The sequence below is a fragment of the Colius striatus genome, chromosome 9 (genome assembly GCF_028858725.1).
Source record: "Colius striatus isolate bColStr4 chromosome 9, bColStr4.1.hap1, whole genome shotgun sequence".
Lineage (NCBI taxonomy): Eukaryota > Metazoa > Chordata > Aves > Coliiformes > Coliidae > Colius > Colius striatus.
This window is the reverse complement of record NC_084767.1, coordinates 18837303-18977472: the sequence shown is the minus strand read 5'-3', so window position 1 is coordinate 18977472 and position 140170 is coordinate 18837303. Positions and strand designations below refer to the sequence as shown.

Here is a 140170-nt window from a genome sequence, read left to right as displayed (position 1 = left end):
GCCCGCGCCGCCGCCTCCCGCGGAGGGAGCGGAGCGTCCCGGGCGCCCTGTCCTCCCGCGGGGCGGCGCTGCGCTGCGGCGGCTGCGAGGGGCCGGGTGGGCGGCGGGCGCGGGCTGGCCCGGGCCCGGAGCTGCGTTCGCGGCGCTTGCGGCGCCGATGGCTCGCTCAGGGAACTGCGGAGTTGCGTGTGGGTAAGGACACGAGTGTAGCGGCTCTTCGGAGGCTCGTCAGGCAGCGGCGAACACTTCATCGATTTACTCCTCCCCCAACTTCCTAAAACGGTTGGGGGTTTCTGTTTCAGTACAAGTGGTGCAGCTTTAGGGAGGAATCACTCTGCGACGTCAGGTCTCCGTGCCCAGCGGAGCCTCTGGTGTTCTGCGGTGCTGGGTTAGAGTCTCGTGCCACAAAATAAGTTAGAGGATGGGTGGATGGGTCAGTCGTCTGAAATACGTCAAGTTTATGTGGTGCTACATGTATTATAATACCTATTATCTGTATGTCTTTTATCTCTATTGCATCTACAGTGTGCATGTGTATCCATGTAAATGATGAAATCTTTACAACATGCCTGCATCTATTCCTCTATACATTAGAGAGGAGAGAGCGTCTCTTTTACAAAGATAGAAGCTGTCTTTGCCACAATATCAATTACTTCTGGTTAAACATTTAATATTCTTATTGTTCTCTACTCCACAGGGAGAAAAACAATCCCAGACACATGCCTTTCCCCAGGTGAAGGAGTAGGACTGAGGACCTCCTGGAGGTATGGCATTCAGCCTGCAAACTTCTTTTTTTCCTCCACTGAGTTGCAAATTGAGATCTGTAAATTGATTCTTGAATGACTGAACAATTTTTCTAGGAAAAGAGCAACAGAGCCAGTGTGCTATGAAGAGATAAAAGTGGCTGTCTGTAGAAGGATGGATAAGAAAGCAGAAAATAGATTTGGGTTGATTTTCACTGTCTTAGAACTTGAATAAAATGGAGTATCAACCTGTGCCAAAGTCTCCATTTTGAAGGCAACTCGAGGTGCATCAATCCCCGTGCAGCTCATCTCTCTCTGCTCTTGTTGATGCTGACCTCCCGTCTGCTTCTTCACACCTTTTACTGGTGGTGTAAGAGCCGCTTCCCACGAGTCTTCCTTCGGCAATCTTTCTCCTTCTCTCTCCATCTTTGTGCAAATCTGAAAAGCTATTTTATCTCTTGCTAACAAGCTGGCGCTGAGCCAGTTCCTCAAAGTCATTTTGCTACTCTAATGTTCTTTCGCATAAGAGCATGTAATCTTCATGCTGTTTGTAGCAATTCAGTATTTCTGCGGGAACCACACACCTCTTATTACTGCCTTTTCACGTGGTATACACAACAGCCTCGTCCTGTGCTGAGGCAGCCACTTGTGTTCTCTTGTATTAGGAATGCTTTTTAGCTTATGGCATCGCCATAGTTCTGCCCAGCCTACTGAAGAGAGCTAATACCAGCTATGCATCTGAACATTACTTGCTATGATGTGCTTTCACTGCTGGTTTCTTTTCCTTACTGGAGTCTATTCCAAGCATAAGAAAACCTCAGTAATCTGTGCTTTTTGCATTGAGAACTTTCAACTGTACCCTGGGATTATAGTTCATATCTGCAAATGAGTGAGAGGAGGAGGGAAAGTAACTGAGAAGAATAAGCTCTTTTAAAAATCAAATGTTAAGGAAGAAGTTGCTTCTATTGCTCGAAATGGTTCCAGTGCTGCTGAGTATGTCCTCAGGCTCAGCACTGCGCGGAGGGTGATTCTGTGGGTGCTGGCAGAGAGGTGCTACGCTCCATCCATGCCTGCTCAGGCATCAACTCCTGCACCCATGTATCCCTGGACACTCGTGAAGGTGCCATCAAATCCCTCTTGTTTTTTGCCCAGCCCCCTGCAGAGGGATCTCCATGCACCGGGCAGGCTCCCAGGAAGCCTCACTGCTCAGCATGCAAGTGGGCAACCCATGGGTCACCAAGGTCACATCACCTCTCAGGGTATTGGGTCAGGGTTGCGAAGGAGGGATGTTACTGAGATTGTTCTTCACTGCAGGTCCTGGCATTCGTGCAGAGCAGCATGGCACATCCTCAGAAGGTCGTGGAAGAGGAGGGAGGACGTCTGCGAGTGCACCTCATGCCATGCCAAGCACGAACTGGTTGCTCTTGTTTAACTGCCCTGACGCAAGGAGCTCTTTCCCCAGGTAATTTTCCAATGATGCATCCAACTGCCTGTCCCTTCATCCTTTGTGGGCAGCCCGTGCCATGTGGGTGTGCTCCTTTCCACAGTCCGTCAGTGGGTGTTAGGGTAGTCCTATACTTTCTGTAATTAGGAAGGAGACACCACTTCTGGATAATCCTCCATAACATTTCCAGACCACAGCATGAGGTACATCCTGTTTGCCAACCTTCCCTTTTTATCTGTTGATGCCCTCTGGTTGACCACCTTTCAGGCTGAACACCAGATTGCAGTGAGCTCCTCTTAGTTTACTGAGTGCAGATTGTATTCTGATCAGACCATGCAGCAGAAATTAAGCTGCCTGAATGAATTGTATTAATATCATAGAATCATAGAATGGTAGGGGTTGGAAGGGACCTTTAAAGATCATCTAGTCCAACCTCCCTGCAGAGCAGGTCCACCTAGATCAGGTCGCCCAGGATCGCATCCAGGCGGGTCTTGAAGACCTCCAAGGAAGGAGACTCCACGACCTCCCTGGGCAGCCTGTGCCAGGGCTCTGTCACCCTCATATAGATAATAAAAGCCTGGAGCATTATAGATGTTATGCTCATCAGTCATCTGAAATTTCCAGCCTTAAAAAGCATGAGAAGTTTTGCCTCTTTGTCACCAAAAACCTACGAAGCAAGTATATTTTTGTGGGGCTATTTAGAGAATACTGTGGGCTGCTTCGTAGGAGATTCCAAACCAACCATCTTGATATTTTTAATTTGCTGTCTGGGACAAGAACAACATACAGAAACCCATGATTAAATTAATTTTCTACTACATTTTTAAACAAAAATATTGCAGTTTGGTAGTTCTGCATCCTAAGCCATAGAGAACTGGCCTCTATTTATAACTGTGTGACGCAGGAGAGTTACCTTTCCCATGAGGAAAAAGACTTTCAAACAGACTTTCAAACTATCAACATCACAGCATAGTAAACTGCAGAGAGAGCCCGGGGACTTTTCCTGCCTCTCAGGAGAGGAAGGTAAAGGTTATATGACTGTCATTAACCACCCTACACAAACCCAGGAAATAAACTGGGAGACCAAGCAAAGCATCTAGTCAGACCAAAGAAGTTTCTCCTGACACTTCAAAAACGGAGATGGTATCCCAAGTCTTGCTCATTCCCACATGATACTCTCGGAGCCACAGGGAAGGTAAGGTGCCAGGCTGGAAGCAACAGAGGAAGAAAGAGGACACGTGAGGGGTTGCCTCAGTTGGACGGGGTGCTGCTACTTTGCAGAAAGGTGAAGCTTCGATGCCATTCACTACAGATGGGATTTGTACCTCAAGAAAACTTATTTTCCTCAGAAATGAAATCAGGGATCACAGAATAAATAGGATGACAAAGCCCATGGTTTTCCAGTTTCCTTGTTGATATTTTCATGTGAAACAAAGAGCATGCATTGTGAAGGAAAAGAGCTCTTCCTTTGTTCCATGGAGAAACACAGTAACCTTCCATAGATAAACAATTGAGCAAAAGTCTGTGAAGGGCTGAGGTGGGGGGGAGGAGGAAGATTATTTGCAGATAAAAGGCATTTTCTCATAAATAAACAAGGTTCAACTATAACTCAAGGACCTCAGTAAATGGGTTGGATGTTGTTTCTCAACAGCAACCATTCAAATGCAGTCTTCCAAGTACCTCAGAGTCTGTGTTGATTTAATATTGCTTGTTCCAGACAAATGATGCAAGGGCTCACTCCAAACATCCTCTGGTTTTCAGATGATGCCTGTGAACTTGTTGGGATTCTAGCAGGATCAGGCAGACTTGGCATGAGGTACAGTGTAGTAAAAATGTCCTTTAATGTGATGAGGAAGGGAAATTTGGAGTCTGTTTCCTGCCATCCCACTTAGTGCACAGAGGGCCTACATCTCCTCCTGACTTTCAGCTTAGAAGCATAGCACTCTTGTAGGAGTGTCTGGAAAGTCCAAGTTTGTCAGTGTGAAAGTTTCATAAGGTGCTCGGTGGTGGTGCTGCAAAAAGAGTACCTGTGAAACCATTTGATTTCTAAGGATCCCCAGGAGGACACGTGAGAAATGGGTAGTTAACAGTACGCTGCTTCTTTTGGCCCCTGTTGAAAAACATGAAAGAATTCTGTTTATCTGCACCATCTGGATTTGAAGATCAAGGATTTTCACTCAGCCCTGAAAGTTGCAGCCATTTTCAGAAGGCCTTGCTGCTGCTTTCCTGTGACAGGTAGGGTGATCACTTGCTCACTGTGGCTGTGGGGGAAGTAAAAGGCCTGTGATTGTATTTACTTCTTTCCACTTTCATTGCTTGTACCTCAGGGTCACAACATGAACAAGTGACTCCTCTCCCAGCCTCAGAACTCTGCTACTGCATTGTCACCTGGATCCATGCAGCCAGGAGCTTTTCCTTCCTCCCTACAGGGCAAAGAGATTCCAGGGACACATTTGTGCCTCTCCAGTCCTTTGAATTCTCTACCCAAGCTCTTCCTCTGTTGAAAATTCAAAGCTCATCCTAAATTCATTATGGATTTAGCAGGTACAAATACTCCACAGAGCTTAAAATCCTTGTAGGAACATCCAGCTCTACCATAATGTATGCTTAATTCCTGAGCCATTAGGAATAATTTGCTTAACATGCCTTAGCAGCTAAAGGAGTCACCAAATCCAATTCTCTACTCTTGAAGCAGTTTTTCTGCATCTGAAGCTTTTGAAATTAGCAGGATTGCCTTTGAACTGGAATTAGAAATAGTGTGCTTTTTGAAATAATGAGGTGTTTAAAAATAACTGAGCTTTTACATGTTCTCTCGTCAGGAGATCTGCCCCAGCAAGGGAGAGGGGACTCCAGCTGCAGCAGGTCTCTAGCACAGCTCAGTCAGGGAGCCAGCCTTGTCCCTTGATCTGTTGCAGTGACTCAGAATTTCTTTTGTGCTGTGATTCTTTGCACCTGAGCTTTATGTTGTTACATTGTGCACTTTATTGGCAGGGAAAAGAGCTCTTACCGAATCTAAGTCAATCACTTATCTCAAAGAACCTGGCAGAATGGCATTTCAGTATGTGTCCAACGAGAGTTTTACATTGCCTTGGATCAGGACTCCTAAGCTTGCCTGTAAAATAAAACAAACTCCCAAACTTTTAAACCTTTTAATCTATTTTTCCTTATTTTTTATATATAAAAGTGGCCTGGAAAGTTAACACTGCTTCTATATAAACTATTCTACTCTCATCTGTACACCAGAAGTACCAGATTTTAGCTTCCCAGATTTGCTGAAGGAGCCAGGGAGAACAGGAGAACCTCTGGGATTCAGCCAAAGAAACAAGATGGCAAAGGGAGTATCTGGTCTGCAGGAACACCTCACATCTCACAGGGGGTAAGTGACTAAAAGGTTCAGCATGCTTACCCCAGGGCTGCAGGAGGAGAGGGATGCTGCTGTAACGCCGCAGAGCAGCCGGCCAGCTCTGCTGCCCCTGCAGCTCTAGCACGAGGCAGCGGTAACAGAGAGCTCTGCCTCTGACAGCAACAAGGCTGGGGTGGGATTTTTTTTTTGTCATTTTTGGTCACCCAAGGAAATAAATTAACAGATGGTGTTCTGCAATGCCTTTTTTTTTTTTTTGAGAAATAGAACATGTTTGCAACATATCTTTAGCCAGAACTACTATGTGGGTTAGCAGAATGAATGTGGTCATAGGCAGCCCACTCAGGAAGGACAGAGAACAGCTCTTCTGACCTGCACTAGGTTTATTATATTTCAAAAAGCAGATCACTTCTGTAAGACCTTCTCAGAAAATGCCTTGAAATTGCTTAAAGGGAGAATACAGCCTTCTTCCTACTCTCCAGTCCCGCTAAGCACTTGTATTTGGTAACCCTTGCTCCCTCCCTTCAATTGTCCATATTCGATTTTCATATCCTGTTTTATTTCTCCAGCCTAAGCCCAGGCCTCTTCTTGGATGGACGGTGCTTTCTAGAGCTCCTGCAGCAGGTGGAGTTTTGGGAAGAATCAAAGACGTGGAGATGTAACACAGGATCTTGCACACCTGCCGTCACACAGCAACTCCTGCCCATCAGCACAGCCTGGTCTCATTTTTCATGTTGCTGCGGGAGCAAGAGACCTTTGTTAAGACCACGAATAACAGGTATGGGAGAAGCTAGAAGTTCCTACTGAATGCAGCTCAGTGTGTATTGTAATGGAACATAGCTCCAGTTTTAATTTGGTTGTCTTTGAATACTTAAGTCCTGCTTTAGAGGTCCCCAGGGACTGTGCTTTTGTGGGCGATGAATGAAAGGAACTGACATATTGGGTATCTTTCCTTTTCCTTATCTTGCCAAAAGGTTTGAATTTGGCAAACCCTTTGAAAAATAACTGGAAATGGGGCCTAAGCAGAGTTGCTCACTGTTTCCTAGTAATTGAGGTGGGGCTTGGAGCTGTAGCATCATTAGGTAAGGACTGTATTTGTGTCTCACTCTTCTCCAGGATGCTGGAGCTGATCTAGGAGCACTTGAGTAGAGAAGGGAGAGTCTCCGGGGCAGAGCCACTCCAGGTAAGCTCTCCCTTGTACCCTGGGAGGTGGTTACATTGTGTGGTGATCTTGGCATCCCACATCTTAGCATCATTTGGGGAAATTCAGGTGCTTGAAAGACAACGCAGCAACAACAGCAAAGGTGGGACAGCAGGTTCTGGCCCTGCCTGGAGAAGGGACCATCAAGACTCAGGCTGTGCTCAGTTACCTTGGATTCTTTACAGTCCCCATAGCTGGTGTGTGCAACCTTGAGGATGGTGTCTGAGGAGCAGCTCAGCTGAGCAGATGTGTATCCAACAACAGAGGGCTGAGTGTGCATGTCCGGAGCTGCTGAGGGGATTTCTGCTGTGCCTTCAGGAGCTGTGTAGGAACCACTGCCCTTTTGCACAGGCAGTAGCTTTTCTCTGGCTCTGATGTGTTGTGAGGTGCAAAAGGGCTTGTCCTTTTGGGAGTTCAAAGTGGTCATCAACAGCCCCTTCCCCACACGGTGTCGTAGGGAGAAGTATTTGATCTCTGCCCAAACTCAGCTCTCCAACGGGAGGTCTGCATTTCTCCAAAGAGAGAGGATGAGGAGAAAAGACAAAGACACAGTGGCTGATAGAAAGACTGGAGAAAGCCTAAGACAGAGCCAGGGCAGCAGGCAGAGGAGAGGCGCAGGTCTGGTGCAGTGACGGAGAATGCACGGCTGTGGAGGGAGAGCTCCTTGCTGGGTGCACTGCGGCAGAGGGCACCAGAAAGCAAGAGAAACTTTGCTCGGTGCTGACAGCTTGTGAAATACTGACGCCTTTGTGGGTTACAGAAACTGGGGGTGCCGGTGATGGGAAGGGTGTTGTGCTTCATGTGGGAAGGAGCGACGAAGAAAGACACGACAGTCTTCTGCTGCCTACTTTAACGTACCAGGAACACAGGCAGTGTCATGGCCACGAGCTTTCTCGGCATCCCGGCTCAGACCCTCGTGTGTGGCAGCGGCACTTCGGTGCAGAGGTGCTGCTGCTGCCCGCTGGTACCTGATGGCCTTCCGGGACGCTGAACACCTGAGAAGCTTCTTGAGCTGGGGCAGCGGGTCTCTCTATAGCTGTGTGCACCCTCCGAATCCCGCAGAGGCTGCTCCTGGCGCTTCCACATCACAAACTGATGTGTGTGATGCCGTGCGCCTGTCTCGGAGCCCTCTTCATCTGCAGAATACCACCAGTGCCATGTCCTCGTCCCTCACACCCCGCCACACCCCCGCCTGCAGCTGGCCCCTGTCAGGGGAGGTGCGGGGACTCCCGGGGTCGCGAGTCCCGCGGCCAGCCCCGACTTCGCGGCGAGGCGGGGGCCGGGCCGGAGGCGGGGGGAGGGGGCCGGGCCGAAGCCAGCCCGCTCCCCGCCCGGCCTCCCGCCTGCCCGGCCGGGGGAGGGGTCGGGCTGCGCGGGGCCGGCCGCGGCCGGTGCCCGTCCCCTGGTCCCCCCCGGTGGGTCGGGCGGGCGGCCGGGCGGTGCCTGTGGCGGGCGGAGGGGAGTTTCCAGGAAGTGGCCATATTGGATCCATTCAGCCGCATCCACCCGCGGCGGGGAGAGCCGCGCTCCCGCCGCCGGCGCCGCGCCAGCCCCGGCCATGGCCGCCACCGACCTGGAGCGCTTCTCGGTGAGCAGCGGGGCGGCCCCGCTCCCCTGCGCGCGGCTCCTCGGGCACGCGGCTCGCGTTTGCTGCCGCGGGAGGCGGGTGGAATGGAAGCGCAGCCGGCGGTGGGGCCGGCGGCGGTGGGGCCGGCGGCGGTGGGGCCGGCGGCGGTGGGGCCGGGCGCCGGCCCCATGCGCACGGCCGCTGCCCGCAGCTCTCGCGTGTCCGCGGCCAGCGGGGAGCCGGGCGCGGCGGAGCCGGCAGGCGGCTGGCGGCGGCGGGGCGGGGGGAGCTCCAGGGAGAGAGAAGGTCGAAGCCGGCGGGCTATGGGGAGAGTCCTTGCGGGCAGGTCCGGCAGCCGTGGGCTGCGGTCACGGCAGACTGGGAGGCTCGGAGGCCTCGGTGCTCGGTCTGCTGCTGAAACCGGCAACGCAAACCTTTCGCGACTCCTCCGTGGGTGTCCGGGATGCTCGCAAAGGTTATCGCATATTCCTGTGTGTGCAGGCATAAAGTACCCCGCAAAGAGGGGCGGGAAGAAATGGGGTCAGACCTTCCTAAATAAGAATTGTTTACATACCACTGGTGTCCAAACACTTTGCAACAGCGAGTAACTTAACGGTGTGTATATAATACTCTGAGACACACAGTGATTCAAACACGGGTAAAGCAAACCCTTGAGGCTAACTGAGCCAATGTATGAAGAATGCTGTACAGCAAATATGGAGCGTGACCTGTGCACCGCCGCCTCGCTGCAGCTCACATGTTGTATAACTGCTATCGGAAGTCAATCTGGCTAAAATCTGTGTCGGCTCAAAACTATTCTTTGTCTAGGGCTCGAATTTTTTGTTGTCGTTGGAAGGCTGTTCTGATCAAATAGCTCAATGACGCGTCTTGTAGCCCTTCAGAGCTAAAAATATGCTTACCACATTAAATAGCGTAGCGTGGCTCTCAAAAGTCAAAAATGTCTGGTGTGATATTGCTAAATAAATGGGAACAGCAGTGGTGGTTGTCTGAATTATAGGCATGCCGTTTGAGCACAAACAAGTCCCTGCTACTGTTTTCTCTGTAAACTACTTTTTGCCAAGAATCTCAAACTCTACTTCATTTCTTTGAATCTTGGCCCAAAAGTTTCCAGCTCAAGAATGAATTTGCAAGGCTGTGACTTACTAAAAACTTTACATAAAGGAAAGTTGATTGTGGGCTCCTATTTAAGAAAGCAAATGCTTGTAGGCTCTGGGGAGAGGGGATCAAATTAAAACCCCAGTGGAAGGGAGTAGGAGTTCTGTAACTGTCTTGCAAGGCTTTCTGCGTTTGTATATATGTAAATATTTTTAATTTGATGTGTCTGCTGGCGTTTCTGAAGGTTTTTGCAGCTGTTACAGGAACCAAAAATATTGCCTGGCCTGGAAGAAAATGAAATTTCAATTGTGTATTCTTTGGTGTGGGGGTACTTGAGTGCTTGGTGCACTGGTTGTCAGTGCTCTGTCACCTTTATTTAAAAAAGGAAGGGGGAAGGGTTACTGAAGGTGCTTAGCTCTCATTTGGGCACCCAGGTGAAGTGACTGGGCTCCAGCACCTAGCTCTGTTAGAAGAAATTCTTCTTACTTTGTGCAGGGAGTTAGGTGAGTTTGTAAGGCTCTGCAGTCTCAGTAGACCTAGTGATCTGTTGAGCTTCACCTTTGGATGAGTTTGCCATTCTCCTGGAACCATGGATCTGGGAGACCAACATCATGCTTTTGCATTTGCTGGAGGGCGGATGACCAGCTGCCAGCACACCATCTCAGCTCTGATGCTGTTCCTGTAGCAGCATCGTGGAAAGGTATTCCGAGTTGTGATTTCTGCTGTGTGTACAGCTTGGTGCTGTTTTGTATCATGGTGCCTCAGTTTTCTGGGCATAAAGTCTGGGTGGGAATAGCTCATTACTATCAAGAAGAGGTGATGGTAAATTCATTTGTTTTTACCAGCTGTTTGTATCTGCAGGGGAAAGTAATGTTGAAAGAGCCTTTGAAGGAGATTTTTGATACACAATAGGTCACACTATTCAGATTGATGAAGCTGTTTATAAGTGTCCAGCTGACACTGACATCCTGGAATGTAGTGACCCTTAGGTTTGGATAATGTTTTTTCAAAACTCCCCGAATGCATGTGTCCCTTGTGCAGTCCTCCAGAATGCCTCTGTCTCCAGAACAGTAAAGTTCCCTTGAAGTGCTGCTATTGGAAATGACCAACAAAAGCAAATGAAAGGAAGCTCACCCGTAGAAAGCTGCCTCTAAGGCAGCAGAATCTCACCAGCAGTGCTCAGGACCAGCTTTGTTTTTGTGAATGTAGTGTTTGTGAGAGAGATTGGCTTCAACCCCTGGAGACTGAAGTTTTCTTCTGATCTGCTGGAAGAATGTGCACCTCGTGTTCAGGGCTTGGTCTGCAGTGTTCAGGGCTTGGTCTGCAGATATTGCTTCTGGATACCTGAGGCCAATTGCCTTCATTGCAGTCACCACCAGGGTGGAAAGCAAGCTGTTAAAGTTTGGTTAATATTGTTAACTACTTTAATGTGTCATCAAAGTTCAGAGCTTCTCCATTGCCTATTCTGACCCACGCTGAGCTAGCACACATGATGATTGTGTGCTGGAGCAGACACTGGCAGCACTGGCGAGAATGTTGGTATGTCGAGTGGGAAACAGCCCAACCACCATGTGCAAGCGGAAGCCAGAAAGTGCATGAAATGCAGCAGTGAAATGGAGAACCTCTGGAGGAAGCTAAGAAAGCTGGAAGGAGAAGAAGTGATGGGGAAGCAACTGAAGATGCGTAGGAGAATAAATGGGATGAGATGTGAGACCGAGACTATACGACTATTTTGCTTTTGAGAAGCTTTTTCAAACCCTGAAATCTGTCGCTTTCTCTCATTTTAAATAAAACCCATCAACCTCTTGTCACTTGATTATCTGCATTAACCTCCAAGTGTCTGACTGGAGGTACAAAAGCAGTTGCGTGGGCTCTAAACGAAGAAGCTGTGTGCTCTCAGACCATGTATGTGAGGAGAAGTTCACAGCCTTCAGGTCGGGCTGAGATAAGAGTTTAACATTATGCCGTAAGGTTTGAAGATGTAGTGACTGGTAGCTTTGTGTGCATCCTGTGACTGTGCACAGACAAGGGCCTTGTGAAGAGAGCACTGTGTGTATGCACATAGCTGTGTGTGAACTGTGGCTGCGGGGTGGCTGTCTACATGCAGACCTGAGAAAACGTCCCTTCATGTTAGTGAGTGTTAGCCAGGCTTTTCCTGGTATCTTTACTATAAATTAATGCCCCTTAGAAACTCTTGCTAGAAAAACCCACCACTTTATACAGAGGAAAGCTGAACAGCATCTTCCTCCCTGGCAATAGGCAATGGAATTTTTTGGTGGCAGTGAGCTGCTAAGCTGGGGGAAGTCTGGCCAGTTTAGCAGCTTTGTGTGAGTGTTACCTGTTTACACACTACTGCTTTCTTGTGACCCACTCCCAACTCTGTGGGAGGAGAGGGACCTTTGAACGGTGCCTGTTCCTGCCATAGCTGCCTGGGTTGTGATAAGCTTCATGCATGTCTGCTACTGCTGTTTCCTGTAAGCTCACATTCTCTCTTGCTGACTGCATGGCCTAAATCCTCTGTGTGAAGGACCAGTGTTATATCTCAGCCTGTGAAGGACAGGCACGAAGAGTGGGCTGAGAACAGCTCTGTGTCCTATGGTTAGGGCAGAGCGTTTGCCACAAGACTTAGCCTATGCTTAGGACCTGCAGTGGTAACATTTTCTTTTAATCAGATTCTCAAGGAAAACATTTCCATGGCTCAATTCCAGTGCAAACTGGGGTTTGTGTGGATTCAGACATTCTCCCTGCCCCCTCCCCCACTTTTTTCACCACCCCCCCCCCCCCAGCCAGCAGCACCATTTGGAAGTTCCAGAGTTGAATTTCCTCATCTGTTTCTGTCGTTCAATTATTTTACCTCTAGCCTGGAAAAACTCAAGTGATTCCCCTGTGCAGTGTGGAACAGAAGGGACAGATTTCTCTCCAAGCTGGTAATGTGCCCCAGGAAGCGAGCCCAGCGGGAGCAGCCCTTTCCCTCCCAGCCCTGGCCAGCTCTTCTGCCTGTAGCATAGGCTTTTTTTTGGAAGGAAGGATGGAGAAGATGGCCTGCCACTGGAGAAGACAAATTGGTGGTTGCCTCTCCGAGCCCCACAATCTCTCCTTGGGAAACTCGCCTGTTCCATACAGGAAGCCAGCTCTGACTGTTTCAACCACAGGACCAATTAGCTCAACCACAGTCCATTGCAGTTAAACACTTATTTTGAATATATGTGCTGGGAACAAATGTTGCCCAGAAAATGATATTTTTGTTCCTTTTTTTAATTTCCCTTCCCCACTGTGGTGCTGTTGCTGTCGGTGAATCCAGAGTGTCTCTTCCTTTTGCAGCAGAGATGCAACATGTTGCTCTGCGTGGGTGCTCCAGAGCTGCTCTTAACCACTTGTAATCGCAGCGAGTGCTGAGGCAGTGGGTGGAAGGACGTGAGCTGGCGAGTGCTGAAGCTGTGTGTGCCCTCTGCATCGGCAAAACAAATGAAAGCCTGAAGAATAACTCTCTTTCAGGAGGCCGGCACGGTGTCAGGGCTCGTTGTCAGTACTGTCGTGGCAGCTGTCAGACAGTCTCCAGCGTTGCTGGAAGGCCAAAAACTCCCTAAATATTATCTTCTGTAGCAGAATCGTGGTGCTGTCACCAGCTGCGGGGAGAGACACAGCCCTGTCTCTGAGTGCCCCCGCTGTCCCCCGTCCTGTCGTCTCGAGGCACCGCTGTGCTCTGGGGACTGGGCTCATGGTCTGTCTGCAGGAGAGATGGCTGTGCTCGCCTCCTTTCCTTCTCCTTTGGCTCTGAGGTTGGGAGGGGAAGAAATGACATGATGCTGAATTGGCTTTTCGTGGGTTGTGCAATTAAGAGGAGGATTTGGGAGGCCACGGGACTGAGGGAGATGTGCAGGGTGTGGGTGCACTGTTTCCACCCCGCCTGGGTAGGGTAGTGGCGTGTTTATGTGATTAACTTTGGTTATTCAGAACACGTCTTGGACACATTTGAGGCTGTGGATGGGAGAAGCTGCCCTGCTTGTTTCAGATTAGCTGCAACTCTTAGAAATAATGTTGTCCTGCCCCATATTTGTGTTTTGGTGAGGTGGGGCCTGTGTTCATACACAGCCTCCTTGTTTCTCCCCTTCCCAACAACTCTATAGCTGCAGTGAGCTCTGGGTTTATACTTGAAGCTTTGCATTTCTGTTCATGTATCATAAGAGTCAGATGAGAGCCCATCTCTGCTCCCGGAGCAGCTCAAGTGAGGGGGAAAAGAAAGGTGTAGCTTCTCCTCAGTCCTAGCCACATGCTTTCCCTTCAGAGCCTCTTCTCCAGCATAAGCAACCATGCTTGCCTTCAACATTTTGATGCAAAAAAGCAGAGCCAGACAGGGAATGAGTACCCTCCAAAATGGGGTGATAGTGGAGATGTCCAGGGGGTTGGGGGAGGTCCAGAGAGTCGGTGAGAATCACAGGCTTCTTGAATATGTCCCTAGTTGCTACTCTTGGCTTGTGGGATGATGAGGGCCCATGGGGTCAGAGTTATGGAGGCACCACTTTGTTTAGATATTCAGAGTCCTTTGTGAAGCCAAAAAGTGTCTGTCTCCCACACACATGGAATTCCAGAGATGTCAGACAGCTAGAGAGAGGTTCCCATGGAGCACCCTGCCTCAGGGCTCTTGCCCTCTCTGGCTCAGCAGCCTCAAAGGCAATTGTGGAGCAAGAGAGCCTGGGCTGGATTTTCATCGAGGGACTCAAGGCTGCTCCTGTCCTCTCCTCACCACTGCACGAGGTGCTGCAATCAGTCTGTGCCACCACTGCATTACGTGCACAGGGAAACATGCGGGGAATGCACCAGAGTCCTCCACAGGCAATGAGCATTTCAGCTGGTTCTCACTCTAACAGGGAGGCAGGACGCATCCCTCAGGTTCTGCTCGACTGAGTTCTTCTCTGGCTGCAGAGGACTGTACAGGCATGCTGTCAGCTGTGGGCTGGTGTCAAGCCTGTTTCCGGAGCTCGTATTTGCACCAGAACACTGCATCCTCCCCACAGTAGCAGCCAGGGTTGCTCAGGTCAGTCTCTGGCAGACGAGACCGACCATGCTGTATTGAAGGGTGTGTGGCTTAGGGCAGCTCGGGTCAGAGCAGCATCACTGAGTCTCTGCTCCAGGTCCTGCTTGCAGTGGGCTGCTATGGGCCTTGGAGTCTAATCCAAGCTGATCCTGGCTTTCAGCTCCGCTGCAGTGAAAGGGTTGCCTGAGGAAGGGCTGCCAGAGCTGGCCTCCCAGCAATGCTCTCCTTCCCCCATCTACTGCAGCAAAGGTGCTTCCAGCTCATATTCACGAATATAGATTTACTCTGTATTTCCATACAGAGCAAACGATCCTTTCAGCTTATCTTTTTGCTATATACATTTTCCAGATAAAGGTTTTATTTTTTTTTCCTTTTCCCTTGAGTCTTCAGATTAAAGGTATTCTATGCTAATGCACTTTGAGGCTTTCTGGAGGCATGTGTTAATAGGATATACAGCAGTCAGCTTGTTAGCGTGATGACTCTGGTTCAGCTCTTGGGGCTGAGTGGCTGTGGTATGTACAACTTCTTTCTGGTGTCTTCCAGGCAGTATCATGAGGAGACTTGTCCAGTGGCTGGAAGAGCTATTAGCAGAGGTGCTAACAGTGAGTTAGGCAAACTGGGGAAAAAGCATACGGTGGTGACCAAAACTCTTGGGTTCCCATTATATCTCTGTTCCCTTGTCTAAAAATATCCTGCATAATAGCGTTTATTGTAATTGGGCAATAAATTCTGGAAACGTATGTGGGAATTAGCAATGTTTATTTCAAGTGGTAACTAAAACAAATATTCTTGGTGGCTGACATCCAGCAGGGCATGTTCAGCGTGGTGGGGATCCAGGTCCTTTTCCCCCTCTTCAGTATTTCTTTGAAGCTGCCCCAAACCTTTTCCATGCCACTCCTTAGGGGTAGCACTCCATTTCTGTCTTTGCTTTGTCCCACAGCTAAGTATTTACCAGGTGTCTCCTCCTCTTTCTCATGGTGAGGAGGGGAAGAGATCCTGCTGGTCAGATCAGTTGAGTGCAAGCTGGGAATGCGTCTGCTGCCTTGGGTGAACTTGGGAAAGTCTCTTACTAGATAAAGTGATAAGATTAGTCTCTTGTCAGGGTTGATTGTGGAGCTCCATTAAACTAAAAGCCTCAGCACTCTCTGAATAAATAGTTTTGAAAAGAAAGGAGCTGGGGTAGTCTGATCTGTCCTTGTTTGTATTTAGGGTTCTTTTTAATCAGACTGAAAAAGTTACGTTTGTGTTTTGGACTTTGCCTGCTTGGTTTTGAATAGCTCATGGGGGATGGAATTCTCAGCTGAACTTTCTCATCCTTTAAGGTCATTTTGGAGGAAATGTCTCTCATTTTTGGTTCCATAGTTTTCTCTGTTTTAACCAACTTATTCTCAAAGGCAACATTCACGTTTGCAAAACATTGTGTGCATAATGCCCAGCAAATCCTGTTTTGCTCCTTTGTCAGCTCTCATCCAGGGCTTGTGATAGGGACAAAATGCACATTTAATCCTTCTTAATTAAGAAAGACCTCGCAATTAATTAATTAGGCTTCATAAATGTTATAGGGAAACTGCTAAATAGCAGCTTAAGAAAAGGGAGCATGTGGACTTTTGGGTTTTAGTGTAAAAAGTCAGAGGAATTTAAGCCAGAAACAGTTTGTTTGCAGAAAATGAAAACTTGGTACATTCACAAGTTGTGAATCTATCTTTTTAGATGTATATTGGATAAGAAAATATGAGAAGCTTTACTTTCCCTTCAAACTTACCAGTTTTTTCTGACATTCAGAGCTGTTTTAAGCCTATATCGGTTCGTTTGATTCCGTGGATGTGTGTGGGATTTTTATTTGATGTTTTGTGTGGTGGTTTTTGTTTGGTTGGGTTTTTCGAAAGGAGGAAAGATTGCTGAAACAGAAGCGAAGCTGAAGGTAGTGCCTCCATTTAGCTGTTTGCCCACAGCCATTGAAGTGAGTGGGCTGGTGCTGGTGTGGAGGGAGTGAGCAGGTCCCTGCTCCTGGCTGGCAGCAGGAGGGCTGATGTTCCTCCGGTGGTTTGCTGGGTGGGGGATGAGGTGTGTGGCTCTGGCACTCCTAGATTGGGCATAGCAAAGCAGTTCAGAGGTTTGCCTAAAGAGTTCCTTCCTTAAATGGAGTTTTGCTTTCTCACTTGAATCCCTTTCCACTTTCTTAAGGGCAGGTGTCTGCAGTGTGTTCAACATGCTGGGTTTTACAGGGGTGCAGCAGAGCATCTTCTTCCCTGAGATGAGCCTGGGGCTTATGGGACACCGTGAAACATTGATACAGGACCAGTGATCTTTTCCTAGTTTTTCTTTTCCCTCTTATTGCTCTTTACAATGCATTTGCTGGTCTCAGGGTTTATGAATAGCTCTTAAAAATTAGTCTAAAAGCCTTCAAGAAAGGCATTACTTCAGGCAACATAAGCTTTCGTTAGCCCTGAAGGAGAGAACCTCAGCTTTTCAGTCTTCTTGCCTCTGTAGTGTAAAGTGGCTTTCATTTTTATTTGGTGGGTCTTGGTGGCAACTTCATATCTGATTTCTTCAGTGATGTTTTTGCCTGCCTGGATTGCATCTGGGAGACGGGAGGCATATGAATAAAGGCTCAAGTGTCTGGGAAAATTCTTGGCATTCTTAGGAGAGAGGTTTAAAGGGGGGCTGTTTGTTGGTTGTTTGTTGGTTGCTTTTCTTTTTCTTTTTTCTTTTTAGCATGAGGTTTTTACTGGGAGAGACTGCAGTGTGAGTTGGGAGCTGCTTGTGAGCATGCAGCAATTGGAGATGATTGACTAAAGTGGTGTCCTGTACCTGGAAGAATGGTTGGGAAGAGAGGGAAGTGAAGGCCACTAGGGTTTTGTCCTGCCATTGCTGAAGGGAAGAGCAGTGTCAGGCATCAAAGTGTTACTGTTTACAGTTTTTTAGGGCTGCTACAGTGGGGAAAACGTTGCTGCCCTTGGCATAGGCCCAGTGAAGACAGAGTTGCTCACGCTGTCTGAGGTATGTCGTGTGTGCCTGGCCATATACCACCACAGGGGAGAGAGAGGTAGCAGAGACCCTGAAGGATGCAGGTTTCATGTGGTCTAAAATTATCTCTGTAGGGTTTTGGATATTTTTTCTTCCTTCAGCCTGTTATTAAGTGCTCTACAACAGGGGCCTGGAATTTTGAGCACATGCTTAAGATTAACTGAAAACCTTCAGAGTTGTATATGTGCTTGCACTTTACAAATCTGCTTGAGATTAGATGGCATTTAGGTGTGACAATCTTAGCCTAAGTGGTGCTGAGATCTCCACGGGCAGTCTCAGCTGAAAGTGTGCTTCCTTTCATCTGCAGTGCCGAGGGCACCCATGAGGTCACACTGTGCTTAAGCCCTCTGTCAAGACTTACTATGCTCAGTGTCTGCTGGCTCTTGTGATATGACCTCAAATCTGGTCTCATTACCTCTCTTGGGCCATCTCTTTCTGCTCAGGAGACTGCAAAGTATAAGCTCGTTCATTAATGCTGTTGTATGTCTAATAGTCCTTAGCCTGGGAGTACAAGAAGGATAATATTTTGGTGTGTGATAGTGTGTGTTTGAATGTTGCTACCACCACAGAGGTGCTTTTCAAATGTTGGTGTTGCTGTTACTACCCCTCAGCTGCTGAGCTTGGCAAAAGAAGTGTTTTCCTCATGGAAATCTGAGTTGGTACTCACTGCTGGTTCTTTGCAAATGTCAAGTGGCATTTGTTGAGCCAGTATTTGGAGATGGGTTAGGATCTTGAGAGAGATGATTTGCCATATTTTTCTACATTGATCCAGAAACTGGGCCAAGCCCAAGGGAGTGCCTACTTGGACAAAGTAGCTGAATCTGGCTCTGACACTGTTTGCCCAAAGGTCTCTGGGCAAGTACCCAACTGCTGTATGACTCAGTTTACTTGTGAAATGACAATAAAACTACCAGTACCTCTGTAAGGAATCTTGCAGGGATAGATGTTTGGGGAAGGTCCCTCAGCACAGTACAGTTGGAGTTGGGGTAGTGGCCCTGTGTGTGCTGGACCCTAAAGCAAACCTCTCTGTTCCATAGTTTGCCCGGTCTGAGGGGCCAGGCAATGCCTGAGGCTGGCAGTCTGTGTGACCTTGTGTGTGGGACCAGCTTGCTCCACTTGCATTTAATAAACAGATAGATCTCATTCCATCCTTTCTCTACTGGGTTGCAAATGAGACTCCCTGCATCAGGACTGAATAACTTCCCGATTCCATGCATTTCCATTCAGGAGACAAGGGAATAGGATCATACATATACCAGTGGGGTTTGTATTAATCTGTGTTGAACGCACTGTTGTGGATTGTGGATGGGGAATGAAGAAGGTGAAGTCATTGCTTTGTGACTAACAGCAGGCCCCAGCTGTGCCGGGTGCGGAGCGCTGCCTGCCCCATCCCACCATGGGAGCTCTGCCAAAGGCACGTGGCCCTGCGGAGCGGGGCCTGCGGGAGCTTTCCCTCATCGTCCTCTTGCTGCTCTGAGTCATGCTGATCAGGGAGCTGCAATCTGTATGCTAGTGCTGTTTTATCTTTCTGTTTTGATGTGATTGTAAATTGGAAGGGAGAAGATCTGTCTGTGCTCTGCACTTTGCAGGGTGCCTGGCACGCTGAGCTGTGGCTCCATGTGCTACTGCGGTGTCCGTGGGGATGTCCAGTGCCTTGGGGACACTGACAGGCATTGGGGTGAAGATGATGGCCATACCCAGGGTGGAAGGAGACCTGTGCTGCAAAGTCCTAGAGGATTTGATATTGTTTAAGGTCAAGATGTCATCCTGGATTGAAGAATTTGTAAACAAAAGTGTACCTGGATAGTGGTAATTGACGCACAATGGAAAAGTACTGTGCACATGTTGTGCTATTGCATTTTGCTATTTTATATGTGTGGAAAACAAACAGAAAAAGAATGGGAAGAGAGAGACCTGAAATACTGCTGTTTGTGAGCTCTTGGAACAGGACAGCTCTCATCAGAAGGGCAGTGCCTCTCCCTGCACGTGGAGTTAAGTGCGGGGTGGGCATCTGGGGAACTGCAGCATGGCCACAGCCCACGGAGAGCCCAGAGCAGCAGCACAAAGCCTACAGAGGTGCCAGAGGGAGTCTTGGGGAGCAACAGGTACCTTTGAGTTTAATGTCACTGGTCAAGTGTAGGCTCTTTTTGTTTAGCAGAAAGAAGAAAGGACTGAGTTTCCCCTCCCTTTTCTCCCCTAGATCTTTGCTGTTTGACTTGGAAAATGTCAGTTCTTCATCTTTCTCGTTCATGTTTTGTTGGGTCATAGAAAAGAGAAAACGCACCTTGGGTACAGCGAAGTGCTGTGCTGTCCCTCGGGGTGTAAACACAGGACTCTTCACTGGAATTGTGGTTTGGCTGAACGATATGATTTTTGTTTTTTGCTCCCGGTCGTACAAGGCATATTCAGAAGTTGTGTGTATGCTGATGAGTCTGCTGTAGCAGGGCCCAAGATTTTTACATTACAACTCCCATCATGCCAAGTTCTTAAAAAAAGTTAAAAATCACCCTTTAAAGAAATAAACATCACCATTTATGATTGTGACATTCAATTTCGCTTTTGTTCATCCATATGTTTTCACCTGCTTTATTCAGGAAAACAAAAACAAGGGTTCTCTCAAGCAGAAAACACAAGCATATGTCACCAAAGAGCATTTCTCGCTGAGATTAATTGGAAGGTGATACTTCTCAATATCTTTTTCCTTTTTTTAACCAACTGATGTCAGAATGGTATTTTCTGTCCAAGTACCAGCCTGTTCATACTACTGCTTCTGGTGTGAAAGCAAGAACAGAGGCAGCACATCTAAAAGCAGAGCAAGCTGCTCTGCTCTGTAGCAGGAGCCCCAGCTAGGAACACTGAGCAGGAGGGGCGGCTGAATGTGGAGCTGATCTTCTCGCTCCTGCCATCTCCCATGGGTTGCACAGCCAGTGAGAAACCACTTTTCTGGCAAGAAGTTGCTGAAAAATGTAATGACATAAAGTGAAACCGATGGTAGTTTGGAGGTGAAGCATGAAGAGGCTGGAAAAAGAGAAAACTGTCATCAGATTATTTTTTTTTTAGATTTTTTTTTTTTAAAGGATGGTAGACACACTGGTTACTGTTTTAGCCTGTGCCACTTCTCTCATGTTTCTGTCTTCCTTGTCTACTAGGAAGAGCCGAATTACACACCATGTTCCACAGCTATGGTTTGTGGCCAACTGCCCCTGCTTCCTCCCCGCCCCATGGTCCCGCTGCACTGCAGGGTTTGGGGGACCCTGCTGTGGATGGGCTTAGGAAGCTGCTATGGGTTTGAAATGCTGGCTTTGGTGCTCTGGACAGCTTTGGGCTGGTGTGGTTGCAGGAATGGGCTCGTGTGCCATAGTGCATCCCCAGCCTCTAGCAGAGCAGGTCTGGGAGCAGGGGTGGCTGGTGCCTTACAGTGGGCATGAAGCACTATCTTTGGAGATTTCTTTGGTTCTTGTGGTGCTCAGCTGAACGTGGCCATCTGTGCTACCAAGGGCACGTCTGTCTTACTGCTGCATGCCAGGGGAAGGGTCCTGTGACGCAGCTGTCAAACCAGAGCCAAAGATCGATTTTCCTCCGGGATAGCTGTTGCTCTCGTGGCTGTGCCCCAAGGTGATGTTTGTGTGCTTGTTGTCTTGACAGACTCTGCATCTCTGCCCGTCTGGAGCATCTGTGAAAAATGTTTAAAAGGCTTGAAGTTTGGAAATTAATAAATTCTACTCTGATGAATCTTTTGTTTCCCTTGAAATTCTAGATTAAAAATATAAATGATCCCCTTGTCTCTCTGCTTCAAGCCCTGAAGATCAGCTCAAAGCACAGGAGACCTTCAAAGAGCGTGTTCAAAGGCCCTAAGTAAAACTCTGGTAGCTGCCCATCGTGGGATGCCATTAGTGACCCAGGAAGTGATGTTCATGGTGGAGGCCATCAACGAACTCTTAATTATCATGTTGCAAAATGACCAAATGGGCTTCCGGAAAGGTTGGCTGCCTGACGGTTGCTGGTAGCCCCAGGTTACCTGGTAGGATGCAGGAGTGTTACCTCTCCAGGCAATGAGATAAGGGACCCAATTCTCACCAGGTGTTGCAGAGAGCGGGAGTGTCGCAGAGACCAGTGCAACTGGAAAGGGCAGGGCTGGATTTCTGCCTGGCTCTTGCCGTGGCTGATCCCATCCAGCTCTGCCTGGCCTGCAGGGCAGCCATGTAACTGGCACCAAATGTGGGAAAAGTGCTACTGAACTCTTAGCTTTTGTTCAAAACAGAAAGAACAACACACATACACATACTCCCAGCTGCATTACTGCTGCCCTCATTCATTGAAGCATTTGTATTCTGGATTGATTATTTATGCTGAGCGTGGCAGGCTGGCTGCTTCTGCTGGAGAGAATTCAATTTTGAGTGTGACCTTGTCTTTACTAGCAGGTGAACTGTGTCAGGCTGTCCTTGAGCTAGCCTGGGAGCTGGCCAAAAGTGTTAAGCACTTGAGGTGAGACTCGCAGATCAGTTGCAGGTAGATGCAGGCAGAAATAAGCCTTAGATGCAGGCTGATGTGGTGGGTAGGTTCCTCTCCAGGGCAGGTCAGCACACTGAACACCACAACTGAACAGAAAAGTTGTGTTCCCAAGGCTCTCAAGTTTGTAAGGTTGATGGATTGGAAGGAAAGAATTAAACAGATAATTGTTTTTCTTTTTTTCTTTCTTCCTTTTCTTAGTTTTACAATTTTCCATCAGTTGTTATGTTACTCATCCTAACACAGCAACCATAGCAAAATCTCTTTGGAGGCTGGATGACAGTGCAACGCACTGCAAGCACAGCAAATGGTTTTGTGCTTTGGTATTGGCAGCATCTTGGACTTGAACCAGATTATTAGTGCTGCTTACAGAAATAAAAGTAAACTGTGCATTTCAAGGTCACTGACAAAAATATTTCACAGCTTTGAGAGATGGTGAGCAGTTTTGAGTGAGTGTATTCTTGTCCCGTAGCTCGCAGTGACCAAACGCCAAAAAAAGAGAAAGAGGAAGCCCTGTGCAGACAGATTCAGGTTTCCTCCGGCCAAACCATGACTGAGTTCTCAATGCAGCCTTGCCTAGCTGGAGCCTATTTTAAAATGCAGCCTTGCTGAGCTGGGGCCTGTGTTAAAATCCCGAGCACTGGTGCTGCCTGTTGCCTGGAAACCTCCTCCCTGTCTCGGGCACTCTCAGCCTAATCATAGCCATCGGCAGCCTTGATTTGTTTGCCTTCCAAAATGTCAGCCCAGGCTTCTGGTTTGTGTTTTTGTTTGCTTGTTTTTGTTGGTTATTTAAAATGAAAAGACACCAAGTGTATCTGTCAGACTGGGTGACTTTCCGTGGGAACGGCTTGCTTGGCTGTCACTGTGCTGTGGCTGTGGGAACCGGTGTTCTACGCTCTGTGAGATGTTCCCTCGGAGGGGCTTGAGGGGAGAGGAGAAGTAGGGACTGAGAGTTCCAGGAAGCCCCATGGGCTCTGCTGATGCACGTAGTGGCTTTCTAGACCTTTTGACAGCCTTCTCCTTAAGAGGAAAAGCAAACCTGAACAGCTCTGAGCCCGTTCCCAACACACATGCCTCCAGCTCCCCTTCCTGGGGACAGGTCCACAGCTCAGTGCTGCTTCTGGAAGGTCAGCACAGACTCACTTTGCTCCCTCAGTGCTGGGGACTTGTCCTTCAGCCCGGATCTGTCCTTGCAGAGGTCTTGGTCTGGACTTTAGCATTTCTGTGTGATGACAGAAGAATGGAACAAAGTATAACTTGGAGGTTTCCCTGTCTTAGGAGGCCTTTTAAATTCACGTAAACTTTTGGCCACCTTAAAACGTTAATTGATGTTCTGTCTCCCATGGGGAAACTTTAAATGATTGCTGTTTCCTCTTGGTTAGTGAGCACGATCGATCCTGATGGGATGGAACAGAATTGATTGCAGGAGCCCATCTACAGTTGGTGTTTCTGTCCAGGGGATCCCTTGGGAGAGTACTGGGCTAAAATCATCTGAAAGGTGACAAAAAATGCTAACCAGGACAGCCAGAAGTTTTATATGTGAGGCACAGAAACGGCTTCAGCTGTTCACAAGTTGTTCTTGTGATTTAAGTGATTTCTTTTACAAAGCTGGGAATATTTATTCTACTAAAGGCAAAACTAAAGGAGGCTTTGACATGAGATGCAGCTGAACAAAGGTTTGTGGTTGGTTTTTCAGATTTATTGCAGGCCTAGAGCAATGCACAAGGCTTATCACGTAATTTCTTTTATTTTCCTCTGGAGTTACTTTGAAGTTTGACTGCCAGCTTAAGCCCTTCTTTGGGTATGCTCTTGTCTCGCAGTCTTGGTGCTGAGACTTCAAGTACTAACTGCTGGACAGACAGAAGAACCACAGCCAGGCAAAGGGCAGGCACTTTCCATCCTTATCTTCTGCTGTGCTAGGCATCAAGAACAGACTCATTTACCAAAGAAGCTGTGAGGGTGAAAGGGTTGTGCTCTGAAATCTTGTATCCTCGTGTCCCTGAGGAGGAGGAGTGCTTGAGAGGCTGTAGGGGCAGTGGTCCGGTCCTGGGGTTCAGGCAGCATTGCTTAGTTCTCTAGAGAGGAGGCAACATCAGTTGAAATATTGGTGTAAATCCAAACTCTCCTCTTCTTAACCACTAGAAACAGAAACGACCCTTCTGCTGAATTCCTCTCTGCTGGAATTGTAGCAGATCTGGGCTGCCTTTCTGTAAAACACAGTGCATAGACCTGTTGTCTGCTCAGATGTTTATTGTCATAGTTTCTGAGCAAAGCTTCCTACAGGTGATCAGCATAGTCTTCCTCTGGGGGAGGGAGGAGACAGAAGGGGAGAACAAGCTGCATATGGGGGAGGCAGGAACAGGAACAGCAGAGAAACGGTAGAAAACTGTGTGATCACAGATGGTGAAGCAAGAGGGTTCCTCGCCCTGCCTGTGCAAGCAGCACCCCTGAATGCCTCAGTGAGCAAAACCATGCTGCTTATGGCAACAGCAGAGGAAAAAAGATCAAGTCCTCGGGGGGAAGGCAGAGTCTGTTGAGCTGAATTTGATGCTGGAGAGTTTAAGGAAATAAAATTAAAAAGGATGAGGAGAAATGAGTGCTAAAACACACAGTGGTGGGTTTTCCTTTGCTAATCTCTCCCAGCTGCTCACTCTATAGTGTTTTCTTTGCTTTGTAGCCTGGTAACTTAGTTCTCCCAGTTCCCCATTAGGATGGGTATTTCTCCCTCTCTTTTCTGTTGTTGTTGGCTGTCAGAGGGTTTGCCCTATGGTGTACCAAAACACCAGGTCTTGCAGGCAGCGTTAGGGTTTGCATTAGTGGCTCTGCTGTGCCTGGGAGGGTGGTCGTTTCTCTGGCTTGCTGGTTCCTCTCCTGTCTCTGACTTGCCTTCTCTGTGCAGTTCTGCTAATCTGTCATCTTCTCCCTACCAGAATGAAGAGAAGAGGAACCTTTCCCTGGGGGGCCATGTTGGCTTCGACAGTCTCCCCGATCAGCTGGTCAGCAAGTCTGTCACACAAGGCTTCAGCTTCAACATCCTCTGTGTGGGTGAGCACAGTCCTCTGCAAACAGACGTGGGCTGAGCTGGCAGTGTGGTGAGGTTGGGACTAGGATTTCTGTGTGTCCTGCTGTGCCACAGGCCTTGGCAGTGGCTTTCAGCAAGTCAGAAATGCCTGGTTTTAAAAAATGCATAGTAATTTTTCATAAACTTGAGCTCTCTAGAGCTTGATGCTTCAAGGCGAAGGGAAGACTTTATGTGGCAAGGTACGTATTTCCATTTGCAAGCTGGGGTTTCTGGCATGAGCAGCTTCTCAGGGAATCCGGCGTCCAAGTAGATGCAGTCAGATGCACCATGTGTGAAGTAAGAGCTGCTGGCGATAACTCTTGTCATTTCTGAGCATAATCCTGCATCCCAAAGCTGGGGATAAGAGGTTTTATCTGAGCTGTACCTGGTTGGTGCTTTGCCAGGTTGAATCGAAGGACTTGAAGCATGACCATCTCCCTGCTAGAAGAGGGAGTATTCCTGGTTTTTATTGATTCTAAAGTCTTTGTCTTGAAGCTTGTAAGCAGGTACAAGAGGCTAGCTTTAAAATAACCTCATATTCTTGTTTTTTAATTCTGATATTGATGTGATCTAGCAGTCAATACTGGCTATAGGGCTAGAATCCAATTCCTTCCAGTGATGAGATGAGCATTATTTTTACTTTGGCTGATTCTTGTGTTGTGTATGAGGTCTGACTGTAACCTGCTGGACCAGCAGAAATACATCCAGAGATGGCAGCTCCCTGCCTGGCCCTCAATCTGCCCAAAGAGAATGCGGTTTTGTATAGACACTGCAGTGAAATCCTGACAACGTTCACAAGGTGCTTGTGCCATACCTAACACACTTTGGCATATCCAAACCACAAGTGAAGCACAGGGCTGAAATCACAGTTGAACTTTATTGGCTTGTTCCTTAGCAGAAGGATAATTGCAGTAGAGGGCAATATGTTTTTAATTAGTGTTGTTATTGGGGACACCAACGTGGATACTCTTGTGTTCTCATCTGGCCATGCATTTGGGAAACACTGGGAAAAATTACCACATTCTTTCTTTTTTTGGGCAAGAGGAAAAAAAATAAAAGAAAGCAAGTACCCGTTGCCAGTTGCTGCTCTCAACTGTGCCCAAAACCAAACAAGAGAATGTGGTTTACATTAGTAGTGAGTTCTCCATATGACTTTCCTTCCATATTAATCTAGAGTACCAGGTTGGTTTTACTTCCTTGCACAACTCTTACCCACAGCTATAGGAAACAGGATGTACTGCTGCCCTATTCTAAGCACCATGTGGTATTCGTGGTTGTGCTTGAAGAAGGAAAAAGCCTAAGCCCCTTGGCAGCAGGCATGGCACCTGCCTTGGACAGAACCTTGCTCACCCTCTTGCTCTCCCATCGGCACATGACTGTGCTCAGCAGGAGCAGTGGCCGTCTCTGCCAAAGGTGCAGCATGAAGGGCTGCCTGGGATAGGAGTAGGGGGCAGAAGGCTGTTTCTTTGGACTGCCTGGCATGGGAGTGGGGAGCAGAAGGCTGTTTCCTTGAGTTTTGCCTCTCCCTGCTCCCTTTGCCAACAGGACTGTGTGTAGTGAATAAGGAGTTTAAACAGAGCCCCTCATAGGCCAGTCTGGAAAAGATCAGGGTCTCATTTAGTTACGAGCAGCAGTTCAAAGCCTTTCCGTCTCACAGACAGCATGTGAAACAAATATTCTGGGATGGAGCTTGGTTTGTGATGCATCCCAGGTGTCCTTCAATAGCTGTTGGAACAGGGGGCTACAGATGGGAAACTTTTACTGATCTTGGCCCTACTGGTTCTCCTTACCAACTTTCTCTGCCATCTCTTCATGACCCCATGTTCTCTCCCTCTGTGTATCTCAGAGGTTCAAGTTGGCAGAATTTTTTTCTACTACTGGGAAATTGAAGCTGCCTCAGAAGTGCCCTGCTTCAGTGCTTCAGCACTCTACTGAGGTCTATAATGAAAATGAATCATGGAACGTGGCCTCTGAAAATATTGTCATGCTTTGCCCTCTGTGTCACAGATGCTATGTGGCATTTTGGTATTGGTTTCGTTTTGTTCTCTCCTGAGCAGCATTGTTGTCTCCTCTTGGCTGATATGGCATGAAGAACCATGGGATAACAGGGCAACCTTGAAGGAAGCAGAAATACTACAGTGAAACTCCAGAGAACAAGAGCAAATATGAGATGAAACTGGCTACATTGCAAACACCATCGTCTGGGCTGGGCTGCAAAATCTTCCTGTGCAGCTAGAACTCCCCAGGGCAGAGCAGCACCTCTTGCTCTCTGTCAGACAGCTGCTCGCTTGCTGAGGTGGTTTGAATGCCTGTGGAAGCTCATGCCTAATGTCACAAAGGAGTTTGTTCCTTATTTCCTCCAGTTTGGCCAATTTTGTTTGCTGCACAGGTGGCCCTATCATCTCAATGCACGGACTTACTGTTTGTGACGTGTTGTGCATATCAGGGCCATCTTGAACAGTTTGCATGTACTAAGCCAGATCTCAGCAGCTCACCGTATACCTTGGGCAGAGCTTGCAGTGTTTTTCAGAAAGGAGAGCAAATGAGCCTGGTACAGCTTTGCTGTGTGAATGTGGGTGGGAAAAGGTTACAGCAGAATGGGCTTTAGTCCTTTTGCAGTTATTAATGGGATGTGTGAGACTACAGAGTTGAGGCAGTGGAATATGGACAAGCTGCTCTAAGACTTCCAGGCAGATCAAAGTTCAGCTGCACAGTGAAATCAGGAAACCCCATCCAACATCTTTTCTGCTGTGAAAAGAGGTTTTCAGTCTGATGGCAAGCTGTCCTAGCAGGTCTGGAGCCATCTGCCTCTTTCTCAGCATTGAAATAGGTCCCCAGATTCCTCCTTCACATGGGTCTCCGCTCTCAAAAAGAGCAGGTTCCTAGAGACTTTAACATTAAGATAAAGCAAAGAGGAAAAGTGATAAAGCAGCCTATTAAAGTCGGGAATCTTACACAAAGATGTGAGGGGAAACCTCATCGTCAGACTTCCCTGTGCCCCACTCCATGGCACACTGAACACCCATCGCTCTGTGCAGAGCTGCCGCATTGCCTGGAGCTATCTCTGTGGTGGGACAGCCAGAAACTGGCCCAGAGAATCCTCATCAGTAGGAGCAGCTGAGTTTTACCCCTCATCTGAAGACTCTAAAGACTGTACTGAAATTGCACTCCTCCCCAGCTTCTCTTATGCAGTATCCCAAGCAAAATCGGGGTACATGGAGGGGAAGATGGCGTGTTTTGCTGTGCTGTATGTTCTTCACTGGGGAGATGAGACCAAAGTGTTGGGTGTTAGCTTTCTATTAAGTATGGGTGGCCTTCAAGAATGCAGTTACCTTTGTGACAATTATATGTCTCTCCACACCCAATTTGTAGTCACTTTTCACAGTATAATTTAGTTCTGCTCTGTAATTACTGTTCTTTGAAGCACCTGTGATGAGTTTGTGCTGCACTGGGCTGATGATTTCTCCTTCCTAGGTGAGACTGGCATTGGGAAATCCACGCTGATGAACACCCTCTTCAATACCACATTTGAGACAGAGGAGGCCAGTCACTACGAGAGCGCCGTCCGCTTGCGGCCGCGGACATATGACCTGCAGGAGAGCAATGTCCACCTCAAGTTAACAATTGTGGATGCGGTTGGATTTGGGGATCAGATAAATAAAGATGAAAGGCAGGTGTCATGCCATCTGCTCGGTGTTTCTGGGCTTGCTCTGATGCTTTAGCCGGGAACTGCCTGCGGGGTTGCAGAGGAGCTGTCCATGTTTCTGTTATCAGAGTAGCTTCTTGCAGTGGCTCTGTTTCTGGGGACTGAGAGTAGAGCAAGTTGGATGAGAAGCCAAAAAGAGAGGTCACAGGAGGTCCTTCCAGTAGAGAATGGTGTCTTCCAGGAGCGTCAGCTGTTAACAAGCTGTCCTCAGTGTAGGGTTGGGAATTATCTGTTCTGGCAGTGACCAGTCTGTCTCATTTAATTACACAGACATCTTGCTCAAGCCCCAGGTAAAGGCTTCCTGGAACTCCAGGGTTTCTCCTTGGTCATGTTGCATTGCTACAGCCAGATGGCTCGGCCCTGAGATCAGGGCTAAGTTTGGTCTGTGGAAGTAGTCATCTTTCTATACTCTGCTGTCCTTAGACTTTGCCGTGCAGCCTCAGGAGACTCTTAAAAACCTTTTAGATTGTAAGGTCTGTGTGTAAATTCCACACTTTTCCTGTCATTTGAGTCGTACAACTACTTTTTGTATGACGCCATGATACGTCTATGAGAACTCCTTAAGCCTGCATACTGTTTAATTTGGAGCTCCAGTATCTGGGTTGCTAATGGTATGGTTTTAGTTACAGGCCGATAGTTGAGTACATTGATACGCAGTTTGAAAACTATTTACAAGAAGAGCTGAAAATCCGCCGTTCTCTCTTCAACTACCACGACACGAGGATTCATGTCTGCCTCTACTTCATCACCCCAACTGGGCACTCCCTCAAGTCCTTGGACCTAGTGACGATGAAGAAGTTGGATAGCAAGGTAAAGAGTTGGAGACTGTGGTCCCTCTTTCTGTAAGTGCTGATGCTTCTGTTAATATTGATTGGCACTTGGAAGGTTTAGTTCCCTCTGCGTAAGAGCTAGGCTCCTTCCTGCTTGTTAGCTGTTTTTAGGACTCTGGTAAAAACTTTGCCTTTCCTGGTAGGCTGTGGAGGTCTTTTTCCTTACTGGCTTTCCTGAAGAATGTCAGGTGAAAAACCTGTTTTCCAGCTAGCTGCGTGAAGTCTAGAGTTACCAGGGACAGAGGGGCTGAGAGGCACCAAAACTGCAGGTGTCCTATGGTGGTGGTCAGTACAGAGGAGAGAAGGGCTGAGGAGAAGAGCTGGCTGTGGATGCTGGCACACAGGGAACATGTGAGCTGTCACTGCTGCTAGTGCCAGATGATCTTCTGAAGATGTGAATGTGGTGAGAAGTTCTCGAAGTCATAGGAATCCTAAAAGTGGGTTGTGAGAGGATGTGTCTGGGGGTTGTTTCTTTGTGTATAATCAATTCTGCCTTAGAGGGCAGTGGGTTACTTAGTAGCACTGGTATTCCTGCAGCTCAGGGTGCCTGACACCTTTGGTGGTTCCAGGTGGCTTCCAGGGAGCTGCAGGAGGCTTCAAAGGTCACTAGTGGCAGCAGCATCTCTTATTTTCACATGACTTTCCTGTCTTTTGGAGCAGTATTTCTGCAGCAAGACGATTCCTTTCAGAGGACAGATGCTGATCCTCCGTACAGAGAGGGCAGCAAGGTGGCTGGGGCCCTGCAGAAGCTGGGGATGCCCTGGATCACACAGAGGGAATGCTCTCTTCCCTGGCTGTTATCCACGTGCAGCTCCATCGAACGTGCCTGGTGGGTAGCGATGCCCCTTGCCGAGTCTCTGCTGTGTGCCCTGGCCGCCCGGGGCTGCTGGCCTGCTTTTCCTTGGCCCCTCTCCAGAGCAGGCGCTGGCTTCCTGTTGCAGTGGGCTGTTTGTAACTGTGGTGGCAGTTACACTGACTTCACCAGGAATCCAAAAACTTTCCCTTAATAAACTCTTGTCTCTTGGCGTGGGGCCAGCATTACATGGTCCCAGAAATATGTTTGGAGGAAAGCTTGTGAACGATTCCCCTTGGTGCTGGTGGTCCCACAAAGCTTTTCTCTTGCTTTCCTTCTGCATTCCCTGCTTTTCACATCTCCCTGTGGCTGCCTTTAATGTGGTCCTTGGGTAGGACCAAAATAAATCCTTTGTACTTGTGCAGAGATGGGAACTTTGTGCACACGCAAGCTTTTTATATTTCTAAACTTCCACTTAAATAATCCTCTCTGAAGACATTTTATCCCTTTGCTCTTGTCTCCTTCCTTACCACTGTGTGAGAACATCTTGGATTTCATGGTGTGGTGGCCTCACACAAGCAGGCACATGGAACTGAATAAGTAATTAGAGAGTGTTGATCTTCTCTGGGTGTCAGGGGTTTATGTTGCGTTTCTGCATCAGTGACATCCCAGGACAGAAAGGTGCTTCCCAGGCACTCCTTAAAGGTTGGTTTGTTACAGTTCTGTGCCCCTTTCCCAGTACATGTGGACTGTTTGTGCCTGGGGGCCAGCAAGTGTGCAGAGTGAAGTGGGATGTCAGCAACCCCAGGCAGCTTTATCTGCTCCAGGCTGGTAACCATGGGTGATTACCATGCCCCAGCAGAGAGGGGACATGCACTGACTCATGTCTGTGGCCATGTGAGCACACCTGGACTTGGCTTTCCTCTTGGGAAGCTTTACGTATCTGATGGCCCTTGTTTTACAGTTGAAGGATGGAGCCCATGGAGATGGAAGCTGTATTGGAGGCAGTGCTCTGCTGCCTGCTCTGCTGGCTCTGGGACTAGTTTAGCAAGGGGTTCATAGGAGCCTGGCCCAGTTACTCCTTTGCTGCAGCACCCCAGTGGCACGGCATCAGGTGTTGGGCAGACTTGAATCTGTGACGATGGCAATAATGGATCTGGCTTCTAGTGTGAAGTTTACAAAATCCCTTCTACATAGAGCTGTTTTGTAAACAATCTTCCACTGTGCTGTAACACAAGACTTGCTTGGCTGAGCTCATGTCTAAGCTATTTGATTACAGCCAGAAGCATCTTCAGAACTATGTCTAGGTAGCTGAAGTGTAGCTGCCTGGCTGGTAGGTGGGAAGCGTGTATGACTTGGCAGGCGTTGGCTGCCCCTTGGGTTTAACCTGGGAAAAAGAGGAGATGAATAAATAACATAAATGAGAGAAATAAAACTGGGTGTGTATTGAATGAGCAGGTGATTTATTGATTTAAGCCACAGCCCTGCCCTGGAAAGTGATGGTCCAGTGATGTGCTGCCATGTGGGTTAGCCTCCAGTAGTTTCCAGCTGGTGTGTGCTGTTCACAAGCTGTGGCTAGCTACATACAAGCCACGGCTAGCTGCTTGCCCTTCATGAGCTGACATATCCCAGGTGCGTCACTGGCCAGTTGGGATGCTCCAGGCTCAGTTTGTGGCTCTGCTGCTTGATTTCTAAGGTAGGATTTACCTGTTGGCTTCACTGGGACTTGCATTTGGGAATTCTTTGGAGATGAAGAAAAGCCCAGCTGTATTTCAGAGGGTGAAAATGCTTGATAGCCTTATTTTATTAGAACAAATATTTTCTACCAGCTGACTTAATTTAGCACATTCTTGTTATATTTTATTTTTGGAGACGAGAAATAACTCTGTGGTCAGAACAACTTGAGGAGATACATGCCTTCACTGTCTTGTCTGAAGCACAGACTTCCTCTGGTCATAATTCTGGTTCCAGCAAAGACTGACAGCCAAGTGGATGCTGCACCCTTGTCACATTCAGTAGTTAACTTTACTGAATCTTTATATAGAGAATGTTGTTCTTCCTCCATTAAACTGAAGAGTATTGCTCTGGGATTTTTTCCTGGAACCTCAGATAGACATTACTGGTGTAAAAGCATGAGTGGAGAAACAGTTCTGGCATTGCTTCCTTCTATGGGTTTTCTTACAACTGTTCAAGAAGGAGAGGAGAGGTGACTTCTCTAGTTGGTTGTATACCAGTTTATTTGACACTAATCTCTGCCACAGACTGTAGCCTTTGCATAGAAATGTATGTGTGGATGGTGCTATAGGAGGGCAGGACATTAACAGTGACTGAAAATGGACTGAAATGGCCTGTTGTGCTCATTGTCAGTGTGCCTGGCTGCTGGAAAGCAAAAGCGCTGCACACAACAGCTCCCTGTAGTGCCTTTCTTCTCACAGGGGATACATGAGTCCTGAGCTGACCCTTTCTCTGTTTCGAGATGGTTGATCCAAACCTCCTCAGCTCTTAGCAGGTCAGGGAGGCACCCAACTGTGGCCATGGCCCTTTTAACCTTTGTAATGAGGATGTTGACATGCTGAGGAGTGGAGTGAGCAGCAGCAGACCTTGTTCTGTGTGAGTTTATAGTCCTTGGCAAAGGAGGCCAGGTCAGTGACTGAGAAAAAGAAGGTATGCATCCTCTCAGATAAATTTTCAATGAGCAAATTAAGACAATTTAATGTTGGAGCAAGTAAATGCTCTTGTATTTAGCAAGTGCTAAACCAGAGCAGGGGCAGAAAAGATGAGAAGTGTGGAAAAAGCACTGAGCTACAAAGAGAACTTGAGTTGGGAAAGCAAGGTCGTTTTTTTTAATGGACACCCGTTGGAGACCAAATGACTGCTATGAATTTCTACTCTGTAGGACAAAAAGCTTTGGCTGCTGGGCAATGTTAGATGGCAAATTGTACTTTCCCTTCCTTTATCTGAATTCTTCTGTTTCACTGCTATGAATTTGGCTACTGTTCAGACAGAGGAGTTTTGTTGTTTGTTTAAGCAGTGGTTTGCAGTATTGCACTTGGCTTTTCTGGGCATAGTAGCTTTATCTAGTAGAGGTTGCTGTGTGAGATCCTGCCTCACTCACTGTAGGTGTCCCAAGCACAAGGCCATAGTGAACCACATCCCTTCTGAAAGATGAGGCCCTCCTTTGCTCTTAATTTTTGTACTTACTGAGTGTGGGAGGACCTCCCTACCCTGCAGCTTGTGGGTGGCTTTGTGAAACCTGGGTTGATGCAGCTGCACAGTGTGATGTGCTCAGTGACTACTGGTGTGAAACCAAAGCTGAGCAACGACAGCACAAAAAGGACTCTCTTGTCTGCTTTGTGGCACCCTGCACTTTCCCCAGGTGGTCTGTGTAATCTGTGCAGCATGCCCAAGTTGCAATCTTCTCCAAGAGGCACAGGGAGTCCACTGGAGGGATCTGCAGCTGCTGTGAAAGCATCTGAAGAATCCCTGTTCTTTCTGCTTCAGCACAGGAAGGTTTCACATCTGCTCACTGCAGCATTTCATCCTTGAGCGTGTCATCCAAAAATGGTTTGTCAGCACAGACAGAAGTGGATAGGTGATAAATCGAGATGTGACAGTTACGCTGCCTCTGCCTTCCTCAAAGTGTGTAACAAAATACATAGCAAGAGCGGAGGCTTTGATCTGCTCGTTGTGTATTTAATGCAGGATGTTTGGTTTATCTGAAAGCCTTGTAGCAAAATTAGTCCTGGAAAACTCTTCCCTCTAGTGTTCAGCTGGGCTTGTGCTGCAGTTCACATGCAAAACCTAACACCTTTGTGGGTTTATGAAATGTAAAGCAATCACTAGGGTAGGACTCAGGTCATTCCCCATGGAGCTGCCTGCCAAAATGCTGCTTACCTGGATGGTTTTCCTTCCTTCCTTCCTTCCTTCCTTCCTTCCTTCCTTCCTTCCTTCCTTCCTTCCTTCCTTCCTTCCTTCCTTCCTTCCTTCCTTCCTTCCTTCCTTCCTTCCTTCCTTCCTTCCTTCCTTCCTTCCTTCCTTCTTTCCTTCCTTCCTTCCTTCCTTCCTTCCTTCCTTCCGCTGTAGGTGAACATCATCCCAATTATTGCCAAAGCAGACACCATCTCCAAGAGCGAGCTGCACAAGTTCAAGATAAAGATAATGAGTGAACTGGTCAGCAATGGTGTGCAGATCTATCAGTTCCCCACAGACGACGAAGCAGTTGCTGAGATCAACTCTGTGATGAACGTGAGTAACGCTGCCAGTGGCATTGCTGCCACGAGTTGTGCTGCACAAAAATGCATTTGAAGGGCAAGTTTCAGTGGGATCGTCCAGATGTGAAGTCTGTTTGAAAGTTGAGCTGTGGATCTGACAGTCTCCTAATGGCTGTTGCATACAGAATTAATTAAAATGTGGCTCTTGTTTAATCTGTGGCCTCTCTGGAAAACTCGTCTCTAAAGTGTATTTTATTGAATTTTTTAAAAATGTTTTTTTTCAAAATTCATTCTGTCTGCTTTTAGGCTGCTTTTCATATGAGGGGGGAGAAACTTTGGATAAGAGTTTTACAGTCAAGATTTGCATTAGCTGTCTGACCTACAGAGGCTAAACAGAGAAAACCCAACCGAAAATAAGGAAGAAAAATAGGTTCTAATTTTTCTTCTTTTTTTGCAAATTCAGACCTGGATGAAGCATGTGCATAACACTTTCAGGTTTCCTGTGCCCTAAATCACAGTGTAGCTATTGCAGCTGAAATATTTCCACGTTGATTTCTTTAACACACAAAGTAGCTTTTCCATCAAAGTGATCTTTTCCCTGCACAGCTGTTTCTGATGAAATGCTTTGTCTCACAACCATTTTTTTTAATTAAAAAACCCCAAACTTAAGAGCCAATCCATTTTTGGGCCACCTTAGATATGTGTTTTCACTATAGCAGTTTGTTTTTTTGCTGAATCTGTGAAAAATTTGGAGGATGCACTCTTTAAAATAATTGCAATCTGTGTGCATTGGAGGGAAAAGTGGCAGTCGTGCTTGCTTGGTTTTTCTTTCCCCACCACCCCCAAAGGAAATGTTCTTGGCTGCTTCTCTTCCTGTTCCCCACTTCTAGATGCATTTCCCCTTGCAGGCGAGGGACTGCCATGAGCCCCGTCCCGCCAAGGCTCTGGCTCTGCAACCACTTTACCGCATGCCACAGGACAGTGCCCCCCTTACCCCCGTGCCGAGTGCTTTGCAGGCTCAGAGAGCCACAGGCACACATTGCATCCTGCACGTGTCCCTTCCTCCCAGTGCCCACGCGTACACGGCTGTGCCAAGGCCTGTTTGTGGATGTCTTTGCTTGTGCTTTCTGCGAGGCAGGGAGTGCCTGCTCTTGGCGTGTGGAAAGGCTGCAAAGAACAGCCTGACACAGGCATAGAGGGAGATCAGTAATGATCGTGATGTTCCCACAATATTTTCCCATCCGGTTCGGTGTAGCCAGTGTTGCTGGTAGGCTGTGCTATGGCCCCACACTGCTCTCTCCTATAATATCCCAGTTCATAGTAGAGACTGTTCTGAGTATTGGAGGCTGATGGCCTCCGAGGAAGGATGTTTTGAAGTAGATCTTGTGCCCGAGTGCAGGAAATCTAGTGGCCAGACTGACCTCTGAGAGGTTCGTCCATGCACTCAGTCCCTGGCCTTGGCTCTTTCAGGCTCATCTGCCCTTTGCTGTGGTCGGCAGCACAGAGGAGGTGAAGGTTGGGAACAAGCTGGTGAGAGCTCGGCAGTACCCGTGGGGAGTGGTGCAAGGTAAGGTGCTGCCGGCTGGGTACCTGCCTCCAACCTCCTGTGTGCACAGACGTATGCATGTGCACACGCTGCCACCCTCCCCGGCTCTGCCCTCCTACCAGTGCATGTATGTTAAGGGGCCTTGTGCTCAACGGTGCAGAAATGCCCCTGCAGCCTTCTGTGGTCTGGCCAGACTTCCCTTTGAATTCCCATTCCTGCTGGCAGACAGGAACTGTCAATGGGAATCCCTGCATCCAAGGGGCTGTGTTGTGCCCTGACAGCAGGTAGAGGCCCTTGGGAGGGGAGTTTCTGGGGTTAATCTGTACCTGCTGTTTGCTGACTTCTCGCTCCGCTTCCATCAGTTGAGAATGAAAGTCACTGTGACTTTGTGAAACTGCGGGAAATGCTGATTCGAGTCAACATGGAGGATCTTCGGGAGCAGACTCACACTCGCCACTATGAGCTGTACAGGCGGTGCAAGCTGGAAGAGATGGGCTTCAAGGACACTGATCCAGATAGCCAGCCCTTCAGGTGAGCAGCCTTCATGTCTAGCATCAATTTGGAGCAATAGTTTGGTCTAACACCTGCAAAAAATGGGAGATTTGTAGGTGATAGCCACAATGCTGGGCTGGAAAATACTAGCACTGGGTCTGAACTTTGCAGCTGACTTCGGTAGCATTCCCTTCCCTGCCTGTTTGTGTTCAAATAAAACAGGCGTGTGTTTCCCCATCCCTAGCTCATTGGTATCCAAAGAGTATGGAATTCGTTTGCTTTCTTTCCCTAGTCTCCAAGAAACATACGAGACCAAAAGGAAAGAGTTCTTGGGTGAGCTCCAGAAGAAAGAGGAAGAAATGAGACAAATGTTTGTTAACAAAGTCAAGGAGACGGAGGCAGAGCTGAAGGAGAAGGAGAGAGAGGTGGGTGTGCCAAAAACCTGAGGGAGCGCCAGCATAGGATCTGGGTCTGGGCAATGTATGAATCCTGGAAAGCAGATGCAGCTCTCGAGCAGACCTCACCAGCCAAAGCACAAACACACACACACACACCTTCCCCCACTCAGAGAAGGGGACGCAGGGTAATGTTTGCAGAACAGCCTCACTGGTTTCAGTGCCTCAGAAACAACAGTTCCTCATCCTGTGCAGTGTGTGGGAGACTCAGTGGCTGCTTGGTGAGTGAAGGGCTGTGCAGGGTGTCTCAGTGAGTGTTTTCAAAGGAGGCAGCCAGGCTGGAGTCGCCCAGCTCGGTGGTGTGAGGCCATGAGCTGCTGCTGTGACTGGGGAGGAAATAAATGGACCGTCTTCAAAAGCCAGGATTGTTCATCCTGGAGAAGAGGAGGCTGAGGGAAGATGTGATTACTCTTGACAGGAGGTTATAGCGAGGTTGGAGGTTGGTCTCTTCTCCCAAGTAACAAGCAATAGAACAAGAAGAAATGGCCTCAAGTTGTGCCGTTGGAGATGAGGAAGAACTTTTTCACTGAGAGTGTTGTTAGACACTGGCACAGGCTGCCCAGGGAGGTGATGGAGTCCCCATCCCTGGAGATACTGAAAAGCTGTGTAGCTGAAGTGCTAAGGGACACGCTTTCTCCTGGTATGATATGTGGTGTCAGGCAGAGCTGAATTTATTCACTGCTTTTGGTGAAGAGGCTGTGATTGCCCAGGCGTCAGGTGTGCTGGGGGGCTTACAGAGTGCAGGGGCCATGTCTGCCAGCTGGCTGCTCTCTGGGAGGTGGCGAGGGTCTGTGTGGGGTGTAACAGCGGCTGTGGGGGGAATGCTGCTGCATGGCCGTGCTGGATGTGATGCTCAGAGGGTTTGTCTCCCATCAGCTGCATGAGAAATTTGAGCACTTAAAAAGGATACACCAGGAAGAGAAACGGAAGGTGGAAGAGAAGAGGAGGGAGCTGGAGGAAGAGATGAATGCCTTCAACAGGCGGAAAGTAGCGGTGGAAACCTTGCAGTCCCAATCCTTGCAGGCTACCTCACAGCAGCCGCTGAAGAAGGACAAAGACAAGAAAAAGTAAGTGACTGGACTTGAGTCTTCCTCCTCTGCCACTGAGGACCTGGGTGTCTGCTTAGATGCTTTAATGTTTGGTAAATTGCTTAGAGAACAAATGGAAAAGGGGATTTTAGAATCCTGATTCCTACTCTTTTGACCCTTTGCTTAAATCAGAGGAGAGACTGGGCTCCTTTTGTGCCTGGGCACTGCCTCAGGGAACCCTTGGTGGCTGCAGGTGGGAGGGATTTGCAATTTGGAGCCATTCTCTAAAGGCTGAGAGGCCTGTGGGGTTTGCTCTTGCCCCTGTGACAGCCAGCGTGAGTGACCCTGCAAGCCCTCTGCTCCTGGAGGCCGACAGGACAGTGACTAGAAACAAGCTGCATCTTCGTCTCAGCAGAGCAGAGTGGGGACAATCCTAACACAGCTGTCATGTCTTACAAATGAAGTCGCCCATCATGCACTATCTCACTGTCAGCTGTAGGCTTGGGGCCTTCTATGCAGAGTGGGCTTACTTTATTTTTAGAAGCAGGGCTGTATAAGAAGGAATCAGCAGCTCAGAGTGAAGATTCATTGGAAATTCATTAGGGCCCTGTGTAAAATAGGGCTCCAAGACACAATTCTGCTGACAAGAAGGTGCTTTTTCCCTGAAGCCAGAATTCTTATCTTAGCTTGCTGCAAGTTAATTGACGTTGCTGAAGCCAGCAAGAGTGTGGAGGGAAGACATGTAAATAATGCTCTTTCAGCTGCTGATTCTGTAATGGTGGAGCAGGAATGGGGCAAACATTTGAAAAGGAAAGGTGATCCTGCTTCTATTCAAGTCAGACTTCAAGGAATGCTGGCTAGAGAGCAAAATGAAAAACACCAACAAGCAAGCTGGTAATTCTGTTATTCTAGCTTTTCTGTTACTACTTCTTGCTTGAAGGAGTTTAAGAGTTTGAACAGCATTCTGGCAATCCCAGAACAGGCTGGTGGCAGTGCTTCCTGAGCCTTTTAATGATGAACTGGAAAAAAAAGACCATCCAGAGTGGCACCGAGTTTGTTCTTGATAACACAACATTTGGTTTCATGTTGCTGATAAGATCTTGTGCCTGTCCTTTCTCTGCTGTGAACCACAGCACTAGAGAAGCTCTTTCTGTGTACTGACATGTGAGTGGCTTGTTCCTTCCTGTGGAATGGTGTGTATTACTTGATGAATTTCCTTGGAATATAAATGTGTTGGTGTTTAAAACCAAAGCCCTCTCTTCTGTAGACCTCTTGGCATGCTCTGGGCATATCCCACCTCACCCACAGAATCCAAAACAGTTGGTAAAATAATCTGCTGAAAAATAGGGCTTAATCCAGCTAAACTCACACTTGAATTAGGGTCTGTATACAGGGGCAGCCTGGAGCCATGGTCTGCTTTTGAAGAAGGTGAGCACGCCAAGCCACAGGCTGAGTTGTGTGAGCGTCACAGGTCACGGGAGGCTCTGATGGGGCCGTCCTGTGCGCGCTGTGGCCACCCTTCCACTCCCTCTGCCTGCCCCACAAATAGGGCTCCTGTGCTTTGCTGGTTGTAGTCCACCTGCAGGTGTGAGTCTGGATGCCCTTCTGCTGCTGAGAGGCGAGGAGGCAGCTCAGGAGGCAGCTCAGCAGCTCCGAGGGGCACCCTCAGCATGTGCTCTGTGCTGTAGGGCCCCGCCTGGCACCGGGGCAGGGGGCTCACTTCAGCTCTGGAGCATGACTGGAGGACGTGTACCATCACCAGGAATTAAATTAATAAATTAGGCAGAGGAAGTGTGGTTTTGATTGGGTTTTGAGGTAGGGTTTTTTCAGATCTGTGAACTGGTTGAAAATGTGGTATTGGGGCTTCTGCTCAAGAAAGACCAGTGACCTCTCTTCCCAGATGCCCTCTTTGTGTGGGAGGCATCAAAAGGAGCTGGGGGGGGTCTTGTGAAACCTGTGTGTTGGAGAGCACTGCCCTAACTCATCCCACAGCTGTATCCTGGGAGGTTGATTTGATGGGGACCCCACAGACCACTTGGGCATTAAGAGAATCTTAGTATTCCCTGGTTGTCTCTGCCAGCTTCCTTACTGAGACCTTCTAATCAAACCAGGCTGGAAGGCAGCTGGCATTTGGGAAGCTGGTGGCAGGCAGGGTCCTCCCCCAGGACCAGCAGTAGGGTTCAGGCTTTGCTCAGCAAGGAACTGGGTCTGCACAGAGCTCAGTGTGAGATTAGCCCGGAGTTGTCAACTCTGCTTGCATGGAGATGGGAGAATTGCAGGTGCCAAGGGGATATAAAACTGTTTGTGCTGAGGTTCTCTTCTGTGCTGGTAGCTGCTGAGCAGGCTGTGCTGGGGGTTTGCTCTTGTCTGTGAGTCCTTCAGATGCCTGAGAAACGTTTGCTCGTCTCTTCCTTTTTGTTTTTGTTTTTAACATATTTCGCTTTTGTTTAATTATCATAACTTTAATTCATGCTCTTTGTTTTGTTTCTTTCAGTTAATCACACACAGACTTTCAGGCCAAGAGGGGACTTGGTGCTTTCATGTGTTAAGTTGCTTGAGTTTCCCACCCCGTGACCCTTCTCATAACATTGTGTGAGTGGACCAAAGTGAAAGAGAAAATGAGCATCTTCGGTGGTTGCAGTGTAACGACTCGCTGTTCTCTGTACAGGACTTGTCGGGAGGTTTTGAGGAAGTCACCTTTCTCTGTACATTTTGTTAAAGTCAACTAATCCCTAAAGTAAGAGGTTTTGTTCTAAACCCAAGTGACTGAGCAGCCATCTGTAAAGCAACCATAACTGTTTGTCTGAACTCATCTTACCCACCAGCTAAATAATTGCTTTCTAGATTTGTTGTTTTTCTTAAATGGCTAAGGTGACTGCTTGAGGCTCGTCTTCCCTCCCCTGTACGTGCACAGATGTGAGGAGTGGGATGAAGAATGCTGAATCATTTATTTTTCTAACAAAATTCTCAAATACATTTGTAGAATGGGTAGAAAACCACAATGCTTAGACTTTCTGCCCTGGGAATCGTAGTCAGAGTATCCCTCATTCCAGTAGTTATGTATTTTAATCCTGAATTACTCTAAACACTTTCTACATCATTTATAATATATATAAATATATATATATAAGAGCGAGAGAGTGGTTAATAATGTTTGTGGGACAATGTTTTGAATTTTCTTTACTGCTAAATAGAACATTTATATAGAAAGATTTTTCATAAGAGCTTGTTGTATAATGTGGAACTACAGGACTTTGTGTAACTTCACAGTTGTCATTCACCAATGTGTTTTACTGTTGTGGAAAAACTATTTAAGGAATCATCTTTATTTTCAGTCTTTAACCTTAAACTTATTATGTGCCTAACAAGGAGAACCCTCTGATCTTGATCTATGCACTGTATTTATGCCTATAGGCTCCGTTCCTCTTAGAAGGTGCTTCCTTTAACACTCCTCAAGCCTAGAAGCCACAGCCTTGTTTTCCTGGGCCACTGAGCTTAGGGGAATAATTCAGATCAATATTATTTTTTTTTCCACTCAAACCATTTTGTGATAAGGCAGGGTGATAATTGAATAGAAGCTTAGTGGCTACGTTGTCATGGAAAAATAGCTGGACCCAATTCCATCCATTGGCTAACAGGCTAAGAGAAGGCAAATATCTCATATTGACCCCCACATGGCATCTTTATAGTTTATAAAAACACTGGCTGGCTAAGTGTTAGTTATGAGTGTGTGCATTTTTATTGAGTTATTAATGTTACAGGATTTTTCTGCTGTGTTTTTGGGTTTTTGTTGGTTTTTTTTCCTGGAAAACTTGTCTCTAAGATGTCAGCAAATCCCTGGTTTGATGTACAGATGGAGGTGCACTGCCTGGTGTCTGAGCGGTACAGGTCTGCCTGAGCGCAGCATTTCACTGGATTGGAAAATGAGGTTCTTTAACTTGCATATCCCATTAAAGCAGCTTTGGGGTTGTTTTTTTCTTTCTAATTACATCCTCAGGTGTTAAACCGTTTTTGTATGGACACTGACCTTTAATATGGATACAATGAAAATGGTGTCAGTGTTTCTTGATGCTTGTAAGGAGGAACCTCATGAAGATGTCACAGGTACTTTTTAGAACAGTTATGCGTGCTTGTTAGGAGTCTGCTGAAAGCTGAACATTTAATTTTTAAGGCTGTGCCTCCAGGTTAGATGTATTTTAAAGAGTAACTGTCAAATGTCAGGAGAGTTCCTGTGTTTTTTTTCCTCAGAGAAAGGTGCAAGGGACCCAGCCTATTGTTACATGCAGGACGAAAATTCCAGCTCACCCCTGACTACATCTCCAACCATGTAGCAAATTAGGGGCAAGATCTTGATTTTTGCTCATGACAGAAACTCTGGTGCACTAACTGCACGAGTAAGCAGCACGGTGTGGTTCTTGGTTTTGCTTCTCAACGGTGCTACGTGGGGTTGGACACAGCAATCACGGGTGACACTGGGTGTGAAAAGAGCCACTCACTGTCACGCTCTCAGTTGATAGTTTTCCCCCTGATCTCATGCTGCAGCCAGTGGGATCTGTGCAAATGATTTCTGTCTGCCCTGGCTCATCAGAGATCCACTCTTTTTTTCCTAGGCTGCCAAGTAGTTAAGAATAAAGATTATAACAGTGAATGAGTACAAACCTTCAAATCCATGGGCATTGTGGAGAAATTTCCAGCTTTTTCTGGTGAAGACATTCAGAATGTATGTAACAACATTTTGATGATGATATTACCTTGACTTGGTGTTGTGACTGACATACCTTTTCCTTGCAGTCACTTGTTCTTTAGAGCGGTCACATCATAATCTCCCCAATGGACGCAGTCTTCTTTTTCTCCTCTAGTACTTGATTTTTCTTTCTGGCTGAGACAAGATTTAAGTAGGTCGTATGTAGGGTAATTCTGGATCTTATTTTTATTTAACAAGTTACAAATACATGGTGATTCTAATCTCCCTCCAGTCTGAAGATTTACATCTCATAGGCTAGAAGGGAAAGAAAAGCCCTTCAGAAATGACTGGAGCTGTTCTGTTATACACCTTTCAGCTGTTTCATATGTTTATCTGTAAAAGGTTGGTATTAACAGGAAAACTGATCCATTTTAAAAATCATTTAACCATTTCCCTTCATGTATGTTGCCTGCTTTCTAATTTAAAATGTGTTTTGTGGGGCTCTAAGCTCTGCAGGTGCCCCGTCTGGCTGTGCTGGGTGCCCTGTGGTGGAGATGGGGCGTATGTCTCGGAGCACCTGGAGGGAGCCCGCTCAGGGGGAGCAGCCTCTCCGGCGGGCTGCATCCCTTCGCTTTGTCATTCCAAATGTGTTGGGGTTTTGGTATTTGATTTGATTTGATTTTTTACTTTCATTCCTTTCTACTCACTTTGTACTTTTTTTTTTCTTTTATTAAATCTCACATGTATTTTGAGTTTTTGTGGTGTTGTTTATTTAGGGGTGGATTTCTTGTGGTGTCTTGTGGATCTCTGTGGAAGTGCTAAGGTGTAAGGATTGGAAGCTTCCTGGTCACAGGATGCCTTATGACTATTCACAATATTCCAAAATAAAATTAGCTCATGTCCACATCATACAGTGTGCAGAAAAGCACCTCGTCTGTGATCTGCGGAGAAATTCTAAGATACTAATCCAAACACCATCCCTATTTGTGCAAAAGTAGCCTTCAAGCTTTTTGACACTTCTCCCTTGAGGGACATGGTGTCTCTGTGGGTAAATTTATGGCAGTTTCACTGGTATAATGGTGCCCAAAGAGGTCAGGATGAAAAGGGAGCAAAGATGGAGGGTGGTATTTCCTAACGATACTTCCAAAGCTGTATGTATGCTTTTTCTGGAGAAGCACATCATACACTTAGTTCAAGGCCAAACAGGGGCACAGCTTTAGTTGGAGGCTCTTTTTTCAGAGCTGCTGCTAAAGCTTTACCCAAAGGCCTGTTCGTGGTGCCGGTCCTGTGAAGCTTTGCTGCATGTGAAGTGCTACTCAGTTAATTTAAGGTCTCTCTGAGCAGACCTTTATTGGATACTGGACCGAGATCAATGCTGCGCTTAAGACAAAAGCAGGAAGTGGAGTTTGGCTGATGCAGAATGTTTGCTGAAGTGATGCTTCTGATGGGAGCTTTTTCTGCAGCTCTTGTTTCAAGAACAAAACCCAGTCAGTGATCCTCGCTGCTTCTGAAATCCTCTTAGAAGTGTGCAGATGGACTGTGCTGGTGCTGCAGGAGCTACCTCACATGCAAGACCTCTGCTTTTTGCATACACACCTTACCTAAAGGGCAGAGGGTGGTTGTGGTCATCTTATATGCTGCCTGTTTGCATCCCACCCCCTTGCAGGGCAGGGCTGTTTGCCCCAGCTGCAGTACTGTCCTGTGTGGATGCTGCCCACCTGCAGGGCACTGGCCAGAAGCACTGGTGGGTGTTGGGGTGATACTGCCTGTAGTGATCACCAACTAAGTGTAGGTGAAAGCCTGAGCCTGGACTGGGTTAGAGGTGTTACTTGAGCCTATTTTATTTTGGAAGGATAAGCATTGAAGGGGGCTTAGCAGTTGATACTGAGTGGTGAGTACGAAATGTTTTACCTTTTCCATCCCGATAGTTCTTAAAGCCAAATATGAGAGACCAGAGAGGGCATTCAAGTATGTGAGAATTAATTGAGAAATTGAGGTGGTAGAGCTGCTGGTCATTTTAAATATGGGCACCTGGTGATTCAAGATGACATTCTTTGGCAAGTATTTTTCCACAGGAACGTTAGGATCACTCATGAGTATTTGTGCAAAGCTCCAAGAGATGCTTGCAAGAGAAGGAGGAACGACAAGTGTTGTAAAAGCAGCTCAGCAGTGAGGGAGAGAGGTCCTGTCCATAGTTTGCAGTTCCAGAGCTGAATGCTGGTGACCAAGGCCCTAGGACACATGGATGCTTTCTGTTCAGAAGACAACCCAAGGCCAACCTCAGTTCCTTGTGTCAGGCTGCTGGACAGGCTAACAACAGCTCCACACCTCTCCCTGTCCTGTGTTTCCATAGCATGTGGCTTCTCAGGTGTCCCCTGTCAGCAGCCTTTCCTTGTTAACATTTTAAATCAATCTTCTGATTACCACTGCTAAAGAAGATCTTGGCAGCTTTGAGAGCTTCTCCAAGTTGTGATGATTTAAACTCGAGAGTCTGTGCCCAGCTCTGCACGGCATCAGGTGACATGTGCAGCATTTGTACTCTGACTTCTCTTGCTGTCTTTACTTCGTGTAAATAACTGAAACTTAAATACTGATTCTCTTTTGTTCTTTCTGTAGCTTCTTTAGTCTTCCCAGTGCGTGCTCCATAACAACAGGAAGATATGTTAATTAGAAGAATTATTAAGTCCAAAACATCGCATGCAGAAGAAATTAATTGGTGCTTTCACCTTTAAGCTTGCGATATATTGCATGGAAGAGATTATATAGCAAGGACTAAGATGCACCGTGTCTTTCGATTGGGAAAAGTTTGCTTGATCGGGTTTCTTGGTAAAGTTGGGATCTAAGATAACTTGCCAAAGCTAAGCTGCTAATTATGGCCACTGCATGGCTTGCACTAATCCCAAAGCTCTGTTCTCTGGGCCGGAGCGCGGGCGGGGCCTTAACACTGAGCAAGCTGCCAGCGGCGGGAGGGACAGAGCCGGGCTGGTGAGGCGAGGGCTCGGCTTGCTGCTAGAGCTGCTGCCCCTGCAGCCTCCCCCCGGGGTGGTGTTGGGCTGGAACTGGAGAATCAACTAACATCCCTAACCTTCCAGCTGGATTCTCACCTTTCCGAGCAATAACTCTTCCTTGTAGCTTTTTTCTTTAGACTGACAGGTTTTATAACCAGAATCCCCCAACTTTCATTTGTTGAGTTTGCCAAGGGCTGCACACGCGTGCCTCACAGCTCCCCTCCTTCCCCAAGCCCCTCCTCGCCACCCAGGCTGGACTCTGGCGCGTCCTACCTGGGGTATGCAGAGGGGGAAGGGAACTGTTTTAAAGAACAACTCAATATTATGTATTCAGGGAGGGGAAATGGTTTAAACCTGGAGACTTGATATTCCTGGTCAAGAGTTGTGTGTTTGTAACAGACTGACTTCCCCACACACAAATACTTGTTAGAAACAAAAGGGAGAAAAAAAGTTGGATGTCTGTGGCCAGTCTGCCTTCACAGAGGGGCAGGGAGAGGCCCCAGTCCATCTTCCTCTTAAAAACGGCCTTGTAAGTGAATCTCAGGAATGACCTGCTTGTACCAAAGTTGGGTTTAATAAAACCAAAACTGACTTGTTTAACAAACATCTGTTAAAAACATGTTTTGTATGCTAGTTATAGTTACTGGAACATTGAAGTGCTGTGTCCACATTCACAGCCCTCACCATTACTTCAGGTTCTCTCTTCTGGCTCCATTGCCCTGCAGATCTGTGTTTAAAGTGGAAGGTCCCCTGAGCACCCCATGCTCCTGAGGCAGCTGCTGCCAGTAGCCTCCTGCTCTTCTCCAAGCTGCTGCTTGCCCTAGTACCCTGGGGCTGGAGGTGTAGGACCAGCAGAAAACCAGTCCTTGGTAGGAGGTTTGAAGAAAAGTTGTGCCATGTACCCCTGGCTTTGTGCTGGGGATGTGACTGGAATGGAGGAAATATGGCTGTGACAGCCTGCAAGGCTCCCACTGAGCAGGCCAAGTCCCCACTACCACCCTGGCGTTTGAGATGAAGAGGACAGTGCCAAGGCGCCGACTGCTGCAGGCACTGAGCTCCTGTTCCCGGGGTGTGTCATATATGACAGTCGCTGAAACCTTTGGATGCCCTTGGCATAAATTAGAAGTTGGAAATAAACTCATCAAGTAACAGGTATGTGTCTTGAAAATACTCAAACTGGGCACAGGAGGAAGGTCTGGAGCCTCCAGCCGCTTGCAGGCAAGAGGGACTAAACTCTGTGACAGGCAGGTTGGTCCCACACTGCTCATCTCCACCTGTCCCTGCAGAGCAGGATGAGGCACCGCATGCTGTGGTACAAGTGGGAGCAGGTGAGTGGCAGGGAGGTCTGGCCAGGCTGTCTCAGAAGGGCTGTGAGCTCAAAGCTGGAGCTGCACTCCAGGTGGCTCTGTCTTGATTCCTGTTGTGCCCTTGCAACAATGAGGCGGAAAGCTGAAGTGGTGAGTGAGCATCAGGCAGAGCCCAGCAATCACCCACCCTTTGCTGCTGCTTCGGTGAGTTTTAAACTTGCCTATGTTCTCACTTAAGGCAAACCAGCCTGTTTCCTTCAGCAAAGCTTTAGTCCCATTTGGAGCTCGTGTCATTAGATTCCCATCTGGGTAGGTGAATTTTTGGTTTTTTCCATTTTACTCAGAAGATTTGGTTAAGTTCTGTTTGCCGTGACCATTTGGTCACCCTTGGGATTCGAGATGAACGCCTGGAGGAGGAAGGAGCAGGAGCCGCCGAGACCTGCTAGGAGGTAATGTGTCACTTGTCTCTATGCACTTATCTGCCTTCTGAAAGAACTGAACTGTAAGTACTGTTCACACTGAATTAAAAACACTAAAGCCAATTTGAAATAAGGGGGGAAAAAAAGCATAGAAGCAACCCTAGAAGTGGGCTCTAGAGGCTTTGTGTGTGTCTGAAGCACTGAAGGGTCTCGCAGTGCCCCACCAGGGCTCTGGGGGAGCTGTCCTGCCACCTCTCCTTTCTGTATCAGCAACTTGTGTCAGAAACCTCTAATACAGTTAAACAGCTATTGTTTTACTCTTCCCACTGCTGTTTTCTTGTATCTTGATCAACTCTCTGACCGCAGAAGTTTCTTTCTTTGTGCAAGGATGTCAATGAACTCTTTTTCTAGGTCACCGCCCGCCCTAAGCGATGCCAAGTCAGTTCGTTATCTGAACATGGTGGTGGCTGTTGGTCTGCAGTGAGGAGGCTTCATCTGCACATATGGTGCTTCCTGGTGGTGGTTCATGGAGAGAGGATGTGGCAGTGGTGGGGAGTGACTTGGAAGTGCTTCACTGTTTCTGTAGGGGATGTAACGCTGGGTTTATGTTTTGGTTCAGGTTCAGAATCTGTGCATCTGTGTGCAGCCGCGGTGTCTGCCAGGAAACTTTTTGAAGGGCAAAACAGTTCTGTGGATAGTTACCGGGGGGGTTTCAGATGTAATGGCATCTTTGTTTACAAGGTGATGTTGGCTTCAGGCATCTGGAAATGTGGCCTGAAGGAAGGCAAGAGCAGAAGGTGCCTGGGATGGAGAGATGTGCCTGGTCTGGGCTGGGGCTCCTGCAGGGGAAAGGATCCAGCTGTGGGTGATGAAGATCCACCCTTGCTTCTCTGCCAATGGTCAGAGCCCAGGACGAGAAGCTGTGCTGTGCTCCTGCCCAAAGAGAGGGGAGACACAGCCTTCCTCACTGGGTCCGGATGAGGCACCTAAGAGTTCTTTGAAAATACTCTGTAAGTGTCCTCTGGGGTTTTACAGGTGCTGAATATTCCTCAGTACAACAATCCTCACAAAACCAGCCTAAACACATCAGATCTGTGCCAGTATTCACTGAGCCATCTGAATCTGGCACGGTCTCATCAAGAACTGGTGTGTAGCAAAATGGCTGCAGAATCCCCTGGGGTGAGTTGAGCTGTGGGAAGAATAACCTTGTGTCTGTAGGATGCATGCTGCACACAACCCAAACGGGCCCAGAAATGAGATGGTCATAGACAATCATCTCTGAATGGGCAGAGTGATGGTGCTCATTGCTACTGCCACCGAGATGCCTCTGGTGTGCTCATCTTCCCCATTCCTTATCCAGGAAGTGAGGGGAAAGAGATGAACAGACTATGTTGTGATGGTAGAGAGGGAATTTGTGCAGTTCTTGCTATCAAAAATGCTCTTTCTGTCACAAGAGTGATCCCGTTGCAACCACAGCTGCTGCTTGTTGTTTGCAGCTTGTTCTTGAGGGCAGGAAGGATGACAGGAAGGTGAATGTAAGCGGTACCTCGAGCCTGCCAAGGCGCACGTGTGTGTTCCTTTCTGGTAATGCCAACCCTGGAATGGGCATGCCGAAGGGACCCGTGCTCTAGGGAGAAGCAGCAGCACTTTGAGGGAGAGCAGGAAGGCTCCACATTTACAGTTCCCATCCCAGTACAGCCTCCTGCACCTGACTGGGACCGCAGGACCCTGATGGGCCTTTCAGCAGCACTGACTTCATCTTTTAGAATTAAGCCTCCATTACTGTATACTTTCGAGCATTGATCATATAGATCTTCAGAGGTTTTGAATCAGGTCTGTTGTCTGGCTCATGTCATCCAGCTGATGAGCAGGAAACACGGCTCAAAGCTGGGGGAAGAACCATGAGGTAGGGCTAATGTGGTGCAGAGTCACAGCATGTTCATTCCTGCCTGTAGAATTTTTCTGCTAGTGTTTCCATGGATTAATGCAGCTGGTGAAGATGATTGAGCCAGGGCAGAGGGATGGGAGGAAAGCAGGACCAGCCCCATGCCCCATCTTCCTGTACAGACCTGCCTGGGCACGGGCTCTTGGCTGGACTCCTTGGGCAGTGTGCCGAGAACGTGAGCGTCATGAGATTGTGTTTAATAAAACTACAGAAATTTCCAACTTGGCTCTTTCAGAAGGCAAGAAAATCACAGTCACCTCACAGCTTGATGGTAGGAAAGGAAGGTGCTGCACAGAGGATTGAAAGAGCCCTACCACAAAATGAAAACCTTCCCCTAGGCAGGGATGCATAAGTACCATCCCCCTAGCCTGCCTCTGCCTGGCCAAGTCCTGCTCCTGCAGCTGCCCTTGGCCGGGACAGAGCCCCCACAGCACCACGGACAGTTTGGGGGAACTCTGACTGCTCCCATGACACTTCCTTCGGTTTTGTTAAGTCTCTGATACTAGATGGCCTTGTGTACAAAGGTTCTGTTCTAGTGCCAGGTCTGGCAACGTGAGTACTTTAGAAAGTGTTACCCCTTAGCAGAGCTGCTAAGGACGTCATTCCAGCACAGCTCAGGACTTCCTCTCCTACAAGGTAAGATGAAGAGCAAGGGGAGGAAGGCCACAGACTTCCTGCACTGCTGAGTGCTGCTGTCAGGCAGCATGAGTAGGTCCTTGCTCCTGGCTCATCTCTGTCCTCTATCATATGTGGCTCCTGTGCAGTGTTTGCCCTGTGCCAGTCCACACGAAACCCTTTCTTGCTCTGTGCACTTGTTGCTGTGCTGGTGGTGCTCATCCGCTCCTGTTGGGATTATGCCTTCACACTAGGACAATGATCACCTGAAAATGCTGTCCCTGGGGTTTAAAGCAACCCCCCAAAAACTAAGAGAACGCTTGTTTTAAAAGAATGTGTAAGGCTGGCTTTTAAAGTGAACTAGAGATTTAAACTGACCTTGATAGTTTGTGAAATTGCTTTGCTGTGGAGATTAGCAGTTGTGTAAAAATTAAGGGAGGGGGAGATTAATTAAAGGCATTTTGTATTATCCAGTCTGATAAGACTGAATAAATCCTTGAAATACATGTGTTGGTTGGTGGGGGTCCAAGACAGGGATGGTTGTGGACAAGAAGTGATGGCTCACAGCTTGTAGGAATGGGGAGTGGGTCTTCAGTGGCTTAGCCACAAAGGAGCAGGGACCTCAGACCCCTGGATTCTAGGGCGAGACCTTAAGAAAACTGAAGATTTGATTCTCACTGCTCAGTCAAAACCTTAATTCAACTCAAGAACTCCTCTTACAGCTGTGGGAGCTCCCCCGTCCTTGAACACAGCTCCTGTTCAGTCTCCTGTGGGACAGTGGGATTAGCTCCAATAGCAGAACAATGACAGGAGCTGCGTGAAAGGCTCAACCTGCCACACTTCATCACAGCTACTGTAAAATAAACTGTGAGAGATTGGTTCTCTCTGGTGGAGTTCGTAGCCTTCTGCGCTGTAGAATTGTGTGAGTGAGAGATGTCTCCCCAGCTTGCTGTGTTTACATGACGTTAAAATCTGAAGAGTTAGCACGTGCTGCTCAGGGAGGGCACAAAAATGGAGAGGTAATGGCAGTTTGTACTTATCCTGTGAAAAACACAGCGGTGCTTGTGCTGTGGTGTGTGTGGCGTTTGGTTCGCTCGCAGCTGCGGGCTCTGCAGTGGCTGCTGCCAAGGCACTGGTTCCCCGCTGGTGTCCTTCTGGGGCTGTGAGGTCGGATGTGGGGAGCTGCCTACCCCAGCCCTCAGCTGAGAGCATGAGCCACCCGCGCTCCCCCAGACTCACTGTATCGGTGTCTGGATCCATCACAGTATCTGCCTGTCTCTGTGGTGTCAGCAGGAGTTTGAGCTGCAGTGGGTGTGAAAGATGCTAAACCCGGCTGCCCTACAGCAGCCCTGGGCCTCGCTGGATGGGAATTCCTCAGCACAGAGGGTCGGGATTGGGCGGCCGTGCCTCAGGGTGGCCCTGGAGGGGTAGCAAATGTGAACAGCATTGTATGGCTGTGAGTGCTTTAGGTCTTGATCCACAAGCTTTTTGCAGTGGATTAATTCAGTCCTGTCAACCTCTAAGTTCATGATCAATTTATCTCTCTTCTGGCCCCTGTTCTTGTAGCTCTGTAACTGGGAGAAGGCAGGGACAGGCTGTATTGGATGACTCCAGAGATGCTTATCAGCAATATGCAGGGTGTCCCCAAAGCCAAATGCTTAACCAGGAGTTCCTGAACCACCCCACAGAGGTGGACGAGTGCTCCCTCTTTTTAGGAGGATGTCAGGAGGACAGCAGGAATTTGTTGCTGCAGGCAAATTCAGGAAAAGGGTCGATAGTAAGCTAACAGGCTGGGTCTTTAGCCTTCTAGGTGTGGTCTCCTAAAAGGCACATGCTGTATGAAGCTGGAGAAAAGCTTTAAAAACAAACCAACCGAGCTTACCTTTAATACGTGCCATTAGAAGCCAAAGTGATTCTATTTTAAAAGCAATGTCACTGCACATGGAAAGTTTTGCAGTGTTCAGTGGGAGGCTGGGGACACAGCAGGTGGGTTTTCAGGTGCTCTCAGACCACTCCCACTGCAGGAGAATCTCCTTGAGCAGGAGGTGGGGGACTATTTGTGGCCAAGCAAGGACTTTAGCATCTGTACTAAGGGAAAGCCGTCTCCCCATGCCCAGCCCTTCCTGCAGTTTTATTCCCTCTGATGGTAGTAGCACTAGCAAAGTCTGCAGCAAAGGCAGAACGTAGACACGTGCTTCTCAGAAAGCTGATGAAGTGCAGTGTTGGTTGTAAATACACGTGTGTCTTATTTATCTATGTCCTGGCCTCCAGATTTGTGGCCAAAAGCCATTTTGATTCCTACCTCTGCTTTTTTTTTTTTTTTAGCAGATCAGTAATAACAGGAAACCAAGCAGGAGTCAGCCTCTCCAGCTCCAAGGTGATGATCACCAAAACCAATGTGGAGCCCTTAAACTGCAATAGCTGGTGGCACGCCATACAGTGCTGCAGCTGTTTGGTCAAGAGTGCAACATGGAGGGAAGGATTCGTCTGAGGCAGCCCATGTAGTAGATGGGGCCAGTTGGACATCACCATGGCAAGGAACTGGAGAGAAGATAAAGTGTGCGTGTGTGTATGTGTGTGTATATATATTAAACAAAAGCAGAGGTCAGTGAACTTCATATGTTTTCAAATGTTATCAACCAGAAGTACAGACTTAATTTCACCTCATACCAGGAAACCTAAAGGGTTCCCTTCTGCCCCCCCCTTTTTTTTTTGTGTGTGTTTTGTGTTTGTACTTGCCAACCATCGAACCGGGCTTTTTTGAGCTTATAATGAATGTACAAGGTCTGTGTTTCCTAACAATTTCTGAAGTTTCTGTGTTATCAGGATTGCTGTCCAGGAGATTCAGTTCAGGCCAGCAGATTTGAGTAGAGTAAAACCAGTCAATAATAATGACTGTACTCTGAATTTACCGAGGAAACAAGCACCTAAGAAAGGCAGTTTTTACAATCAGCAGCCTAAGATGGCTTAATATTTGCACATAATCTTAAAAAAGGGATCCAGGATGTGTTTGTATCACATGATTTTTGCCTTACTAGCACACAATCGTTTCTTGAAGACGAAGTTCAATTGTTTCTATCAAATGTTTAGTAACTGCAATGTGAACTAAGTGCCAGATTGGGGTAGTCTCATTGCCTAGAACAAAGGTGAATACTTAGTGGGATGAAAAGGTTTAAGAAAAAAAACCTGTGTGTGAAATGTAGCAAAACTCTGACAGCTTTCTATGTACAGTATTAATAGAATGGAAATAGTTAGAAATATTTTTGCAGTGTGTATTTAAAAAAGAAAATCAAAAGACATATAGTTGTGCATTATGGGAATCTTTTTAACGTCCATTTCAGTTGTCCTTTAAAGATGGGAGTAATTTTTTTGAGCAAAATGAAAAGTTTTAAATAGTAGAAAATTTTAAAAATAAATTTTAAAAAATATTAAAAAATCACTGTACCATTCTTCAAAAGACTTGCAGAGAGCAAAGAACAGGTAGTTTGCAAAGCACTTTGGGAAGGACGTGTGGGTGTGCGTATGTGTGCACATCTGTGTTTTCTAGTCTTATTTGATAAGGAGCTGTTTCTTTAAAGAAAAAACAAATTGCAAAACTTAGTGCTTACAATGTTTAAGAAAATCCATTGGTGTTGCTGTGTAAAGATCCCAGTGAAGCTTACCTAGTATAATAACTCTCTCCATTCTCATGATCTCAGCCGGAGACACCACCGCTCTGCGCTGTGAGCATCGTCACTGATGGCATTACCTGTAAGATAAAAAACATAGAAGCAAATAAAGCAGCCAACGTCCTACACGGTGCTGTGTGTGTTTCTCTGAATTGTGCAGGGCTCTGATGAGTTTATACAAGGCCCAAAGTGCTAAGCAGGATGCTCCAGGAAACAGCTTTCCCAGCTGTCTGCCATCCTCCATGAGGACTGACCGTTGCACTTCCTCTGGCCCTGTCAGCCTCCTTAGTGCTGCCTCAGTGGGTCCCAGCCTGCAGCTGTGCTCTGCTTCCTGTCAGCCTGTTTTGGTTGCCCTGTGTCCTGCAGCCATCAACTCCGCATCTCCTTTTTAGCTGAAAGAGCAACCACAGCAACCAGAGCTTGACACCTCCCAGAACAGGCTGGTAAGAGCCTTTCACTGCAGCAGAGGGTGCTCAAAGAGACGTGAGTGTCTGACTCCAGCTCCTGGGTTTCCTGATCTTTTCCAAAATAGAAAGAAGGAAAAGGGAGAACTGTCCTCTGAATTGCTTTGGGCTCATGTTTGTAAATGTCAGAATAAGTCTACCAGCATACTTCTGCCATGAGAGATTGTCCCATGTGATCTCTCACTTACAGGGGTAGCTGCTGATTCTATAAGCCCACGCTGAGGTGCAGACCTGAATAATTTCCTCACCAGACTGAGAAACCAGTTTCAATGCCAAGCAAACTCCTCTGTTTTAAGCTTCCTCTGAAGAACCTCTACTCAGTCTCACCTCCCATCGCCACAGAACTGCAGTGCTCTGAGCTGTGTGCACAAAGCTATGCCTGTGTACTTTGAGTGATCCCTGAGACTAAGCTTTGCTGTGAGCTGTGGATTCTGAAGAGAGGAGGGAGCTTTCAGGGCTGGAGGAGGGAGACACATCTGTTATATAAGCAAGCACAAGTCCTTCATCCATAAAGGTCAGAGTTCTACCAAACAATGAAATGGAACAGAAAACGTTACTGTCACCCTTTAAGGACTACCAGTGGTGAACAAGTCAACATTTCTGCATTATGCCCAGGTTGTCGGAAGACCTGGAAACACAAACAACTTGAACACAAGAGATGAGTTTAGTGTATTTGTAATTAAATGTACAGAGCTTATCCTCTTCACGGTTTCTTGCTGCAAATACAAGGCAGGATATTGCTATGCACTGAAGATATTTTAATTAGACCTGAAGGGAGGAGAAGAAAACAGGCTGTGGGAAAAAAATGTCATTCTATGACAGATGCACAAGTCTCAAACTTTCAGTTAAGTTACAGTTGCTTCTGAGTTAGTTTAGCTGCAGGAAGATTCGTTCAACGCTGGAAATACAGCAAGTAAATCCAAAGTGAAAAAAAAAGAAATCCTTCTCTTGGTGCTATTTTTCTCCCCACAATTTTTAGATTATGCAATGCCATGTTATTTACAATACAATGTTATTCGTCTTCTCTGCTGAGGTAGTAACAGGATTTTGCTAAATTCCAGTGTTGATCTAACTAGAATTGAGAGCTTCACCATTCAGTTCAACTCATAACTTTACTGTTGCTTCAGTGGCAGAAAATGTTGCTCTCCCCACCTCCCACCCTGTTTGGTTAAAAATAGTGGTTTCAAAACTAAAATATCAAAAGTAATAATGCAAATGTCTTCTGTTCAGCAGAGACAACCATATGGTAATGAGATCTTTGTACTTATCTCAGCATTTGGACCTTCGTTCACACAAACACTTCTATCAAGGGCTGTTAATCAGTGGACTCTCATAAAACACTGGAGTTCATATATATATATATGTGTATGGGGGTTTTTATATATATACGTGCTTAAAAGCCTTCCCCAGCAAAGACACTGAGTGCTCCCTCAATCTGCTGCCAAACATAGTACCTGCATTCTGTATAACCTGATTACATACTCCCTATATCCCCAGTCAGTAATCGAGCCAGGAAAAACAGATCCCTTACCATCACTGCTGCCAACAACCAGTTAAAAGATGCTGGCAGCTAAGGGCAAAGCTGGAACTAGGAGCTTAGTTCTGCACTATAGAGAACTGCTTTCTAGTAACAGAGAGATATCTGTGCCTTGAGGGGAAGGAAAAAAAGACAAATAGTGCTTTGATGATTTTGTTAACATATCTCCAAAGGAAGACCCAAATCATTCTAAGTGCTCTAATTAACACTTCAGATGTCTGGAGGCTTGAAATGAAGAACAGTTGTTGGCTGTGTCTATAGAGCGAGGGCAAGGGCAAATTTCAGAGGAGTTTAAAGCACTTATTGGTGTCAGGCTGTGCTGTGGTGACACGGGCTATACTGGGTTGTATTGCACAGGGAGGCAAACAGCTCTCCTCTTGCACAGCGCCTGTGAACCACCCAACCCAGCGCTTGCATGGTGCTGAGTCTGCTTGTTATTTCCCCCTCCTGAGAAAAGTAAAGCCTTGATGCAGCACGTGCTTCACTCAGCCTCAGCAGGGAGAGAGAAACTGGAGTCAGGAGCAGGGTTTGGGTTACTCTTCAAGATTTCTTTTTTAACAGCCCTTGAATTTGCATAGCATGGGGACCACAGAATTCAGGTTTATGGCTCTCCCAAGGCACGAGGCAAAAGGTACACAATTTTTTTTCATTTTAATACCTTATTCAAAGGTCCATTGAGGTGAGAGGAAGAACTTACTTTGATTGTTGTTACATGACCCTATCACACATATTTGAGCATTACTGTGGGAGAACTAAAAGGCTGAACAGCTGCACAGAGCAGACAGAATTGACTCCCCAATTAATTGAATATGATTCCTCGTTTTATCTTTTCCACTCTTTTGCTTTATTTGGTAGTAAAAACACTTGGTAAAAAATAGCATTTCTCCACTATTGCAACTGAGCTGTTCCCATTGTGCACGGAGGCCATTGAGTGTTACAGCTTCCTCCAGCCACATCTTGGCTTGCCTTAGCAGCTGAGCTAGTGGGGCTGGGTTTCTGTCAGTGAAATCCTTCTTCTCCTACCTGAATAGATGGGCCTGAAACATGGTATCGAGCACAATTAACTCTACTGTGACATGTTTATGGTTTTACCATCAATTGTCTGCTCTTAACATGCTATGCCATTTATCCCAAAACTACTTGAGCCAAAATGAAAAAACACCTGGTTTACGTGTGGCATTAATAAGATGGGACAAATACAGGCCCTCCTCCTCCTCCCCACAAGCTCAGTCCCTGTGGGATGACTTCTGTGTTCAGATGGATTAGATGGCAGGACCAGCACTGTATCTCTGCAGTCCCTTGGGGACTTCCAAACAGGACAGGGAGAATACTACTAGCGTGAATGTCTGGAAAACCAGCAGTTTCCAAATCCTAGCTGCTCTGGCTAAGGCACTGTAGTGGTTTTGCCTGGGCTAGGTTTTTTGGTAGTGGGGTGAGGTACAAGGGTGGCTTATTTAAACAAAGAGTTCCCAGAAGCTTCCCCTATAGCTGACAGGGCTAAGGCCAGTCAATTCTAAGATGGACCCTGCAGCTGACGAAGGCCTGGCCAATGAGTGATTAAGGTAACACCTCTGTGAATAACGTATTTGAGAAGGGGAAGAAGCTGCTGAGCAGTTGCTAAACTGGAGCAGCAATAGTGAGCGAGAATGTGAAAATATCTCTGCAGACACCAAGGTCAGTGGAGAAGGAGAGGGAGGAGGTGCTTAGACCCTGAAAGAAAGACTCCCCTGTGACCTGTGGTGCAGCCCATGGTGAAGCAGCTGTGCCCCTGCAGTCCATGGAGGCTACTGGGGAGCAGAGACCCACTCACAGCCTGTGAGGACCCCACCAGTGCGGATGGATGCCTGAAGGAGGCTGTGACTCCATGGGAAGCCCGTGTTGGAGCAAGTTTCTGGCAGGATCTGGGAGCCCGTGGGGAGAGAGGAGCCCAGGCCAGAGCAGGTTTGCTGTCAGGACTTGTGATCCTGTGAGGGACTCAGGCTGGAGCAGTCAGTACCTGAAGGACTGTTCTCCTGGTGGATGACCCACGCTGGGGCAGAGTATGAGGAGCTGTGCCTGTGGGTGGCCCCATGCTGGAGCAGTTTGTGAGGAGCTGCAGCTCATGGGAAGGACCCACACTGGAGAAGTTCATGAGGGATTGTCTGCCATGGGAGGGACCCCACACTGTAGCAGTGGGAAGTGTGAGAAGGCCTTCCCCTGAGAAGCAGCAGCGGCAAAGTCCATCTGTAACCATCTGACCGCAACCCCCATCCCCCATCCCCTGTGCTGCTGGGGCGGGAAGGAAGGAGAGTCCTGGGAAGAGGGAGGGGTAGCAGGAGTGTTTTAAGATTCAGTTTCTCATCTCCCTGTTCATATTGTTCCTTTAGTAAATCAAACCTTTTTCTCCCTGAGTCTGTTTTGCCCGTGACGCTAATTGCTGAATGATCTCTCTATCCTTATCTCAACTCAGAAACCGCTCATTATTTTTCTCTCTCTCTGCTGTCCAGTTTAGGAGGGGGAATGATTTTATGACTTGATGGACACCACCACAGTCACTTGCCAGGAAGCAGGCAAATCTTGAGCTCTTTAGAGGGCCAAGGCACCTCATGGCAACTCTAAGCCAGTTTCCCTGATGGGAGCTGCTGGAAAAGAATTACAAAGCAACATTCCAACTCCTTGCAGTAAGCATGATTTCCTCTTGTGATGCATTTCCAATGCTGAGAGCTAAGTCAGGAGAGGCCATATGACTTGTTTGTTTGCAGACAGAGCAATCTTGTCACCCATTTTCTCCTAAGGGAAGCTCATGATGAAAGAAAACATGTCAGATGGCTAAACAACAGTGCAGACAAGCTTTTTCCCTCCCAGGCTCTGGAAAGGCTTGCTTCAGTGACCTTGGGTCAAGCAGTTACTATACTCCATTTTCCTTGTTTCACACATTCAGCTCTCCATTTGCAGAGCTATTACAACCCATTATCACCAGATTTCAAGTTTCTGGGAAATAGAGGTCTATTGCTTCCATACAAAGGCTCAAAGATGGCCCTTCTCAGGAGGTTTATTAATTCCCGGTTAACAGTTTTCCTTAAAGCAGTTTAATCTTTCTCAGTTGAAGCCACTCAACATGGACACTTTGGAAACTCCACTCTCCAGACTAAACATGTCTTATTGAAATACTAAGCAAGTATTTACGTGAAGTAAACATCTCTGAATAATACCATATGGGAACAAAGCAGTGGGAACATCTCAGCCTGAAAGACAGTATTTCTATGCTTACATTTTGGTGTCTCTAATAGCAGAACGAAGATGTTACTGGATATAAAGTTTCTGGTTTTCTTTGTAAAAACTGGTGCATCTGGGCTCTGTCATCAGTATTTTCTGGACACTCACACCATTATCACTACAGCTCCATTAACACCCCCAAATTGATTTGGATCCTCTGGAAACTGTTCTGTGTTTCTAAAACTGCAAGCAGGAACTGCACATGACTTTGGCTTTCACTGCATCCAAACCTGCCTTCCTGGATCATTTCAGCAGAGGGAGAGCTGGAGAAGGTTCACCAGCCCAGTCTGATGAACAGAAAATTTTATCCTCTGTAGCTGGGGTGGGGGGTGTGGGGTGTGTGTGGGGGAGGGTGAAGTTAAAGGAAGGCATAGCCCTGTCCAAAATACCCTTTTGCTGAACCTGCACCATTCCCAGTGCCTGCCAGGAGCTGTTTTCCTTCCAGATGCTGGGAAGGATCCTTGTTTTGTGTGTTTTATGGAGCATATGCACCCTTGTCCCCTCCCTGGGCTTGGCCACTCTGACAGCACCCATGTCTCACTCCGTGTTTGCTTCCTATCAGAATCTCTCTACCTCTTGCAACCACTCTCCTCAGCTTTCACCTTGGCTGCTGCTTCCTTTGTTTTTCTCACACAGCGTTTTTGTGAGTAGATGGTTCCAGTATTTTACATTCAATCTTCTTTTGTTCCTCAGCTTTGTCTGCCCACACACAACTCCCTGTTCTCTCAGCAGCCCTTTGGGTTATACATTTTTAGGTGCTAAATTACTCTATTAGTCTACAAATCTTTGCATAGGAAACACCTCTGAGTAATACTGTGGCAATGCATAATCTGCAAAGCAACTGCGCTTGCTGAGCGTCTTGTCCTCCAGCTCCCTGACTTAGTCGGTGACTCTAAGCTACAGGTAAGGGCACAGCCCCGTCCTGTCGTCACTGGCTTGTGCTGTGCTTGGCTCTGAGACACATTATGGAGTTTGGTGGGTGAGATCAGAAACTCGCCTGGAAGCCCCCTATCAATCCTGTCCACATCCCTGCTCCTGCCTACAGCCCCTTGGCAAAAATATAGTGCCTCACAACCCTCGCTTTCAGTGCATGATGCTTTCTGCTGGTTATCCCCATCCTGGCTCTGGGATGCCAGGCCTCGATGTCTGAGCAAAGGCAGTGCAGAGGGGAGTGGGGCTGGAACAGCTGCTGAAGGCCTGGGCATACAGAAGTACCTGAGGGGCGTGAGGCACAGGTTTTCTGACAGTGTGGAGAACAGGCTGGGGCTGCTGCCTTGTCAGAGCCATGGAGCCCTGTCAGAATGCCCAGCGCCTAGTGAGCCCCGCGGAGGCGTGGCAGTCCCGGCGCCTCGCCAAGCCCAGAACCGGCGCTCTCCTGAGCCGCTCGGAGACTGCCCGAGCGGAGCGTTGCAGCTGATCCCGCCCCCCGCACTCGGCCGCCACCGCACCGCAGTGACCCCGCGCCGCGCCCCGCGCCGTTCCCATGGCGACGCCCCGCCCGCCGCTCCGCTCCGCCATTGGCTGCAGCTGCACCTATGGCGGCGAGCGGCGGCGCGGGCCCCTCCTTTCCTCGCCAGCCATTGGGTGCTTGGCCTCCGCAGCGCGCGGGGATTGGCTGCGGGCCGGGGCGGCGCGGGGCGGGCGCAGGCGCGCTGCTGTTATTGTTCCGTTGTGCCGCCGGGCGGGTGTCTCGCGCTCGGGGCCGTTCCCTGCCTGCCCGCCGCCGCCGCCGCCGCCGCCGCCGCCGCCGCCGCCGCCGCCGCCGCCGCCGCCGCCGCCGCCGCCGCCGCCGCCGCCGCCGCCGCCGCCATGCCGGTGAGCTCCGCCGCGCCGGGGGAAGGGCATGGGGCGGGGGGTGGCAGGGAGAGAGGAAGCGCCGGCGGCCAGGCTTCGCTGTTCTCCGCTTCCTGCATTTCGCGGCGCCTCGCTGACAGGGGCTTCACCCCCCTCCCCCACAGGGCGGGGGGCTCCGAGACCTCGCGGCCGCTGCTCCCGGTCCCGTCGCGGTGTGGGAGCGGCCGGCGCCGCGGGGTGGGAGGTGGCGGGCGGCGCGTGCCGCCCTGTCAGGCTGAGCGGGGCCGGATGTGTGAGGGGCTGCGGGCGGGGCGCGTCCCCTCCCCTCGCCTGGCCTCAGTCCCGCGAGGGTCCCGCCTCCGCGCCCGCCCGCCACACTGCTGCCGGTGCCAGGGCAGGTCCGGCCTCGGGGCCGGCTCGCGGGTTTGCTGCGGGAGGCCACGCGTGACGGTGCGGGGGCGGCGTGCCTCGCGCCTCGCCCTGCCCCGCTCGCTCAGGGCGGCGGGAGAAGCGTTCGGGAGCTCTCACCCCTGCGTCGGCAGGACGGGGCCGTGGGGTGCGTCTCCCACCTTGAGGCCACTCAGCCCTACTTCCCCAGGACAGGAACAGCCGTGTCTGGGCTCTGCCGAGGCCTGAGGAATCCAGGCAGATGGCAGCTGGTGGGAGAAGCGCTTGGAAACGGTTTGTTTCGTTTTGACAGCCAAGGCAGCTGCTTTAGGAGTAGTTAAATGCTCAACTACAGCACTTACCACCAAGAGTAGTGCCTTAGACTTTAGCAGATCAAATGGGATTTAGATTTCTTTAATCTGGAGAAGCGTGTGACATCAAATTAATCGGTGGTGCTTCTAAATTTGTATTTGTAACTACTTTGTGAAAGAAAAGCTTTGTGAGGTTTCATAATAATAGCATTTGAATTTTCCAAATTATTAGACTTCAGTAAGTACACTCAAGCTTGTAACCCCTGGAGTTCCCATCAGCCAGTGATCACAAGGATCTGCTTATGTCATGCGAGAGCCTGAGGCTTGTGTGCTCCAGTGAGAGCATGGCCAGTGCTAATGTGAGAGAGGGGCCTGGCTGCACCTGCTTGCAGCAGATTGCTTGCAGATTGTTTGCAAGTGGGAGATTGTTTCTTGAAGAAATTCTTAGATAACGTGGGATATGAAATTCAGAATCTCATTCTATGATGTGACTCTATGATACTGAACATGAAATTCTCAGGCTCTGCTCAGTCAGCTTCCACATTGGCAAACAGAAGGACACTGCATTGAATCAGTAGATGTCCATTATTCTCTCAGCTTTAATTACAAACCGCTTCTGGTTTTAAGTCCCTGTGTTTGTGACCCTATGGAGATGTATGCATCTACTGGAGCTGATTCAACAGCATCTATGTTTAAACACACAGGTATGTTCACAGTCATGTTACAGCCTGTGTTAAGGATTTTTTTTTTTGCTTTTTAAATAATTATAGATCAACAAGCCTGAGAAGCTGGACAAGCCAGAGAGCTGTGATAATGTCAAGGTTGTTGTTCGTTGCCGGCCTCTTAATGAACGAGAGAAAGCCACGGGCTACAAAATGGCAGTCAATGTGGATGAAATGAGAGGAACTATAACTGTTAATAAAACAGACTCATCCAATGAGCCTCCTAAGACATTTACATTTGACACAGTGTTTGGACCAGAGAGTAAGCAGCTGGATGTTTATAATTTAACTGCAAGACCTATCATTGACTCTGTCCTAGAAGGATACAATGGTAAGTCCCTTGTTTTAAGCCAACGATCCCATCTCCTCTTCTTTGCAGTCCTGCTGATGTTATTTGAGGGAGTTTCACCTTCTGAGGGCGGTAGCCCTGTCTTGTTTCTGTTGCAGCCTCTAACTTAAAATAGCCTGAAGGTACTTGCTGTTCTGAGGGCTCAGTGGTTGTACCTGCTGTGATCATTAACAGTGGGGGACTGATGGTGGACGAGACTCAGCTGAGGTCAGACAGCTGTCTGTTTTTATTCTGTATCTTCTCTTTGCAAAAGATATGCACTTTATCTCATTATCAGAATTCTCGGCGGCTCTTTGACTATACAGTTTCAGTAACCAGGCAGCTGCCATGGCCCTGCAGTACCTAGGTATGCATACCAGCTTCCTGCATAGAACTACTGCGTTTTCTCCTCTGAAACTCGCTCTTTTAAACTAAGATGACTAGTTAAACACATCTGCCTTACCCCAGAGATGCTGTTGCTTCCTACAACTGAGAACACTATGACCATGATTTGTGTGTCTGTTATGCATGTGAATATATTATGTAAAGGAAAGCAGGTGCTAGTAAGGAAGCAAATTACTGCTTTCCATAACAGTATGCTGTATAAACAACAACAGATTGCAAAGTTTTGAAAGACTTGTAAATTGCCTACTAAGCTTTTGTGCTAACACACCTAGGTTTCAGCTGATTAAAATTTCATGGTTCAAAAGTTAATTATGCAAAGCTGCACCAAAGAAGGTTTAGACTGGACTTGAGGAGGCATCTCTTTACCAAGAGGGTGGTCAAAGCCTGGCGATTCTATTCTCCTTTACCAAACTGTAATGTCAGTGGCTTGACAATGAAAACTTGAGCTTTTGCCAGTGCTAGGCTAAGCTTAGTAAGCAGTATATTTCTGGAGTTCTGGAGTCAGGCATCTAAGAAAGGTTTCAGGATGTCTCCTTGAGCAGGTTGATTGTCCATTCTAAGCTGTAGCTGCATCCCCAGCGTCAGAGCTGGGCTTGTGCTGTAGGAGCCTGATGCTGTTCCTGTGGTGGCTTACCGAGCTAGCAGTACTTGGTTTTGCAGTTGGTATATAATGATCTTCCTCTAATTGATCACGTTATTAATTGAACTTGCCTTAATTATTTGTGTATAAGACCTAAATGTACTAGCACTCCATCCTTTAATCACTCTGCACAGTTAAAACAAGATGGCTTTTTCTTGGATACTTTGAAGGGTGGGTAGAACAGTGGCTCAGCCCTGCTTGCTGTGGCTGTCCAGCATTTCCAGTGCTCCCAGCCCTGTGCAGTGTCTACTGGACTGGGTGGCATGCTTCAGCTCTGTAACTGCAGAGGTGTTTGGTGCTATTGGGCTAAGAAGCGATGAAGTAAAACTGAAGTTTACAACTTCTTGAGAGTTTGTTCACATATCTTCTTATCCTTCAGGTACTATTTTTGCATATGGGCAGACTGGAACCGGCAAAACTTTCACCATGGAAGGGGTCCGAGCGGTCCCTGAGCTTAGAGGCATCATTCCCAACTCTTTTGCCCACATATTTGGTCACATTGCCAAGGCAGAGGGGGATACAAGGTAAACAGCTTCTCTTCACTACTTCTGTCTTGTGCATGTGTATCCATCTGTAGCAGGAGCCTGACCTTGACAATGGAAAATGATATGGTACCTCTGGCTCCATCTGGAAGGCTCCTTCCTAGGCAGTTTGTGACAGGGGAGCAGGATTGTGTTGGTGTATCACTGCATTTCCTTTGTGCTCTGTGATTGTGTGTGTTTGGACTTGAGCAAATGTCTGACTAAAAGCTACCCAACTGTTTGTTTTCAGGTTTTTAGTCCGTGTGTCTTATCTGGAGATTTACAACGAAGAGGTGCGGGACCTGCTAGGAAAAGACCAGTCACAGAGGTTAGAGGTGAGCCTGCTGTTCTGAATGTGATGCTGCTTTTGAATCAGTGAATGACATTGTATTTTAAAGATCAGAGAAGCACTTGAAGTAGGAGGTTTCGCTCCTCAGTCCATGTACTATTTCCTTTGCGGTGACATGCAGCTGTGGTACCTTAATCTTCTCAGTTGTTTCCACTTGGTCAGTTGTTTAGTGAGAAACTGTCTGTTCTCCGTCAACTTTTTTTGCCTGTGTTTGTACCTCAAATGCCCCTCAGCAGTCTTTAGGAATGAGATTTCAAGTCAGTATTTGCCACTGGGAGAAATCTGTGAAAGATTGTCCTGCTGTCTATTCCTTACCTGCTTTGGTTCTGAGCATTGGAATGTTTTATGTGCAAACCAGAACGTGAAGGAGCAGATCACTGTACTATGACAGTACCACTGAAAATTGCTGTTGGGACCTCCCAAGGATGTTCCATCTAAACTGTTTCTCTCTTAGGTTAAAGAGAGACCTGATGTGGGAGTTTATATCAAAGACCTTTCTGCTTATGTCGTAAACAATGCAGATGATATGGACAGGATCATGACTGTGGGCCACAAGAACCGTACGTAGCCTTGTTGTGGGCAGGTTTATAGTTCAGAACAAAGGTCTGGTTACGAGATCATAGTCCTAGTGAGAGTCCTAGTAAGAGATCATAGTCCTAGTGCTGGAAGATTGGTTCAGCTGAGCAGAGCAAAAAGGATATGTCCTCACAAACCCCTTTTGTACCAGGAGCAAGTGGAGACAACCATGCCTCCAACATCGACCAGAGGCAGTGGAGGAAACAATGAAAGGGAGGATGCAGTGAGGGCAGTCAGTATTGTCAGAACTACCAATGTGTCTTGGTCCTTCTCCCTCTTCAGTTCTGATCAGGATGAACAGATAGTACTGTGCTGTGAGTGGGAAGTGGTTTATGTTTTCTGGAAGAATTGTTAGTTAAGCTCAGGTACTGTTATGACCTAAAATTTTGGCTGCTGTTGCTCTTGGCATGGATTGCTGTTTTATTATTTCTCAAATACAGCTGTTTTCAGGGTTCAATTGTGAATGCCTTGGGCTACTGTTTCTTATAGCCTTAGACAGAGGAGAGCTACTGCTGCTTTTGGGCTGGGAGTCTGTAGTTGGTTTAACAGTGGGCTGTAGCGTTTCTGCTAGTCCAGATTGGAGGTGTGCTGCAACTTCAGAACCCAATAATGCAGTTTTCCTTTGAGTCTGAGCATTTCTCTTCTGAAAAACAGGGTTGGATAAAGAAATGGGCATAAGTCTCCTTTGAGAGCAGAGAGAGTGTGAGTGGAGCATGTGGTGAATTCTGAAGACCTCATTGTTTTTTCTCCCTGTTAAAAGGTTCTGTTGGTGCCACAAATATGAACGAGCACAGCTCTCGTTCGCACGCCATCTTCACCATCACCATTGAGTGCAGCGAGAAGGGGGTGGATGGCAACATGCACGTGCGCGTGGGCAAACTGCACCTGGTGGATCTTGCTGTGAGTAGGACCTGGCACGGCTCCTGAGGGCTGCACTGCCAAAAGCACAGGAGAAGGCATCTCCTGTGCTTCACAGCTAAAGCCCAGGCTTCTGTTTGACAATAATTCTTCTGTGAAGGATTTACTCGGGGCTATAAATCAGAGGTGTATCAGGAAGAATCTTTGGAGCAGCTAGAGCCTGTCCTGGTAAAGGGCTCTCTTCCTCCCATTAATTATTAAATGGATAGACTAAATTGGAAAGAGCTCTCTGATGCAGAACTGTATTTTTACAACAAGTTGGTTTAGGGTTTTTTGAGAGAGTTATGTCCATATAGTTTGTCACCAGCATGTTCCCTGTCTCTGTCGCTCCCTTTCAACTGATGTAATTTTGCTGGTAAAATGTGACTTTGGCCTAAGCTTTACACTGTAGTATCTTTCCTTGGATTTGGAAAAGGGTAGGCTAAAGCTATTCACTGTCTACATACTAGCTGTACATGATGTATGTTTGTTGCTCTGTAAAACTCTTGAAAGTAATTGCAGTGTTCCTTTTCTCCCTTGATCTGCTGATAGGAGAGCCTGGAGGTGGTGCTTAGCAGCTCCAGTCAAGGTGTCTCGGATCTGCTGACTTGCTTCTCATAATGTCTTTGTTCATGGGACAATCTCCATTCTCCTAGCTGCGTTACTTTGAGCAATCCACAGTTTGCTAACACTGAAAGCTTCAGTTAAGACCTGTTTGACTTGTTTATGTAACAAAGTTTAAGGTACTTAAGCCAGTTCTCTAATAACAGATGAGGCAGTTAGTGACGTGACTGTGAGACTTCAGGTGTAGATGATCATATTTGGAGGGAAGTGATGTGTTTGAGGATTTGTTCTAACTCCTGCTTCTGTTTCCTGTTCCTTTTCCAGGGTTCTGAAAGACAGGCAAAAACTGGAGCCACGGGGCAGCGACTGAAGGAAGCTACTAAGATCAACCTCTCTCTTTCCACACTGGGGAATGTTATCTCTGCACTGGTGGATGGCAAGAGCACCCATGTGCCCTACCGAAACTCCAAACTTACACGGCTCCTCCAGGATTCTCTGGGGGGAAACTCAAAAACCATGATGGTAAGCTCAGATGCCCCTCCAATGCCAACTGTCGAGCTGCACGTTCACAGGGATAGTATAGTGACTTCATGAGAGCAGCCTGGCATTTACCTCTGAAATAAAGCTGTTTGCAACTTAGAGACCTGTCAATGTACATCTTTTTCTGTCTTTTCTCTTTGCCTCTGTACAGATGAGGGTCTAAACACAGTGTGAATATAGACATGTGCATAATATCAAAAAAGCTGTGCTTGACTAATAGCACCTTTGGTATAGAAGCAGCAGGAAAACTTGGGAAAGAGTAGCAGTGTGTGACTAGAAGAGAGGGATATGGGTCCCTGTGAAGTTATTACTACTGGGCTGTGAACCCTATCCTTCAGTGAGTTATCCTCCCTGTGTCACAGTGTGCAAACATTGGACCTGCAGACTACAACTATGATGAGACTATCAGCACTCTCAGGTATGCAAACCGAGCCAAGAACATAAAGAACAAGGCCAGGATTAATGAAGATCCCAAGGATGCTTTGCTCCGCCAGTTTCAAAAAGAAATTGAAGAGCTTAAGAAAAAACTGCAAGAAGGTGAGTTTTCCCCCTCCTCCTGTTTCGTGCTACACCACTGGTAATCCTGTTTGAGTGTGAGAGTTCTTCAGTGTTTACTGGTGTCAGCCAGGCTCTGTTTGCCCTGAGGGGATGCAGGAGAGGTGCCTAGGGCAAGGGGGGCTCTGCCAGCATGGTGGCCTGTTGGGGCCCAGGCCTAGCTTGCTAGGTGGCATTTGGCACCAGGGCAAGTGAGGATTGCCGGGCTGGGCTGGTGAGCAAGAAGGCTCTAGGCATGCATAGGGGTGTTGATATGCACTGTAACAAAAGATTGAATGTTTTCCCTGTTTGAGGAGGGATGTGGGGTTTTTTGGGGGGAAAAATGAACCAAGTTTTCAGAACTAGAACCTTGGCTCACTTTCAAACAGTACATAGAGAAACAAGAAGCTTCTCTAAGCTCTGTAACTTCATGTTACTTCTTACTTACTGCTACTGCTGTTCTGTGCTGTGAGTATCTTCTCTCTCTTGAGAGGTGTTGTGCCAAGGTCATCGTTCAGAAAGCATCCCCTGGCAGGGTCCTTTGATGATGGTCAAGGCCATGAAACCCACTCGTGCTTTAATGTATGCACTGACTTCACAACTTTAAATTGCTTATCTTGATTTTCATTAAGGTTACTGACTCATGCTGACCTGACAGTTAATGACTTCTGCAGGTGCTCATAAGCTGATGTCAGACACTGCTGGGTTTGGACAAATGCTGCTGTCACAGTAACAAGCTGATATGAGGTGAAGGAAAGAACATCAAAAAGCCTCCCTTCTCTTCTAGGGGAAGAGATATCTGGTTCTGAGACCAGTGATTCAGAAGAGGAGGATGAAGATGATGATGAGGAGATTGGAGAAGATGGGGAGAAGCGGAAGAAGCGGCGGGGTAAGGCAATAGCCATTCCTGTCAGTGCCACCAGTCTCCTCTTACCTAGGATCTGGTGTCAGAAACTGCAGCCAGAGCCAGGTGGGGGGACTGCCGCTGCAATTATCATGCCTGCCCCAGAAAGTAAACTGTTGATGGACAGCACCGAACCTGTGTAGACTCTGCTTCCACTTGGGTAGCTGTGCTTGTAACCTCCTCTGTTGTGGTGGCTCTGTGGTTGCTGCAAGGTGGCTGTGTGTGGCTTGTGACTGCTGGTGTGGAACTTCCCCCGCTTCCAGAGGTGGGAGGAAGAAGACACCAAAGATCAGTGGTAGGCAGATGTGATTTTTATAACCATGGGAATGATTGGAAGGGAATTTTGGCTGTGGTTTGAGGCAAAGGATTCACCTATCTTATGGATGTTCAGTGACTTGACTCTTCTGGTGCCCTGTTTTATGTTGATAGAAGGAGAACTTGACCTTTGGGTGTCTTTGTGCAAGCTGAAAAGCTGAATGGAAGCTGCCCATCCCTTATTTCGAAGCAGTCTGGAATTCCTTTGGTGAGACTTACTTTGTCTTACACCAGTTAAAGATGTGCAAAACATCTAAGCCCCAAGGGATGTTGCTGAACCTAGAACTACAGGTCCCTCTGTACCTTGGGATTCTGTGGCTTCCAGGAGCTTGCTGTGCCCCTAGAGCCTCTCTGATGTTTCTTCATAGGGAGTAGTCAAGCTCAGTGCTACACCTCAGCTTCCAGCTTATCTAGTAACTAATTTTGACACTCAAACTACTGTCCTGTCATAAAGCACCCACATCTGTTTAAAGAATTCCTGTTTAAGCACTCCTGCTTTAGATGTACTCCAAGTACCTATCCAAGTAGTTGTAAATGACTTTGTTACAACTATCAGAAACACAATAAAAGTCATTTTTCACCTTCTGGTAATTTCTAGAATCAAAAAGATTGACTTACTGTCTGCACCAAGAATCAAGACTTATGCTACTTGAAAGGAGTAGAGGGCAAATAACTGTGACTTACTGAACTTCTAAACAAGCTGTGTTCCCCGAGTAAGGCTGCTGCTCAGCAATAAGTGCAGGAACTCTCCCTGTGTAAGCTGATTCTGCCTTCTAGTGGGAACAGTGTGTATTGCCACTACATAAGACTGGAAAGGACTCCTGGTCGCTGAATCCTCTGCTACTGCAGAAATCACCAGCATTCTCCACTATGATCTGGTTCTCTGCGCTGTCGTTGCTTGAGGTGGAAGCTGCCTTGGCATGTTGTTTTAGGCTGTAGGCTGGTTAAGATGGGTTTTAACTGAAGTGTCTTTCTGAGCATGCTGTTTTGCTGGGAAATGGTGGCTTTGCAAGCTGAGTCTGGGAGGGATCCTAGCAAATGCTTCCTGGTGGGAACTTGTGCCTTTTTGAACTAGGTTGCTAGCTCTTCAGGGTTTCTTTCCTTTGGAACTAACTTCCCATCTGCATGTTTCTTCCTCTCTGGGTTTTTCTGTGGGATGCATTTCTGTTTTCCAGGCAGTAGCAGCAGCAGTAGTTCAGACTCTACATGCTCTGTCATAGAGAAACCTCTGGATAAGTCCTTCACTAGTGAGTGGGAGCTCTTAAGTCACTTAAGCTTTGGCCTTTCCATAATCTGTACACTCCATCTTGCAATGCTGCACTCTTCCCTGCTATGTCCCTTGGAAAGACAAACCTGAAGCCTTAACTCTCCTAAGCATGCCTTGCCGCTGCCGCTTCGTGCCTGAAACAGTTGTTCAATGTGCACATTGTCAGCCAGATGTGTGAGAATAGGAAGCAATTTAGTATGTGCTTGAACAAAGTTTAAAGACAATTGAGAAATAAGATTAAAGACAGATTGCAACTTCTGTGTTTAAACACTTCCTCTAAAATAGCAGTAAAAAGTCTGAGCTGCCTTTGTGGAGAGTTGCTACAATATGAATTGCTACAGGTGAGATGAGTTGTACTATGTTATATTGGACTCTGCCTTCTCAAAATAATGGAGCAGTCAACAATCAAGCAACACAAGGTTTATACTTGCAAGGAAAATGTGATAACACTTGATTGATTTGCTTTATTTTGGCAATTAATGGGGTGGTGGTTGAGGTTTTGCTGTCACATGACATTAAGTTCTTGATCACTGTGGGACTTTATTCAGAGGAACAAGGGTCGAATTTTGGGCTAGCAGTGAGGAGAGTGTGGTTTGCTACTAGTCAAAGAGAGGCTTTGTGCCTTCCAAAATCCTACAGTCACTCAGTCATGACTGAGGAAATAAGTCACATCACAGACTCTTGACCCACTGCTGTGGTTATCCTGTATAGATGCAGCCCTCTCTCCTTGTGTGGAGAGGATCTGAAAAGAATTGCTGTGCAGTTCAGTCACCCTTGTACTAGTTATGTTAGAGGAAAGCATCAGCTTGGAGAAAGTGAGGTAGCAGGTTAAGAGAAGGATCACAATGCAAGGGAGACTTTTGGTGGCTCATATGCTGGTAGGCTTGGAATCTGCTTGCTTCAAACTTGCTCTTTCAAAGCTTGGCTTGAAATGAGTATTTTATTTGGATGAGGACAGTTAATAGCAAACCTCTAATGTGGCAGAGAGCATGGATGAGTCCATCTGCTGTATGTTTGGAGACAGCTCTGCTGTGGAAGTTGTGATTAGGGGTGTTTGAAGTGTGGTTTGAGGTATTAACTGTCCTCAGATGTGGTCCTTTTGCATGTAATGTTGTTCACTGTCCTTTTCCTGCTCTGCCTCTTTTGCTGCACTTGCTTGAATAACCAAAGCTGGCTACATACCTCTATGGAAGCATCAGTTACTGCAAATTAACCTACTAATACCCTGTGTCATTCAATGGAAGAATCTTGTGCTGAGACTCCCTTCCCTGTGTGCAACTGTCACGTATCTTGCAAAGAATTGACTTGGAAACTTGGTTTAAAACTTAGAATGAGTCTTCTGTGTGCTAATATTTTGCAGGTAGATATAACAGAACTGTCTCTTGATCTGGGGGTGGGAGGTTCCAGTCTCTTCCTGAAGAAGTTGTACCTATTTGAAGCATTTCTTAGGGCATGATCTTTGTGGCAGGCTTGTAATGTTACATTTATATTCTGCATTGCATTGAGTGGGCAGAAGAATGCAAGAGGGAGCTGAAGATGATGCTGGATATGCAAAGCCCTTTGAAGTACAGAAACTTGCTCTGCTTTAGCATAAAATCATGATGCATTAATGTTTGCTCTAAAGGAGTGTCTTAGCAGTGATTATACTGTGTGTTCTACTCTAGAAACATGCATTAGTTGTATAACTTATGTCTATTCTGACGCTGCTGATCTTTGTCCAACATGATAAAAGCAATAATATTTTTCTTTCCTCCTCTTTTTATGTGTGCTGCCTCTCTGCGATTTTGCTTTCTACTTCCTCTTAATGCAAGATCAAGCAGGTTAGTGTAACTGATTTCCACTTTCTTAGAATACAATTGCAGAGCTTGTGAAAGGGTCTTACTCTTTGTTTTTAGTTCACCTTTTTTCTCCTGAAGTGAGCATATACGGGGGCTGTGTACTAACAGTAAGAAGACTTTATCTGGCTTATCTCTTTTTTCACATGGCGAGTTCCATGTAGCAATTTAGCAAAGCTTCTTTCTCAGACTCATTGGAGAGGGAGATTTTTTCCACTGCAAATCCGGAAATAAGTGTTCTGTTTCCATCTGCTGAACTTTGGAATCAGATAATAAGACACTTTGTTTGCTGTAGTGCTGAAGTCCTCACATTGCCACAAAACTAATGAATTCTCCTGTGTGTGTGAACAAACATGTATACAGTGCATGTTGTGTCTCTGCTAGAAGTCATACGTGTATATAAAATAAAGCTTAATGCCATGAAGACTGGAGGGAAGGGAAGCCTTTTATTGAAGACTTTCTTGAGCATGCTCTGATCACATGCATTATATCACTGAAGAACAGTCCTGTGACAGTTGAAGGCCTTGGTAGTGTCTAGGTATCTGAATTCTACACTTGGCTATTTAGGTTTTTTTTAGTGTCTGGAGAACAACAAAACAGGAAAATGAAGGATTTGCTTGTAGTGAATAAAGGGAATTGTAGAGCTTGTCAGATACTTGTGGATTTGAGGATATACATGTAGGCTGGGCTTACTCCAGATAACCCCCAGGTTCACCTGCCTTAAGCACTGTTGGAATTACACTGAAAGCTGACTCAAGACTTGTGGAGTGACTTCCAAGAGCAGTAGCTTCACACTTTGGGGGAAAAAAAGTCAGAGGTGTTTGGGACCAACCCTTCAGGTGGATCAGGTAAATGGGTTGCTCTGGCCACTCCTTTGTAACCCTCTAAGATGTACCTGGTTTGCTGCAGTGGTAGTTAATTGTAAAGACACAATTGATAAGTCACACCAAGCTTGTTGCCTGTTTTTCACTGGTCTAGTCTGAATTTCTAGCGTGTTCTTAAAATATCTATGTGCTCACTTTGCAATAGGTGAGCTCTTGAGGACAGTGAATGAGGGTATGTGGTGGGGATGCTAATCTGCAATTTGAATATGTAACTGCTGGTAGCTGTAGATGAAGGCAAGCTTCTGTTTCCCTTCATTTGGCCTATCTGCAGAGTTAGAACATCAGAGTTTCCAGCTCAATCTTCTCTTTAGGCAGTGTGCTTTTCCAAGTGTTCTTTACATGTTTTCTGGTTTGGGGCATTGTGTTACAGTGTTAGCTATATAGTGTTCCTTCTCTGTAGGAACTGGTGACAACTGGACAATGTTAAAATGGGATTTGAAAGAGTGAGTGTGCCCAGCTTGGACCTGACATTGAATTAAATTAGTTTTTCTTAAATGCAGGTATTGAATCTGAACTTGGAAAAGATGCTGTGACACAAGAGTCTGTCTTGTCTTTCTGTGAACTAACTTGTTTCCTTCTCTTCCCAAGGCAAAAAGAAAGTTTCCCCAGATAAGATGGTAGAGATGCAAGCAAAGATTGAAGAGGAGAGAAAGGCGCTTGAAACTAAGCTTGATATGGAAGAAGAAGAAAGAAATAAAGCCAGAGCTGAACTGGAGAAGAGAGAAAAAGACTTGCTTAAAGCTCAGTGAGTACCTTGTTCCAAGCAGTTTGTGTGATTGGGTTTTTCCTTCCTTCATCTGCAACGTGGATATATGGAGAGGCATAGTGAGATGCCCGTCAAACTGTATAAACTGAGCACTGAGTCTTGCTAGTATCAAAGTGAAGGAGGAGCTTTCTAAACTCTGCTTTCAGAATCTAGAATAGATGGAAGAGAAACTCTATTCTTTTGCCACTTCTCTCTTCTCTTAGCTTGATCTAGTTGTGCAAGATAGCCTGGAAATATAAATGGATCCTCCAAACCCTGGAGACCTGTGAAGAGGAGCAGTGCTGCTGTACAACTTGGTCAGTGGGCAATATCTGTGTAGCAAGCCAGGCTTCCTGCAGCCCACTCTCACAGCATGTCAGTTTGGGTGGAGAACTCTCTTCTCCAGAGCTGAAAAGCTGCTGAGGTGGCACTGGCCCATGTAAATAGGACAGGCCTGCGCTTAGAGGCTGCTCCAACAGCAGCCTGCGTTCCTAGTCTGCCTGGCAGCTGCCTTGCCTTGATCTGTTTACTCACTTCTCTTTCTGTATGTGCCTCTGGGCATTGCTGTGTGGACAGGGCTTTCAGAGAAGCTTTGCGCGGCCTGGTAATGCCACTGGTGCCTTCAAGCCCCTCAGAAACTTGCAGCAGGAGACACCTCTCTGCTGACCTGGTTTTGCTCTCTAAAACACAGTGGGAGCTGGAGATTAGGGAACTCCCTGCCTTCACTTGCACTGCCTCACCCCTACTTATACTCTTGGCAGCAAGGCAAGTTTTTCCTGCCCTGTGAGTGCTGTCTGGGCTGTAAAACTGAGCTGGACCTGCTGCCTTCTGAGCAGTGTGGGGTAGAAAGTGTTACACTTGCCTGTCTCTCTAGACAAGAGCACCAGTCCCTGTTGGAGAAACTGTCTGCATTGGAGAAGAAGGTGATTGTGGGAGGAGTGGACTTGCTGGCAAAAGCAGAGGAGCAAGAGAAGCTTTTAGAAGAATCAAATATGGAACTGGAGGAACGAAGGAAGAGAGCAGAGCAGCTTCGCAAGGAGCTTGAGGAGAAGGAGGTGGGATCATGTGCTGTGACTGTCCCAAAACAGCAGTGGGAGGGCAGCCCATGTGGTGTGTGTCTCGGCACTGCTCAGGGGATGACCAGGGCTGAGACACTGCTGTCGCATATGCAGGGCAGTGCTATCAGTGTGGGGCTCAGCCAGGGCTCTGCCCTGGGCAAATGCTTTGTTTTGTTCAAGTAGTTTCTCCTCTTGTTCATACTGTTGCAGATAGTTTCTTTGATTATGTTAATGTGTGGATGTCTGTGCTGAAATGTTGCACACAGCAAGAGCGCTTGGACATCGAGGAGAAGTACACCAGCCTCCAGGAAGAAGCACAGGGGAAAACCAAAAAGCTGAAGAAAGTTTGGACCATGCTTATGGCTGCAAAATCAGAGGTTAGTGTCTGAAGTTCTCAGCCTGTAGTCACAAGAGGGACACAGCTAGGAAGGGTAAGCCATTGACTTTGCAATGCCACAGAAAGCTCCATACATTTAGAAATGTCTCTGCTCTGCTGTCCTTTTTGTCTCATGTGATTCAGTCATGTGATCTGAGTCTGGTGTCAGAGCTGCACAAGGACGTGTCTTAGGGCTTTTCCCCAAGCCAGGCTGAGATGGTAGGGAGTGACATCCTGAGACATTCAGGACTTCAAGGAAAAACACTGGTTATTTCTGAAACAAGTCTGCAGCAGCTGAAATGTTCCTTGGCTCTTAGCTATTTATTCTCTCTGCCCATTGCCCTCTGTCTCTTCCTCAGTCGCTGGATCAATGTGTCCTTTGACTGGTACCTAGAGTTCCTGTGTCATGAAAGCTGCTTTTTGCCTTTGGGATGAGATTTTCCTTGAAATCTTGCCAGGGATGTAACTTGTCTGCACACTCATCTGCTCTTATCTGGTGCAGAGTTTGGATTGGCAGAAGGCCAGTGCCATTTTTATGAAACTGAGACTTTAATGGTACTTTCAGCCATCTCTGAGTAGGAACATTTCAGAGAATTTATTCTTCAGACATAAATATTCTAGTACTTATAACCAGAGTTGGCTTTTGTTCCTCAAACCTCATATAGGCAGAAGAATTTTATCTTTTAGGCAGTATTACTATGTCTTATGCTAGCTCTGATGTCTCTCAAATGCCTGGTTTGTCTTCAGATGGCAGATCTGCAACAAGAGCATCAGAGAGAGATTGAAGGATTGCTAGAGAATATTCGTCAGCTGAGCAGGGAGCTTCGTCTTCAGATGCTTATCATAGACAACTTCATTCCTCAGGACTACCAGGTAAAGACCAAGACCTGACAGGTGTGATGTAGGATTGTGCTGTGCATGCTCAGCCCTCCAGCTTTTATTCTGTCACACAAATGAAATGGCTGCTTTTTATGAGGCATTCACAGAAAGCTGATTGACACTTGGCTGTCCAGTTGTAGCAAAAAGAGGGTAGGGGGGTGTGTGTGTGGCTGTGAGCTGTTGGTTGCTGTGGCTCAGCTGAGTAGATGCAGCTTGATTGCATTTATGTGTGTGCCTTTATCTGGGCTGTTTGAAATAGGTGATGTTAAAGTAAGAAAAGATGCTTTTATCAAGTGGCTCTGGCACAGTGATATGAGTAACAAACACAGAATGGTGTTGTGCTTCTCAGGGTTTTGATAACTGGCTACAATCTACAGTGATTTGGGGAAGCAGTGTGTATGTTGGGATTGGAAGCAGAGGGACAGACTCATCTTGGTTCTCTTGCAACTTATGTTCCTAATGGTTTAAAAAAAAATCCCATTCACCATGTATTTAATGAGTATATTCACTGTGTGCCTGTGCTATGGGTCTGTTCAAGCACAGTGGGGGGGAAAAAACTTTTGAAGCTGTGCTTGTCAGTATCTGGTATTAATATAAAGCAATAAGATTGAACTTGAAACTCCTCACTTCTCTGTGACCCAGATAATCAGAGAATTCATTATGAGCTTAAGTGCAATACATGCTATTTAATAGAAAACATAAAAGCTGTTTCCCTTAATCTGTCATTTTTCTGTGTTGTTTATTGCTGTCCTGATGATGCTGGTGTAATGGGAAACTTCTGCTGTAGTGGAAACTTTGGTCATACTATTTGGGAGTGCACTTTAGTCTTCAGTGTGTCAATAGGAGTTGAACATAGTATGACTGTCCTGATAAAATAGACTTGGAATGGTCGGGACTGTTCTTAAGGCCAGGCCTTTAGAGATGTGTACTCTGAAAAATGCACCTGGAGGGTAGATTGTGCAAGTCTCTAACAATTACGGTTTTGATTTCTCTCTAGGAAATGATAGAAAACTATGTTCACTGGAATGAAGACATTGGAGAGTGGCAGCTGGTGAGTCAGCCCCTGGGCTTGCATGTGAGCTGATGTTAGCATCAGCTTCTGGGGAGCTTAATTGAGCCCAGAAGCACATTGATAAAGCTGTAGCCGGTCTTGCTACGCACAGACTTTACTAACAGACCTTTCTTTCTTTAAGAAATGCGTTGCATATACAGGAAACAATATGAGGAAGCAGACACCTGTCCTGGATAAAAAAGAAAAAGATGTGAGTGACCTTTCTTATAAGCATGTGTTGGACTGCCCAGGTCTGAGGTCTGCTGCATGTGCCCACCACTGCACGGTTATGGGGAAACTCTCCAGTTTCAATCTTCTTCTGAAGAAATGGGTCTTTAATGTTAAAGCAGCATTAACCAGTGTTTAAAATGGTTCTGATGATTTTGTTTTGTGTGGGTTTTTTCTTTTCTTTGTTTTTTTAGCCCTTTGAAGTGGACCTTTCCCATGTTTACTTAGCTTACACTGAAGAAAGCTTGAGGCAATCTCTGATGAAGCTGGAGCGGCCGAGGACTTCAAAAGGAAAATCCAGACCCAAGACGGGTAGAAGGTGAAGAACCTTGGAGTATCTATATGTAACGGGGAGATTACCCAGGGGAAGGCTGAAGTTTGTGCATGCAAACTTAGCATAAGTCTTCAAACACTTGCCTAATGAGAAGGCAAAATACTAAAGTTTTGCATAATAGAAAGTTTTTCTGGTGCCCAGTGTGGCAGACCCAAGCTGAATTCTCTGCCACAGAAAAAACTTGTCCAGAAATACTTGTCTGGGGATTTCTCTTGTGCTTTTTTTGCTGCATCTCTCTCTTCCAGCTTCCTACTTCATTTTACTGGGTTCTGTGGTTCAGTCTGACATTGACAGGGCATGTGCTGTTACTACTGGAAAGCAACATGCTCTGGGGGGAGACTTCATCATGGATTTTCCTGGTTATTTTTGGTTGGTTTTGACAAATGCCTGTGGAAGAGTAACATTGTGTGGTTTTTGACTTGAGATGTGACTAGTCCTTGTCTTGCCTAGACAGCAAAATGATGTATGTGTGGTGTTATTTTTCCCCTTCTTCTCTCTAAACAGAAAACGTTCAGCAAAGCCAGGAGCTGTTATTGACTCTCTGCTGCAGTAGGTGGGACGTGTTCAGAATGGCTGTGAAAATCAGTGAGTGTATCAGATTTGGCCAGAATATGGAATTCAAGAGATGTTATGATTTGACATGGCTAGAAAATCCATGCCTTGCTGGAATGGAGTCTTATTTTAAAAAAATAATGTATTTTTCCTTAGTTGCCTGTATATTGTATGTTATATTAACATAATATTAAACTGGTCTATATGATGGTTGTGATATTCCATGTGTTAAATGTGTTGTGCAGGGGAGCTCTTGTTGGCAATCCTTGTTGAGATGTATAGAAGATAATGGTCCTAGATATGTGTTTAAGTGCTAGACACATTAGCTCAAAACAGTTGATGAAATCCCCACATTTAAGGCTGGTAAATCTTATGTATGCCCTGCTTTGCACATAACTGGCAGCTTTTCACTGTTGTCCTCTGTTGCACTGAACTGTGTGTGAATGTGGCTGCTGCAAACCTTTAAAAGCATCAGACCCTTTTATTTAAATACTCCTCACTGACTGTTAACTTGTTGGTCCTTTTCCCTTTTATTTGCTGTACAAAGAAATTAGTTGGGTAGGGGAAACATGAACTACAAAAGCCTGAGATTTCTGGGAGGGGACTATGCTCTGAGTGCAACTGGAGGAAAAAAAAAAGTGTCGAAGTAGTGTTTACTTAGCTTATTTGTGTGATCTGCTGACTCTGGAGAATGAGGTCTTTGCAGAGAGGCAATAGAAGGCTGTTTTCCCTCCTTTTAAGGCTGTGTTGCAGCATTGCTTTGGCTACTTTTTGTTGTTCTGAGCTAGGATTTGTTAAATGTATGTGCATTGTTTTGTAACCTGAACAGCAGAGACAGGGAATGCTGTAGCACTGGGACTTGGCTTCAGCCTTCGGATGGAGTGTTGTGGCTGTGTTCTCATCCCTGGATACAAGGGTGCTGGACCAGTGCTCTACACTGAGGATGGGTTTGACTTGCCTGCGTTAAAACAGGCATGAATTGCTCAGTTTTCTCAGGACAGTAATATCCTCTGAAATAGCTGATGCTGTTTGTGTTCCTTTGTAGACTGTAACATAGTGAGTTTCTGGCTGTACTGTGAGAGGGGAAAAATATGCTGGTTTCATAATAACCATTTATTTGTGGTGGCTGCTCTTTTTCTTTGATATTAATGCTGCTAATAGACACTTATCACTTTAATTCATTGTTTTTGTGGAACAGAAAAAATGCATCTTTGGATAGTATGCGCTTTCTAGCTCCTACTGGAGCACACCAGTATGTCCTAAGTGCTGTCAGATATCCCAGCTGTTCCCACCCAGGGTGGGGGTAATGAACTGTAAGCTTCATGTACTGCTGCCTGCAAGTTTAAAAAGCTGGGGTTGCTAATAGGAGAAATGAAATCCTTAAGCATGTCAGAAAGAAAACATCTCCGTAGGTGTCCTGAGGTCTTGCTAGTAGCCACACTTCCACTCACCAAAATGTTCTTGTGAAGTAGTTTGAGGAGTTAAAATTTGATAGCCCTTCCTCACTGTCATGATGCACAACTGGAGGTACCTTATGGCTCTTAATGGATCTGTCACAGGGTCTGCAACAGTTCAAACTGGTCTTGTGAAAGTGTACTTTTTTCTGGATGTATACTCAGTGCTATTCTAATTGAGTTGTCAGCTTTTCCCTGTTTTCTTTTAAATGTGTTTTTCAGGACCATGACCTAGAAGGACATACTGCTCCCTCTTTTGAGGGGGAAGGAGTGTCACCTAAGTTCATACAAGCTCTGGCTTTGTCAGCTAAGTTCACATGAGATACAAATACAGACGCTATCATTTTTCTCTAGTCTAGCACTTAGAGGTAAATAACTCAGTTTTTGTCACTCTTGAGCTGTGGTTGGTTTTGCTCTTGAAGAGCTGATTTTCCTTTTGAGTGTGCTTGGGTAGAGCTCCTGTGTTATACTCCTCAGCAAAGGTGACAGACTGAAGATAGCTTTTGTCTTAGGCCTTATGTCAGTTCTGAGCCCCAGCAGACAGACAGCTGTGTACTTCAGGCCTGGACTGGTTCTCAGAACTGGGGATAACTGTTTCCCTTTTGTGCAATGCCTTGTTGATGCTAAGACTTGTTGAATTATCTGTTTTTAAGGGAGTTTCTCTTGCCATGTTCTTTCAAAGACCACTGAAAGCCTTTTCCTTGGCAGACATCAGTGGCTTAAAGAAACTACTGAGAACTGTGACACTGCAATTAAACTATTTAGAACTTAACTATAAAGGCAAATGCTTTGATTGGGTCAGTGTTAATAGTCCTGCTGCTGAAATAATAGTACTCCACATATTTAATTCAGCCTTGGGCAGAGAAAACAAACAATTGCTTGCACACCTTTGTAACTAGCAGATTGGAGAAACTGTGGTAATCTGCTGTTACAGTGGTTTGGAGAACAAATTACCAGCTCTTACAAGAGGACTTCATTTGAATTGAAACACTGTCGTGGTCAGGATTCTCTGTCAGCCTGACTTACCTTTTAATTGGTGTGATTGTTGAAGTTCTGGGAACTTCCTTTTAAAACCAGGGAGTCTGGCTTGCAGGTTTACCATATGGGCCCTCTTTGTAGCCCCAGACAATCTGAATGTCTAATGGGTCCATGACATGTTTTAATGAGGAAGAGGTTTGGTTTGTGTAGGGTTTAAGAGCTTAATACAGCCATTCTCATCCCAGGTCAGTAGGTGCTCTGTAGTGTTTATCAAAGACCATACTACCATAATATATACAGTGTGTGTGCTCATCTTTGCATTTTGCTACCAGAAGATTCTTCTCATTCCAGAATGTTGACCTTAACATTGAAGTTTTTCATGCTTTCTGTTGTTTGCTGTTGTGTAAGTGAATTACTTCATATTTCACTTGTTCCTGATTCTTTAAGAGGAGGGGAAAATGGTCCTTAGTGCCTTTCACTGGCTACACTGTCTGCACGTCCAGCTTTCACTTTTCTCAACAGTTCTGCTTTGCCAGTCCTGTGTAGAGGGAAAACTGCTACTTTGTATAATTTATCTTCTTATTTATTGGTTCTCTTAACTCAGTTTATTTCTGATTATTCTTTTGTTTATGATTAAACTTTATTCATTACACTGTAAATATCAGTGTTGTGTCCCTGGAGCATGTTCATACCATGAAATAAAATTCTTGATTCCTAGTTCTACCTCTGTGTATCATTTCCATGTAACTTTATACATACAGCATCTTTTGACTGTGAGTCAGAAGGTGTGTCAGGATAGGTGGCTGAAACAGTCTTTACAGGTCTGATACACAGCATGTACTGGAGGAAGTGGAGAGGGGAGTGTGGGGGGCTTCCATTGCCAAGGGCTAGGACAGCGGGCAGCAAGTTCCCATGGAAGAGGCAGATGAGGGCAGAACAAGAGGAGATCTGAGGGATGAGGCCAGTGTGCAGGTCACCAGCTGTGCCTTGAGCAGCCCCTTGTTCAGGGCTATCCTTGTTGGGGCTACCTGTGTGGGAGAGGAGAGCTAGGCTGAGCCAGAGCAGCTGCTTGTCTGCAGCCACAGTTACTGCTGCCTGTGTTCTGCCTCCTCTTGTGGATGTGCTCCGTGTAAGTGGGCACAGCTGATGGGTAGAAGGCTTTTCACACTATTCTGGCTTTAAGTGTCTATGTGCCCCAGGACAGGCCTGTCCCAGCCTCTATGTGTGCCAGAGGCTGTGACTTTCCCTGGGGTGACTGGAAGCGTTGAGCTTTGCTGCACATAGGGTGCAGGGCTGCGGTGGGTTCCCTGCCCAGCAGCCACCTCAGCCCAAGCACGCAGCAGGTAACAGGCCTGTGTGGTGTGTGAACTTTGCAGCTCCCTGGCGTCCTGTGACTCAGCTGATGTACAAACCCAACCCTGCACAGTCCTGGGACTTTCCAAAGCACTCTCCCACGCTGTGCCAAAGTTGCAGAATGGTATACTCCTCCATGCCTGTCAAACTCGGATGCCCCCTGCTAGAGGGACTTGAACTGCTGCCCAGGTCTGCTAGAGGCTGGAGTCAGCCCTTCAGTGGTGCAGATTTGCTCCCTGTTGCTATTTCTTTTACTGCTGTTACTACTTGAGCCTCTTTACTTCTGGGCCACAAAGGGCTATGCCATATATAAATGTCATAAAAAAAGTTTAATATAAATATAAGGTGAGGGGAGCTTACTGCTAGCAGGTCCACTGCTTAGCTGTGGACCTGACATCTTCCTTTGCAGCTTGCTTTGTGGCCTGGCTTCTCCAGTCTGTCTTCTCTTGGGCTTTTTGCTCTGCTGAGCCCTGCTTTCCTTTTGCAAACATAAGCCTTAACCCCACAGCAGGACCAATTCTTTGTTTTGGCAGCTCTTGCTAGCACCTGCCTTGGGCCAGGGGACTCGAGGCCCTCTAGCCCCATGTAGTTTTTGCAACTTATATGACAAAATAACAAAAATGACTTTTGCCTTCATGCTTTTAAACACTCTTACTTCTGAAGGCCCAGAACCCTCTAGGAACCTGGCACTGCTCATCTCTGGAGTCTGCTCTGTCCTGCCCTGCTTTCCAGCTCAGTCACAAACATGCATGTTTCCAACAAGGTGGACAGAAAATATCTATCCTTTCTTTCCTGCTCTCCCTTTTCTGTTACCACCAGCCTGGTCCCGGGCCTGGCCTTGGTGCTCTGTCCCAGCTGTGACTTCATCATGGACCTTTTCTGGGTGAGGATGGTGGGAGAGAGCTGAGGTGGTCCCCAGCAGCTGGGGCCTCCTCTGTGCTACCACATGTGCCCCATGTTCCAACTGCCACCTTTGAGCTCTCCCCTTTCTGGCCAAGAAACATGTTCCTCAATGCCAGCAACCTTAGTCCAAAAAATACATTTATTTAAACATTTGTAATAAATAATATTTGAAAAATACAGTGTCATTAGAGGTTAAAGTTAAAGACTCTTTCACTTCAAGCTCTGCTGTTTTGCTAATCGTTGGAGGACTCTTTGTAAGTCCAGGAGGAAGTTGCTCAGTGCTGTAGGGGTGCCTTCTGGCACAGGGCACAGGACCTGCAAAAGGGCAAAAAGGTTAGGATGCTTGCTGCGGGAGGGGATCTGTTGCAGCCTAGTCTTGGCTGCTAAGGTGGGGGTGGGAGAGGATAGGGTGAGAGGAAAAATGATGACTGAGGAAGAAGCTGGAGTGGCAGAAAGGCTGATGGTTGAGGGCAGTATGGCTCTACTGCAGACAGGGCTGCAGGGGTAGCAGAGATGAGGGGAGAGCCCTGTCTTACCTTGGTATCTGTCTTCTTCTTTTGGACCAGGTGCCGCAAGTTGATGGAAATGCCGTCCAGGTACATGTGGCAGCTCCTGCCCTGGCCTGTGACTGTGGCAGCTTTGCATAAGAGCTTCATGTCGTCATCTTTCTGGAAAAAGACACCAGTGGCTTTTTTAGCAACTCTTTTGTACAGTCCCAGCTTCCTTAGCATCAGCCTACAACTGCACAGATGCTAAAGGGCTGGAGGTGTCCTGGCAGTGCCACCGCTGCCTGTCTGGGCTTGGGGCTGCTCCAGTCCCTGCTCAAAGCAGTGGCTATTGGCAGGGCAGTGAGCACTGCCAGCTGAGAGCATCATCTGGTGTGCCCCTGGCCTGGGGAGCTGCTCCCCACAGGAGTGGAGCTGGGCTGGGGGTGCAGAGGTTCTGCAGGAATGACAAAAGCCCCTAGAAGAGGTTGCTTCGAGCAAATGAAGTCCGATGGCAGAAATACATGGCAGACAGGCTGATAAACGAAGGGCTGCTGCTAAGAGGAAAATGATGCCTCCGTCTCCCCTGGGGACTGTTCCTGCTGCAGCAGGGTGGCTTGCTCCTGGGCAGCTCTGCTCACATCTCAGCTTTCACCCCTGTGGCATCACCAGATAAGCAACTGGCCTGGCCTTGTGAGCAAGGCTGGGTCTGGGGGTGGTGGATCGTACAGCACCCTGGGCATCTCTTGCTCCCAGGGCTGGTTTCTGCAGCAGCAGGAGTGTGGGGACCCTCCTGTTGGGGATGCTCAGTCCCCAGCCCCTGCAGGAGGCTGCTGCAGCATGTAGTGAGGGCATTGGCTTTCTGTGAAAACAGGAACTCTGGTGCTGAGGAGCTTGGCTTAGGCAGCAATTTTCAGAGCAGAAATAGACTTTATTATCTGCTATTAAATCTTCTGCTAACTGAAAAGCTCTTCCCCAGATAAGAGGAGAAAGAGGGATAGTATGTCTAACCAGAGCTTGAGATGCTGTGCGATAGGTGTGTGTGGGTGTCTGTGAGAGTGACACACCACTCCAAGGCAAAGGAAGAAGTTCCTCTCTTCCTTTCTGAAAAGCTTGAAAGCCCCTGCGTGCTGCTCAAGCACATGCTGCCCATTCCTACCGACCTCTTTATCCTCCTCCTTGCTTCAGGGTAGCCAGACCAGCAGGTGCTGCTCTGACTGGAGGTGGAGGTGGGTGTGGGAAGGTGAGGGACCTGTGCTGGGCGCAAGGAGTGGTGAGGACTGGCTCAGCAGCCCTGCATCACTGCATGGTGCTCGCAATGGGCTCCTTGCTCCTGTGCAGTGCCGCATCAGGGCAGGCAGGATTCCCAGGTCTCTCCTCCCCAGCAGCCTCTCCCAGTACCCATCGTGGCCCTATGATTGGTTTTGAACACGGATGAGTTAGTTGTTTTCTCTCTTACCTTATCGCCTGCAAAAATGTTTGTCACGTTCATCTTGTCACAGGAAACCTTTATCAAGACACAAAGGAGAGGAACAATCAAGCTAGAGAAGCAGCTAAGGGGATCCATCCTGACATGGGCACGGGCAGGAGCTCATCTGCCTGCTCGTGGCCCCCCGGGAGGGCTGCAGGCCGTGTGCTCCGCATGCTCAGCACCTTCCTTTGACTCAGCATCGCTCTCGCCGAGCCCAGCAAAACAACCTGTCCCTCCCATCAGCGGGTAAAGGCTGAGCCGTGCGATTGAGCCCTACCTTCATCTTCAGGAGGTTGCTCAGCAGGTTGATACTCTCCTTCAGAATTCTGGAAGTCTGCACCAGAGAGGCCCCGTGGCCCTGCCAGGCTGTCAGCGCCAGGAAGGTGAGCAGGACTGGGACCAGGATGCTCATGGCCTGCTTGGACTGAACCTCTCAGCTCACCGTTGGGGCTATTTGGATGATCTATACCTGTGTGTGCTTTTCTGGAAGAAACAACTCAATTTATGGCTGTAAAATTGCTGAACCTGTAGGAAAAACTTATTTTTCCCTTAGCTGCACTTTCCAAAGTTGCTCCTATCCAAATAGGACAACAGGTCTTTTTTGTAAAAGTCAAGATTTTCTTCTCATCTTGCATTACGTTTCGACATAGGAAATTTCCACCGTAAGATAACGGTGGTACGAGTCAGGTCACGTACAAAGAAAGGTAGGTAAACTGCCCAGCCTGGGGATTCCTCCTTTCTACTTGTCCCAAGACTTTCTCTCCACCACACAGTGAAAGTGGCCAAAGTGGGGAGACTCCAGCTCTGACCGTACTCAAACAGAAGCTTTGCTTCTTTTTCTCTTAACTATCCTGCAAGCTCTTCCATCTCGTGTTTCATTTGTCTATCTCCAAATCATGCAAAGCATCCTTCATCTGCATGCTATTTTCTGTCTATAGTTGTCTTAATCTGTGCCCTGGGAGGAGCAGAAAGTGCTGCTGAGCCCTGCCTGGGTGCCTGTGGGGACAAAAATCGTCCTGAGTAGGAGCCCCAGAGGGTTTAGAGAGACCTGACGTGCTCTTGGCCAAGCAGGACCCCTGAAATAGCGTGACCCTGCGGGGATGTGAGCGAGGGGCAGGGAGCTGGTGATCCTGTGGTGGTAGTATCATGAGCACTGGTGCTTACATGGGAAATGTGGCTTTGGACTCCGCTCCAGCATCGGGTGCCTGGGTGAGCTGGTGGCCAGCCCAGCCTGTGGGGCTGAGCCCCAGGGAGGTTGGGGCTTCAGGCACTGCTGGCACCGGCTGCCGCAGGAAATCGCGCTGAGAAACGAGCTGAGCCGGGAAACTTCGGAGTTTTGTAATAACTAATAGGTATTTTTCTAACTCAAATAGCAACTTGTCATCAGATGCTTGATAAGGGTTTGCGAGCTCTCAATTAATCCAAGAGCAGCCAGACTGCGAGTAATTTTGTTTGTGTGATTATGAAATGTCCCAGATGAAGTTAGTGCCACTGACTCAGAAAGAGCTTTGTGAGGGATTTGCCAGCGGAGTGCTGCACCGCTCTCCACCTGCGTAGCGCTCGATGGGGACCAGATAAGCGGCTGTGCTCTGGCTGCGGGTGACTGCACGGCAGCAGCGGCTGTGGGGCTGCACGACAGCAGCTGTTGGGCTGCATGGCAGTGGCTTTGGGACTGCACTGCGGTGGCTGCAGGTGGCTGCATGGCAGTGGTTGTGGGGCTGCACGACAGCAGCTGCAGTTGGCTGCAAGTGGTGACCATAGGGCCAAGCTCCTCACTGGGAGGCCTGGAGCCACCTCACTGGTCTGGGACAGATGGCAGTGGGGCAGCTCTCTGCCTGAAAGCAGTGCTGGAGAAGAGATTGGAGGTGGTGGTCCTGTCCCTCACACGCTGTAGTTTCGTGGTGGAAAGCTCTGAAGCTGGAGTAAATGAGCAGAAAATGCTAAATTAACTGAAAAATGTAACCTTTGAGCTACTCGGGCTGAATCATGGTGGAAAACTGCATCACTGTGTGATGGGAGAGTCACCAGTGCAAGAACAAATTCCCATGTCCTTTTCCAAGGGTGGGATGTGACAGGTGACAATGATGGCCCCGTCGCTCGCTGGGGTGGGCTGGCCCAGGGCAGGTCCCATCTCTGCCCATGCAGGCGAGAGGGTCATTTCAGCAGCACCTTCATCCCAACCATCATTCAGGGGATGAACCTGCTGCCATTTTCCCTACCAAAGGAAGGTTCTTGGTTCAGAGATGTTTACTCAGGTTTCCTCCACTGCTATTCTCCCCCTTGTGCTCTGTGGTTTGATGCATCTCCCCGTCACATGAGGATCCTGCCTGGACTCCGAGCACGGGCATCCCTGCAGCCACTCAGCTCAGGATTCCACTTGTTGGTATCCCTGCAGCCACTCAGCTCAGGATTCCACTTGTTGGCATCCCTGCAGCCACTCAGCTCAGGATTCCACTTGTCTTGGTTTAGGCCCATCAGGGAACAAAGACCTCGAGTACCGAAGAGGCTGAGAATTGCTCAAGGGCAGGGAGGGCTTAATTGCCGCTTAAGGTTCAGGACAAAACAGACCAGGCCACTCGGCTTGGGGAAGAAAACAGAAAATAATTTAATGCAACATCAACTAAAATATACCCCCAAAACTCAAAACATAACCAAAATGAAACAACCCAGAGTAATACATCAATGAAGAGTCCAACCAGCCTTTTTAAGAACACCTTCTTGCCACATCTCCCCTCTTCCCAGGCTCAGAGCCCTGATCCCGGGGTTTTTACCTTGTCCCCCCTTGAATGGTTTGGGGCGGGGGGGGGCGGTCAGTTAGTCTGTTCCTGATAGCTTCTACAGTTTGTTCCTCCTCAGGATGGGTGAACCAGGTTACCTCCCTGCGAGTCCGTGGGGTAACTCACACACATGGCAGCCCTGCACGGGCTGCTCCGACGTGCACTTATTCCAAAGGCTGCAGCTCCTCTCTGCCTCTCGTGTGGGGCTGCTCTGCGGCGTGCAGGCTCTCCAGCACGGCCTGGGCCATGGCCGTCTCCCCACACAGTCCCTCGCCCGTCCGGGCTCACTCACATGGAGCTGCTGGTGGCTCTCGGTCCTGCCACGGATCTCCATAGGTTGCAGGGGCACAGCTTGTATTCTCACCACGGCTTGCAGAGGGGTCTTTGGTCTGGTGCTCCTCCTTCCTTCCTCCTTCTCTGGGTGAAGGGCCCATGTGGTCGCCTCCATCTTGTATCACTCTTACACCTCCTGCCAGCATTTCAAATTCCTGTCCCCTAAATAGTGATGGCAGAGGTGCCAGATTGGCCCAGCCGGGCCGGAGGTGGGTCTGAACCCAGGAGCCGGGGGAGAGTCTGCAAACTCTTTACTGAGTCTTCACTGCAACCCACTCCCCCTGTTACTAAGCCAAAAGCTGCTCCTTGCTAAACCAGAACAGAACTGAAGACCATGGCTCAGCCTTCATCCTCTTTCCTTGACCCAGGGATTCCAGGACTGCTACTGAGAAAAGGCCATGAGGGTTTGCCTGGAGGTCCCTGCCAGGCTGAATTTTGGCTGACAGTGGCAGGGACGTGCAGTTTTTGTGCATTTCTGTTGCCCACCATGTTTGGAGCTGGTGCTAATAATGCTGGGGTCTATCCAGAGCAAACCCAAAGGCTGCAGCTAATGCCTTATCACATGCATTTATAGCAATCTTCTGCATCTATACCAATTTCTAACAGCATTTTTCCTATTTATTTTCTACCCATTGTACCCAAGCAAGCACTTGTCATAAAGCCACGGACTGGTTTGGACTGGAAGGGACCTTAAAGATCATCTCATCTCCTGCCATGGGCCAGAACACCTTCCAGTAGACCAGACTGCTTCAAGCCCCATCCAATCTGCCCTTGAACCCTTCCAGGGATGGGGCAGCCACAGCCTCTCTGAGCAACCTGTGCTGGGGCATCACCACACTCACAGGGAAGAACTTCTTCCTAACATCTCATCTGAATCTCACCTCTTTCAGTCTGGAGCCATTATTCCTTGTCCTATTGTGACATGCTTGTGTAAAAAGTCCCTCTCCACTGTTCTTGTTGGCCACTTTAGCAACTGGAGGCTGCTGAAAGGTATCTCAGGAACCTTCTCTTTTTCATACTGAACAGCCCTAACTTTTAGCCTGTCTCCAGAGGAAAGGGGCTCCAGCCTTCAGACCATCTCTGTGGCTTCCTCTGAACTTGCTCCAGCAGCTCTAGGTTCTGCTGATGGTGTCCCCAGCTAAGCTGGAGGCAGCACTGCAGAGGGGTCTCACCAGAGCAGAGCAGAGGAGCAGAATCCCCTCCCTTGACATGCTGGCCACACTGCTGCCAACACAGCCCAGGGTATGGTTAGCTTTCTGAGCTGCAAACGTATGTTGCTGGGTCATGTTGAGCTTCTCACCAACCAATACTCCCAAGTTCTCCTCCTCAGGGCTGCTCTCACTCCATTGTCTGCCCAGTGCCATGAGACTCATCCTCTGAGCCGTGCCTGTCTCTTCCCCAGCCCGGGGGCCACTCATGCCCTTCCCTGCCACAGCACTGCTCTCCCACCTGCTAGGTACCACTTCAGACCTGCCCCCAGCCATGCTCTGCACCCCAACGTGCTCCCCTTCATCACGACCCCACACACAAGATCCTCTTCCTAAACAAGGGCTCTCATCCCCACTCCTCCAACTCTTCCCTTCACCCCGTGTTTCATGACACTGAGTAGACTCAGAGGTGCCCTTGGAACTTGCTCTCAATGGCCAACTTGAGTAGATTTGCTGTATACTGCCTCAAAAATTCCAGCCATCTCCACCTCACTCTCCCAGGGTGACTGACCAAGGAGGCAGCACCCCTTGATGCTCTTCATTAACTGAAGGTAAGAAGAGGGTAATCGACTGCATAGACCATTGGTACCAAGAGTTTGATAGTCGGTAGTTTATTGCTTGAGCCCTGAGACACTTTTATAACATCAGTGCAAAGTTGAGATGAAAACAAACAAACAAAAAGACATCAAAATACATGGTGGTTTGAATATATTAACTCTGTCGTGATACAAATATTTTAAATAGAGGGTTGAACAATAAATTACAACTCAGCACACATTCCTTTGTTGTCCTGGAAAGGCAATTAGGCAGTGACAGTCCCTAAGAATGAGGTAGCAGTATTTCAAATATGACAGTATTCCACAGAACTTCTCTTATATAAGTTAAAACACACGAATACTGGCTTTTCCCTTTTGTTTTGGGTTCCAAGCGAAGAAGCTTTCAACAGCTAGGACACTGTGGTCTTGAATCTTTAGGTTACATGGTATAAAAATAAATTATTTAAATAAAATAGAATAATAAATAAACTCCAAGAGTCTGATGCCAATGAGCACCTATTAGACCCAGAGTTATCCTACAGACTCTCCTGGTCTTCACTACTTAATAAGTTAAAAGCCAAGGTAAAGGACATGTTGAAGGTGAGGGTGACAGGTCTGGCTGATGGGAGGCAGCCTCAGCCCCCTCCCGCCGCCGCTTCCCCTCCCGGCTTCTGCTCCCGACGCAGCACCCATGGAGAGTCATCCCCAGAGCTGCTGTAGTAACTCATTAGTGAAAAATGCATCATTTCAGCCTAGATTTCAATCTCTTTAGGGAGAGGAGATGTTTGTGAGGAAGCCTCCCTTAACTAAGAGGAACAGGAAGCAGATAATTTGGTTTTGGTTTTGGTAGGCGTTGCAGGAGGTGAACGAGTTAAAAGCTCAGACTCCTCCATCCAGACATGATGCTCTGCTCCTCCCGTCCAGCAGGCCCTCCCTGGGGGTCTCCCTGGGGGCCACGGCCCTCCTCGGAGGTTGCGTCGTGCCTGCTGCCGGCGGGAAGAGCCGCAGGGCTGCAAGGGAGAACTAAGGGCAGCCTTGTCCAGATGAGGCCTCTCCCACTTGTGCAAAGGCTGAGTAATGTCTTAGATAGGGCAGTTGGGTGGGAAGCTCGGGAGCTGCCAGGCACTGACCAGGAAGGGATGATTCCCATCGTGGTGCCTGGCACACCTGCGGAGACCTGTTGTTAGGGTTGCATTGGGTTTAGGAGGGCTGGGACAGAGCTGAGGAAGTGCATGCAAGGAGGAGCAAACAAACACTGCAAAACCTATTGAAGAGCTACCAGAAGTAGGATCCCTGGGCGCGGGGCTGGCGGCGGTGCTGCTGGAGCGGTGCCTGTCTCAGTGTGCAGCGCGTGTGGCCAGGCGCCTGTACATCCCCTGGGTGAAGTTCCCCAGCTCCGGCAAGAAGTTGCGCAGATAGATCTCGTTTTCATTGCTCAGGGAACAGTTCTGGGGAAGGAAAAATGTGAAGTGCATTAGAGCTGGCAGTGGGATTTAGCAGCAGGATTTAGCCAGGCCAGCAGCCCAAGCAGATGGTTTGTTTCCATTGCTTCTATCTCCATATAAATAATTCAGCAATTTGTCTAAAGGGTGGGTGTCAGGAGGTTGGGGCATCCCTTTTTTCTATAGTAGCTAGCAACAGGACAAGGGGTAATGGGATGAAGCTGGAACACAAAAAGTTCCACTTAAATATAAGAAGAAACTATTTCACTGTTCAGGTGAGGGAGCCCTGGCACAGGCTGCCCAGAGGGGTTGTGGAGTCTCCTTCCTTGGAGGTCTTCAAGACCCGCCTGGACATGTTCCTATGCAACCTGATCTAGGTGGACCAGCATCTGCAGGGAGGTTGGACTAGATGATCTCTAAAGGTCCCTTCCAACCCCTACCATTCTATGATTCTATGATTCAGAGTTGTGAGGATGCTGCCCCGGGAGGCTGGGAATCTGTCCTTTGCTCAGGACAAGCACCTGGCTCCTCTGCCCAGTGATATGGCCCCCATGGCCACTGGCCCACAGTGGCTGAGGCTGATGGGGACACTCACCTTCTTCCCATTGAGGCAAATTATCCTGCAGCATTGCTCAGGTCTGCAATGCCCAGGTCTGGCCCTGTGCAAGGTAACAAACACCGTGGGCAGATCTGGCAGACTAGCACTGAGCTGAGCTCATGTTCAGTGCTGTAGTACAGCACAGGGGGCATGGCCACACCAGGGGCCGTAGCTGCGGAGTGGTTGATGAGCAGCGTGGCTGCAGCTCCTGCTTACCCTCTTGCTGTGCAGCTTTTGCAGGTTGATGATGAGCGGCTCGTAGTCTTTCTTGCACCTGGTGATTTTGGTGAGCGCCATGGCAGCCTGGCACAGCAGCTCCTGTTCTGACAGCTGTGAACATGGTGGGGAAACGTCATTAGAGCTATGTAGTTGATTTAAGTTGATGCTGCTTATCAAGGTGTCCATGACAGGTGGGAGGTTTCATGGTGGCTTCCTAAACTGCTTTCATTTTACGGCTGCAATTGCTGCCCTTCCCGGTGCCTCGGGCCCTGGGCTTTACTCGGGGACTGGGGCTGGGGCAGCTGCAGGGCAGAGGCTCTGGAGGGCATCCAGCCCTGTGCTTGCCCCCAGCCACTGATACTTGAGCAGCTCAGTGACTAATAAAGCCACCCGTGGGCTGTGCACGGTGCGAGGAAGGCATTGGCTGTGTCTGTGTGTTAGAAACGCTTCCACCTTTTGCTCCAGCAACTTTTACCTTTCGGTCCGTGAAGGCGACCTGTGCCACTCGGGTGTCATTGCAGGGGACCTGGAGAGGTGACACAAGAGAGAGCTGTCACTATGATGCTGTCATTGTGAGACCAATCTCGAGGAGCTGCCAGCTGTGCCCTCCCCCAGGACGAGGCATTGTGTCCCCGTCCCTCTCTGGTGGGACATGGCGCAGATGCACAACTGAGATCCATCTTTCAGCAGATATTTTCAAAATAGTCTCCTGGGTAGATGGGAGTCAGGTTTGCACAGCACTTGTAAGCAGCTATTTTGGAAAGGGCAAGAGAGTCCTGGAGTGCTCAGCAGGTGGTATGGACCAGTGCAGATCAGAGACCCTTCTGCAGCTCGTACAGTGTTCCTGGCACTGAGCTGCCCCTGTCACCCTGCCACAGCTCTGTGTTGGACAGGGAGCTTTGAGGGAAGTTGTTTTGTTCCTCAGCATTTTTCTCTCCAATGTGCCCAATGTCAAGTGGAAAACTTCACCCTACCTGACCCTAGAAGCCTCTTGTACCACCAAGTCAAATGCTGAGCACCCAAAGTCTAGGCTGACACAGGCTGGGGTGCCCAAAGCACTGAGGAACATCATCATCAATAATGCTCCTCCGGTCTGTAAGCAGAGCAGAATCGGGAGGTGTAGTGGCATTTACCTGCACTCCTGAGTTGAGCTGCTGGATGCGGTGGGTGATCTCGGACAGCTTTAGTTTGGCAGGGGTCGTCACCAGTGGTACAGGGCAGGCGAGCTCGAGCAGGGAGAGGAGCGCGAAAGCTGCCTTCAGTGAGGGGAACATCCTGTCGCTGCCGTCCGAGCGCTTCCCGTACTGCCTGGGCTGCCTGGCCGGGGTGCCTCTGCCTCACTGCTTGGCAGAGCACCATTTTTATAGTGCAAAGAAGGATGGGAGTCTCCATTGACTACCAAATATAGGTGTCTTCCTGTGTTGATCAGGCGAGGCAGTGGGAAGTGACATCCGCCCCAAAGGGGCATTATGTAATGACAGCGAAGACTTTAACCGTTATCTGCTATTCAGCTACCATGCAGATTTTTATCTCCTAATTGATAGATGGAGAGATATTGGGATGAGAAGCTGAGAATTTCTCTTTGATGTTTGAGGATCTATTTACTATTGAGTGTGTTTGTAAGGTGCAGCATATGGAAAACCATGACCACGTTGACGACTTAACCTGGCAAGGCTCAGGTGAAGTCAAGCCATGGTCTTCTACACAGAGAAGTATCTCCTGAAGCTTTCCTTGTCTCCATAATGGAAAAGACAGGCAGAAGGACCTGCTCTGGGATGTGCATGGCTGGACTCCTGCCAGGCTCCTGCCCTGGGTGGCGATGTCCCTTGGGGGATGGCAGTACATGTCTCTTTGACTTTGGAGGTGTCTCCCTGCTGTGTTGCCAGACCAGCCAAGTTTCCGGGCAGGCTTGTACCCAGGGGCTCTGGCTGCAGCTCAGACATCAGGGTTACCCTCAGATCACAAACTCAGGAGCCAAAGTGACCAAAAGCAGATTTGCAACCAGGCCATGCAACTCTGTGGCCCACACAGGGCCTGGTACCCTTCACCCCAGGGACACCTTGGTGGGGTGCGAGTGGCAGCACCCCAGTGCCTGTGTTGCTTTCTGGGGCATCCCAACTGCTTGCTGATGTGCAGGACCCCTCCTCCCATGTAGCCCCTTCTCCTCAGTGCTGGCCTTGGGGACATATCCAGGACATGTCGGGACCACAGAGCCCTGTGCTACAGCTCGGCCGTCACTGGTGGGAAGGGGCATCACTGCCCTGGAGCAACCCCCTTCATTGCTTATATTAGCCTGACAAAACTGGTTTTCCTGGAACAAAAAAGAAAAAGGATGGTGACAATTCCCAATTATTGAATTTCCACTTTGGAAAAGGGAGTGTAGCTTCTGTCAGAGAGGAGCAGCTGAGCTCTGTGACAGAAAACATTGTTTGACCATAATGCCAACAGCTCCAGCAAGCTGAAGTAGCCCAAATCAGATTTGAAAGAAAAGAAAACCTCAAAGCTTTTATCAAGATGTTAAGCATCTGCAAAGAAACAAGAAAATGCTCTTGCATGTAAAGGAAGACGCAGCTGAGGGGGGTTTCTGGCGTGTGGGTGTTTGGGTTTTAAGTAGGACTTGCTCAGCTCTGTAGCACATCCCAAGCAGTGCCTGGCTTGGCATGGTGCCCGTCAGCCTCACACGGTGCCATGCTCATGGCTACAACATCTCACACCGTCCCACACCATCCCACACGACCCCATGCCATCTCACACTGTGCTGCGTCTCCCCAGTGCCATCCCATGCCAGGGACGTTGGGAAACCAGCAGTCACTCTGGGATCCAAACCACCACATCTTTGAGCAGAAGAGCAGACATGAACCCATGGTTATTTCTCGTCATGGCTGAACTGCATTGTTAATGGGAATTTCATGGGGAAGAAAGTTGACTTGCCAAAATGGCTCATTTTTTTCCCCCAAACTCTGCCTTTCTCCAAGCACTGCTGCCAGCACTGGTGAAGCGGCTTGGGGCCAGTGGCGCCTCGTGGCTCTGCCCTGGCTCGGGCAAACCCCATGCAGGGGAGCCCCAGATGTCACCTTCTATCTGGTTAGAGGCTTGTAAACAAATGTTTCTACATTTTCCAAATGAATGTCGAAATTTACAAGTAAGTTTAAACCTTTTTTTAAAAAAACAGATAATTCAGTAAAGTCAAGGTGCTGCACAGCCTGAGGAAGCACTGAACCCCTTCCTTCTGTACTGGAAGACACAACACTACATGGCAGGGCTGCCCTGAAGCACTCCACTGCTTACATTAGACTGAAACAAATGATTTCACTGGGGAAAAAAAGAAAAAAAATAGATATGATGATGATGATTCCCAGTCATTTCCTGACAAATGGAATGGCTGAGTCAGAGCTAGCTGGGAGCCTGCAGGTACCAGGAGGAAGGTGCAGGAGCTGCTGTGTGGCCACAGCACAGTGCAGGCTGAGAGCTGGGGCTGGTAAGCCTTGGGAAGAGAAGGCTGAGAGGGGACCTTATCAATGCTGATAAATACCTAAAGGATGGGTGTTGAGAGGATAGGGCCAGTCTTTTTTTCTGTAGTGCCCAATGACAGATCAAAGGGTAACAGGCACAAGCTGAAACACAGGGAGTTTCACTGGAACATGAGGAGAAACTTCTTTGCTGTGAGGGTGAGGGAGCCCTGGCACAGGCTGCCCAGGAAGGTTGTGTAGACTCTTCTCTGGAGGTTTCTAAACCTATCTGGACATGCCTCTGTGCCCTCTGATTGAGGGGAACCTGTTTTAGCAGGCAGCTGGGCTGGAGGAGCTGTAGAGGTCCCTTCCAACCCTCATCATTCTGGGATTGTGTGTGTCTGTCAACTTCAAATCCAGTGTCCCTGGGACCTTTGAGCCAAGCTGCATGAGCAGGATGCTCCATGACCTTAGGGAAGATGTCTGTGGTCGCCCCTGTCCCCCGTGCCTGGCAGCGGTGCGGTGGTCCCGAGGGGCTGGTGGGGCCATGGGGGGCTGTGGGGGGGAGTGGAAGCCACTTGACTGGGAACACCCCCCATCTGTAAACCCTGCATGGAGAGCATGTGTCACCTCCCCCAAAGGCAGATAAAATCATTCCCTCAGACTATCAATACGGTAACGTGAACCTGATAATGGGAAAAGCTGACGTATCAATTCAGCTGGTGTGGGTGGAAAACGATAGCTACAGAGTGAAGCCCAGTTCTGAGAAATGGCCTTGAGCTGGGGGCTTGGGTGAGAGAGAATGGTGGCCCTTTGGGAGCATGATGGCCTGAAGGGAACCATTACAGCTCCTTCTGAGCATCTTCAGCTCACTCAGCATCAAATCCAGCAGTGATTGTGAAATAACATAGGGAAGTTGTGCCTGTGCAGAACCCAACGCTGGCAGCGAGACACGAGCCCAGATCTGTGCGCCAGCCCAAGCTGGGCCACCTCAGCATGGATGGGCTGGGATGGCTTCCAGCTGTGGCCAGAGGCAGAAGGCATCTGGGTCCCTGGAGCCGAGCACTGGGGGAGCTGTGCTCCCTATGTTTTTCATGCCTGGTTTAAGCCACCCCAACTTTGTCCGCAAACAATTCAGAAAAATGATCCAAGTGGTTAGTTTTGGTGTTGCAGTTTTCCCCATCAGGATCCCCTTGCCCCAGAGTGGAGGAGAGGCTGGAGGGGTGCAGCCAGTGGGTGTGTGTGTGAAGGTGCCAGTTGGGCCTTTCCATAGCTGTGTCTCCTGATGATGACACCAGAAAAGAAGGACCAGCTGAGGAGCCCCTCTGTGCAGCCAGACCCAGAAATTCTGCTCTGTTCTGTGTACAAAGCCATGGCCTTTTCTATCTTTTTTTTTTCCATCAGGGGAGCCAAAATCGATTGCCCACAATCATGACACAAACAAAGAGCAGTGAGGTAGGCTGTGGCCAGCAGTGGCACCAGCTGGCAGCGGTGGCCATGGATGGAATCGATGGTAAGAAACAGGTATGGCCAAAGGCTGAGTCAGATCTACAGGGGCTACAGGTCTGTGGCAGCATCCCCTTCACCTCCCTGGCTTGGTGGGAAAGAGAGGAACTGCAGTCCATACATTTAGATGGGCTGGATTTGTGCTTTCCCACTTAAGCAGTCAGTGCTGGCTCAGCACTGGGGAGCAGGAGGTTTCCCACAGCTGCATTTGGCCAAGCCCAGCTCAGGACGGAGCAAGGGCCCTGGCAGGGAGAGAACCCACTGCCTTGGGCCATCTCGACCCTGGCAACTCTGCCTCCCTCACAGCTCACTTCAGCAGACCAGCCCCAGCTGCACTGAGTCGTAGGTTTTGTGATGGGACAGGATGGGATCATGGCATCAAGAAACAAATGCCAGAACTCATAAGGTCCAGCGGATGCTTTAATTGCAACTTAAGGCCTATCATTTCTAAGGGCTCGATTTTGGACAACCCTACTAACCATTTCCTTGTTTCCAACACTGTTTCAGCTTTGCCTTCGATGAAATCCTCATGGAAAAAGCCACAACATCTTTTTTCCAGGCTGTTTGCTCGCATGTGCTACTTTCAGAAGCTGATGGAGAGGTTAAATAATTTTATACCATTAAAAAAACCCTCCAAATGTGGGTCACCCTGTAATGTCTAGCATCAGCACATGCAATATCTCTTGGATCAGTGGTTGAGTTTACAAACTGTGAGTGTTTCAGGCCCTGTGCCCAGCAGGCCTGGAGCCAGCCTGGGCTGCTGTGGCTGGAGGGAGAGCTGCGACTCATTTTCTTTGCCCCACCGCAACTCATTTTTTCTTTTCTACATCAACCAACTTACAGGGAGACGGATGAAGCTGGATGAAGGAGAATTTACAAACTACGTCACATTTCCCGAAGGTGTAATCTTGCAGTAAGTAGACAGTAAGTGCTGGCTCCTGGCAGCTCGCCCCGGGTGGCTAGTAAACAAACTCATCATGAAATAGATTAGAAATGATATTTAGTGTGACATTTAAATGCTAACAAAGTTATGTAGAGAGACTAAATGATTAAGCTTTTGAAGGTATCATCTGTATTCATACGTTTGTGGTGTTTATTTCTAGATAATCACCTCTGTTTGTTGTTTTAATTTTGGTGGCATGCTAAAGCGTTTTGCCTAAAATATGGCATGCAGGAGGAAAAACAGACCTCTGCCATTAGACACTTTATGGAGAAGGTGCTCCTGGAAACAGCAAGTTACATTGGGCTATGTCACTTTTTATTTAAGGCAGGCAGTTTTGATTGGAAAAATAGTAATTAAAAAAAATCCCTCTCTGAAGTTTTAAACAGCTGCTGCACTTGGGCAGAGTGTCTGTGGCAGCTGCCTGTGAGCAGACAGCATGGTGTGGTACTGCATAAGGAACAGTGAAGGAAGCACCAGAAAATCAAAGTATTGGGTTTCCACTGCTATAATAATTCCCATCAGCAACAACACTGTCCAACAGGGCTGTCTTTCAGGTCTCTCTGTATTTTTTCTTAATCACAGTAGTTGCCACCATGCTTAGTAAGTGAAGATAAACCTAACGTAAGTTCTGTTACTGAAGAACCAGCGATGTGGTATGGAGGAGGAGGAATGTTGCTTGCTTGCACTTTGCACTCTAGAGCCCCACGTCTACCTCACTCCTGGCTCCAAACACACTCACGGGGCTGACACCAGCCCCATGCCCCACTCTCCCTGCCCCGGGCTGACCTGCCAGCAGTGCCCACACTGGCATAGGAGGCATTGGGTGCTCTCGGAGGAGTGCTGTGACATTGCTGTCCCAGGCAACTGCCAGATTCTTGGCTCTTGAGCCCACTGCAATCAAACTCATTGGCAGTTCTGAGAAAGCATTAAAAATTATTTCCAGTTGTTCTTTTTGGGTCTCAAACCATAACAAATGCCTGCCTCTGGCCATGCCTTCCCTGTGCAGGTGTGCGTGTGGCTGTGCAGGACGGGTGCTGCAGAACTGCTCTCCTGTGGAGGCCGTCAGCCTCAGCTCCAATCAACACGGCAATGGAGAGCCACTTTCTGCGAGGCTTTGCCACCTGCCCAGTGAGTGCAATGAATCTCTGCTCAAAACATCTCTGCTTGGTTCTGCACTACGGACGGCATTGAGCACTGTGTAGCGTATGACAAGTCCTATCCCTCCCTGTTCTGCTCCGCACCTTCAGGCCGGAGGGCAGGCTGAACCCGACTGAGCTGGCAGGTGCTGCGCTGGGCCGAGCCGTGTGGCGAGGCAGGAAGCCGCGGTGGAGCAGGGATGCCCTTGACGCGTAGCCGGGGGCGGCTGACGGGCCCATCGGCAGCAGCCCTGCTTCCTGTGGGTGCAGCAGGAGAGGCGGCAGAAAGCCCGGCCTTGCTCTCCCTGCGGTGCCCACGGGCAGCTGACGATCATCAAAGTGTTTAAAGTTTTCCCTACACTCAATTCACATGAGCACATTCTTTTTGTTTCCCAGCCCATATCAAAACCACGGGGCTGGTGGAGTCTCTTCCCCAAGCTCTTACCTACATAGGCTCTATGGATCACTCAAAGGAAAGGTGTGGGAAGAAGCCCCATCAGTTGTCATTTTAATACTGACACTTGATATAGGAGTGGTTAGTTTCCCACCACATTTTCTGTGTTTTTTCCAAGTTCTGGCAAAAATGTTAATCCTCAAAGTGTGTGTGTGTACAAACTTTGCAGCTGAGGAACTGAGAAAGGCTGATTTAGGCAAAAATGTGCCCAAGCTACTTTCTAGAAGAATCGCAGACCATGGCTTTAACATGGGGGAAAACAAGCACAGAATTCACAGAGGCTGGGGAGTTGCTTCTGAAGATAATGTAATTCTTCATGAGCTGGGATGTATGTGTCATGCTAAAATAAACAGGCAGTACAGGAAAATTTGAAAATTCAAAGTCATTTTTTTCTGTTGATTGTATCTTTAACAAAATTCCCCTTCAGGAAGTAGTACTAGAGTCAGTGAAGCTTCTCATTTAAAACTGCAAACGTAATGCACATTAGCAGCACTTGCAGCATTTTCCTTTGCCTTCTCTCCCCCCTCACCAGTTTGGTGTTAATTGCTTTTTTAGGGGATTGGTAAAGAGCGTAATTGCTAGGAAGTCCCATTCATTCGCTTATCTTTGCGTGGTTTCCCGATGACTGGGGCCACCCTGACTCTAGTGACTTGCAGTTTCAGAAAATTCAGGTGGAATTAATCCTCAGTTCAAGTGCTCAATTTCTGGCATTACCCTTTAAGGCATCTATTGCCAAGTCCACCCATCCCTCGGGCCACGCAGGAGGCTGAAGGGGCAAAGGCCTCGAGGCTGTTTCTGTCTGTGGTGCTCAACTGGCCTTGGGCCCTGCCTGGCCCTGCCAGCTTTGCCCACACTCCTGCTCCTTTCCTTGCTTCAGTCCTGGGGCAGTTGTGAAAAAGGGACTTCTGCCTGCTGAAGGGCAAGGACCATACTAAACTGGGAGGAGTGGCTTGACACACCAGAAGGCTGTGCTGCCATTCAATGAGATCTGGACAGGCTGGAGTTCTAATGAAGTTCAACAAGCGCAAGTGTAGAGTCATGCATATGGGAAAGACTAACCCCATGTACCAGTACAGGTTGGGGAATGAAGTCTTAGAGAGCAGTGCAGGGGAAAGGGACCGGGGGGTCTTGGTGGACAGCAGGATGACCATGAGCCAGCAATGTGCCCTTGTGATCAAGAAGGCCAATGGCATCCTGGGGTGTATTAGAAGGGCTGTGGGCAGAAGGTCAAGAGAGGTTCTCCTCCCCCTCTACTCTGCACTCGTGAGACCACATCTGGAATATTGTGTCCAGTTCTGGGCCCCTCAGTTCAAGGACAGGGAGCTGCTGGAGAGAGCTCAGCACAGGGCCACAAAGATGATTAGGCAGTGGAGCATCTCCCTTATGATGAAAGGCTGAGGGAGCTGGGGCTCTTCAGCCTGGAGGAGACTGAGGGGTGACCTCATTAATACTTACAAATATATAAAGAGTGGGTATCAGAAGGATGGAGCCAGGCTCTTCTCAATGATGTCCAATGATTGGACAAGGTGCAATGGGTATAAGCTGGAACATAAGAGGTTCCAAAGAAATACAAGGAAGAACTTCCTCACTGTGAGGGTCATGGAGCACTGGAACAGGCTGTCCACATGGGTTGTGGAGTCTCCTTTTCTGGAGACATTCAAAACCCACGAGTCCCTGTGTGACCTACTGTAGGTGGTCCTGCTCTGGCAGGGGGGTTGGGCTGGATATCTTTCAAGGTCCCTTCCAACCCTTCAGATTCTGTGATTCTGTGTAGGCAGCCTGCAACATTCTCAGGCTCGTGCCCCTATTTCCCTAAAGCAAATGTCCAGACATTGCTGAGATTAACCTCTTTTCCACAGTGGTTTAAGGAGCCTTCCTCTGAAACAGCTTTGGTCACAATTCCGTCTCCTGCTTGTGGACTTGTACCCAGTACCCACAGTTGAAGGTAGAAGCGGCGCCCCTGGCTTGGTTACCCAGAAATGACATCCCTCAGGGCTGGCATGGCTTCAGAAGCTGCAAGGCGTGCTGCTGAGGAGCCCTTGTCTGCAACCTCAGGAGCTGTGATTATCAGGCCCCTTGCACACTGCAGTGACATCGCTGTCAGCTTCCCATTGTCAGCCCAACTGTGCAGCAGGTTCCCTCTGGCCTGTGCTCTGCAGGGCCCTCAGTTGCGGTTCTATGAAGGGAAGGAGCTTCAGGAAGACCGGAGTGGTACAGGTGAAGCTCAGCATCAATGCAAATTAACTCGCAAGGGCATTTCTGGATTGTATCTCATAGAGAATCTGAATATAACATAATTCTCCTGTCATTACCTAAAGCAGCAGAGAGGTCAATGACAGTAAGCAAAGAGCATTTGGTAAAAAGATGCTTCTGTCATCCATTCACTCATTCATTGAGTTAGAGATGGGACTTCTCTTATTCTAAAGCAAGCTGTTAAACTTTGTGAAGATTCTGCCTTTCAGCTAATGTTACCTTGTAGAGAAAGTGGCAAAAGTTCTTTCTCTTGAAAGCTTGTGAATTTTGTGTAGACAAGGAGGGTAGCTGTGAACACACCTTGAGCAGACAGAGACAAATCAGTCCTGACCTTGCCCTGTGAAGCACAGAGAGTAAGCCCTGCTCTGCTGCCAGAGTGCAGCTGTTTCAAGGAGGCTGCATCAGGAGCTCCTGACCAGATGTATGCCAAGAACAGCACAATTTTAGTTTCACTTTTAAAGCACAAAATACATGTAAAAGTTTAATTGTGTTGTATTTGTTTCAATTCTTCCAAATCATGGTGATTCTTAAACCCAGGCACAGATATATGCAGGAAGACATTAAGTATAAAAGTAATAGTTTCAGACTAGCTAAAATTGTTACGAAACTTCAGGGGCAGATGGTGTGAAGGAATTGTATTTCCAGGTACTTCATTTGAGCTCTATCGAGTCTGGCAGCTAAGCCAGGCTGTCCTACGTAATCACTTGGCACTCTAATGAACGTATGAGCCTAGGGAGCTGACGCTGCATTTCATGATCTCAGAGCACTGGTCGATGTTCTTCTTTATCCTGTAGAATGTTTCCACATATTCGGAACGGCCCAGAAGTTCAACAAAATCTTCATCGTGGGTTATCACCAGAAGCTGAAAGTTACGCTGCTGCGAGCGGCTTTTTATTATTCTGCAAAGAGATATTATTTAGTGTGTGTTTATCTAAATCACACTGCAGTATGAGAGAACTTGTGAACACATAGCACAAAAATATTTAACTATTGATAACAAATTACACGAACCATGAAGCAACCCAATGCAGATCCCCAACTTTTTACCAACAGAAAAAGCCCTCCAGATAAAGGAGAGGGGATCTCAGTGTACTGCTGGATGCCAACAAAGTCAAGTTAAAATATAATTTACTTCTGACTGCTATTAACATTGAAAAATATCTCTCTTCAAGCTCCACAAGAAGAGATCACTTACTCCACCAGAGCATGTGCAAGGGACTCTATGTTCTCCCGATCAAGATTGGTGGTAGGCTCATCTAGCGCCAATATGCCGCAGTTGAGACAGAATGTTTCTGCTAGAGCAAGACGAATAATAAGAGAAGCAAGCACCTAAGGGAAAAAACAGAAAACACCACCAAAACCTCACTCTCCAAAGCGTTCATGGATGAATGACACGTAACATGCCATTTTAAATGTCACTACAAACTGTGACTGAAGTTTACACAACATGTTCACAAAATGACAGTAATTAATTAGTTGTGCCGCCAACTACACTGAAACTTCAAGTCTGAATGGAAATATCCACTCCACAAAGTACTGTTGGAAGCCAAATACTCAAAAATTCAGGAGACACTGGAAGTGAGGATTCCAATCTGAGGTAAAGATGCTATGACGCTGCCATCTGCATTATCCCCCAGCTCTGTTCAAGCCTCACCCTACTGCACCAGGGACGGTGCAAATCCACATGCCTGTCACCATGTTGGAGCTATTGAACTTCTGACTACTTGCTAAAACTGAAGACAGCAGGATTTGCCACCTTTTGCATTAGTTTTGTATTAACATGCCTAATCATATTATTGCTAGATCTCCTGAACTGGTGAAAATGACAAAACACTCAATGGAAACTGTGCTGTCAAAGTACTTTCCAATTATCACGACTGCTGGCATCACAGCTCACAATCAAAGAAGAATTCTCAGAATATAAGCTAAGAAATGATGAGCAGTTTCACTCTCATTTACATAGGACTCATCCTAGACTACAGGAGGAGAGGACACACTTTTGCCTATACTGCTGTTTTATAACATTTGGATTTCCCCCCCAAATTAGTATGGAATTTTCAAAACCAAGTACACACCTACCCTCAGGTAGGAATTGAATTGACAGCATTTTTCGTATTCAAGTAACAACACAGCATTCATCTTCTCAGGAAATATCCTGTCATGATTCTATTGCTATATGTACTTAAAATTATTGCCTATCTTTTGCTCCACTCCTTGATTTGATTTTCTACTACTGTCTGTATCATCTGGCCATGGAAAAGGCCTGGCTGCCAGCGAAGCTCTGCTGGAGTAAGCAACAGCGGAGCTCTAGCTGCTCTGGAGGTAAGGCAGGAGGCAGTTTGTCATTTCAGGTAATGGCGATTCTATCTCAACATCAGAGAGCTAAATCTGTTGCCATCATAGCCCTTTCAGCAACTGCTGAAGAAAGGGAGCCAGAAAGCTCCAGCTACCACTGCAGAAGAGGAAGGAGAATGTACTCCCCCTTCAATAGAGCAGCGTGCTGGTGCTGGGCCGTGGCACAGCCAGCCTTAGGTTGGGCAGAGCTCTCCCGGACTATTTACACACTATGTGCACAGCAGGCACAAAGGATGGGCACAAAGTGTTCCAGTGGGGAAGGGCACTTTTGCCCCTTTCTACTATCTCTGCGTTCAGGAAGACGGCTTGTTCTGGTGGAAATGGTTCATCTAAGGAAGAAGCAGTTTCCTCCTGTGATGCTGCAGGTAGCTTTGATTACCCAAGCTGCATAACCACCATGCCAAGTATCAAATGGCTACAAGTATTATCGGTTTTTTTTCTCCATATCTCATCTCTTTAAAAAAGTACAGATGGTGATTTTGGAGATGGATGGAAGAGGCTGGTTCTCTTCTCTTGCTTAGGAATATTTTAGATACTCTGTTGTAACGTAACAGGTGGAAACAACAACTTTCAAGCCCCAACACGTGAAAGTCGTTTGGTTAACTATGAGCACTGGCACTCAGTGATACAGGTGTGATACCCAGCCACTTGGCCAGTGTGTATTATTAAAGCACCGAGAGCTGACTGGCCAGACTGCAGAGACAGTGGCCAACACAGAGGGGACAGAATGAAATGCAATGCCTGAACGTATGACACGGTATGGCATTTGGTGACGTGAGCCAACTCAGCAGTAAGGGAACAGTACTGTAACTTGGAGAAAAAGAGATCTTACCACACTCAGAGGTAGATGCAGTTGTGAAAAGACCAAGGGCCATCCTCAGGAAGGAAGAACTATGGGAGCAATTCAACAGCCCAAAGCTGTGGGAACCTCTCTAGCAAGAGACAGACTGGGAGAACTTGAACTTGAGGAGAGAGAGGGAAGTTGAACCCTTCACTTCTGCAGGGACTCAGCCCAGTCCCCAACTGAAACAATGGATTTTGGCACCCCAAGATAGCATTCAGACATTCAGAATTGCATATTGCATACTGTCAGCAAAATCCAGACACAGTGAAGGGAAATCAATACAGAACTGTGAACTGGGGCTGGAGCCACCTGTCCTTCAGGTTCACTTCAGAACAGCTGCCCTCCTGCACTCACCCACATCAGTCTTCGGAACCCTGTTTACCATGTACTGAAAAGAAAAGGCTCTTACCTTTTGCCCAGCACTGCATCTTCCTCGCATGTCCAGTGCTGTATCTCCCTTTATCATCACTACTCTGTAATTGTAACTTCTTCTTTTATCAGAGGCTGAGACATTCTCATCTGCATCAGAACGGATTTCTATATATTCAATATCTGGAAGTGGAAGGAGATGATTTTTACATTATCAGAAAACTTTAAAAATACCGTAAGGCTAACAGGAGCTGAGAGGTGGAACAGGCAGCAGCCACAAAAATTCTATTCAGAACTCCCACTAATAGACACATCTTTGACATTAATTTTTCAGAAAACTGAACAAATGAACTTGTGCAGTTCCCCTGTCTCAAGGAAACCAAGGTAAAGATCTCTGGAAAACATGGAAAAGGGAAAATTAACTCTATTTTATTTTCAGATCCTGGATTTTCAATACTTAGAATGAACACTCTTCTATAAGCAGTGCTCGACACCAAATGGATACACATGGGCAAAAATAAACCAAAACTACAGACCTTGTCCCCTGTAGGTGCTTCGCCAAAGGTCACGAATTATTTTGTTGATCTCTTCCATCTTCATGCTATGAAATGTCATTATTGCTCTGAAGAAGAAAAAATGAAAATTGTTACGGGTTCCATCATGGACTGCTATGGACTACAGGACCTTTCAGGAGGGCAGCAGCTCCCTTTCCATTCCCTGAATACTTTTACTGAAAATAGAATAAATACTAGTTTTGAATGCAGAGGTATCTAAAGACTGACCACGGTCTATTGTAAACACAAACAGCCCAGTCTCAAGCAGTAGGAGTAACGAAGACAGGAAGATTTGCAGTCACTCAATGGAGAGCCACTTTACCAGACTTTTAAAGAGAGTTACAATTTATGCATGAGGTACACTTTCAGACTAACACCAAGAAGACAAATCTGACATTTAGTCTTCCAAACCAACAGTAGCGTTACTCATTGGCACAGTCTCCCAACAATGAGAAGAACTGGGCCTCAGCAGGGCAAGGCATTTCTAACTTGGCTTTTTAAAGAAAAAGTACTCTGTAATGAAAATAAAAAACTGCTCCTGTAATTTATGCCAATGTCTTCTTTCAAAAAAAAAAAAGGTGGAAATAAAATATACCTTTGAAATGGACTTTTACAGATACTCTTAGAGCAAGTATTTCCACCTGTCCTGGGGGATACTCTAATGGGTATCAACTCTAACGGGATTTGTTAAGTCTGAAGAAAGAAGAGAGTGTTTTAAACTATTTACTTAATTAAACCCAAGAATGCATTCCTCATCAATAAGTACCATAAAGTCAAGAAAGATCAACCGATAGCACAGAGGACCCAAAATGTTGGTTTTCCCAGCTACAGATACAGCCTTCAGTCTCTGGCCATTAGAGTTAACATTTTGTCTCACCGATTTTTCAGACGATTACCAATAAGTGATGCTTATCTATTTTTCTTGAAATTACAAGACTGATTTCCTGTTTTGCCTTAAATAGAAACAATAGATGACTTGATACCATACCAAAAGATTCTGAATTCTAAAAGGGAAATTCTTGGAGTGCATTTCCATTTGTGCTGAAAGGGAAGAATTATACATGCTCTGAACAACTTAGGTCTTCGCAAAATTAGCTCTAGATTACATTCTAATACTATGCTTAGCTTTATTAAATTTTGTTTTATCATTAAAACTGCTTAAAACAGGGTTCCTCCAGACTGTCTTTTCATCTTGGAAAGTTCTCATCTACTTTGCTTCTCTTTTTGACTGTCACACTGCACCCTCAACCCCATTACTGCTCTCCTGTGCTCCTTTTCCCAGCCCTTCCAGGCCTCTTCTAACACAGAACAAAATTCCACACTATATTCCAGACATGGCTGTATTGGGAATTCTTACAGTGGCCAAAATGTTTCTCTTTCTTTCTCTTTTTTTTTTGTTCCTAACATTCAGTCTATCTTTCTGACACTGAGCACCAGTTTTGTATTTTCTGAAACGTAGCCACCAATTCCTAGGCCCTTCCCCATTGTCCATCAAGCTGCAATAGCACGTTGCAATCCCATCAGTATAGCCGAACATACAAGGCTTTTTAGAGACACATATGTTTTACTCTGTATGTTTACAAATTTTGAGGCACTGTTTTTGGCCAGTCAGTCCAAGACTAGAAAATAAGCTTCCAGAGGAAGCAGAAACGAAGTTTACTACACTTTCCATCAAATGCAAGATGTGTTTCTTTTGATCTTGTCGTCTCTACAAGCACAAAACCACCCACACTGGAAAAAAGGCTAAAAGCACCAGTGTACTGTAATATTCTGTAATGAAAACACTACTGTTTACCTGAGAAGATCATGGGGAACAAGAAATCTACTTGGCATCACTTTTTCATGGTAAGATAAACTCAGAAAATACTAAAATATACTGCTACAGAAATGAAAGCAGTATGAGGGGCCATGCAAGAAAGACCTGGATTAATAACGAAAGATTTAAACATAGATTTCACTTTTTCTAAACTCATGCTGTGGGGTTTTTATACTTTGAGATAACATATAAGACTTTTAAGACACATTCTCCCAATTATCCATTGTGTATCCTGTAATAGTCTGCAGCTCCACTGCCTCTTCTACAGGTTTTCATACAAAACCTGTTGAACGTCTTTATTGTCTGGACATTCTCTAACCACCACAGGCAACACAACTGAAGACTATTTCTGGCCAAGAATTTAGCACAGAAGGCACAGGTGGGTGATATGTTGGATTCACTCACTATTATCTTTCTCAACTTGAACTGCTGCATTGCAAACACGAGTCCTAATACATACAACCATAACTCAAAACAGGTGTCACAGAGAATTGCGAACAAAACTAAAACGATCACTGGACATATTTGTGACTATATGAAACTCTAGTTATTACCATCAGTGTATTTGCATTATTCATATTATATACATTAACTTACAAGTTTCCTACACCCTACCAATCCTATGCACTTTGTAGTATATTTTCATAAATTTACTTAAAAAGGTGTACCCTGTTAAGTTATCCTAATATTTATATGGCTGAATTTATAAAGACAAATAATTAAATATCTCAAAGAATTACAGCAATTTACTATTTCTAAGTTACCCCCAGAAGCCCGAAACCGAAAGCTGCTTTTGCATCAAAGTTATGAATAGTAATAAAGCCTGAAACACTCAAGAATTACACTCTTATGACAACACTTACTTATCAAGAGCCTTGTAGTAAAGGTCCAGATCCTTGTTCACTAACTCTGTTGTTCTCATAACAATCATCATCTCCCTATATTTCTCCTCTGCATCTTTAAATTGTGGCTCTTGAAGTTCCTTTCTAAAACGAACAATCTCTTCCTCAAATCCATGTTGTCGGCCAAGTGCAACATGATGGTTTCTTTTCAGAGCTTCTATTTTCTCCTCTAAATGCTTTTGTTCACTGTGGAATAATAATCGATACACAAGTCTTTTGTACATAGTGTTTCACAATTTTTTAATCAGGGTTCTTATTCTGAGTTTATGTTAGACAGTAGCTCAATATATTGCCACTATAAAGTCTGTAACAGTGAAAATTACAGTCCTAATGTCACTTAAATTAAGACACTATTGAAGTAAAAATATTGAAGTATGTAAGGACATATTAAAACCACTATTCTGAGTGCAAGAAGCAAGTTACCAAATTTGAATGCCAAAGTGCCACAAGTAGAAACACCTAAAATAACTAATTTCATAGGTGGAATCAAATTAGGGTGCTGAATGAAATAATATTAATTAATTGGATAACGTCCAGAGATTGAAATAAATAGCTTACACTTAAGAACCTGGATAGGGCTAATTTCTTTTCAAGTGTGTTTATTATCTAACAATTAAATTACTAAAGTAAACATAAAATTTGCTGCTGTGAGTAGATGGAAAATGAAAACTAAGTATTCTTATCCAGATTCATGCAGTATTTTTTAAAATGTGGATTTAGCAGTGGAAATCATAACCCCCCCCCCCCCATGGATTAGATCAAAACAAGTATGGGCACATAAACGTATTTCTAGCTAGAAGCACTACAGAATTTCATTGAGTCATCATTGCATATTATCCCATCATGACAGCATAAAGTGATGGGATAATATACAAAACTCAATCTGAAGAAGGAACTGGTCTGTGACTGGGGAGAAAGGTGTACCAGGAAACACACTACAGCACAGTTTGTATAGCACTCAGGTATTCAGTCTTGTGCAAAACATACTGTCTCTGTTTTGAAGATGCTTACTTTCTCATTTGTGGGACCTTCATTTCTCCCATCTCCTTCACAAGTTGTTTTATATTGTCTTCAACTTCTTTTAGCTCTTCATTCCGTTTCCTCAAAGTCAGATTATCCTCTAACCACCTTTCCTGTATCTATTGCCACAGAATGCAAGAAGTTGTGTAATGTTTCAGTATATTGATTCTCGATTACAAAGCATGAGCTCTGCACAACTCCGAAACATGCTAAAGCATAAAGCAATCGACAACCACAAAAAATATCACACTGAGAACTTGTGCTATGAATAGGGTATACTGTAAATTAGCAGTATTTATTGTCACAGGCACACAAAAGAGTGATCTGGGTGAATATTAATGTGTCAAACAGGGCAAGTAATTTAGGACGAGATTTAACAAAGTCCCTCATCTTAGTTCTACAAGTTAGTCATTAAGTTGTCGGGTAGAATGGGGAAAGTCATCTTTCCTACAAAGAACCACAAAATGGTAGGGCTTGGAAGGGACCTTTAGAGATCATCTAGTTCAACCCCCCTGCAGACGCTGGTCCACCTAGATCAGGTCACTCAGGAACGCATCCAGGTGGGTTTTGAAAATCTGCATAGAAGGAAACTCCACACCCTCCCTGGGCAGCCTGTGCCAGGGCTCCCTCACCCTTACAGTGAAATAGTTTTTCCTTATGCTTAAACGGAACTTTTTGTGTTCCAGCTCCTTCCCATTACCCTTTGTCCTGTATCTGAAATACATACACAAGAATTTAAAGTACATGACAAAATCTGGAGTAACTAACAACTTTTGGCATCTGCAATTAGAAACACCTCACAGCAGCCTTATTTCAGAGGTATTCTCTACACAAAGATTGCTTTTGAAAATGCTGGCTGTTGTCCCAACACCAGAAAATGACTGTTAGAGACAGAAGTTTTCTAAAATGCATCTACTTTCACATATACAAATCTCAAGACTTTTTTCAGTCTCACGCATGTATAGCAGCTATTCTGACTAATGACTGATCAAGTAAATCAGGAGACAAACCTTGTACCACTACAGACCTAGGTAGACTTAAACCAAAACCATAAATTACTTCAACTATGCAACGTACACTTCACCATAATGCATCAATGAATCTACCTTTTGAGTGTCAATATCTTGTCGAATCATTTCCATCTCTTTACTTATCTTTTCCTTCTGTTTCTCACAGGCAGCTAATTGAGAATTTACTTCTTCAAATTCAGACTCCTTTTGCTAAAGAAATAAAATGGTATATGGTTTAAACACTGAAGTGCTCTTAATGTCAATCTCTTACAATTGCTTTTGAGGTTACCTTTTTGTAGTCATCTTTTCCTTGTTGAATATAGTTTTCAATTTCTTTTGCGTACTTGTTTATATCTTTAACTTTCTCTTTTATGACATTTATCTGCAGGGAAAAGATTTCACATGAAATGCAGTCTTATATCCATGAACTGGTACACTCTGTATCAAGAAACAGATGAATTTACTAATGAAGCCTTCAGCTTTTGAAACCCAGACACCATGAGAATGTTTTGCAAGGCAAGTGGTAAAATCACTAATTTGCACTTACACAAGAGAGCCACTTCACCTGAGAAAAACAGATTTGCCTCTTAGCAAGGACAGGTTACAGTTGTTCTCTCTATTTCCCTTAGATCAATTAGGAAGGGCTTTTAATAACATTGGTCACTAAACATTGCCAAATGTCCCTAGAAGCCTTTTGACAAGACTGCCAAAGGTTAGTGACAATTGAGTCTATCTCCTGACTTGGTTTTGTTCCTCTGCTTCCCTACAAGTTCCACAGATTTAAAGCATTTGCTGAAGTCACTGCTGATTCCTGAAAGCAAACTCATGGCCACAGATTCCATCCGTGCCTGAAAACCAATATATATTTCTGCCTCCCAGCTATGTCAAAACCAAACCAACCTTTTCTTGAATTTCTTTATTACTTGCAGTCCTTTTGTTGACTAGGTCCTCCTTCTCCTGATACAGCTTTTCTAAAGTTGAATCCAAAGGCAATACCTGTTCTTTCGCTTCCTGGAAAGTAGTGGGAGAAAGTCCTTTTTATTTTCTTAAAAATCAACATTTTTTCAACTGGTTAAAAAACCTCTTCTGGTTATGTCTTCCTTTTTTTTGTGTTTGTATTTTAAAAAAGTATGTAAAATTATGTGTTAAAAAAGTTCTGAAATTCCCAGAGATATGAAACAGCAGCACGGGACAAACATTTAAAAAACCATATTCTTTGCTATGATTACAAACAAATGTTAAATATTAACAAGATTATTTTTTTTCCCAGGACAATAAACCTAAGGGCTAAATAATTAAGATTATTTCCTACCTTGATCTCTCTGCACAAGGATTGAACCTCAGTGGTTAATTCCACCGTTTGTTCCTCCAGCTGCCGACGACGCTGCATGCTGCTGAAAATCTGAAGCTTTTCTGCTTTGAGGTCATTAACTGTACTCTTTAGCTGCTGAATTTGATTTTGCTGGTCTTGCTTGAGTTTTTGATTTAGCTCAATTTTACTAGTAACTACAGATGAAAACAGACGCAGAGTGAAACAGTCAATTTGTTATTAAAAACATAGTCTTTCTTATGAAAATTGAACTCTACATTTAGTTAATGTGACCTCAAAAGCTCAAACCAACAAACTACTATAATACATTTATTTCAGAATGTAAAATAAATACACTAAATTTTTTATGTCAGGACGTTTGGAAAATTATTTTCAATAGAAAAATGCAGTGCTAGTTTTGTATGACCTACCTGTATCCCACAAGTGTTTTTTCTCTTGTTTTTCTTGGCTTACTTGTAGAACAGTTCTATTTAAATCGACCCCTAGCAGCTTAGCCTCCTGCTGAGCAATTTTTCGTTCAACATCCCTAATATCAGTCTGAAAGTACGAGGAAAAGTACTATTACTATTGTATTAGTGTTAAACGATACATTTTTTATCTTTGGCACAGAAGCAGCAGCTTGGGGTTTGAGACAAAAATGATTCAAGACCTTCACAACTATCTCCTCTGCTGGAGCAATGTCTTATTGTTAGCTGGAATTATCTGACAGCTTGCTGGAAATTGGAACTTCTAACTTCTCTAGGAAATGGGTCCATAAGGATGGTTGGGCTTTTGACATCCCCAGCCCCTCTTGAAACAGTTACATGTGCTACCTGTCCTTGTGACAACGCAATTGTTGGAGCCTCAGGAGGTGCTGCCATCTCCCACCTGTGAAACGCACTCAGTCCCTTAACTGTCCATCTCCCGACTCTCAGTTGAGCAAAGAATTTGTCTTGGTAATAAAGGCATGAAGACTGTTCACCACAGTCTCCTGCTGCAGAATAAGAAAAAGTGTAGGATATCCATTCCCCTTTACCATGTAATTCAGATGGCAGTGAACAACAAGGAAGCATATGTGACTAGATTTCAGAAAGTACACAGACTAGATGCTGAGAAGACACCACCGTAATGACTATGAGGATTATAGTGGACACACTGTAGCGGACTTGTGGTGGTGCTTGAGTTCTGGATTATACCACTCTTCCCAGTGACCACAGTGCAGAACTGAACCATAACTCATTGGACTCTGTGGTCCTCAACAGAAAAAATCATTAAATAAACCAAACTTTTGTTAGTACCAAGATCACTTATGTTATGCTGTCTTTTAAACTATCTTTATTTTGCTTAAAAATTCTTAAGATCTCAAAGTTTTGTCATATTATTGAATAGCTACATATTTACATGCTAGTAAGTGAGTGTAATTTTATATATTAAAAGAAAATTAAAGCATACCTGATATCTTTCCATTAGTGTTATATCCTGTAAACATGCCTTGGCACCATCCTCCTCAGACAAAGTTGTGTGCAAGACCAGTTCCTGTTCTTCTATCTCACTCTTTAGGCTTGTTAAATCCCTGTTTGCATTCTGTATCTTGTTCCTCAAGTCTGGGATGTCCTTATCTTGAAGTTCAACTACAGTTTGTCTTAAATAAAATACAAATCCATTAAATTTTCTTTGTCAAAACCAGCAGCATAAGTTCAAGACATTCAAGACCTCAGAATCTGTGATATGATTTAATAGTGGAAAACTAAATTTAGCCAAAATAGTAGCCCCTTAACACTGCCCATGTTCGATTAAGCTTATGTTACATTCTCAGCTGAGGTAATACCTTTCTCATTTTAGACAGGTGAGAGGAAACAAGCAAACAAAACCTCATTTGTTTTTTAACGTCATTACAGCAAGTGCTCATTAGAGGGTCTAAATCCCCTGTACAAGAGTGCCCTCTTGTGAAGGCCTTGTGAAGCAAGGGCCTGCCCTCTGACATATATTGTACAAATTTGTCAGAACAAACTTCTTGAGACTAGAGCCTCTTCCCCTACTGGCAGGAAACTGCATACTCTACTCTTAGTTTAAATGCTCTTCATGTGGTAAGGGAGAAAAACAGAACTCTGAACAAAAGTCTTTAGGTCTAGTGTTATTTGCTTACATTTTGGAGGGAGGCAACAGAAATAGAAGAGAGAGGCTACAACAAAACAGTCTGTCTAGTATTTCTGTAGCTTTAAAAATAGATTAATTCAGCCTGGAAACTGGAAAATACTGTAGGCACCTTCTCCTAATTTGCTAATATTACCTACACATTGTATTACCTTGCAAGTTCAAAAAAACCTCAACCAACATAAAAAGACTTTTTAGATAACTAAAATAACAAATTCAGCCCAATTTAATATGATTTATCAGCATGAGAGACGGAGATGCATTTCCAAATGACAGAACAGCACCGGGATGGATCTCAAGGAAACATAAATGGCCTTGGGAATCCACTGTAGAACCCAGGGTGTTCTAGAAAGGCATTTCTAATTCACACAAAACTGCCAGCAACAAAAATCATTGTGTCTGATACAGGTTCAGTTCTGGTTTTGCCTGTCCAAGTTTCCATTTTGGCATTTTTAAGAAACATATTTGAAGTGACATGGTATGAAAAACATTTCAGTAAGAACAAAAACAACTTTAAATTACCATGATAAATAACAAGGAGGAGAAATGTACCTGTACAGTGGCAATAATCTGTAGGAAAGTGAGTATATAACCACTTTTTCTGCTTCAGTCTCACAAGAAGCCCCAAAGGACTAGAAATACCAAAATTATATACTAGTTTAATACTAAAGTCCAGATGAGCAGAGAACAAATGCTAGCAAAATCTTTTTCTGAACAAAGGGACATTTTTAACGAAGTGACTAGCCCTAAAATAAAGCCAACTTGATGTCTGTATAATTGAAATAATTGAAACTCAAGCGTTTCAAAGAAAACAGCTTGCTAAGTACTTTACCTTATTGGCTTAAGACTCATCATTTCATCACGCTTTTTCTCTTTCCTTTTAAGCTCAGACTCTGTTGACTTCAGTTTGTCTGGAGCAAGACGCAGTTTAGACTGTAAATCACTAATTACATCTTGCAGTTCAGCCTCTGTTGGAAAATCTCTTTGACAAACTGGACAACACGGCCGTTCCTCCTCTGTCAGTTGTGTAATGAACTGTGAATAAACTGCAGTGGCTCCGGCAAGCACAGCTGGTTTAAAAAGAAACAAAAGACTTTATGTTGAATAAACAGGGCATTATCAGACCTAACTGATATATGTATTTACCATCAACAAAGACAAAATTGTGACCCACAAAATACTATAGGTAGGAAAGCAAAACAGCCCTGCTTTCAGCAGGTTGCCCTAAATCCTTTCCTCGAGTCCTTGTCAACCAGAACTATTCTATGAGTGTGTTTTATTAAACCATGCTCATCCCTCTGTAGTTAACAGTGGAAGTGAGCACTTCCTTCAGAAATTACTTCCTTTCAGGTGGTAGTGGGCCTTGGCAGGCCAAACCCACACCAAATGGCTGGTTCTGTGCTGGTCTTCACACCTGTCAGGTCCAAGCACGCAAACAATCCCTTAGCTTTGAGAAGGCCATAACCTACACACACAGTAAGCCAAAGCAGTTACTTCATCTACACATGATAAAAGAATTAACCAAATTAAAACAACTGATCCTGCTTAAGTGTAAACTAGAAACAGTAGTAAAGATGAGGGAAAACTGTTAAAAACCATTAAGATTCAGTAAGAGTGTCCTTTAAGTCAGCTTCTGTGCCTATTGCTTATCCCACACAAGCAACGGACTGTCTCAGTATCTGCGGCTCACATTTTAAAGTAGCTTTAGCGAAAAAAAGTAGAGCTGTATGTGAGCTTACCACGCTGTTTTGAACTTTTTTCAATTTCATCTTGAAGCTTGTTCAGATCACTGTCAAAATCCTGGCTTCCACAAACGTCAAAAAGTTTTGTTTCATGATGGGACAACTCTGCTTCTTTTTTCTTTAGCTCATTAGTGACGTAAGTTTTATGATATTCTACTGATGAAAGTCGTTTACTGAAACATCAATGCATAATCTCTGTTATTACGAAAAAACAAAGACTTCAAACTTTTAAGCAAAAACAAAAGCACAAGAAGTTAACCTGAAATTGGTATTACAGAGCTGTTCACCGGCTCCCCTGAATGATTTTTCAGTAAATCTGTATTTTTCATTTCTTGTTAATCTAAGTAGAGTATTAAGCGTTCCATTTGAATTCCCTTTGGTTTTGAGATGCTTGGTGATGAGAAACTAATTTTTAATGACAAAGCCATACAAAACTTCATAGAATAATAAAACTACCTTTTCTCCCTACAGCAATTATTGCTTATGAGACACCATTGAACCTCTTAGGCAAAGAATGGTAGCACTCTGCTAATCATGTTCCATACTTTCGAATTATGCAGTAATTTTTGTTTTGTGGAAGTTTAATGTGTATCACTGCATAGTGTGCTGATGTTACTTACTTTCTGACAAATGGTTTCATACAAGCAAATGAACTCAGAAACAGGTAACCACACATGAACTCATGATACTATCACTAACTACTCTGTGATTTCTAAGAACTCAACCAACCAGCAATTTCCACCCCCAAGCACATTCATTCAGCTACAATTAGTAAAAATAATCAAGGATGTTCCAGGATAGTATTTTTCTATCTGATTTTAGCGCTGCCTTTGACATACTACAAATATTGTGGCTTTATTAACTAGCACAAACTGTTTCAGCTATGTAAGTTTATCAGCTTATGTAAATTTTGCAGGATGAGTTCTTTGATTTTACAGATAAAACAGTAAGAAATGAACAAGTGTGTTAAGCATATTAAACTTTCCAACATTTAAAGTAATAATTACATAAATACTTATGGAAATATAATAAATTAATACCTACTTAAGGTCAGCAAGATTGTCCCTTGTCTGATTGATTTTTCTATTTTTACCATGAAGCCAGTCTTCAAGTTGTTTTTTGTTTGGAAAATATCCCAACAGTGACGTCAGCTCATCAGAATGTCTTGATTTGGCTTTTCGAATCTGCTCTTCTTTGTCTGCCTGGGGAAACAAAGTATTTTCAATTATTTTTTTTCACAGCTCCAAGGTTACGTCACTCAATGTGTTCACGAGGTCAGCAGCTTCTACAAAGTCAGAAGAAGCTTCACATAGGATTGTTGACAAACACCTGAAAAATACACAAATCTTGAAAGGACTGTATTACATGTCCCTCTCTTAGAAAACAACGATAGAAAAATTACTTTGTCTTTCTTCAGCATCTCCATTTGGGTAATTGTCATGGTATGTAGATTCAACTGCTCCATCTCTTGATCCAACTTCCTCAGAGCTTTGTCCAAGTTTATTTTCTCATTTTGTAGAGTTCGTACTTCCAGTTCTAAGGTGTCTACGTTGCTGTTCTTCTCAGCCTTCTCCAGCTCATGTTCCTAAACAAAAAATAAAAGCCCAGAAGACTTAAATAATTACACTAAAGTTCTAACTAAACAGAAGAAAGCTCTTGAGCAGCAGTATCGTTAGCTGTTATAGGAATGACACTGCCAAGATTCATAAAGAATACACAAGGAGGGACAAAGGCTATGATGTTGGCATGGGGAAGAGTAAAGCAGATATTGATGTGTTGTTCAGAAATGTAGTATTGTCCCAAGTTGCTCATGCTTTTACCATGAGCCATAACCACACGATTTAGCTTCAGGAAGCTCACTCCTATTTTGTTTGACTCTCTGTATTTTAGCACTACCATACATTAAATTTGAATTATCCTAGTGAGAAGGATGAAGAAACACTGTCAAGCACTGAATTCATACACGGCTAACAACCAACATATTTGTGTACAGAGGCATAAACAGCTGGTCAACAGAAGCGCAAAATGCTTGTAACTTCACTGCATAAAACTTGTAACCAACTAGTCCATCTCACAGACAAGTTATCTGGAAAAATGCACGTAGTGTAGCACTTTAGCTCATCTTCTTCTGGCCCAATAATTTAAACCTGACTAATCTGCCACTATTACCAGCTGTGGCTGTTACCCTGTTTGTAACTCACAAAGCAGCAGCAGCAGCAGCAGTATATTCTATGTGTGCGCTGCACAAAAACAAAGCAGTGAACAGCCTCTGCTCCAAAGGGTGCACCATCTAAACAGATGAAGCATAGAGAGGGTAGTAAAAGAGTCTTCAAACTTTTCATAAATGTTTCAGTTACATTAACTTACTGTCTTGACAATCTCCTGATCCAACTCCAGAATTCTGTCTGAAAACCCCTCCAACTGCTGCAATTCCTCTTTTACATTCTTCAGCTCAACTTGTTTCTTATTTTGAATGTCTGATTTCAAGTCAATGGTTCTTTCTAAGCCGGTTTTCTTGTCTCTTATTTCCTCTATCTGTTTTTGTTTCATTGCTTCCTTTCGTGCAAATTCTCTCTGAAAGAAGTCAGCAGTAATATACTCATTTTTTTCACAGGAAAACAACATTTAGAAACACTTCTTCCCACTAGCTCGTAAATATTCGCCACTGTAATACAAGACATGGAAACAATTAGGTAACTAGAACATCCCAGAATTTTTCTGCTCAAGTATTTTGACAGAAAGATGTAGATGCATCATACCAGCAGTACTCTGTGAAAGTAACTCCAATTTGATGGTGACTTCAACAAAAAAGTTGCTTATTTTTAAACCAGCTGCCCGCTGTAATTCTTTTATTGTTTTTTAACTCGTCAGTGATGCATCTGCATGAGAGGGCAGCTGAGGAAAACCTATATGGAGAATTGCCTGTTCAACAGCTTTGGCAATTCAGAATGCTTGATGACCACTCTTGCTTCTAAAACTCAGTTCTCATAGAAAGACTAAGGCAACTCATAATAAAGAATTCTTGAAAAAAAAAAGTGGATTCAGTTTTGCCCCCCAACATTCTTCCTCCCAGCAGCACAAAGACACACATGGACCACTACTAACCAACACAAACTACACCAACAGCAACAAAAGTCTTACCATCAAATTACTTGCAGCTTCTGTATCTCTTTCCTGTCTCTCTTTCAATAACCTGTGAAAACTGGTAATGTGCCTTTCGTTGAAAGGTGCGCGCTCAAATCCATCTATGGCCAGCTGTGCTGCCAGAGACTGGATTAACGAGTCCCTTGTTGCAATGTACTCCTGGTGACGATCTGCTTGCAGCTGAAGGCGACCTTCACGGAAAGAAAACGTGACACAAGCACTCAAAAACAGAGGCAGAAGAGACATTTAGGATTCAAAGTTAGTCACAACTACTTTCTTAAAGTCTCCAAAAGGGAAGTATTTTTAAACAACACAAAAAGCTCCAGAGTAAAAATAAGTTGTAGCTTAAGCGATATTGCTATTTCAGGTAACTACATTGTTCATATTAATGAAATAAATCAAGAACTTAAGAGACTGACTCTTAAAATACTAAAAACATTCTGATAAACAAATACAAAGCCCAAACATTTGGATGCAAATATATTTTCGTGTGTCTCAACCATGACAACTTCACCAAAATTCTCCTAGTCCATCTAAAAGAGAACACCCAATATATCAAAGAATATTACCTTAAAGTCCTCTGACTAGTACCCAGCCCCCACCTGAGATACTGCACATGCCAAGCATTCAGCTTTCACCTTTTTCTTGGTTAAAACATACTTACACAACCACATCTGGCTATCAGAAAACTACTGTGTTGTAAACTGCAAGGCTGGCACTGATCTATGCCATCTAAAGCATCTACTTGAAGTATTTTTTATAAAGAATGATCCATTTAAGACAAAAGGTACAACATGTTGTAATTATAGTGCAGAATTAAAAAAGTGCACGAGAAACCCCAGAACAATGCCAAGACCTGTCTACCTGTGAGTCTCACACCTTACTGTGCAGTCGACCCCAAACTCAGATACATTTTAGTGGTTTTGTCAGTTCAAGTCCTTTCAATTCTTATCAGTGGTTCCATTTCAGATCTTAATTACCTTAAAAAGATACAAGATTACAGAGGAAGTCTACAGTACCTCGTTCAATAAGCAGTTCTGATTTCTCACTGTTAAATCGCTGGCATTCTTTAGTAGCTCTATCTAATTCACGCTTACAGTCTAACAATCTCTTCTCCTTATCTTTCACTGTTCTCTGGTGGTTCTGGTATCTATCCCTTAGTTGTTCATCTGTCCCTTGAAAAACCTGTATGCCAAATACAAAATAAAGTTAGCTTTTAAACTAAATTTATAAGCCAATTTATGATGGTGTTTTAAAAGGTGTATTTTTTACTGTAACAGAATTCAATAAACAAGACACAAACAACTCCCACACAGACTTTCTATAGAATTTCTATGTCAAGACATAGGGAAAAACTTCAAGCAAAACTGGAAAAAGTATTTTTCTTAGGCTGATAGAAACAAATTACTATACATTTTTATCACTCATGAATTTCTTTCAATTCTTCAAAATAGTTTTAAATGCCTTGGCACAATCACAACAGAAAACTAACAATTATTTCTCATTTTAAGAGAGAGAAAAATATCTCCAGGATTATGAGTAACATTAACACCGGGAGCCATCCCACCCTGGTCAAAACAAATGCTGCCTAGCATCAACATATAGTGAGAGGTAGATTTTTTTCAAGTTACACACCACAGGGCACTGTTATCAGTAATTACAACTTTTATGAAAACTTCTGTCGGTATTTGCCTTCCTGGCAAACTAGCCCATGGTGGAGGGCAAAGTTACAGAAAGCAATTTAATCTGAATAACACAGATACTAATACAGCTTTGTTGAGCCACATTTGCAAAATGTCATAATACCAAGTGAGCTACATGGGCTATGAGAATGTTCTTCACCAAAATGTGACGCATAATAGAGTATATACTTAGTTCACAGGGTAGCAAAAGACAGGCTCATTCTTCAGCAGAAAGGATGGCAGTGTGAAACTTAAAAGGCAACCTTTTCCATCTTCTGTTGTAAATCTTGATTGTCTTTCTCCATCTGCTTCCTCCTGCTCTCCAGGGCTTTTGCGTCATTGTCCAGCCTCATTACTTTTATGAGATTCTGTTCAACTGCTGCCAGAGAGCTCTGTGAAAGAGGAATGCTGTGAGTAAAATATCTCACCGGCTTATGAATCCTGTAAACAAGTGTTTTATACAATGCATTTAATGTGACTCTTATGAAATATTATTTTAAAAAAAGCAGTTTAAGTTCTAGCCTTCAGTTTTTGTCTTACAGATTTTTAGTTACAGTTTATAATAGTTTTAGCTACCAGCCAAATTTGAGAGAGATTTTAAACTAAGTAACCAATGCCACTACAAGCATTTCACAAACTATGTTCCGAAGCCTCCAATAACTGTTTACAGATCAGAGCAGTGCGTGCCAGGTTGTGGAGGTATGCCTGGTTCTGCTTCAGAGCAAAGGATTAGATACTGTAACACAAAAGTCTCTTTAATCAAGAAATTTGTCCAGCTGTCACATTTTTCTGTGTTCTTTAGTACTTATGTACTGTTTTGTATTCAAGTCTTACTGTAACCATCACAGAAATTACCTTTAGAGGATCAAGCTGACTCTCAATAGATTTCACATTCTCCTTAGAAGCAGCCAGTTGAGCCTCTCTATTGCTTAGATTATCCCGGATTTCCCGTGCTTTCTCTTTATTCTGTTTTAGGTATTTCAGTTCTGTCTGACACTCTTTTACCTTTATGCCTTGTTTCTGTCGTACCTGACGGAGAGTTTCGAGTGCTTTAATGTACCTTGAAAAGAGACACAATTTCAGATCCTTCTGGCAACAGAGCAACACTCATGTACGAAACAATGCCTTAGCTACTTTCACTAACACCCACGTTATCACAGAACACATTTCTTACTCAGTTTTTATTTAATTAATAGTAAAATAGAAAACCTTGTTGCGGAAAAGATCTCATCAAATTTTTGTTTCAGAGCCTTCCCTTCACTTAATGGCCAGTTTGATTCTTCTTGGTGGCAGAAAATGACATTGTTAATCACGGATTTGGAAACACCAAGGGCACTGATCATCTCCCGATCGATTTCTGCACACTTGGAACTCAGGCTGCACTTCTCTCCATGCCTGTGCAGCACAAATAGAGAAAACCCCCAAAGAAGTTACTAGCAAGTTCTTTCAAAAGTAAATTATCAAAAGGTTAATCTCAATGTAACATAATGATGTTAATAACTTAAGGAATAACAACCTTTAAGTACAGAAATGACCATATTTAATATATGCATTTAATACTGTCAATGTTTGTAGTCAAATAGGACTATGAAATGTTTCAAAACTACGCACAACCACTGCAGGGGACAAAACTGATCTGCAATAAAGTTAAGTGAAAACATTTCCTAAATAGTGGAGACGGGAGCTAAACACATGCCAACAGTGATCTGAAACTGAAAATGGTGCTAAAGGAAGTAAAGCCTCCATACACCACCACACAACGCTACTTTCAAACCGTATCACTATTAATACAACTTTCAAATAAATAAAAGTTAACAGACGTAAGCAGATGTAAGAAGTAGTGGCTCTCAAACATACGATTTTTTTATACAGCTAACAGATAAAGTGATGAAAATACACAGCTTTAATCTAAGAGCACTGGTACCTACTTCAGGGAATACGTTCTTAAGTTCTCTCTTGTCTTACACATCAAAATACATAAAAGCCAAACTGGCTTCCTTCATACCAAAGGAAGACAAGAAAACTTGACAACTTACTTTGTCCTAGTAATGACAGCTTCAAGTGTTTTAAATTCTGTTTTCTTGCCTTTCTGAGTACAGACCATGGACCTCTGGACAGCTACGAGCTCTCCGTTTACATCTCGGAACTGTAATCGAATCTGAGCTCTAACATCTGTTTCATTGGCTACCTTTAGAGGAAAAAAGAAATCAACATAATGCCAAACTGAGTAAGGGAAATTCTTCTCAATGTCCAAACAGATCCATGCCTCCCCAGCTGAAGGTAATGTTCTACCCCTCCTCAGCTCTGTTTTTACTTATATAATATGGTCAGCTCACGTCTGCCTAGAACTTGAACAACCTTGTTTTCATAACTGAGTGCAGTTACATGTTTTACTTAGGAGTAAACACAGATTGAATCTAGTCACTATGACTTTTACCTTTGGATCGTGAACAAATGAGTTCCCTTTGGTGCCAGGAGGAAAATCTCCAGTGGATATATATTTAAGACATTCAATGATAGTCTAAGAAAACAGAAATAAGCATATAGTTATAATGGCAATTTAGAATAATCAAGCTAGACTACAGGCAAAACCACAGTAACGGCCTAAATAGTTACAAATTAGTTAAATTTGCAAGAAGAGAGAAATAACTTTGGGGTTTTTGAGTATCATGAGAATATGGTACTTTGCAAAACTAGTTTTAATTGGGATTGGGATCAATTTCCTACGAAAAATATCAATCAGTGCTCTGCAAAATCCAGGCATGAAAGCAGACATCTAATAATGCTAAACAATACAATATTTACAGTGAACAGCAAGATTTTTGCAATAGTTCATACCTTTCTGTAGAGATCATTATTCAAATAATGACGTAGGTCTTTCAGACCTATCTACAGTTCCAAATCAAACACATAGTGAACCTTACCGTTTTTCCTGCACCATTTGGTCCCACCAAAATAGTTAATGGATTAAAGAAAGTGATGATTTGCTTGTCTTTATCCTCCACCCCAAAACTCCTCACTCCGAGGATACTCATTTTCTCAATCTTTGACATTTCTGCAGAACTCCTCTTCCAAAGTCAGAAGTGTAAATCTTATAAATCCTGTAAAATAAGGCTTTGTGAAAAACCCCGAGCCATTAAAAATGACAGTGTATCACTGAAAGCTGACAACACACCTATATGATCACAAAATATCATAAATATCTTTTAAAAACACTGCTAAAGCTCTCCTGTTATGGCTCAAGGTACAGAACACATGAAGGAAAAACTTTCTGTTTTAAACTGAGATGCTAATGAACCCCAAGTTAACTGCCACACTATTTATCACTGAATCAAAGACAATGGGGAGAAATAACCTGTTATTCCACATTACGAAAACCACACTTACACTCTCTGAATGCCCCAAACACAACAGAGGCCACATTTTTTTATTCCACTTTAAAGACTCACTCTGGTACTGCAATACCCATCATCATGTGAGCTTTGCTACCGCCTCTGTTTCCCACAGGGCCGCATTCAGTTTTCTCCAGACACGCAGCATTGCCTTTGCACTCACAACAGGGAGAAAGAAAAAAAGCAGGAGACTTTACTGGCCACGGCTGGAGGGGCTGGCGGGGTCTACGGGCCTGTGCACGGGTGGGAGCTGCCCCTGCCACGGGGGTGTGGATGGAGGCAACTCCTACCTACCCCGTGGGAAATGTGTATCTCAAGCGTGTATTTACGTGTAATCCAGCTCTGTTTCATGCGGCTGAAAGCCCGTTGCTCTGTCGCTCACTCGCCCCTGAGAGTTCTCCCCGGCCTCCCGCGGGCCACGGCCGAGGCGCCTCGGGGAGACCCGCCGAGGCTCGGCCTTGCCAGGCCCCCGCTGCGGTGGGACGCAGGCGGCAGAGGCGTGGGGACCGGGCAGGAAAGGGCATTTCCTGGAGAAACCCCGCTGCCGGGGCAGGGGTGGGCTGCGGGAGTTTCCCGCCCGGAGCCCCGCTCTGCAGCGGGGGTGGACATTTAACAGGGAGAAGAAGCGACAGCACCGCCGCGGGCGTTTGGCGGCCCGGCCTGACCCAGCCCAGCCCTTCCCCTCCCCGCCGCCGCTTCCCCGCTCCCCGTGCCCGGTCACCTCCGCTCGCCGCCGCCGTCCCGCGCGCCCCGGCAGCCACCGCGGCCACCGCCACGCCCCGGCAGTGACGGGACCCGGCCCCGGCCCCGGCCCGGGGCTGCCATCGCCCCCCCGCCCAGCCCCTACGGCCCTGTTTACGCCCGGTCATCTGGATTATTTTCTTTGCTTTTCTGTTTCTGCCACAAGCCGTGTGGGGCGAGGGGGTACGGGAGGCAACGATGGGGAAACCCCGCACCAGCTCTTCCCCCAGGGCACTTCTCATTGCTCAGCCTCTCTTCCCATCTTTCAGGCTCCCTCCCCATCTTCATAGCCCCTCTCCTCTCTTAGCAACCTCTCCCAGCCGCCCGATCCTGAGGACCCCCAGTTGCACCCAGCTGTCCGTCCCCTCTTCCCGCGCCCCCGCCGAGAAGCTGAGTGCGCTTTTATTAAAAACACAAAACGATTGTAATATGATAAATTCAGAGGGGTTTAAAGTGATGTTTCCAGCCTGCTGCGGTGGCTCGGTGTCCCCGCAGCGCTGGTGCGGCAGCGATGGCATGGGAAAAGCTCCATCTGGCCCCAGCTCCAGCCCTCGCCGTCAGAGCAGACGGGTCTCCTGTCGACAGACAAATTTTCCAGCCCCGCCTTCGAACGGAGACGAGTGACAGCGGGTCATCACTTCACAGACAAGTCCCTTTTTCCCAACAGTGATCAAATGAGGAGCAGCTGAGCTACGGGGAGCATGAGGCCATACTACTGAGCCTCGCTTTTAAGGCAAATCTGCAGTTCCCCACAGCGATCCAGCTCAGTAGTTCTGTCTCAGAAACCACATTTCCGATGGTGGCTTTGATGTCCGTTCATCCTGCCCATTGTGCGCTGTTGATTCAGAGCCAGCACAGGACCAATGGCTGGCATGCACAAAGGTGGCACAGCATCACCGGAGCTGCTAGAGCCACCTGGCTGGCTGCAGTGATGCCAGTCCCGTTAATAACTGTGTGTGCTTGAGTATTTCAAGGGATAACATGAGTCCTCAGGGCTGTGGGTAAGCGGTGGTTCACCATGACGCTGGCGGTAGTATAAGTGTGATGCATCCCTCTCTCACTGTAACAGATGAGTGTCAGGAAATGGTTTAAAAGTCTGAGGTGTTATGTGATCTGATAATTCACCTTCCTTAGTAGGAAACCTCAAATACAAACTGCAGAAATTCCACATTGATCTCTTTGTGCTCGGTGCAGGAAGAGGATAAAATGTAGTCATATATCTGATGGTAGGATTGCTCTGTTCAGGTTTCATTTGAGGGGAAGTTTCCTTCAAATCCGTATGAAAAAATAGGGAAAGAATGACTAAACTAAGTGGTATAAGTTGTGTTTGAAGTTAACATCTTAGCAGGACTCAAAAAAGCATTGAGCATCCAGAGAAGTGGTGTTAGAGTTGAGGAAATGTGTGAAGACCCTCTGCCACGTCCTCCTGAGTAGAACAGCTTCTCTTACAGAGGGCAGCTGTGGTGAGGCACTAGCCTCCCTAACTCAGCTTCGTACTTTAGAAATGTAGTACAGGTCATGGTGATTGTTCAGATCCTGTTCTGATGCATGGAGTGTGGAACCCAGATAGGTGGCCTCTTATTAAGTAGAAGTGTCTGTCTTAGCAACACATGGTATTATTTTCCACATTTTCCACCTGCCTACAAAAAATGGTTGGAAATAGAATATGAGCTGCTTGTAAAGAAACAATATCACCTTCGTTATCAAACCTACTTTTAATTTGCTCATAATCTGCTGAAAATCTGTCTTGTGGACTGCCAGTTGCCATATAGAAAGGTGAATTTTGTTGGACTTAGCAAAATATGAACATAAATTGCGGCAGCTTTTAATATTAAATGCAAACAGCTTCTGTTGTTCCACAGACAGCCTAATGGAAGCTGACAGAAGCAACTTCATGCCTCTAGGTGAGTGATTTCTATAATGTTGAAAGAGACCCAAAGGAAAACTCAGTGTCCTAGTGAAATTCGGACAAAATTAGAAAACATTTAGAAATGCCTCCTATGTATATCTGAAGGGAGGTTGCTAAATAATGTACTTGAAATTCCATGTGAAAAAATATGAGAAAACAAGAAAAATAAGAGGAAACGAGGAAAAATGAAACTAGACATTTAGCAAGGGTGTACATTTTATATAGCTTGGTAGGTGGTATAATATGGATATTGCTCTGAACAGCAGAACAGTTCAAAACTGCTACAAAACTGGCATGAAATAATACAGCTGAAAGAGTTAAACAGGAAATAGATGGATAATAAGCATGTCCAGTATAGGAGGTAATGACAGAAACTGCTGTAAGAGCTGTTGTTCCTGTCAGCGTTCACTAGGATGAAGAAGTAGAAGTTCAAATCATTTTGAAATGTGTGAGTTATTTGTTTCTCTGAAGAAAATAGTGAAAATGGAAATAACCACTTTCCCTACCATACAAAAAACTTCAACTACTTCTGGTTAAGTCCTCAACCACTGTCTGTCCTTTTCTGTGTGCCCACGGAAACACAAAGCTCTTGGCATTGCTGAGTTTCTGACTTGCATGATCTTAGTGTTGTTTGTTAAATACTTCCAACGTTCCAGGCTGTCCTGGAAAAGAATCCAGGTTAGAATCCTGGATGTTAAGAAAGTTCAAAATTCTAAGCCAAATTAGGAGTTTGGTAATTGAACGTTATTTCCATAATGAAAAAGTCAATCTCTCACAATTTGAGATCACCAAATAATGTTGCTTATAAAGATCATGTGCACAGTGTGCGTTAAGGAGTCATCTAATTGAGCATTACAGGGATAACACAGTATGTCAAGAGCCATTCAGCTCTAGAACGTGTGGTCTCTAGCTACTACACAGCTAGTGCCATTGGACACTGTTTAATCAGATGTTAACACTGTGGAGATGCTTCGGGGTCTAAAACAGGATTGGAAAAAACAGAGTTTCGAGGCAGTTTTGGGGACTGCAGAAAGGTTCCAGCGGATTGCAGGTAGGAAAAAGTTCATTTTTCTAGGGCCCAGAGACTTCCTTGCCCCCTTGTACCAGCTTTCTCCCATATCCACTACAAGAAGCAACTCTTCCTCTTTGCTCCATAACCCTTATTCATCTTCCAGTTAGAAAAACGTCCAACCAGATAAAAAAAAAAGCCAGAAGACCGTCCCTTCCTCCCTTCTCTGGGGCTCTCCTATCCAACTCCTGAGGACCAGGAGTCCCTCCAGGATGAACTTCAGGGACAGGATGCTGGCCATAAATGCCATGAATACCCTCACCTCTTCCCAGCAGCTCTTGGCCAGGCAGGAGCCATCTCAGGTTCATCTACAGGTAAGCCAGGCAAGCTGCCATTCTTGGCAATCTAATTTGCCTAAACTTTCAGTCAACTCCAAAATTGATTAATAACCTTGCCAGCAAATTTTAGTGCTTACTGTGCTTCTTCTGTGAAAGGAAACACAGTGGACAGTCTTGTATCAGGTCATGTTCATAGCTGGGTAACAGGCAAACTTTGGAAAACAGCCATTTGTACTCAACACCATTTGTACCAATAATAGGTGTAGTAAGCCTGTATCTTATTATAAAGTGGCAGCCAGCAGGTAGTTTTGTGGCTAATCATTCAGGCTTTCTCTATGATTATAATCTGGTGATAACCCTGCTTTTTATGAGTGTGAAAAAAGTTCACAAAATACAAGCTATGGTCACTATGGATTTGCTTCACTGCGACATTACTGGCACAGCAGGCTGTGAGAATATTGCCAATGGTAAAATTCATACCTATCTTTCAGAATCAAATTCAACTCCTCTAGATAGATGATACTAGATTATGTTCCATTTGTGTATTATCTCCTGCCCTGTAGCTGCCTTGTTATGACATCAGTCTCTGGCATTGCTGCTTTCTCTATGGTGACACTTTCCCATGTTGCTGTTGGATGATTCACAGGTGGTATCCTCACTCTGCAACCACTCTAACCTCTAGAATATTCTCCAAAAGCCTGACTGGGAGGCTTAGTTATTGGTGAGAGTTTTCTGTTTTACACACACAATTTTCCCACCAATATGAAATCTATTCTCTAAATCCATGCTTAGGCTGCTGTAGGAATGATTTCTCTGCTCATGACACTCAGCACAGTTATCAGCCTGTCAAGAGTATAAAGATCTGTGAATGTGAAAGTATGAAAGTATGTGAAAGGCTGAGGAGCAGAAGGGACTACCTGAGTCACTGTTTCCAGTCTCCAGTCATCCAGTTTCCTGCGATGTGTATTATTGTGTCATCCCTTCTAGAAATCTGTCAATGCTCCTTTATAGAACTGGTTGGAACATTGGGTAGAAGAACAACTAGTGGTTACAAACTTCTATATTTCCAGCCTAAACGTCTGGTGGCTGGAGTGTTCTGTGTTTTGAATGTCTGAACATTGTCTGTATCTAAGATATCTTCTTCCTACTCTTATCTCTGAATTGGTTTATAGACTGCACACATTGTCAACCTTCATTTTCCTAGATAAGCAAAGCCAAGCTCTTCCATGCCTGAGTTCTTTGTTCAGCTGTTAACAATGGCATTAACGACAGCAGGACAGAGACTACATCTGAGGCTGTTCTTAGGTAACCTACTTCACCCAAATAACTTTCCTTTTCAGCCCAACTCTTAACGTAGCCCAGTGAACTATTCGTCTGCCTTAATACTTTCACATCTTCTCCAGATTAACCAATATGTTACCATTCAATACAGTACTTGACTAAACACCAGGTACTTCTGATCCTTGTCTGCTTTTGGCATGAACTCTCTAATCAAGGATACCTGGTCATTCCAGCATGAGACATCTTCAGCAATCAATGTTGTGTTTTGTCTTACTCTACCGTTTACTTCTACGTTTAACAGATGTTCCTTTCCAGACTCATTCTAAATGCCAACACACCAGAAGAGCCAGCCCTTTCTAGTCCAAGGTGCTTTTTACGTGTAACTTAAAATGCACCACTTTAGAGAGAATTGGAGGAATGTAGATTTTATCATCCCCTGATTTGAAAACTCAGTTCATCCCCAGGTTAGGCCTGGAGGAACGCCATGGCCACCTGACTCTCTCCCCAAGAGCTGCTAACCCAGCCAAATCATTTTGTATTCCTTCTGCTCTCTGCAGTCCACTCTGTCATTTTAGATGCTGCTTTTCATCAGCGCACCACCTCTCTCGCTGTATATTATGTTGTTATTCATCCTTTGACTGCCCATCTTTCATTGGCATTTTTTTTAACCACTATGATATCTTCATTTACCTGTTTGGTTTTGTTTTTTGGGTTTTTTTATCATTCCTACATACTGTCAGTTCTGATTTCACTCTACCTTGCATGGATGCAAACTCTGACCGGCGACATATTTGCACTCGGCTGAGAAACAGCACCTTACATTTTGATCTCGTTTGTTTCTGCTGCAGCTGGGTGCATAGCATTTTGATGGACACATTTATCCTATGTTGCCCTCATACAGTTTTTCCATTCTACTCCCACGTAGGTCCCATGGCGTCACAACTCTTTCTTTATTCAAATTCTGCAACACTCATCGATACTGTGATACAAAGAATTGCCATGGTTCTGTCTGTGGAGGATGGACCAAAGTCTTCCACTATTAAAAATCATCGGCATCTTGTTCCCTTGTTCCTCTCCCCAATCATACCTAGATGGTATATCACCATGGCTGCAATCAGTTTGAGGCAACATTTTTCATTATTTCAAAACTGGCTAAAACATTGTTGGTGATTCAGATGCTACTCACAGCCCCAAAATATTACATTATCGGCCAATACAGCAAGAAACATTTACTCATTTAATTCTTGTGAAATATAAAAACATATATGCTCTACTAGCATATCATATGATGGACATGCTATTGTCTATATTAATAACTTAAAATAAAACTACCAGTATTTGTAAATATAACAAAATATTTGCTTCATACCTACGCTATGGGAAAGGAAAACCTTTCCAACCTACTTTTGCCTACTTTATCATTAAGCTTTTAATTGCTTTCCTTCTAGGAAAGAGTAGCCCTCCTGGGTCAAGCAAAAGTCCATCTCAGAATCTCGTCTCTAAGAGTAGTTAAAGGCTGATTTCTATGGAGGAATGTAAGTAAATGCTGTGTTATTCCCTGGATACTCTTCCAGGATACACACATTTTCAGCTGAGGGCCTCTTGTGTTTCTCTGGACAATAGAGTGCTCTTACTGTTAAAAGCTTTCAGGAGCTTTTTCAGTCAGGATCAAAAGATCCTTTCAAGAAGGTTTTTTTTAGCCCTTGGTTATACTTAGGACAATAGGTATTTGCACATTGAAAAAAATATTTAAAAGTTTACTGTTGGAACATTTTCAACAAGACTTAAACAGATTCCTTCATAAAATTATGTCTTTAGAAATTACTTCTTTGATGAGCACCAGGTCTCCTTTGTTTCTGTGCCTCTCAAGCAGATAGCTATGAAAAAACAGATGACTCTGCTTACACCATTGAGTGATTTGTCTGTTTTTGCTGGAAAATTGTAACCTTTTAATGAGTGACTGTTACCCTCTCACAAGCCCTTGCCATGCATCTGAAAGTGGGTTTTAGCCATTTATAAGCACTTCAGTATTTTTCAGTAGCTAAAATTTTTCCACTAACGTTGAAGGACAAGCTTTTCACTTGAGGCCAGGACTGCTAATTTCTGATGTTGATGCCTACTTGCTGTTGCTAATGAAACCCATGCTTTCCCCAGCTGTGTATGGTATGCCAAATATCATAGAACAGCAAGTGCAAAGGAGGAAGGCTAAAGAAGTCATATTGATTAAGTGGTGTTAAGGTCTGTGTATGTCTAAGAATTTACTCTTCTTTTTCACTATACCTGGAACTGAAGTTTATGTTAGAAAATCTTCTTGCACAAAGGATGTCATATTACTGAGTGAAATGAACTACTCTGGTTTCCAGGTCTCCATCTATCTGATTATATGATGCAAAAATAAGAATAGAACCACACAAAGATGGGTGTTATACAAGGAATACTCCCATTTCCTGTGATGAGCTTTTGATATCATGTGAGAAAATGACATCTCTTATCTACAAAGGTATTTTCCCCTTGTTTGATGTCAGAAGGAAGGAAACCCCCAATCCGTCCCCACTGAAGCATCCCACAGCGCCTCTAACAATTCACACTATGCTCTTGTGCCTTTTCCTATATGAAAAAACTTTCCCTTCAATTTACTATTCAAGGTATACATGAGTATATATAGGCAGCCTGTGGTCTTAAAAAGGCATCAATCAAACATAGCTCTCCTGGAAGCAAAAATGCTGTTGCTCTGTATCTTCTTATTGAGTTCCTGCTTACCTGGCTCAATGGGCAGTGTAATAGATGAATTTCAAGAAAACTTCAAGGCGCTAGTGGATCTAGCAAGAGAGGAGGTGGGTCATCATCTTTACTTCTTCATTTTCTACAGGTCTTGTGATGGAAGTATAAAATCAAGCCTGGGCTAGTTTCAGCTCTAGTTTGCTGGTCCTGCGTTTTGTTTGTCAAACTTGAGACGCTGAAGGCACTGCATGTGTCAGCCTCTCCTCAGAAGCTGGTGCTACAATTGTTTCCCCAAAGGAAGTTCAGAAATAGAAAACCTGATGAAGATGATATGTAGTTAGAGATGCTTAACAATGTGGCAGTTGCTTAGAAAAGAAATACCTTGTAACACTATTTTCTTTTTAAAAATTTTAGATCTTTATTCCAGTACCTGTCAGGAAATTTGAGGTAAGACTTTTAAAGCTTCTTTTTTGATGCTGCTGTTAATCATTTGGAAAATGATGCTTTATAGTAGGTCTTGAGAGAAAGGGTGAGTTAGATGTCTGACAAAGACCAAATCTCACAGAAAGGGAATACATCTGCTAGCTATATATTCATGGGCGATATTGTCAAATTCAGTGAGGTTCTTTGTAGGCAAGAAGTTATGGAAATAAAGAACCAATTGTGAGACCAGAGTCTCCTAGATTTGGTTATACCCCATCTGAAGGCAATCTCAGGAGCTCTCACGGAGAGCTGAATACTGAAGCTCATCCCAGAATCCCTACAGGAGCTGCAGATCCTGAATGTGACTTGTTGTCATTTAGAGCAGAAGGTGGTGGATATAGTTAGTACTAGAATTGCAAAGATTCTCTTTCCTCTTGGCAAACAGAGGAGTCGACTCTTATAAAGCATAATGGAGCTTGTCTCTGAAGGAAGCAATCTGCAGACATGACAAGTTATCACACGCAGCCTTGTTGATCAGTGGTTTGCAGCCTGTGGTCTGCAGATTTCTCAGTCTCTGTGAACTGAAAAAAAAGGCTCATGTAAATGGTCAGTCTTTTGTTAGGAGGCCTTAGTTTTAGAGGATAAAAACACCTAGGGTTTGTAACTTTAAAGGAGGAGAGGAGCAGCACTTGACAGACAGAAGAGCATGGTGCTCCTGTCCTGCACAGAGAAGGTAGCGGTGAAAGGCAATTAGTGGGTCTAACCTCCTCGAGCTACCCAGTGTGATTTTGATAAAACTGCAACCCCAATAGATTTTAATCCTCTTCTATGACTATTTTTCCTGTTTTCCTTAATAATGATTATTTGTTGGTGCTGTGTGCTTTTTCCTCTTCTGCTGTAGATTTTTATCAAACCCTAGAAAACATCAGGAAGTACTTTCGCTAATTGTACAGAAATAGACAAATCTCTATTTCTGCTCTGCATGTGTTTAGTTATTGAATCTAATGAAAGATAAAATGTAACTCCTTTGGCAGAGCATAATTTTGGTGGTGGTGTTATTTTTTTTTAGTGCAACCTTGTTCCCTGTCACCTTGGAAAAACAATGGAACGGCTGAAAGTTTACTTTCAGAATGGTCAAATGAGAACACATGTTTCTCTGATGGAGAAAAACATGAGCTGTATTATGTCGACTTTAAACAAAACACTTACAGTAAGTTTTTCAACAGTTATTTATAGTGATTCAATGGGTAAATATGTGAAATTACTATGAATGCAAAACATAAGAAATTTGTTTTTAAAACATAAGAAATGCAGCAACCTTGTCAACTACAGGCAATGCCAAAATTGTGATACCATCCCTCTAACACTCTAATTTAACACTGTTAAGCATTACAGCTGCTGCTCAGCAATGCTTTTATAGAAAACACTTGCTTGATATTCATATGGTCTAGATGGAAGTTTCAGGTTTCAAAAAGATTCATCACTCTAAGACAAGTCCTAGACTTGTCATTGGCCAGGAGATTAATGACAAAAGGCCTTAAGCCATATCTCAGTAAGGGAAGTCAGCCAGGAGGGAGTATTCCTGATGCTCAACATCTCTTTTCATTTGGGAAGGTCTGTCTTTCCATTTGAAAGAATATTGTCTTGAAAAAACAGCAACAACTCCTCAGCAATATACTTTTTAAATCATGTCCCTTATTAGCACTATTACATTATTATTATTGTTGTTATTATTATTATTTTAGAAACCTAAGAAAGATGGTCCCTGCCCAGTGATCGAGGTGCCCCTGCAGAAGGCCTTGATATCCTACAAGAGGTTTTTTGAAAAGCTGAATGAGAAGTGCTAGAGAAAGATTTGTGCTGGTGTGCCAGCGAGCCTGAGATGCTGTTTGCCCAACACTAGAGCCAGTCCTGATCGATTACTGCAAAGCTGCCCGAGCATCATGGAGAGACAGTACGGCATTAGCCAGAATGTTTTATACACGTATGAGCAGATATTTATGTCTTATTGCAGGTATTAATGTATTTATTTAATTTATAGAGAGCTTTTATATTTGTATAATGTCCTAAAGTTCAAAGTGGTAATGAATAAAAGAATTTAAAAGTAGTAATTCTGTTGTGAGCTTTGTGTGCTATAATAATAAGGGTATATATATCATATATATCATGTGAATGAAATTTGAAACAATACAGATTAGAAGGCAGATTCATTAATGTACTTTCTTGCAGACACAAAATGGTTAGAGTCTTTATTGTCTGAAGGCAAGATTAAAAAAAAGAGAAAATGTTCTCTCTTAAACATGTGCATAATAAAGTTTGAAATCAGTGTGTTTTCCTGAAATTCCATGGCATAATTGCAGGGCAGTTTACATGCATAGCATACAGCCTTTATGTCACATATTTATTGTGACAGCAGGCCATATTTTTTTTATATTACTCCAAAATGATTTTCAACCCATGTTATCTTCAAACTTTAGAGCAGAGTGAGGAATTTGTTTGTTGGCTCAGTATCAGGTCAAAATGAGACCTTGAATGGGTCTCATGGGTTATTGCTGTAGAAATACGGCCCCGATAACTGTAATCACAGAAACAGCAGCGCTAGTAAAAGATGTCTAGTTTAGGATGGATTAGAGTGCTCTTTCCTCAGAATTACCTTAAGCCATATTTTTCATCCAGTGCAGAATGTATTTGAGGGTTACATTTCCCAAATAAAGGCATTACATTTCTTTAGAATCTGAAATGTCAGAGGAAAGTGCCAACCTTTGCCAATGTATAGAAGCATACTTTGATTTCCAAATGAAATATGGTGGATTCACTGAGCTGGAGCACAAAGTAGTTTGAGGACCTGCCCAGCTAGGTGTCATGGTTTAGCAAGGAGCAGCTTTTGCTTGGTAACAGGGGTAGGGGGCTGAAGTGCAGACCCTCTAAAGTGTTCTCTGACTTTCCCCCGGCTCTTGGGTTCAGATCCACCTCTGGCCAGGCTGGGCCAATATGGCACCTCTATCATTATTATTTAAGGATGGGAATTTGAAGTGCTTGGAGGGAGGTGTAAGAGTGGTACAAGATGGAGGCGACCACAGGGACCCCACAGTCAGAGAAGGAGGAAGGAAGGAGGAGTGCTGGACCAGAGACCCCTCTGCAACCCATGGTGAGAAATACGGGCTGTGCATCTGCAACCCATGCAGAGCCATGGCAGGACTGAGAGCCACCAGCAGCTCCAAGTGAGTATGCCCAGATGGGCAGGAGACTGTGTGAGGAGGTGGCCATGGCGCAGGCTGTGCTGGAGGACCTGTGCAGCCCCACACGAGAGGCAGAGAGGAGCTGCAGCCTTTGGGATGAACACAAGTCAGAGAGGCTGGTGCAGGGCTGCTGGGTGTGTGAGGGACCCCATGGAGCAGCAGAGAGGACTGGTGCGGAGTCCACCTGCCTTGAAGAGAGACAAAGGGCAGAAACCATGAGAACAGACTGACTGAAACCCCCACTCCCTGCCCTGCTGAGCTGTTCAGCAGAGGAGGAGAAAAAGACACCGGGATCAGGACTCAGAGCCCGGGAAGAAGGGAGGAGTGGGGAGAAGGTGGTCTTAAAGGGCTGGTTGTGCTCTTCATCGTTGTATTACTCTGTATTGTTTTGTGTTGGTTATGTTTTGGGGTTTTATGGTTATGTTTTAATTGATGTTAGATTAAATTATTTTCTGTTTTCTTCCCCAAGCCCAGTAGCCTGCTCTGTTTTGTCTGGGACCATAAGCAGCAATTAAGCCCTCCCTGCCCTTTGGCAGTTCTCAAGTCTTTGGTACTTGAGTCTAATCATGGTCTTTTGTTCCTTTAGTCCTTTGATGGGCCTAAACCATCACACTAGGCATTACATTTTAAGTCAACAGTACTTGTCATAGGCATATTTTTGGCAAGTCTTAGACTCACCAATGAAGTAAACCACATGAATAAGTAATTGGGTGTAATTACATCCAAGGAAACAGCAGATTTGTGAAGATTATAAAACAGACAAGATGTGACAAGTTAAAAAAAAAATGAAAGGATGCACAGCAAAGTGATTCCCATCTGGGTGACTGAGAAAAGCCAGGATGAAACCAGACACTATTATTGGTAGTGTGACAGTGTCTAATCCATTGTCTTATGAAACTAACAAACTTGAGTGAATAAATAAAGCAGTAAAAGAGGAAATGCAAAACACACCATCCCACAAGCCAATGCCTGTGCTGTTAGTCACTGTTGGGGCTTTAGCAAGAGGCAGCAACAGTGAAACACTTAATCTTAAAAGAACCAAACATGAGAGGGTACCTCTCTAAACAGTGGTCCTCTGATGCAGCTCCTCAGGAAACGATGGTGAATCCTTGAAGATGCAATAAGCCAGGAAATGCGACCCATGCAGAGGAGATATTAAGTACTTGAACGGCAGTTTTCACGAGTAAATGACGCACAACTGCTAAGTTTGATGCAAGGCTGGGGAGCATCAGCTTTTGTGTTTATTTTATGGTTCATTGCAGCTTTCTGCATAAAACTGAAAAACAGCAGAGAAATCAGCATTTTACCACAATGCCTGCAGAAGTTATATAATCTTAATCAAAACCAGAAACCCCCTTTTGTCAACCAACCATTGCTGAGTGACTGTAACATTATCACAGGTCATACTAAAAACTCTCCTTTCCTTCCAGATCACAATAAAACATGTTAAAAGTGTCAACTACAATGTGAGATGCCTGCAAGTGGGGATGATACTGTTTACCCATGCCAAGCTGCACCTCATGAGGTGAGCACAGACTGATAAAGAGACTGCATTGGAGATTAACTAATTAAGTTGAACAGATCTCTAATTACAGCCTATTTTAAAACAACTTTATGTAGGCTCAGCTCATACCTACAAGCATATTCTTTCATTATTCCTTCATGTTACCTTGCAGTGGATCTGTCCATGCAGGGCAGAGAATAGGAAAATCGATTTTCCTTCCATTTTGCTCTTCTGGAAGCATTTTACTACCTACTTTGGTACAGGTTAACAGAGTCTGGAGCACTTGTAGTTCTCATTTGATGCCATTTTCTCTTCAGGAATATTAGTGCCAGGACTATAAAACAGAGTCCTTGGAAGCATTTTAAAATACCCTGAGTGGTAGAAATGGATTTTTGGTGTGCTCCCAATGTGGTCAAAAAGTCATTTCAGAAGAGAAAGACACTGTTTCAAACCAGAGTCATCATTGGGAATCCTGGGAGAGAAAGGCTGTATGTGCAAGGGCAGAGAAAGATATGAAGCTGGCTGTGTAACCTTTAAAATCCACATTCAACAGACACAATGCTACTCACCCCTGTGAGCAAACAGGAAAAGCCTTAAGGCTTTCATTTTCAAGACGTACAGGCAAAAAAAGATAGTCTCTCTGGAAGGTCTCTAACTGGATGCAGAGGGCAGTCCGCACCATGGTAGACTCCTCCTGCAGAGCATGATGTGTGGTGTGGGAACAGAAACCCAGAGCATCACTTCCATGATGAAAAACAGAAAACAAAGGAACAAAAAGCTAGAGACAAATACACTTCATTGTTTAAGATGAAAGAACGATGATCACAGGTTTTTGAGCTCCTAGCAGTTTCATCTTCTGGCTGGAGAAGCCAAAGGATTTTAGAAGTCAGAAGAGACATTCAAGCTGGCAGAAGGAATTGCTGGGACCCAAGGAGATGAGCAAGGAATTACTGAGATCCGAAGAGGTGAGCATCCTGCCACTGCCCCTCTGCTTTGTCACTTCAGGAAGTTATAGGAAAATGGTTTAGATTTTTGTTTGTTTCTTTGTTTTTCAACTCTTCTGGATACCATCCCCACTTATTTTTGTCCCATGATGCTGAAAACCTGCTACGGCCTGGGCTGCTGATGTTCATGTCTTTGCTGCAGACTGAGACAGAGAGTGAGTAGTAGATGACGTGCATTTCCATTCCATTTTATCTGAATATTGAGCAACACCCGGCTCCTCTGGGTCTTCTTCCTTTCCCTAGCTTTTTCTCCAAAGGAAGTGTCCCATCTTGTGCAGCAGCATCATCAAGATGGGCTTAGTGTGGCATCTGAGTCACACTGAGGACTCTGTCCAGTGCTAGAGAGGATCAGTGCTGCTCTCCTCACTGACTTGAGCAACCTCTGTCCTGGCTTGCCTTTAAGAAGCAGCAATAGTTGACTGCAGATGAGTCATTGTCACCTGGGAAATGTTTCCTCTGTTCATCCGAGTGTCTTCAACACCACCACCAAGGAGTCTGGCAGAACTAAGCATTTCTTGCTATGGGTCACTTTGTGTGGAAAAAGAGAAAATCTGTGAAAATAAAAGCCTTGGTTAGTCCTTGCATTTAAAACAATTTATGCTTTTGTGATGTATTTTGTAATATTTAATAAATTACACACATTAAGTAGTACATACTGAATAAACCTTACATACTAAACTAACGCTGTAAAGCCCAGTCAGTGCATCATTCCCAATGTATCCCAGACTCAGATGACCCCTATGTAGTGGTTTCACATCTCCTCAAGCAGAGTTGAAACCTTTCTCCTCTGAAAATCTGGTCAGACATTACACATGCTGTTTCCAGAAAGCAGTTGCTCCCACAGACCATTACAGAACTGTAAACAACATTCCTCCTAACAATCTGTTTCCTAAGAAAAGATTGACTTCATGTGATTTAGGTCAAGATCAGCCTTTATAAAATTTCTCAATTTCCCTGGCTTGGGCCTGGCATTTGAAGAAGCCTCAGAGCAGTTTGTATAGCAGAGGTGCTCCAGGAGCTGCATCATGGAGCAGCACTATTTCAGGATGCTATTCTAGCAAGAACAAAGTCAGACAACTTATCTTTTATCTCAATTGCATGAAGCAGGATTTCTGCTCACTGCTGGAGCATTCCGGCCTAATTTGTACATGTGTCTCTACCTTGTGTTACCAGCAACCCCCATAAAGGGCATGCTCTGGTGGAAGGCAGCAAAGAGCTGTCTATTTATTCCCTAAATACTGCCCCCTGCTAATGACTTGCTTTTGGCACTTACCTGGCTTTTCTCTATTGCTGTCTGTTAGAGGTGAGAGTATAACTAAAGGTTAAACCAGCCTCTACAATCTCAGGACATGGGTCAAAAAACTGCCAGGATAAAAGAAAGCTCCTTTTCAGCACCCAGCACAAAATATTAAAACATACCCTCTGTGAGAAAGGACTTCAGAGCGTTTCTGCAAGTTAGTCAAAGCATATTCACACAAACAACAGCAACTGCCTGGAAGACCTCCTAGCTCTACCAGGTCAAGAGTTACTCTGGGTATTGGGCTGGATCCAGCTCAGGAGGCAAAACCTGCAGCCCTGAGTGGCTGTGCTTTCCCAGGAGCAGAGGTTAGGAGGGGTTCCCACAAGCCACAGCTGCAGCTTTTTGTGTGCAGAAATACATGGCACTCACCGCAGCTGAAATTCATATCAGGTCACAGAGCATCTGCTCAGGCAGGACATTGCAGCCACTTCAGAGATGACTCGGAAACACTCATCTTTAATAAATGAGACATAACATTCACTGATGAGGTTAGCTGACAAAAGGTACTTTCTATGTGCAAGATTACATTAGTCAAAAGTTGCCCGTTTATTAAGGATTTAAAAACCACAATATGGTCACTGAAGCCCCATGATCTCCTCACACATCTAGCCTGGCCTTTCAGATAAGGGAGGAAGAGGCCACAGTACAGAATCTGTCACAAATGTCACTCTGCCCCGGGGCTCTGTTTACCCCTACACATTTGTCCCATTTACCACCGAAACACCCACACATCATTCTGTAGCGCATCCCCTCTGCAGTGCCTGTGGGCTGCATGCCCTGGCCAGCAGTGCCAGCGCAACAGAGGACACTCCTCACACCCCTCCTGCTGCTCAGTCCTCAGCGAAGGAGGGAAGGCAAACGGAATCACAGAGGGCTCCTCACCCCGA

The 140170-nt window shown here is 45.8% G+C and overlaps 6 protein-coding genes and 1 long non-coding RNA gene across 12 annotated transcripts in view; 3 read left to right on the top strand and 4 right to left on the bottom strand.

Annotated features, from left to right (window-relative positions):
• SOWAHA (sosondowah ankyrin repeat domain family member A) overlaps positions 1-66 on the bottom strand; it is a 3374-nt gene extending 3308 nt beyond the window's left edge. Inside the window, exon 1 of the mRNA XM_062002522.1 lies at positions 1-66. This exon is cut by the window's left edge and continues 3308 nt beyond it. The gene's annotated coding sequence lies outside the window, so the exon portion shown is untranslated.
• A 52-nt stretch (positions 67-118) lies between these two features.
• Positions 119-8002, top strand: LOC133626071 (uncharacterized). The gene is made up of 7 exons (XR_009819279.1): positions 119-192; positions 698-764; positions 2058-2205; positions 5431-5563; positions 6118-6326; positions 6665-6731; positions 6819-8002. It is a non-coding gene; the product is annotated as an uncharacterized LOC133626071 (long non-coding RNA).
• A 115-nt stretch (positions 8003-8117) lies between these two features.
• SEPTIN8 (septin 8) lies at positions 8118-43561 on the top strand. Of its 2 annotated transcripts, none has more exons than XM_062002146.1 (10): positions 8118-8337; positions 24934-25048; positions 28539-28734; positions 29400-29580; positions 34477-34638; positions 36075-36171; positions 36513-36681; positions 36935-37067; positions 37974-38164; positions 40620-43561. In XM_062002146.1, the coding sequence occupies exons 1-10, from the start codon at positions 8308-8310 to the stop codon at positions 40621-40623; spliced, it is 1278 nt and encodes a 425-aa protein (XP_061858130.1). In that variant the 5' UTR covers positions 8118-8307; the 3' UTR covers positions 40624-43561. The 2 variants fall into 2 exon arrangements, with proteins under 2 accessions (XP_061858130.1, XP_061858129.1); XM_062002145.1 differs by having other exon boundaries at positions 29394-29580.
• Positions 43562-51058: 7497 nt separating this feature from the next.
• CCNI2 (cyclin I family member 2) lies at positions 51059-60512 on the bottom strand. Its single transcript, XM_062002809.1, is given in 8 exon segments — positions 51059-51093; positions 51446-51612; positions 52406-52648; positions 53717-53812; positions 53814-53854; positions 54932-55020; positions 55456-55498; positions 60381-60512. Coding segments are annotated over 8 exon segments (846 nt in total).
• A 295-nt stretch (positions 60513-60807) lies between these two features.
• On the top strand, positions 60808-85369 carry KIF3A (kinesin family member 3A). 4 transcript variants are annotated; one of them, XM_062002398.1, is made up of 18 exons: positions 60808-60842; positions 62290-62572; positions 63994-64138; positions 64386-64470; positions 64939-65044; positions 65821-65960; positions 66846-67043; positions 67424-67598; positions 68383-68484; positions 73389-73545; positions 74420-74600; positions 74870-74980; positions 75727-75852; positions 76856-76909; positions 77052-77120; positions 77332-77456; positions 77976-78056; positions 84699-85369. In XM_062002398.1, the coding sequence occupies exons 1-17, from the start codon at positions 60837-60839 to the stop codon at positions 78022-78024; spliced, it is 2112 nt and encodes a 703-aa protein (XP_061858382.1). In that variant the 5' UTR covers positions 60808-60836; the 3' UTR covers positions 78025-78056; positions 84699-85369. The 4 variants fall into 4 exon arrangements, with proteins under 4 accessions (XP_061858382.1, XP_061858381.1, XP_061858380.1 ...); XM_062002397.1 differs by lacking the exon at positions 84699-85369 and adding an exon at positions 83278-83469; XM_062002396.1 differs by lacking the exon at positions 84699-85369 and having other exon boundaries at positions 77976-81144.
• A 5489-nt stretch (positions 85370-90858) lies between these two features.
• LOC104559457 (uncharacterized) lies at positions 90859-93054 on the bottom strand. Its single transcript, XM_062003004.1, has 3 exons — positions 92914-93054; positions 91778-91891; positions 90859-90969 (listed from the first exon to the last, which is right to left on the bottom strand). Exons 1-3 carry the CDS (start codon positions 93052-93054, stop codon positions 90859-90861), a joined length of 366 nt encoding a protein of 121 aa, XP_061858988.1.
• Positions 93055-101991: 8937 nt separating this feature from the next.
• RAD50 (RAD50 double strand break repair protein) lies at positions 101992-124570 on the bottom strand. 2 transcript variants are annotated; one of them, XM_062002351.1, is made up of 26 exons: positions 124536-124570; positions 123347-123523; positions 122860-122943; positions 122459-122610; positions 121632-121817; positions 121278-121482; positions 120686-120814; positions 119760-119925; positions 118738-118931; positions 117964-118170; positions 116999-117181; positions 116641-116798; positions 115594-115769; positions 114687-114924; positions 113153-113342; positions 112132-112258; positions 111704-111897; positions 111292-111402; positions 110681-110773; positions 110488-110601; positions 109373-109500; positions 108323-108547; positions 105626-105711; positions 105130-105272; positions 102717-102850; positions 101992-102420 (listed from the first exon to the last, which is right to left on the bottom strand). In XM_062002351.1, exons 2-26 carry the CDS (start codon positions 123473-123475, stop codon positions 102234-102236), a joined length of 3939 nt encoding a protein of 1312 aa, XP_061858335.1. In that variant the 5' UTR covers positions 123476-123523; positions 124536-124570; the 3' UTR covers positions 101992-102233. The 2 variants fall into 2 exon arrangements, with proteins under 2 accessions (XP_061858335.1, XP_061858336.1); XM_062002352.1 differs by lacking the exon at positions 124536-124570 and adding an exon at positions 124144-124187.
• Positions 124571-140170: the final 15600 nt, after the last annotated feature.

Excerpts from the sequence above, each read along its gene's own strand:
- KIF3A (XM_062002398.1), top strand. Across the intron at positions 74,601-74,869 it reads AGGAGCTTGAGGAGAAGGAG|CAAGAGCGCTTGGACATCGA; the intron begins GTGGGATCATGT and ends TGTTGCACACAG. Across the intron at positions 77,121-77,331 it reads TGGATAAAAAAGAAAAAGAT|CCCTTTGAAGTGGACCTTTC; the intron begins GTGAGTGACCTT and ends TTGTTTTTTTAG.
- LOC104559457 (XM_062003004.1), bottom strand. The coding sequence starts at position 93,054 with ATGTTCCCCTCACTGAAGGCAGCTTTCGCGCTCCTCTCCCTGCTCGAG. Across the intron at positions 91,892-92,913 it reads AGCTCAACTCAGGAGTGCAG|CTGTCAGAACAGGAGCTGCT; the intron begins GTAAATGCCACT and ends CCATGTTCACAG. Across the intron at positions 90,970-91,777 it reads AAAAGCTGCACAGCAAGAGG|AACTGTTCCCTGAGCAATGA; the intron begins GTAAGCAGGAGC and ends TTCCTTCCCCAG.
- SEPTIN8 (XM_062002145.1), top strand. The coding sequence starts at position 8,308 with ATGGCCGCCACCGACCTGGAGCGCTTCTCG. Across the intron at positions 25,049-28,538 it reads CTTCAACATCCTCTGTGTGG|GTGAGACTGGCATTGGGAAA; the intron begins GTGAGCACAGTC and ends TCTCCTTCCTAG. Across the intron at positions 34,639-36,074 it reads AGATCAACTCTGTGATGAAC|GCTCATCTGCCCTTTGCTGT; the intron begins GTGAGTAACGCT and ends TGGCTCTTTCAG.
- RAD50 (XM_062002351.1), bottom strand. The coding sequence starts at position 123,475 with ATGTCAAAGATTGAGAAAATGAGTATCCTCGGAGTGAGGAGTTTTGGG. Across the intron at positions 121,818-122,458 it reads GCTGTCATTACTAGGACAAA|GCATGGAGAGAAGTGCAGCC; the intron begins GTAAGTTGTCAA and ends TGTGCTGCACAG. Across the intron at positions 118,932-119,759 it reads AGAACTGCTTATTGAACGAG|GTCGCCTTCAGCTGCAAGCA; the intron begins GTACTGTAGACT and ends CTTTCCGTGAAG.